Raw genomic sequence first — 138,131 nt, 5'->3', positions numbered from 1 at the left:
CAGTGCCTGCGGGGTTGACCAGCTCTCCCGGGCGTCTCGGGCCAGGGTCCGATGGTCTGCGGGGTCGACCAGCTGTCCCAGTCTTCTCGGGCCCTGTTCCGAGGGCCTGCGGGGTCGACCAGCTCTCCCAGGTGACTCGCGCCCGGCTCCTTTAACCCACGAAGTCGACCAGCTCTCCCAGGCGACTCGCACTCTTCTCCGAGGGCACACGGTGTCCACCAGCTCTCCCGGGCGACTCGAGCTCTGTTCCGAGGTCCCGCAGTGTCCACCAGCACCCCCGGGCGACTCGAGCTCATGTGCGATGGCCCATGGGGTCGACCATTTTTCCTAGGCTACTCTGGCTCGGGTACGGGTGCCAGCGGTGTCGAGTATACCCCCGGGCGTCTCAGACTCATGTCCAAAGACCCGCGAGGTCGACCATCAGTCCCGTGCGACTCGGGCCCGGGTCCGATGGTCCACGGGGTTGACCAGCTGTCCAGCCTTCTCGGGCCCTGTTCCGAGGGCCCGCGGGGTCGACCAGCTCTCCCGGGAGACTCGCGCCCGGCTCCGATAACCCGCGAGGTCGACCAGCTCTCCCGAGCGACTCGCAGTCCTCTCCGAGGGCCCGCGGTGTCCGGCAGCATTCCCGGGCGACTCGCGCTCCGGTGGAGGGCCCGCATTGTCGACTAGCTCTCCCGGGAGACTCGGGCCCAAGCCTGAGGTCCTGCGGGCTCGACCAGATGTCCCGGCCGACCTGGGGTGGAGTTCCACTGCCTGCGGTGTCGCACAGCTCTCCCGAGCGTCTCGGGGCCCTCGCCCGAAGGCCCGCGATGTCGACCAGTGTCCTTGATGACTTGCGCTCAGGTCCAAGGGCCCATGGGGTCGACCAGCCTTCCCGGGTTACTCGTGCTCGGGTCCGATGACCCGCAGGTTACACCAACTCTCCCGGGCGACTCGCGTCCGGTCCAAGGGCCCGCAGTGTCGACCAGCAATCCTTGGCGACTCGTGCTCGCTTGCGAGGTCCCGCGGGGTCGACCAGCTGTCCCAGTCTTCTCGGGCCCTGTTCCGAGGGCCCGCGGGGTCGACCAGCTCTACCGCACGACTCGTGCCCGGCTGTGATAGCCAGTGGTTTCAACAAGCTCTCCCGGGCGACTCAGGCCAGTGTCCGAGGGCCCACGGTGTCGACCAGCTCTGCTGGGCGACTCGCGCTGGGGTCCGAGGTCCCGTGGGGTCGACCAGATGTCCCGGGCTTCTCGGGCTATGGTCCGAGGTCCCGCGTGGTCCACCAGCTCTCCCGGGCGACTAGAGCTCGGTTCCGAGGTCCCGCAGGGTTCACCAGCATTCCCAGGCGACTCGCGCTCCGGTCGATGGCCCACGTTGTCGACCAGCTCTCCTGGGAGACTCGGGCCCATGCCTGAGGGCCTGCGGGCTCGACCCGATGTGCCGGCCGACCTGGGGCCGTGTTCCAGTGCCTGCGGGGTTGACCAGCTCTCCCGGGCGTCTCGGGCCAGGGTCCGATGGTCTGCGGGGTCGACCAGCTGTCCCAGTCTTCTCGGGCCCTGTTCCGAGGGCCCGCGGGGTCGACCAGCTCTCCCAGGTGACTCGCGCCCGGCTCCTTTAACCCACGAAGTCGACCAGCTCTCCCAGGCGACTCGCACTCTTCTCCGAGGGCACACGGTGTCCACCAGCTCTCCCGGGCGACTCGAGCTCTGTTCCGAGGTCCCGCAGTGTCCACCAGCACCCCCGGGCGACTCGAGCTCATGTGCGATGGCCCATGGGGTCGACCATTTTTCCTAGGCTACTCTGGCTCGGGTACGGGTGCCAGCGGTGTCGAGTATACCCCCGGGCGTCTCAGACTCATGTCCAAAGACCCGCGAGGTCGACCATCAGTCCCGTGCGACTCGGGCCCGGGTCCGATGGTCCACGGGGTTGACCAGCTGTCCAGCCTTCTCGGGCCCTGTTCCGAGGGCCCGCGGGGTCGACCAGCTCTCCCGGGAGACTCGCGCCCGGCTCCGATAACCCGCGAGGTCGACCAGCTCTCCCGAGCGACTCGCAGTCCTCTCCGAGGGCCCGCGGTGTCCGGCAGCATTCCCGGGCGACTCGCGCTCCGGTCGAGGGCCCGCATTGTCGACTAGCTCTCCCGGGAGACTCGGGCCCAAGCCTGAGGTCCTGCGGGCTCGACCAGATGTCCCGGCCGACCTGGGGTGGAGTTCCACTGCCTGCGGTGTCGCACAGCTCTCCCGAGCGTCTCGGGGCCCTCGCCCGAAGGCCCGCGATGTCGACCAGTGTCCTTGATGACTTGCGCTCAGGTCCAAGGGCCCATGGGGTCGACCAGCCTTCCCGGGTTACTCGTGCTCGGGTCCGATGACCCGCAGGTTACACCAACTCTCCCGGGCGACTCGCGTCCGGTCCAAGGGCCCGCAGTGTCGACCAGCAATCCTTGGCGACTCGTGCTCGCTTGCGAGGTCCCGCGGGGTCGACCAGCTGTCCCAGTCTTCTCGGGCCCTCTTCCGAGGGCCCGCGGGGTCGACCAGCTCTACCGCACGACTCGTGCCCGGCTGTGATAGCCAGTGGTTTCAACAAGCTCTCCCGGGCGACTCAGGCCAGTGTCCGAGGGCCCACGGTGTCGACCAGCTCTCCGGGGCGACTCGCGCTGGGGTCCAAGGTCCCGTGGGGTCGACCAGATGTCCCGGGCTTCTCGGGCTATGGTCCGAGGTCCCGCGTGGTCCACCAGCTCTCCCGGGCGACTAGAGCTCGGTTCCGAGGTCCCGCAGGGTTCACCAGCATTCCCAGGCGACTCGCGCTCCGGTCGATGGCCCACGTTGTCGACCAGCTCTCCTGGGAGACTCGGGCCCATGCCTGAGGGCCTGCGGGCTCGACCCGATGTCCCGGCCGACCTGGGGCCGTGTTCCAGTGCCTGCGGGGTTGACCAGCTCTCCCGGCGACTCGGGCCAGGGTCCGATGGTCTGCGGGGTCGACCAGCTGTCCCAGTCTTCTCGGGCCCTGTTCCGAGGGCCCGCGGGGTCGACCAGCTCTACCGCACGACTCGTGCCCGGCTGTGATAGCCAGTGGTTTCAACAAGCTCTCCCGGGCGACTCAGGCCAGTGTCCGAGGGCCCACGGTGTCGACCAGCTCTGCTGGGCGACTCGCGCTGGGGTCCGAGGTCCCGTGGGGTCGACCAGATGTCCCGGGCTTCTCGGGCTATGGTCCGAGGTCCCGCGTGGTCCACCAGCTCTCCCGGGCGACTAGAGCTCGGTTCCGAGGTCCCGCAGGGTTCACCAGCATTCCCAGGCGACTCGCGCTCCGGTCGATGGCCCACGTTGTCGACCAGCTCTCCTGGGAGACTCGGGCCCATGCCTGAGGGCCTGCGGGCTCGACCCGATGTCCCGGCCGACCTGGGGCCGTGTTCCAGTGCCTGCGAGGTTGACCAGCTCTCCCGGGCGACTCGGGCCAGGGTCCGATGGTCTGCGGGGTCGACCAGCTGTCCCAGTCTTCTCGGGCCCTGTTCCGAGGGCCCGCGGGGTCGACCAGCTCTCCCGGGCGGCTCGCGCCCGGCTCCTTTAACCCACGAAGTCGACCAGCTCTCCCAGGCGACTCGCACTCTTCTCCGAGGGCACACGGTGTCCACCAGCTCTCCCGGGCGACTCGAGCTCTGTTCCGAGGTCCCGCAGTGTCCACCAGCACCCCCGGGCGTCTCGAGCTCATGTGCGATGGCCCACGGGGTCGACCATTTTTCCTAGGCTACTCTGGCTCGGGTACGGGTGCCAGCGGTGTCGAGTACACCCCCGGGCGTCTCGGACTCATGTCCAAAGACCCGCGAGGTCGACCATCAGTCCCGTGCGACTCGGGCCCCGGTCCGATGGTCCACGGGGTTGACCAGCTGTCCATCCTTCTCGGGCCCTGTTCCGAGGGCCCGCAGGGTCCACCAGCTCTCCCGGGAGACTCGCGCCCGGCTCCGATAACCCGCGAGGTCGACCAGCTCTCCCGAGCGACTCGCAGTCCTCTCCGAGGGCCCGCGGTGTCCGGCAGCATTCCCGGGCGACTCGCGCTCCGGTCGAGGGCCCGCATTGTCGACTAGCTCTCCCGGGAGACTCGGGCCCAAGCCTGAGGTCCTGCGGGCTCGACCAGATGTCCCGGCCGACCTGGGGTGGAGTTCCACTGCCTGCGGTGTCGCACAGCTCTCCCGAGCGTCTCGGGGCCCTCGTCCGATGGCCCGCGATGTCGACCAGGGTCCTTGATGACTTGCGCTCAGGTCCAAGGGCCCATGGGGTCGACCAGCCTTCCCGGGTTACTCGTGCTCGGGTCCGATGACCCGCAGGTTACACCAACTCTCCCGGGCGACTCGCGCTCCGGTCCAAGGGCCCGCAGTGTCGACCAGCAATCCTTGGCGACTCGTGCTCGCTTGCGAGGTCCCGCGGGGTCGACCAGCTGTCCCAGTCTTCTCGGGCCCTGTTCCGAGGGCCCGCGGGGTCGACCAGCTCTACCGCACGACTCGTGCCCGGCTGTGATAGCCAGTGGTTTCAACAAGCTCTACCGGGCGACTCAGGCCACTGTCCGAGGGCCCACGGTGTCGACCAGCTCTGCTGGGCGACTCGCGCTGGGGTCCGAGGTCCCGTGGGGTCGACCAGATGTCCCGGGCTTCTCGGGCTATGGTCCGAGGTCCCGCGTGGTCCACCAGCTCTCCCGGGCGACTAGAGCTCGGTTCCGAGGTCCCGCAGGGTTCACCAGCATTCCCAGGCGACTCGCGCTCCGGTCGATGGCCCACGTTGTCGACCAGCTCTCCTGGGAGACTCGGGCCCATGCCTGAGGGCCTGCGGGCTCGACCCGATGTCCCGGCCGACCTGGGGCCGTGTTCCAGTGCCTGCGGGGTTGACCAGCTCTCCCGGGCGACTCGGGCCAGGGTCCGATGGTCTGCGGGGTCGACCAGCTGTCCCAGTCTTCTCGGGCCCTGTTCCGAGGGCCCGCGGGGTCGACCAGCTCTCCCGGGCGGCTCGCGCCCGGCTCCTTTAACCCACGAAGTCGACCAGCTCTCCCAGGCGACTCGCACTCTTCTCCGAGGGCACACGGTGTCCACCAGCTCTCCCGGGCGACTCGAGCTCTGTTCCGAGGTCCCGCAGTGTCCACCAGCACCCCCGGGCGACTCGAGCTCATGTGCGATGGCCCACGGGGTCGACCATTTTTCCTAGGCTACTCTGGCTCGGGTACGGGTGCCAGCGGTGTCGAGTACACCCCCGGGCGTCTCGGACTCATGTCCAAAGACCCGCGAGGTCGACCATCAGTCCCGTGCGACTCGGGCCCGGGTCCGATGGTCCACGGGGTTGACCAGCTGTCCAGCCTTCTCGGGCCCTGTTCCGAGGGCCCGCGGGGTCGACCAGCTCTCCCGGGAGACTCGCGCCCGGCTCCGATAACCCGCGAGGTCGACCAGCTCTCCCGAGCGACTCGCAGTCCTCTCCGAGGGCCCGCGGTGTCCGGCAGCATTCCCGGGCGACTCGCGCTCCGGTCGAGGGCCCGCATTGTCGACTAGCTCTCCCGGGAGACTCGGGCCCAAGCCTGAGGTCCTGCGGGCTCGACCAGATGTCCCGGCCGACCTGGGGTGGAGTTCCACTGCCTGCGGTGTCGCACAGCTCTCCCGAGCGTCTCGGGGCCCTCGCCCGAAGGCCCGCGATGTCGACCAGTGTCCTTGATGACTTGCGCTCAGGTCCAAGGGCCCATGGGGTCGACCAGCCTTCCCGGGTTACTCGTGCTCGGGTCCGATGACCCGCAGGTTACACCAACTCTCCCGGGCGACTCGCGTCCGGTCCAAGGGCCCGCAGTGTCGACCAACAATCCTTGGCGACTCGTGCTCGCTTGCGAGGTCCCGCGGGGTCGACCAGCTGTCCCAGTCTTCTCGGGCCCTGTTCCGAGGGCCCGCGGGGTCGACCAGCTCTACCGCACGACTCGTGCCCGGCTGTGATAGCCAGTGGTTTCAACAAGCTCTCCCAGGCGACTCAGGCCAGTGTCCGAGGGCCCACGGTGTCGACCAGCTCTGCTGGGCGACTCGCGCTGGGGTCCGAGGTCCCGTGGGGTCGACCAGATGTCCCGGGCTTCTCGGGCTATGGTCCGAGGTCCCGCGTGGTCCACCAGCTCTCCCGGGCGACTAGAGCTCGGTTCCGAGGTCCCGCAGGGTTCACCAGCATTCCCAGGCGACTCGCGCTCCGGTCGATGGCCCACGTTGTCGACCAGCTCTCCTGGGAGACTCGGGCCCATGCCTGAGGGCCTGCGGGCTCGACCCGATGTCCCGGCCGACCTGGGGCCGTGTTCCAGTGCCTGCGGGGTTGACCAGCTCTCCCGGGCGACTCGGGCCAGGGTCCGATGGTCTGCGGGGTCGACCAGCTGTCCCAGTCTTCTCGGGCCCTGTTCCGAGGGCCCGCGGGGTCGACCAGCTCTCCCGGGCGGCTCGTGCCCGGCTCCTTTAACCCACGAAGTCGACCAGCTCTCCCAGGCGACTCGCACTCTTCTCCGAGGGCACACGGTGTCCACCAGCTCTCCCGGGCGACTCGAGCTCTGTTCCGAGGTCCCGCAGTGTCCACCAGCACCCCCGGGCGTCTCGAGCTCATGTGCGATGGCCCACGGGGTCGACCATTTTTCCTAGGCTACTCTGGCTCGGGTACGGGTGCCAGCGGTGTCGAGTACACCCCCGGGCGTCTCGGACTCATGTCCAAAGACCCGCGAGGTCGACCATCAGTCCCGTGCGACTCGGGCCCGGGTCCGATGGTCCACGGGGTTGACCAGCTGTCCAGCCTTCTCGGGCCCTGTTCCGAGGGCCCGCGGGGTCGACCAGCTCTCCCGGGAGACTCGCGCCCGGCTCCGATAACCCGCGAGGTCGACCAGCTCTCCCGAGCGACTCGCAGTCCTCTCCGAGGGCCCGCGGTGTCCGGCAGCATTCCCGGGCGACTCGCGCTCCGGTCGAGGGCCCGCATTGTCGACTAGCTCTCCCGGGAGACTCGGGCCCAAGCCTGAGGTCCTGCGGGCTCGACCAGATGTCCCGGCCGACCTGGGGTGGAGTTCCACTGCCTGCGGTGTCGCACAGCTCTCCCGAGCGTCTCGGGGCCCTCGCCCGAAGGCCCGCGATGTCGACCAGTGTCCTTGATGACTTGCGCTCAGGTCCAAGGGCCCATGGGGTCGACCAGCCTTCCCGGGTTACTCGTGCTCGGGTCCGATGACCCGCAGGTTACACCAACTCTCCCGGGCGACTCGCGCTCCGGTCCAAGGGCCCGCAGTGTCGACCAGCAATCCTTGGCGACTCGTGCTCGCTTGCGAGGTCCCGCGGGGTCGACCAGCTGTCCCAGTCTTCTCGGGCCCTGTTCCGAGGGCCCGCGGGGTCGACCAGCTCTACCGCACGACTCGTGCCCGGCTGTGATAGCCAGTGGTTTCAACAAGCTCTCCCGGGCGACTCAGGCCAGTGTCCGAGGGCCCACGGTGTCGACCAGCTCTGCTGGGCGACTCGCGCTGGGGTCCGAGGTCCCGTGGGGTCGACCAGATGTCCCGGGCTTCTCGGGCTATGGTCCGAGGTCCCGCGTGGTCCACCAGCTCTCCCGGGCGACTAGAGCTCGGTTCCGAGGTCCCGCAGGGTTCACCAGCATTCCCAGGCGACTCGCGCTCCGGTCGATGGCCCACGTTGTCGACCAGCTCTCCTGGGAGACTCGGGCCCATGCCTGAGGGCCTGCGGGCTCGACCCGATGTGCCGGCCGACCTGGGGCCGTGTTCCAGTGCCTGCGGGGTTGACCAGCTCTCCCGGGCGTCTCGGGCCAGGGTCCGATGGTCTGCGGGGTCGACCAGCTGTCCCAGTCTTCTCGGGCCCTGTTCCGAGGGCCCGCGGGGTCGACCAGCTCTCCCAGGTGACTCGCGCCCGGCTCCTTTAACCCACGAAGTCGACCAGCTCTCCCAGGCGACTCGCACTCTTCTCCGAGGGCACACGGTGTCCACCAGCTCTCCCGGGCGACTCGAGCTCTGTTCCGAGGTCCCGCAGTGTCCACCAGCACCCCCGGGCGACTCGAGCTCATGTGCGATGGCCCATGGGGTCGACCATTTTTCCTAGGCTACTCTGGCTCGGGTACGGGTGCCAGCGGTGTCGAGTATACCCCCGGGCGTCTCAGACTCATGTCCAAAGACCCGCGAGGTCGACCATCAGTCCCGTGCGACTCGGGCCCGGGTCCGATGGTCCACGGGGTTGACCAGCTGTCCAGCCTTCTCGGGCCCTGTTCCGAGGGCCCGCGGGGTCGACCAGCTCTCCCGGGAGACTCGCGCCCGGCTCCGATAACCCGCGAGGTCGACCAGCTCTCCCGAGCGACTCGCAGTCCTCTCCGAGGGCCCGCGGTGTCCGGCAGCATTCCCGGGCGACTCGCGCTCCGGTCGAGGGCCCGCATTGTCGACTAGCTCTCCCGGGAGACTCGGGCCCAAGCCTGAGGTCCTGCGGGCTCGACCAGATGTCCCGGCCGACCTGGGGTGGAGTTCCACTACCTGCGGTGTCGCACAGCTCTCCCGAGCGTCTCGGAGCCCTCGCCCGAAGGCCCGCGATGTCGACCAGTGTCCTTGATGACTTGCGCTCAGGTCCAAGGGCCCATGGGGTCGACCAGCCTTCCCGGGTTACTCGTGCTCGGGTCCGATGACCCGCAGGTTACACCAACTCTCCCGGGCGACTCGCGCTCCGGTCCAAGGGCCCGCAGTGTCGACCAGCAATCCTTGGCGACTCGTGCTCGCTTGCGAGGTCCCGCGGGGTCGACCAGCTGTCCCAGTCTTCTCGGGCCCTGTTCCGAGGGCCCGCGGGGTCGACCAGCTCTACCGCACGACTCGTGCCCGGCTGTGATAGCCAGTGGTTTCAACAAGCTCTCCCGGGCGACTCAGGCCAGTGTCCGAGGGCCCACGGTGTCGACCAGCTCTGCTGGGCGACTCGCGCTGGGGTCCGAGGTCCCGTGGGGTCGACCAGATGTCCCGGGCTTCTCGGGCTATGGTCCGAGGTCCCGCGTGGTCCACCAGCTCTCCCGGGCGACTAGAGCTCGGTTCCGAGGTCCCGCAGGGTTCACCAGCATTCCCAGGCGACTCGCGCTCCGGTCGATGGCCCACGTTGTCGACCAGCTCTCCTGGGAGACTCGGGCCCATGCCTGAGGGCCTGCGGGCTCGACCCGATGTGCCGGCCGACCTGGGGCCGTGTTCCAGTGCCTGCGGGGTTGACCAGCTCTCCCGGGCGTCTCGGGCCAGGGTCCGATGGTCTGCGGGGTCGACCAGCTGTCCCAGTCTTCTCGGGCCCTGTTCCGAGGGCCCGCGGGGTCGACCAGCTCTCCCAGGTGACTCGCGCCCGGCTCCTTTAACCCACGAAGTCGACCAGCTCTCCCAGGCGACTCGCACTCTTCTCCGAGGGCACACGGTGTCCACCAGCTCTCCCGGGCGACTCGAGCTCTGTTCCGAGGTCCCGCAGTGTCCACCAGCACCCCCGGGCGACTCGAGCTCATGTGCGATGGCCCATGGGGTCGACCATTTTTCCTAGGCTACTCTGGCTCGGGTACGGGTGCCAGCGGTGTCGAGTATACCCCCGGGCGTCTCAGACTCATGTCCAAAGACCCGCGAGGTCGACCATCAGTCCCGTGCGACTCGGGCCCGGGTCCGATGGTCCACGGGGTTGACCAGCTGTCCAGCCTTCTCGGGCCCTGTTCCGAGGGCCCGCGGGGTCGACCAGCTCTCCCGGGAGACTCGCGCCCGGCTCCGATAACCCGCGAGGTCGACCAGCTCTCCCGAGCGACTCGCAGTCCTCTCCGAGGGCCCGCGGTGTCCGGCAGCATTCCCGGGCGACTCGCGCTCCGGTGGAGGGCCCGCATTGTCGACTAGCTCTCCCGGGAGACTCGGGCCCAAGCCTGAGGTCCTGCGGGCTCGACCAGATGTCCCGGCCGACCTGGGGTGGAGTTCCACTGCCTGCGGTGTCGCACAGCTCTCCCGAGCGTCTCGGGGCCCTCGCCCGAAGGCCCGCGATGTCGACCAGTGTCCTTGATGACTTGCGCTCAGGTCCAAGGGCCCATGGGGTCGACCAGCCTTCCCGGGTTACTCGTGCTCGGGTCCGATGACCCGCAGGTTACACCAACTCTCCCGGGCGACTCGCGTCCGGTCCAAGGGCCCGCAGTGTCGACCAGCAATCCTTGGCGACTCGTGCTCGCTTGCGAGGTCCCGCGGGGTCGACCAGCTGTCCCAGTCTTCTCGGGCCCTGTTCCGAGGGCCCGCGGGGTCGACCAGCTCTACCGCACGACTCGTGCCCGGCTGTGATAGCCAGTGGTTTCAACAAGCTCTCCCGGGCGACTCAGGCCAGTGTCCGAGGGCCCACGGTGTCGACCAGCTCTCCGGGGCGACTCGCGCTGGGGTCCGAGGTCCCGTGGGGTCGACCAGATGTCCCGGGCTTCTCGGGCTATGGTCCGAGGTCCCGCGTGGTCCACCAGCTCTCCCGGGCGACTAGAGCTCGGTTCCGAGGTCCCGCAGGGTTCACCAGCATTCCCAGGCGACTCGCGCTCCGGTCGATGGCCCACGTTGTCGACCAGCTCTCCTGGGAGACTCGGGCCCATGCCTGAGGGCCTGCGGGCTCGACCCGATGTCCCGGCCGACCTGGGGCCGTGTTCCAGTGCCTGCGGGGTTGACCAGCTCTCCCGGCGACTCGGGCCAGGGTCCGATGGTCTGCGGGGTCGACCAGCTGTCCCAGTCTTCTCGGGCCCTGTTCCGAGGGCCCGCGGGGTCGACCAGCTCTACCGCACGACTCGTGCCCGGCTGTGATAGCCAGTGGTTTCAACAAGCTCTCCCGGGCGACTCAGGCCAGTGTCCGAGGGCCCACGGTGTCGACCAGCTCTGCTGGGCGACTCGCGCTGGGGTCCGAGGTCCCGTGGGGTCGACCAGATGTCCCGGGCTTCTCGGGCTATGGTCCGAGGTCCCGCGTGGTCCACCAGCTCTCCCGGGCGACTAGAGCTCGGTTCCGAGGTCCCGCAGGGTTCACCAGCATTCCCAGGCGACTCGCGCTCCGGTCGATGGCCCACGTTGTCGACCAGCTCTCCTGGGAGACTCGGGCCCATGCCTGAGGGCCTGCGGGCTCGACCCGATGTCCCGGCCGACCTGGGGCCGTGTTCCAGTGCCTGCGAGGTTGACCAGCTCTCCCGGGCGACTCGGGCCAGGGTCCGATGGTCTGCGGGGTCGACCAGCTGTCCCAGTCTTCTCGGGCCCTGTTCCGAGGGCCCGCGGGGTCGACCAGCTCTCCCGGGCGGCTCGCGCCCGGCTCCTTTAACCCACGAAGTCGACCAGCTCTCCCAGGCGACTCGCACTCTTCTCCGAGGGCACACGGTGTCCACCAGCTCTCCCGGGCGACTCGAGCTCTGTTCCGAGGTCCCGCAGTGTCCACCAGCACCCCCGGGCGTCTCGAGCTCATGTGCGATGGCCCACGGGGTCGACCATTTTTCCTAGGCTACTCTGGCTCGGGTACGGGTGCCAGCGGTGTCGAGTACACCCCCGGGCGTCTCGGACTCATGTCCAAAGACCCGCGAGGTCGACCATCAGTCCCGTGCGACTCGGGCCCCGGTCCGATGGTCCACGGGGTTGACCAGCTGTCCATCCTTCTCGGGCCCTGTTCCGAGGGCCCGCAGGGTCCACCAGCTCTCCCGGGAGACTCGCGCCCGGCTCCGATAACCCGCGAGGTCGACCAGCTCTCCCGAGCGACTCGCAGTCCTCTCCGAGGGCCCGCGGTGTCCGGCAGCATTCCCGGGCGACTCGCGCTCCGGTCGAGGGCCCGCATTGTCGACTAGCTCTCCCGGGAGACTCGGGCCCAAGCCTGAGGTCCTGCGGGCTCGACCAGATGTCCCGGCCGACCTGGGGTGGAGTTCCACTGCCTGCGGTGTCGCACAGCTCTCCCGAGCGTCTCGGGGCCCTCGCCCGAAGGCCCGCGATGTCGACCAGTGTCCTTGATGACTTGCGCTCAGGTCCAAGGGCCCATGGGGTCGACCAGCCTTCCCGGGTTACTCGTGCTCGGGTCCGATGACCCGCAGGTTACACCAACTCTCCCGGGCGACTCGCGCTCCGGTCCAAGGGCCCGCAGTGTCGACCAGCAATCCTTGGCGACTCGTGCTCGCTTGCGAGGTCCCGCGGGGTCGACCAGCTGTCCCAGTCTTCTCGGGCCCTGTTCCGAGGGCCCGCGGGGTCGACCAGCTCTACCGCACGACTCGTGCCCGGCTGTGATAGCCAGTGGTTTCAACAAGCTCTCCCGGGCGACTCAGGCCAGTGTCCGAGGGCCCACGGTGTCGACCAGCTCTGCTGGGCGACTCGCGCTGGGGTCCGAGGTCCCGTGGGGTCGACCAGATGTCCCGGGCTTCTCGGGCTATGGTCCGAGGTCCCGCGTGGTCCACCAGCTCTCCCGGGCGACTAGAGCTCGGTTCCGAGGTCCCGCAGGGTTCACCAGCATTCCCAGGCGACTCGCGCTCCGGTCGATGGCCCACGTTGTCGACCAGCTCTCCTGGGAGACTCGGGCCCATGCCTGAGGGCCTGCGGGCTCGACCCGATGTGCCGGCCGACCTGGGGCCGTGTTCCAGTGCCTGCGGGGTTGACCAGCTCTCCCGGGCGTCTCGGGCCAGGGTCCGATGGTCTGCGGGGTCGACCAGCTGTCCCAGTCTTCTCGGGCCCTGTTCCGAGGGCCCGCGGGGTCGACCAGCTCTCCCAGGTGACTCGCGCCCGGCTCCTTTAACCCACGAAGTCGACCAGCTCTCCCAGGCGACTCGCACTCTTCTCCGAGGGCACACGGTGTCCACCAGCTCTCCCGGGCGACTCGAGCTCTGTTCCGAGGTCCCGCAGTGTCCACCAGCACCCCCGGGCGACTCGAGCTCATGTGCGATGGCCCATGGGGTCGACCATTTTTCCTAGGCTACTCTGGCTCGGGTACGGGTGCCAGCGGTGTCGAGTATACCCCCGGGCGTCTCAGACTCATGTCCAAAGACCCGCGAGGTCGACCATCAGTCCCGTGCGACTCGGGCCCGGGTCCGATGGTCCACGGGGTTGACCAGCTGTCCAGCCTTCTCGGGCCCTGTTCCGAGGGCCCGCGGGGTCGACCAGCTCTCCCGGGAGACTCGCGCCCGGCTCCGATAACCCGCGAGGTCGACCAGCTCTCCCGAGCGACTCGCAGTCCTCTCCGAGGGCCCGCGGTGTCCGGCAGCATTCCCGGGCGACTCGCGCTCCGGTCGAGGGCCCGCATTGTCGACTAGCTCTCCCGGGAGACTCGGGCCCAAGCCTGAGGTCCTGCGGGCTCGACCAGATGTCCCGGCCGACCTGGGGTGGAGTTCCACTGCCTGCGGTGTCGCACAGCTCTCCCGAGCGTCTCGGGGCCCTCGCCCGAAGGCCCGCGATGTCGACCAGTGTCCTTGATGACTTGCGCTCAGGTCCAAGGGCCCATGGGGTCGACCAGCCTTCCCGGGTTACTCGTGCTCGGGTCCGATGACCCGCAGGTTACACCAACTCTCCCGGGCGACTCGCGTCCGGTCCAAGGGCCCGCAGTGTCGACCAGCAATCCTTGGCGACTCGTGCTCGCTTGCGAGGTCCCGCGGGGTCGACCAGCTGTCCCAGTCTTCTCGGGCCCTCTTCCGAGGGCCCGCGGGGTCGACCAGCTCTACCGCACGACTCGTGCCCGGCTGTGATAGCCAGTGGTTTCAACAAGCTCTCCCGGGCGACTCAGGCCAGTGTCCGAGGGCCCACGGTGTCGACCAGCTCTCCGGGGCGACTCGCGCTGGGGTCCAAGGTCCCGTGGGGTCGACCAGATGTCCCGGGCTTCTCGGGCTATGGTCCGAGGTCCCGCGTGGTCCACCAGCTCTCCCGGGCGACTAGAGCTCGGTTCCGAGGTCCCGCAGGGTTCACCAGCATTCCCAGGCGACTCGCGCTCCGGTCGATGGCCCACGTTGTCGACCAGCTCTCCTGGGAGACTCGGGCCCATGCCTGAGGGCCTGCGGGCTCGACCCGATGTCCCGGCCGACCTGGGGCCGTGTTCCAGTGCCTGCGGGGTTGACCAGCTCTCCCGGCGACTCGGGCCAGGGTCCGATGGTCTGCGGGGTCGACCAGCTGTCCCAGTCTTCTCGGGCCCTGTTCCGAGGGCCCGCGGGGTCGACCAGCTCTACCGCACGACTCGTGCCCGGCTGTGATAGCCAGTGGTTTCAACAAGCTCTCCCGGGCGACTCAGGCCAGTGTCCGAGGGCCCACGGTGTCGACCAGCTCTGCTGGGCGACTCGCGCTGGGGTCCGAGGTCCCGTGGGGTCGACCAGATGTCCCGGGCTTCTCGGGCTATGGTCCGAGGTCCCGCGTGGTCCACCAGCTCTCCCGGGCGACTAGAGCTCGGTTCCGAGGTCCCGCAGGGTTCACCAGCATTCCCAGGCGACTCGCGCTCCGGTCGATGGCCCACGTTGTCGACCAGCTCTCCTGGGAGACTCGGGCCCATGCCTGAGGGCCTGCGGGCTCGACCCGATGTCCCGGCCGACCTGGGGCCGTGTTCCAGTGCCTGCGGGGTTGACCAGCTCTCCCGGGCGACTCGGGCCAGGGTCCGATGGTCTGCGGGGTCGACCAGCTGTCCCAGTCTTCTCGGGCCCTGTTCCGAGGGCCCGCGGGGTCGACCAGCTCTCCCGGGCGGCTCGCGCCCGGCTCCTTTAACCCACGAAGTCGACCAGCTCTCCCAGGCGACTCGCACTCTTCTCCGAGGGCACACGGTGTCCACCAGCTCTCCCGGGCGACTCGAGCTCTGTTCCGAGGTCCCGCAGTGTCCACCAGCACCCCCGGGCGTCTCGAGCTCATGTGCGATGGCCCACGGGGTCGACCATTTTTCCTAGGCTACTCTGGCTCGGGTACGGGTGCCAGCGGTGTCGAGTACACCCCCGGGCGTCTCGGACTCATGTCCAAAGACCCGCGAGGTCGACCATCAGTCCCGTGCGACTCGGGCCCCGGTCCGATGGTCCACGGGGTTGACCAGCTGTCCATCCTTCTCGGGCCCTGTTCCGAGGGCCCGCAGGGTCCACCAGCTCTCCCGGGAGACTCGCGCCCGGCTCCGATAACCCGCGAGGTCGACCAGCTCTCCCGAGCGACTCGCAGTCCTCTCCGAGGGCCCGCGGTGTCCGGCAGCATTCCCGGGCGACTCGCGCTCCGGTCGAGGGCCCGCATTGTCGACTAGCTCTCCCGGGAGACTCGGGCCCAAGCCTGAGGTCCTGCGGGCTCGACCAGATGTCCCGGCCGACCTGGGGTGGAGTTCCACTGCCTGCGGTGTCGCACAGCTCTCCCGAGCGTCTCGGGGCCCTCGTCCGATGGCCCGCGATGTCGACCAGTGTCCTTGATGACTTGCGCTCAGGTCCAAGGGCCCATGGGGTCGACCAGCCTTCCCGGGTTACTCGTGCTCGGGTCCGATGACCCGCAGGTTACACCAACTCTCCCGGGCGACTCGCGCTCCGGTCCAAGGGCCCGCAGTGTCGACCAGCAATCCTTGGCGACTCGTGCTCGCTTGCGAGGTCCCGCGGGGTCGACCAGCTGTCCCAGTCTTCTCGGGCCCTGTTCCGAGGGCCCGCGGGGTCGACCAGCTCTACCGCACGACTCGTGCCCGGCTGTGATAGCCAGTGGTTTCAACAAGCTCTACCGGGCGACTCAGGCCACTGTCCGAGGGCCCACGGTGTCGACCAGCTCTGCTGGGCGACTCGCGCTGGGGTCCGAGGTCCCGTGGGGTCGACCAGATGTCCCGGGCTTCTCGGGCTATGGTCCGAGGTCCCGCGTGGTCCACCAGCTCTCCCGGGCGACTAGAGCTCGGTTCCGAGGTCCCGCAGGGTTCACCAGCATTCCCAGGCGACTCGCGCTCCGGTCGATGGCCCACGTTGTCGACCAGCTCTCCTGGGAGACTCGGGCCCATGCCTGAGGGCCTGCGGGCTCGACCCGATGTCCCGGCCGACCTGGGGCCGTGTTCCAGTGCCTGCGGGGTTGACCAGCTCTCCCGGGCGACTCGGGCCAGGGTCCGATGGTCTGCGGGGTCGACCAGCTGTCCCAGTCTTCTCGGGCCCTGTTCCGAGGGCCCGCGGGGTCGACCAGCTCTCCCGGGCGGCTCGCGCCCGGCTCCTTTAACCCACGAAGTCGACCAGCTCTCCCAGGCGACTCGCACTCTTCTCCGAGGGCACACGGTGTCCACCAGCTCTCCCGGGCGACTCGAGCTCTGTTCCGAGGTCCCGCAGTGTCCACCAGCACCCCCGGGCGACTCGAGCTCATGTGCGATGGCCCACGGGGTCGACCATTTTTCCTAGGCTACTCTGGCTCGGGTACGGGTGCCAGCGGTGTCGAGTACACCCCCGGGCGTCTCGGACTCATGTCCAAAGACCCGCGAGGTCGACCATCAGTCCCGTGCGACTCGGGCCCGGGTCCGATGGTCCACGGGGTTGACCAGCTGTCCAGCCTTCTCGGGCCCTGTTCCGAGGGCCCGCGGGGTCGACCAGCTCTCCCGGGAGACTCGCGCCCGGCTCCGATAACCCGCGAGGTCGACCAGCTCTCCCGAGCGACTCGCAGTCCTCTCCGAGGGCCCGCGGTGTCCGGCAGCATTCCCGGGCGACTCGCGCTCCGGTCGAGGGCCCGCATTGTCGACTAGCTCTCCCGGGAGACTCGGGCCCAAGCCTGAGGTCCTGCGGGCTCGACCAGATGTCCCGGCCGACCTGGGGTGGAGTTCCACTGCCTGCGGTGTCGCACAGCTCTCCCGAGCGTCTCGGGGCCCTCGCCCGAAGGCCCGCGATGTCGACCAGTGTCCTTGATGACTTGCGCTCAGGTCCAAGGGCCCATGGGGTCGACCAGCCTTCCCGGGTTACTCGTGCTCGGGTCCGATGACCCGCAGGTTACACCAACTCTCCCGGGCGACTCGCGCTCCGGTCCAAGGGCCCGCAGTGTCGACCAGCAATCCTTGGTGACTCGTGCTCGCTTGCGAGGTCCCGCGGGGTCGACCAGCTGTCCCAGTCTTCTCGGGCCCTGTTCCGAGGGCCCGCGGGGTCGACCAGCTCTACCGCACGACTCGTGCCCGGCTGTGATAGCCAGTGGTTTCAACAAGCTCTCCCAGGCGACTCAGGCCAGTGTCCGAGGGCCCACGGTGTCGACCAGCTCTGCTGGGCGACTCGCGCTGGGGTCCGAGGTCCCGTGGGGTCGACCAGATGTCCCGGGCTTCTCGGGCTATGGTCCGAGGTCCCGCGTGGTCCACCAGCTCTCCCGGGCGACTAGAGCTCGGTTCCGAGGTCCCGCAGGGTTCACCAGCATTCCCAGGCGACTCGCGCTCCGGTCGATGGCCCACGTTGTCGACCAGCTCTCCTGGGAGACTCGGGCCCATGCCTGAGGGCCTGCGGGCTCGACCCGATGTCCCGGCCGACCTGGGGCCGTGTTCCAGTGCCTGCGGGGTTGACCAGCTCTCCCGGGCGACTCGGGCCAGGGTCCGATGGTCTGCGGGGTCGACCAGCTGTCCCAGTCTTCTCGGGCCCTGTTCCGAGGGCCCGCGGGGTCGACCAGCTCTCCCAGGTGACTCGCGCCCGGCTCCTTTAACCCACGAATTCGACCAGCTCTCCCAGGCGACTCGCACTCTTCTCCGAGGGCACACGGTGTCCACCAGCTCTCCCGGGCGACTCGAGCTCTGTTCCGAGGTCCCGCAGTGTCCACCAGCACCCCCGGGCGACTCGAGCTCATGTGCGATGGCCCATGGGGTCGACCATTTTTCCTAGGCTACTCTGGCTCGGGTACGGGTGCCAGCGGTGTCGAGTATACCCCCGGGCGTCTCGGACTCATGTCCAAAGACCCGCGAGGTCGACCATCAGTCCCGTGCGACTCGGGCCCGGGTCCGATGGTCCACGGGGTTGACCAGCTGTCCAGCCTTCTCGGGCCCTGTTCCGAGGGCCCGCGGGGTCCACCAGCTCTCCCGGGAGACTCGCGCCCGGCTCCGATAACCCGCGAGGTCGACCAGCTCTCCCGAGCGACTCGCAGTCCTCTCCGAGGGCCCGCGGTGTCCGGCAGCATTCCCGGGCGACTCGCGCTCCGGTCGAGGGCCCGCATTGTCGACTAGCTCTCCCGGGAGACTCGGGCCCAAGCCTGAGGTCCTGCGGGCTCGACCAGATGTCCCGGCCGACCTGGGGTGGAGTTCCACTGCCTGCGGTGTCGCACAGCTCTCCCGAGCGTCTCGGGGCCCTCGCCCGAAGGCCCGCGATGTCGACCAGTGTCCTTGATGACTTGCGCTCAGGTCCAAGGGCCCATGGGGTCGACCAGCCTTCCCGGGTTACTCGTGCTCGGGTCCGATGACCCGCAGGTTACACCAACTCTCCCGGGTGACTCGCGTCCGGTCCAAGGACCCGCAGTGTCGACCAGCAATCCTTGGCGACTCGTGCTCGCTTGCGAGGTCCCGCGGGGTCGACCAGCTGTCCCAGTCTTCTCGGGCCCTGTTCCGAGGGCCCGCGGGGTCGACCAGCTCTACCGCACGACTCGTGCCCGGCTGTGATAGCCAGTGGTTTCAACAAGCTCTCCCGGGCGACTCAGGCCAGTGTCCGAGGGCCCACGGTGTCGACCAGCTCTGCTGGGCGACTCGCGCTGGGGTCCGAGGTCCCGTGGGGTCGACCAGATGTCCCGGGCTTCTCGGGCTATGGTCCGAGGTCCCGCGTGGTCCACCAGCTCTCCCGGGCGACTAGAGCTCGGTTCCGAGGTCCCGCAGGGTTCACCAGCATTCCCAGGCGACTCGCGCTCCGGTCGATGGCCCACGTTGTCGACCAGCTCTCCTGGGAGACTCGGGCCCATGCCTGAGGGCCTGCGGGCTCGACCCGATGTCCCGGCCGACCTGGGGCCGTGTTCCAGTGCCTGCGGGGTTGACCAGCTCTCCCGGGCGACTCGGGCCAGGGTCCGATGGTCTGCGGGGTCGACCAGCTGTCCCAGTCTTCTCGGGCCCTGTTCCGAGGGCCCGCGGGGTCGACCAGCTCTCCCGGGCGGCTCGCGCCCGGCTCCTTTAACCCACGAAGTCGACCAGCTCTCCCAGGCGACTCGCACTCTTCTCCGAGGGCACACGGTGTCCACCAGCTCTCCCGGGCGACTCGAGCTCTGTTCCGAGGTCCCGCAGTGTCCACCAGCACCCCCGGGCGACTCGAGCTCATGTGCGATGGCCCATGGGGTCGACCATTTTTCCTAGGCTACTCTGGCTCGGGTACGGGTGCCAGCGGTGTCGAGTATACCCCCGGGCGTCTCAGACTCATGTCCAAAGACCCGCGAGGTCGACCATCAGTCCCGTGCGACTCGGGCCCGGGTCCGATGGTCCACGGGGTTGACCAGCTGTCCAGCCTTCTCGGGCCCTGTTCCGAGGGCCCGCGGGGTCGACCAGCTCTCCCGGGAGACTCGCGCCCGGCTCCGATAACCCGCGAGGTCGACCAGCTCTCCCGAGCGACTCGCAGTCCTCTCCGAGGGCCCGCGGTGTCCGGCAGCATTCCCGGGCGACTCGCGCTCCGGTCGAGGGCCCGCATTGTCGACTAGCTCTCCCGGGAGACTCGGGCCCAAGCCTGAGGTCCTGCGGGCTCGACCAGATGTCCCGGCCGACCTGGGGTGGAGTTCCACTGCCTGCGGTGTCGCACAGCTCTCCCGAGCGTCTCGGGGCCCTCGCCCGAAGGCCCGCGATGTCGACCAGTGTCCTTGATGACTTGCGCTCAGGTCCAAGGGCCCATGGGGTCGACCAGCCTTCCCGGGTTACTCGTGCTCGGGTCCGATGACCCGCAGGTTACACCAACTCTCCCGGGCGACTCGCGTCCGGTCCAAGGGCCCGCAGTGTCGACCAGCAATCCTTGGCGACTCGTGCTCGCTTGCGAGGTCCCGCGGGGTCGACCAGCTGTCCCAGTCTTCTCGGGCCCTCTTCCGAGGGCCCGCGGGGTCGACCAGCTCTACCGCACGACTCGTGCCCGGCTGTGATAGCCAGTGGTTTCAACAAGCTCTCCCGGGCGACTCAGGCCAGTGTCCGAGGGCCCACGGTGTCGACCAGCTCTCCGGGGCGACTCGCGCTGGGGTCCAAGGTCCCGTGGGGTCGACCAGATGTCCCGGGCTTCTCGGGCTATGGTCCGAGGTCCCGCGTGGTCCACCAGCTCTCCCGGGCGACTAGAGCTCGGTTCCGAGGTCCCGCAGGGTTCACCAGCATTCCCAGGCGACTCGCGCTCCGGTCGATGGCCCACGTTGTCGACCAGCTCTCCTGGGAGACTCGGGCCCATGCCTGAGGGCCTGCGGGCTCGACCCGATGTCCCGGCCGACCTGGGGCCGTGTTCCAGTGCCTGCGGGGTTGACCAGCTCTCCCGGCGACTCGGGCCAGGGTCCGATGGTCTGCGGGGTCGACCAGCTGTCCCAGTCTTCTCGGGCCCTGTTCCGAGGGCCCGCGGGGTCGACCAGCTCTACCGCACGACTCGTGCCCGGCTGTGATAGCCAGTGGTTTCAACAAGCTCTCCCGGGCGACTCAGGCCAGTGTCCGAGGGCCCACGGTGTCGACCAGCTCTGCTGGGCGACTCGCGCTGGGGTCCGAGGTCCCGTGGGGTCGACCAGATGTCCCGGGCTTCTCGGGCTATGGTCCGAGGTCCCGCGTGGTCCACCAGCTCTCCCGGGCGACTAGAGCTCGGTTCCGAGGTCCCGCAGGGTTCACCAGCATTCCCAGGCGACTCGCGCTCCGGTCGATGGCCCACGTTGTCGACCAGCTCTCCTGGGAGACTCGGGCCCATGCCTGAGGGCCTGCGGGCTCGACCCGATGTCCCGGCCGACCTGGGGCCGTGTTCCAGTGCCTGCGAGGTTGACCAGCTCTCCCGGGCGACTCGGGCCAGGGTCCGATGGTCTGCGGGGTCGACCAGCTGTCCCAGTCTTCTCGGGCCCTGTTCCGAGGGCCCGCGGGGTCGACCAGCTCTCCCGGGCGGCTCGCGCCCGGCTCCTTTAACCCACGAAGTCGACCAGCTCTCCCAGGCGACTCGCACTCTTCTCCGAGGGCACACGGTGTCCACCAGCTCTCCCGGGCGACTCGAGCTCTGTTCCGAGGTCCCGCAGTGTCCACCAGCACCCCCGGGCGTCTCGAGCTCATGTGCGATGGCCCACGGGGTCGACCATTTTTCCTAGGCTACTCTGGCTCGGGTACGGGTGCCAGCGGTGTCGAGTACACCCCCGGGCGTCTCGGACTCATGTCCAAAGACCCGCGAGGTCGACCATCAGTCCCGTGCGACTCGGGCCCCGGTCCGATGGTCCACGGGGTTGACCAGCTGTCCATCCTTCTCGGGCCCTGTTCCGAGGGCCCGCAGGGTCCACCAGCTCTCCCGGGAGACTCGCGCCCGGCTCCGATAACCCGCGAGGTCGACCAGCTCTCCCGAGCGACTCGCAGTCCTCTCCGAGGGCCCGCGGTGTCCGGCAGCATTCCCGGGCGACTCGCGCTCCGGTCGAGGGCCCGCATTGTCGACTAGCTCTCCCGGGAGACTCGGGCCCAAGCCTGAGGTCCTGCGGGCTCGACCAGATGTCCCGGCCGACCTGGGGTGGAGTTCCACTGCCTGCGGTGTCGCACAGCTCTCCCGAGCGTCTCGGGGCCCTCGTCCGATGGCCCGCGATGTCGACCAGTGTCCTTGATGACTTGCGCTCAGGTCCAAGGGCCCATGGGGTCGACCAGCCTTCCCGGGTTACTCGTGCTCGGGTCCGATGACCCGCAGGTTACACCAACTCTCCCGGGCGACTCGCGCTCCGGTCCAAGGGCCCGCAGTGTCGACCAGCAATCCTTGGCGACTCGTGCTCGCTTGCGAGGTCCCGCGGGGTCGACCAGCTGTCCCAGTCTTCTCGGGCCCTGTTCCGAGGGCCCGCGGGGTCGACCAGCTCTACCGCACGACTCGTGCCCGGCTGTGATAGCCAGTGGTTTCAACAAGCTCTACCGGGCGACTCAGGCCACTGTCCGAGGGCCCACGGTGTCGACCAGCTCTGCTGGGCGACTCGCGCTGGGGTCCGAGGTCCCGTGGGGTCGACCAGATGTCCCGGGCTTCTCGGGCTATGGTCCGAGGTCCCGCGTGGTCCACCAGCTCTCCCGGGCGACTAGAGCTCGGTTCCGAGGTCCCGCAGGGTTCACCAGCATTCCCAGGCGACTCGCGCTCCGGTCGATGGCCCACGTTGTCGACCAGCTCTCCTGGGAGACTCGGGCCCATGCCTGAGGGCCTGCGGGCTCGACCCGATGTCCCGGCCGACCTGGGGCCGTGTTCCAGTGCCTGCGGGGTTGACCAGCTCTCCCGGGCGACTCGGGCCAGGGTCCGATGGTCTGCGGGGTCGACCAGCTGTCCCAGTCTTCTCGGGCCCTGTTCCGAGGGCCCGCGGGGTCGACCAGCTCTCCCGGGCGGCTCGCGCCCGGCTCCTTTAACCCACGAAGTCGACCAGCTCTCCCAGGCGACTCGCACTCTTCTCCGAGGGCACACGGTGTCCACCAGCTCTCCCGGGCGACTCGAGCTCTGTTCCGAGGTCCCGCAGTGTCCACCAGCACCCCCGGGCGACTCGAGCTCATGTGCGATGGCCCACGGGGTCGACCATTTTTCCTAGGCTACTCTGGCTCGGGTACGGGTGCCAGCGGTGTCGAGTACACCCCCGGGCGTCTCGGACTCATGTCCAAAGACCCGCGAGGTCGACCATCAGTCCCGTGCGACTCGGGCCCGGGTCCGATGGTCCACGGGGTTGACCAGCTGTCCAGCCTTCTCGGGCCCTGTTCCGAGGGCCCGCGGGGTCGACCAGCTCTCCCGGGAGACTCGCGCCCGGCTCCGATAACCCGCGAGGTCGACCAGCTCTCCCGAGCGACTCGCAGTCCTCTCCGAGGGCCCGCGGTGTCCGGCAGCATTCCCGGGCGACTCGCGCTCCGGTCGAGGGCCCGCATTGTCGACTAGCTCTCCCGGGAGACTCGGGCCCAAGCCTGAGGTCCTGCGGGCTCGACCAGATGTCCCGGCCGACCTGGGGTGGAGTTCCACTGCCTGCGGTGTCGCACAGCTCTCCCGAGCGTCTCGGGGCCCTCGCCCGAAGGCCCGCGATGTCGACCAGTGTCCTTGATGACTTGCGCTCAGGTCCAAGGGCCCATGGGGTCGACCAGCCTTCCCAGGTTACTCGTGCTCGGGTCCGATGACCCGCAGGTTACACCAACTCTCCCGGGCGACTCGCGCTCCGGTCCAAGGGCCCGCAGTGTCGACCAGCAATCCTTGGTGACTCGTGCTCGCTTGCGAGGTCCCGCGGGGTCGACCAGCTGTCCCAGTCTTCTCGGGCCCTGTTCCGAGGGCCCGCGGGGTCGACCAGCTCTACCGCACGACTCGTGCCCGGCTGTGATAGCCAGTGGTTTCAACAAGCTCTCCCAGGCGACTCAGGCCAGTGTCCGAGGGCCCACGGTGTCGACCAGCTCTGCTGGGCGACTCGTGCTGGGGTCCGAGGTCCCGTGGGGTCGACCAGATGTCCCGGGCTTCTCGGGCTATGGTCCGAGGTCCCGCGTGGTCCACCAGCTCTCCCGGGCGACTAGAGCTCGGTTCCGAGGTCCCGCAGGGTTCACCAGCATTCCCAGGCGACTCGCGCTCCGGTCGATGGCCCACGTTGTCGACCAGCTCTCCTGGGAGACTCGGGCCCATGCCTGAGGGCCTGCGGGCTCGACCCGATGTCCCGGCCGACCTGGGGCCGTGTTCCAGTGCCTGCGGGGTTGACCAGCTCTCCCGGGCGACTCGGGCCAGGGTCCGATGGTCTGCGGGGTCGACCAGCTGTCCCAGTCTTCTCGGGCCCTGTTCCGAGGGCCCGCGGGGTCGACCAGCTCTCCCAGGTGACTCGCGCCCGGCTCCTTTAACCCACGAATTCGACCAGCTCTCCCAGGCGACTCGCACTCTTCTCCGAGGGCACACGGTGTCCACCAGCTCTCCCGGGCGACTCGAGCTCTGTTCCGAGGTCCCGCAGTGTCCACCAGCACCCCCGGGCGACTCGAGCTCATGTGCGATGGCCCATGGGGTCGACCATTTTTCCTAGGCTACTCTGGCTCGGGTACGGGTGCCAGCGGTGTCGAGTATACCCCCGGGCGTCTCGGACTCATGTCCAAAGACCCGCGAGGTCGACCATCAGTCCCGTGCGACTCGGGCCCGGGTCCGATGGTCCACGGGGTTGACCAGCTGTCCAGCCTTCTCGGGCCCTGTTCCGAGGGCCCGCGGGGTCCACCAGCTCTCCCGGGAGACTCGCGCCCGGCTCCGATAACCCGCGAGGTCGACCAGCTCTCCCGAGCGACTCGCAGTCCTCTCCGAGGGCCCGCGGTGTCCGGCAGCATTCCCGGGCGACTCGCGCTCCGGTCGAGGGCCCGCATTGTCGACTAGCTCTCCCGGGAGACTCGGGCCCAAGCCTGAGGTCCTGCGGGCTCGACCAGATGTCCCGGCCGACCTGGGGTGGAGTTCCACTGCCTGCGGTGTCGCACAGCTCTCCCGAGCGTCTCGGGGCCCTCGCCCGAAGGCCCGCGATGTCGACCAGTGTCCTTGATGACTTGCGCTCAGGTCCAAGGGCCCATGGGGTCGACCAGCCTTCCCGGGTTACTCGTGCTCGGGTCCGATGACCCGCAGGTTACACCAACTCTCCCGGGTGACTCGCGTCCGGTCCAAGGACCCGCAGTGTCGACCAGCAATCCTTGGCGACTCGTGCTCGCTTGCGAGGTCCCGCGGGGTCGACCAGCTGTCCCAGTCTTCTCGGGCCCTGTTCCGAGGGCCCGCGGGGTCGACCAGCTCTACCGCACGACTCGTGCCCGGCTGTGATAGCCAGTGGTTTCAACAAGCTCTTCCGGGCGACTCAGGCCAGTGTCCGAGGGCCCACGGTGTCGACCAGCTCTGCTGGGCGACTCGCGCTGGGGTCCGAGGTCCCGTGGGGTCGACCAGATGTCCCGGGCTTCTCGGGCTATGGTCCGAGGTCCCGCGTGGTCCACCAGCTCTCCCGGGCGACTAGAGCTCGGTTCCGAGGTCCCGCAGGGTTCACCAGCATTCCCAGGCGACTCGCGCTCCGGTCGATGGCCCACGTTGTCGACCAGCTCTCCTGGGAGACTCGGGCCCATGCCTGAGGGCCTGCGGGCTCGACCCGATGTCCCGGCCGACCTGGGGCCGTGTTCCAGTGCCTGCGGGGTTGACCAGCTCTCCCGGGCGACTCGGGCCAGGGTCCGATGGTCTGCGGGGTCGACCAGCTGTCCCAGTCTTCTCGGGCCCTGTTCCGAGGGCCCGCGGGGTCGACCAGCTCTCCCAGGTGACTCGCGCCCGGCTCCTTTAACCCACGAAGTCGACCAGCTCTCCCAGGCGACTCGCACTCTTCTCCGAGGGCACACGGTGTCCACCAGCTCTCCCGGGCGACTCGAGCTCTGTTCCGAGGTCCCGCAGTGTCCACCAGCACCCCCGGGCGACTCGAGCTCATGTGCGATGGCCCATGGGGCCGACCATTTTTCCTAGGCTACTCTGGCTCGGGTACGGGTGCCAGCGGTGTCGAGTATACCCCCGGGCGTCTCGGACTCATGTCCAAAGACCCGCGAGGTCGACCATCAGTCCCGTGCGACTCGGGCCCGGGTCCGATGGTCCACGGGGTTGACCAGCTGTCCAGCCTTCTCGGGCCCTGTTCCGAGGGCCCGCGGGGTCGACCAGCTCTCCCGGGAGACTCGCGCCCGGCTCCGATAACCCGCGAGGTCGACCAGCTCTCCCGAGCGACTCGCAGTCCTCTCCGAGGGCCCGCGGTGTCCGGCAGCATTCCCGGGCGACTCGCGCTCCGGTCGAGGGCCCGCATTGTCGACTAGCTCTCCCGGGAGACTCGGGCCCAAGCCTGAGGTCCTGCGGGCTCGACCAGATGTCCCGGCCGACCTGGGGTGGAGTTCCACTGCCTGCGGTGTCGCACAGCTCTCCCGAGCGTCTCGGGGCCCTCGCCCGAAGGCCCGCGATGTCGACCAGTGTCCTTGATGACTTGCGCTCAGGTCCAAGGGCCCATGGGGTCGACCAGCCTTCCCGGGTTACTCGTGCTCGGGTCCGATGACCCGCAGGTTACACCAACTCTCCCGGGCGACTCGCGTCCGGTCCAAGGGCCCGCAGTGTCGACCAGCAATCCTTGGCGACTCGTGCTCGCTTGCGAGGTCCCGCGGGGTCGACCAGCTGTCCCAGTCTTCTCGGGCCCTCTTCCGAGGGCCCGCGGGGTCGACCAGCTCTACCGCACGACTCGTGCCCGGCTGTGATAGCCAGTGGTTTCAACAAGCTCTCCCGGGCGACTCAGGCCAGTGTCCGAGGGCCCACGGTGTCGACCAGCTCTCCGGGGCGACTCGCGCTGGGGTCCAAGGTCCCGTGGGGTCGACCAGATGTCCCGGGCTTCTCGGGCTATGGTCCGAGGTCCCGCGTGGTCCACCAGCTCTCCCGGGCGACTAGAGCTCGGTTCCGAGGTCCCGCAGGGTTCACCAGCATTCCCAGGCGACTCGCGCTCCGGTCGATGGCCCACGTTGTCGACCAGCTCTCCTGGGAGACTCGGGCCCATGCCTGAGGGCCTGCGGGCTCGACCCGATGTCCCGGCCGACCTGGGGCCGTGTTCCAGTGCCTGCGGGGTTGACCAGCTCTCCCGGCGACTCGGGCCAGGGTCCGATGGTCTGCGGGGTGGACCAGCTGTCCCAGTCTTCTCGGGCCCTGTTCCGAGGGCCCGCGGGGTCGACCAGCTCTACCGCACGACTCGTGCCCGGCTGTGATAGCCAGTGGTTTCAACAAGCTCTCCCGGGCGACTCAGGCCAGTGTCCGAGGGCCCACGGTGTCGACCAGCTCTGCTGGGCGACTCGCGCTGGGGTCCGAGGTCCCGTGGGGTCGACCAGATGTCCCGGGCTTCTCGGGCTATGGTCCGAGGTCCCGCGTGGTCCACCAGCTCTCCCGGGCGACTAGAGCTCGGTTCCGAGGTCCCGCAGGGTTCACCAGCATTCCCAGGCGACTCGCGCTCCGGTCGATGGCCCACGTTGTCGACCAGCTCTCCTGGGAGACTCGGGCCCATGCCTGAGGGCCTGCGGGCTCGACCCGATGTCCCGGCCGACCTGGGGCCGTGTTCCAGTGCCTGCGAGGTTGACCAGCTCTCCCGGGCGACTCGGGCCAGGGTCCGATGGTCTGCGGGGTCGACCAGCTGTCCCAGTCTTCTCGGGCCCTGTTCCGAGGGCCCGCGGGGTCGACCAGCTCTCCCGGGCGGCTCGCGCCCGGCTCCTTTAACCCACGAAGTCGACCAGCTCTCCCAGGCGACTCGCACTCTTCTCCGAGGGCACACGGTGTCCACCAGCTCTCCCGGGCGACTCGAGCTCTGTTCCGAGGTCCCGCAGTGTCCACCAGCACCCCCGGGCGTCTCGAGCTCATGTGCGATGGCCCACGGGGTCGACCATTTTTCCTAGGCTACTCTGGCTCGGGTACGGGTGCCAGCGGTGTCGAGTACACCCCCGGGCGTCTCGGACTCATGTCCAAAGACCCGCGAGGTCGACCATCAGTCCCGTGCGACTCGGGCCCCGGTCCGATGGTCCACGGGGTTGACCAGCTGTCCATCCTTCTCGGGCCCTGTTCCGAGGGCCCGCAGGGTCCACCAGCTCTCCCGGGAGACTCGCGCCCGGCTCCGATAACCCGCGAGGTCGACCAGCTCTCCCGAGCGACTCGCAGTCCTCTCCGAGGGCCCGCGGTGTCCGGCAGCATTCCCGGGCGACTCGCGCTCCGGTCGAGGGCCCGCATTGTCGACTAGCTCTCCCGGGAGACTCGGGCCCAAGCCTGAGGTCCTGCGGGCTCGACCAGATGTCCCGGCCGACCTGGGGTGGAGTTCCACTGCCTGCGGTGTCGCACAGCTCTCCCGAGCGTCTCGGGGCCCTCGTCCGATGGCCCGCGATGTCGACCAGTGTCCTTGATGACTTGCGCTCAGGTCCAAGGGCCCATGGGGTCGACCAGCCTTCCCGGGTTACTCGTGCTCGGGTCCGATGACCCGCAGGTTACACCAACTCTCCCGGGCGACTCGCGCTCCGGTCCAAGGGCCCGCAGTGTCGACCAGCAATCCTTGGCGACTCGTGCTCGCTTGCGAGGTCCCGCGGGGTCGACCAGCTGTCCCAGTCTTCTCGGGCCCTGTTCCGAGGGCCCGCGGGGTCGACCAGCTCTACCGCACGACTCGTGCCCGGCTGTGATAGCCAGTGGTTTCAACAAGCTCTACCGGGCGACTCAGGCCACTGTCCGAGGGCCCACGGTGTCGACCAGCTCTGCTGGGCGACTCGCGCTGGGGTCCGAGGTCCCGTGGGGTCGACCAGATGTCCCGGGCTTCTCGGGCTATGGTCCGAGGTCCCGCGTGGTCCACCAGCTCTCCCGGGCGACTAGAGCTCGGTTCCGAGGTCCCGCAGGGTTCACCAGCATTCCCAGGCGACTCGCGCTCCGGTCGATGGCCCACGTTGTCGACCAGCTCTCCTGGGAGACTCGGGCCCATGCCTGAGGGCCTGCGGGCTCGACCCGATGTCCCGGCCGACCTGGGGCCGTGTTCCAGTGCCTGCGGGGTTGACCAGCTCTCCCGGGCGACTCGGGCCAGGGTCCGATGGTCTGCGGGGTCGACCAGCTGTCCCAGTCTTCTCGGGCCCTGTTCCGAGGGCCCGCGGGGTCGACCAGCTCTCCCGGGCGGCTCGCGCCCGGCTCCTTTAACCCACGAAGTCGACCAGCTCTCCCAGGCGACTCGCACTCTTCTCCGAGGGCACACGGTGTCCACCAGCTCTCCCGGGCGACTCGAGCTCTGTTCCGAGGTCCCGCAGTGTCCACCAGCACCCCCGGGCGACTCGAGCTCATGTGCGATGGCCCACGGGGTCGACCATTTTTCCTAGGCTACTCTGGCTCGGGTACGGGTGCCAGCGGTGTCGAGTACACCCCCGGGCGTCTCGGACTCATGTCCAAAGACCCGCGAGGTCGACCATCAGTCCCGTGCGACTCGGGCCCGGGTCCGATGGTCCACGGGGTTGACCAGCTGTCCAGCCTTCTCGGGCCCTGTTCCGAGGGCCCGCGGGGTCGACCAGCTCTCCCGGGAGACTCGCGCCCGGCTCCGATAACCCGCGAGGTCGACCAGCTCTCCCGAGCGACTCGCAGTCCTCTCCGAGGGCCCGCGGTGTCCGGCAGCATTCCCGGGCGACTCGCGCTCCGGTCGAGGGCCCGCATTGTCGACTAGCTCTCCCGGGAGACTCGGGCCCAAGCCTGAGGTCCTGCGGGCTCGACCAGATGTCCCGGCCGACCTGGGGTGGAGTTCCACTGCCTGCGGTGTCGCACAGCTCTCCCGAGCGTCTCGGGGCCCTCGCCCGAAGGCCCGCGATGTCGACCAGTGTCCTTGATGACTTGCGCTCAGGTCCAAGGGCCCATGGGGTCGACCAGCCTTCCCAGGTTACTCGTGCTCGGGTCCGATGACCCGCAGGTTACACCAACTCTCCCGGGCGACTCGCGCTCCGGTCCAAGGGCCCGCAGTGTCGACCAGCAATCCTTGGTGACTCGTGCTCGCTTGCGAGGTCCCGCGGGGTCGACCAGCTGTCCCAGTCTTCTCGGGCCCTGTTCCGAGGGCCCGCGGGGTCGACCAGCTCTACCGCACGACTCGTGCCCGGCTGTGATAGCCAGTGGTTTCAACAAGCTCTCCCAGGCGACTCAGGCCAGTGTCCGAGGGCCCACGGTGTCGACCAGCTCTGCTGGGCGACTCGCGCTGGGGTCCGAGGTCCCGTGGGGTCGACCAGATGTCCCGGGCTTCTCGGGCTATGGTCCGAGGTCCCGCGTGGTCCACCAGCTCTCCCGGGCGACTAGAGCTCGGTTCCGAGGTCCCGCAGGGTTCACCAGCATTCCCAGGCGACTCGCGCTCCGGTCGATGGCCCACGTTGTCGACCAGCTCTCCTGGGAGACTCGGGCCCATGCCTGAGGGCCTGCGGGCTCGACCCGATGTCCCGGCCGACCTGGGGCCGTGTTCCAGTGCCTGCGGGGTTGACCAGCTCTCCCGGGCGACTCGGGCCAGGGTCCGATGGTCTGCGGGGTCGACCAGCTGTCCCAGTCTTCTCGGGCCCTGTTCCGAGGGCCCGCGGGGTCGACCAGCTCTCCCAGGTGACTCGCGCCCGGCTCCTTTAACCCACGAATTCGACCAGCTCTCCCAGGCGACTCGCACTCTTCTCCGAGGGCACACGGTGTCCACCAGCTCTCCCGGGCGACTCGAGCTCTGTTCCGAGGTCCCGCAGTGTCCACCAGCACCCCCGGGCGACTCGAGCTCATGTGCGATGGCCCATGGGGTCGACCATTTTTCCTAGGCTACTCTGGCTCGGGTACGGATGCCAGCGGTGTCGAGTATACCCCCGGGCGTCTCGGACTCATGTCCAAAGACCCGCGAGGTCGACCATCAGTCCCGTGCGACTCGGGCCCGGGTCCGATGGTCCACGGGGTTGACCAGCTGTCCAGCCTTCTCGGGCCCTGTTCCGAGGGCCCGCGGGGTCCACCAGCTCTCCCGGGAGACTCGCGCCCGGCTCCGATAACCCGCGAGGTCGACCAGCTCTCCCGAGCGACTCGCAGTCCTCTCCGAGGGCCCGCGGTGTCCGGCAGCATTCCCGGGCGACTCGCGCTCCGGTCGAGGGCCCGCATTGTCGACTAGCTCTCCCGGGAGACTCGGGCCCAAGCCTGAGGTCCTGCGGGCTCGACCAGATGTCCCGGCCGACCTGGGGTGGAGTTCCACTGCCTGCGGTGTCGCACAGCTCTCCCGAGCGTCTCGGGGCCCTCGCCCGAAGGCCCGCGATGTCGACCAGTGTCCTTGATGACTTGCGCTCAGGTCCAAGGGCCCATGGGGTCGACCAGCCTTCCCGGGTTACTCGTGCTCGGGTCCGATGACCCGCAGGTTACACCAACTCTCCCGGGTGACTCGCGTCCGGTCCAAGGACCCGCAGTGTCGACCAGCAATCCTTGGCGACTCGTGCTCGCTTGCGAGGTCCCGCGGGGTCGACCAGCTGTCCCAGTCTTCTCGGGCCCTGTTCCGAGGGCCCGCGGGGTCGACCAGCTCTACCGCACGACTCGTGCCCGGCTGTGATAGCCAGTGGTTTCAACAAGCTCTCCCGGGCGACTCAGGCCAGTGTCCGAGGGCCCACGGTGTCGACCAGCTCTGCTGGGCGACTCGCGCTGGGGTCCGAGGTCCCGTGGGGTCGACCAGATGTCCCGGGCTTCTCGGGCTATGGTCCGAGGTCCCGCGTGGTCCACCAGCTCTCCCGGGCGACTAGAGCTCGGTTCCGAGGTCCCGCAGGGTTCACCAGCATTCCCAGGCGACTCGCGCTCCGGTCGATGGCCCACGTTGTCGACCAGCTCTCCTGGGAGACTCGGGCCCATGCCTGAGGGCCTGCGGGCTCGACCCGATGTCCCGGCCGACCTGGGGCCGTGTTCCAGTGCCTGCGGGGTTGACCAGCTCTCCCGGGCGACTCGGGCCAGGGTCCGATGGTCTGCGGGGTCGACCAGCTGTCCCAGTCTTCTCGGGCCCTGTTCCGAGGGCCCGCGGGGTCGACCAGCTCTCCCAGGTGACTCGCGCCCGGCTCCTTTAACCCACGAAGTCGACCAGCTCTCCCAGGCGACTCGCACTCTTCTCCGAGGGCACACGGTGTCCACCAGCTCTCCCGGGCGACTCGAGCTCTGTTCCGAGGTCCCGCAGTGTCCACCAGCACCCCCGGGCGACTCGAGCTCATGTGCGATGGCCCATGGGGCCGACCATTTTTCCTAGGCTACTCTGGCTCGGGTACGGGTGCCAGCGGTGTCGAGTATACCCCCGGGCGTCTCGGACTCATGTCCAAAGACCCGCGAGGTCGACCATCAGTCCCGTGCGACTCGGGCCCGGGTCCGATGGTCCACGGGGTTGACCAGCTGTCCAGCCTTCTCGGGCCCTGTTCCGAGGGCCCGCGGGGTCGACCAGCTCTCCCGGGAGACTCGCGCCCGGCTCCGATAACCCGCGAGGTCGACCAGCTCTCCCGAGCGACTCGCAGTCCTCTCCGAGGGCCCGCGGTGTCCGGCAGCATTCCCGGGCGACTCGCGCTCCGGTCGAGGGCCCGCATTGTCGACTAGCTCTCCCGGGAGACTCGGGCCCAAGCCTGAGGTCCTGCGGGCTCGACCAGATGTCCCGGCCGACCTGGGGTGGAGTTCCACTGCCTGCGGTGTCGCACAGCTCTCCCGAGCGTCTCGGGGCCCTCGCCCGAAGGCCCGCGATGTCGACCAGTGTCCTTGATGACTTGCGCTCAGGTCCAAGGGCCCATGGGGTCGACCAGCCTTCCCGGGTTACTCGTGCTCGGGTCCGATGACCCGCAGGTTACACCAACTCTCCCGGGCGACTCGCGTCCGGTCCAAGGGCCCGCAGTGTCGACCAGCAATCCTTGGCGACTCGTGCTCGCTTGCGAGGTCCCGCGGGGTCGACCAGCTGTCCCAGTCTTCTCGGGCCCTGTTCCGAGGGCCCGCGGGGTCGACCAGCTCTACCGCACGACTCGTGCCCGGCTGTGATAGCCAGTGGTTTCAACAAGCTCTCCCGGGCGACTCAGGCCAGTGTCCGAGGGCCCACGGTGTCGACCAGCTCTGCTGGGCGACTCGCGCTGGGGTCCGAGGTCCCGTGGGGTCGACCAGATGTCCCGGGCTTCTCGGGCTATGGTCCGAGGTCCCGCGTGGTCCACCAGCTCTCCCGGGCGACTAGAGCTCGGTTCCGAGGTCCCGCAGGGTTCACCAGCATTCCCAGGCGACTCGCGCTCCGGTCGATGGCCCACGTTGTCGACCAGCTCTCCTGGGAGACTCGGGCCCATGCCTGAGGGCCTGCGGGCTCGACCCGATGTCCCGGCCGACCTGGGGCCGTGTTCCAGTGCCTGCGGGGTTGACCAGCTCTCCCGGGCGACTCGGGCCAGGGTCCGATGGTCTGCGGGGTCGACCAGCTGTCCCAGTCTTCTCGGGCCCTGTTCCGAGGGCCCGCGGGGTCGACCAGCTCTCCCAGGTGACTCGCGCCCGGCTCCTTTAACCCACGAAGTCGACCAGCTCTCCCAGGCGACTCGCACTCTTCTCCGAGGGCACACGGTGTCCACCAGCTCTCCCGGGCGACTCGAGCTCTGTTCCGAGGTCCCGCAGTGTCCACCAGCACCCCCGGGCGACTCGAGCTCATGTGCGATGGCCCATGGGGCCGACCATTTTTCCTAGGCTACTCTGGCTCGGGTACGGGTGCCAGCGGTGTCGAGTATACCCCCGGGCGTCTCGGACTCATGTCCAAAGACCCGCGAGGTCGACCATCAGTCCCGTGCGACTCGGGCCCGGGTCCGATGGTCCACGGGGTTGACCAGCTGTCCAGCCTTCTCGGGCCCTGTTCCGAGGGCCCGCGGGGTCGACCAGCTCTCCCGGGAGACTCGCGCCCGGCTCCGATAACCCGCGAGGTCGACCAGCTCTCCCGAGCGACTCGCAGTCCTCTCCGAGGGCCCGCGGTGTCCGGCAGCATTCCCGGGCGACTCGCGCTCCGGTCGAGGGCCCGCATTGTCGACTAGCTCTCCCGGGAGACTCGGGCCCAAGCCTGAGGTCCTGCGGGCTCGACCAGATGTCCCGGCCGACCTGGGGTGGAGTTCCACTGCCTGCGGTGTCGCACAGCTCTCCCGAGCGTCTCGGGGCCCTCGCCCGAAGGCCCGCGATGTCGACCAGTGTCCTTGATGACTTGCGCTCAGGTCCAAGGGCCCATGGGGTCGACCAGCCTTCCCGGGTTACTCGTGCTCGGGTCCGATGACCCGCAGGTTACACCAACTCTCCCGGGCGACTCGCGTCCGGTCCAAGGGCCCGCAGTGTCGACCAGCAATCCTTGGCGACTCGTGCTCGCTTGCGAGGTCCCGCGGGGTCGACCAGCTGTCCCAGTCTTCTCGGGCCCTGTTCCGAGGGCCCGCGGGGTCGACCAGCTCTACCGCACGACTCGTGCCCGGCTGTGATAGCCAGTGGTTTCAACAAGCTCTCCCGGGCGACTCAGGCCAGTGTCCGAGGGCCCACGGTGTCGACCAGCTCTGCTGGGCGACTCGCGCTGGGGTCCGAGGTCCCGTGGGGTCGACCAGATGTCCCGGGCTTCTCGGGCTATGGTCCGAGGTCCCGCGTGGTCCACCAGCTCTCCCGGGCGACTAGAGCTCGGTTCCGAGGTCCCGCAGGGTTCACCAGCATTCCCAGGCGACTCGCGCTCCGGTCGATGGCCCACGTTGTCGACCAGCTCTCCTGGGAGACTCGGGCCCATGCCTGAGGGCCTGCGGGCTCGACCCGATGTCCCGGCCGACCTGGGGCCGTGTTCCAGTGCCTGCGGGGTTGACCAGCTCTCCCGGGCGACTCGGGCCAGGGTCCGATGGTCTGCGGGGTCGACCAGCTGTCCCAGTCTTCTCGGGCCCTGTTCCGAGGGCCCGCGGGGTCGACCAGCTCTCCCGGGCGGCTCGCGCCCGGCTCCTTTAACCCACGAAGTCGACCAGCTCTCCCAGGCGACTCGCACTCTTCTCCGAGGGCACACGGTGTCCACCAGCTCTCCCGGGCGACTCGAGCTCTGTTCCGAGGTCCCGCAGTGTCCACCAGCACCCCCGGGCGACTCGAGCTCATGTGCGATGGCCCACGGGGTCGACCATTTTTCCTAGGCTACTCTGGCTCGGGTACGGGTGCCAGCGGTGTCGAGTACACCCCCGGGCGTCTCGGACTCATGTCCAAAGACCCGCGAGGTCGACCATCAGTCCCGTGCGACTCGGGCCCGGGTCCGATGGTCCACGGGGTTGACAAGCTGTCCAGCCTTCTCGGGCCCTGTTCCGAGGGCCCGCGGGGTCGACCAGCAATCCTTGGCGACTCGTGCTCGCTTGCGAGGTCCCGCGGGGTCGACCAGCTGTCCCAGTCTTCTCGGGCCCTGTTCCGAGGGCCCACGGTGTCGACCAGCTCTGCTGGGCGACTCGCGCTGGGGTCCGAGGTCCCGTGGGGTCGACCAGATGTCCCGGGCTTCTCGGGCTATGGTCCGAGGTCCCGCGTGGTCCACCAGCTCTCCCGGGCGACTAGAGCTCGGTTCCGAGGTCCCGCAGGGTTCACCAGCATTCCCAGGCGACTCGCGCTCCGTTCGATGGCCCACGTTGTCGACCAGCTCTCCTGGGAGACTCGGGCCCATGCCTGAGGGCCTGCGGGCTCGACCCGATGTCCCGGCCGACCTGGGGCCGTGTTCCAGTGCCTGCGGTGTTGACCAGCTCTCCCGGGCCACTCGGGCCAGGGTCTGATGGTCTGCGGGGTCGACCAGCTGTCCCAGTCTTCTCGGGCCCTGTTCCGAGGGCCCGCGGGTTCGACTAGCTCTCCCGGGCGACTCGCGCCCGGCTCCTTTAACCCACGAAGTCGACCAGCTCTCCCAGGCGACTCGCACTCTTCTCCGAGGGCACACGGTGTCCACCAGCTCTCCCGGGCGACTCGAGCTCTGTTCCGAGGTCCCGCAGTGTCCACCAGCACCCCCGGGCGACTCGAGCTCATGTGCGATGGCCCATGGGGTCGACCATTTTTCCTAGGCTACTCTGGCTCGGGTACGGGTGCCAGCGGTGTCGAGTATACCCCCGGGCGTCTCGGACTCATGTCCAAAGACCCGCGAGGTCGACCATCAGTCCCGTGCGACTCGGGCCCGGGTCCGATGGTCCACGGGGTTGACCAGCTGTCCAGCCTTCTCGGGCCCTGTTCCGAGGGCCCGCGGGGTCGACCAGCTCTCCCGGGAGACTCGCGCCCGGCTCCGATAACCCGCGAGGTCGACCAGCTCTCCCGAGCGACTCGCAGTCCTCTCCGAGGGCCCGCGGTGTCCGGCAGCATTCCCGGGCGACTCGCGCTCCGGTCGAGGGCCCGCATTGTCGACTAGCTCTCCCGGGAGACTCGGGCCCAAGCCTGAGGTCCTGCGGGCTCGACCAGATGTCCCGGCCGACCTGGGGTGGAGTTCCACTGCCTGCGGTGTCGCACAGCTCTCCCGAGCGTCTCGGGGCCCTCGCCCGAAGGCCCGCGATGTCGACCAGTGTCCTTGATGACTTGCGCTCAGGTCCAAGGGCCCATGGGGTCGACCAGCCTTCCCGGGTTACTCGTGCTCGGGTCCGATGACCCGCAGGTTACACCAACTCTCCCGGGCGACTCGCGCTCCGGTCCAAGGGCCCGCAGTGTCGACCAGCAATCCTTGGCGACTCGTGCTCGCTTGCGAGGTCCCGCGGGGTCGACCAGCTGTCCCAGTCTTCTCGGGCCCTGTTCCGAGGGCCCGCGGGGTCGACCAGCTCTACCGCACGACTCGTGCCCGGCTGTGATAGCCAGTGGTTTCAACAAGCTCTCCCGGGCGACTCAGGCCAGTGTCCGAGGGCCCACGGTGTCGACCAGCTCTGCTGGGCGACTCGCGCTGGGGTCCGAGGTCCCGTGGGGTCGACCAGATGTCCCGGGCTTCTCGGGCTATGGTCCGAGGTCCCGCGTGGTCCACCAGCTCTCCCGGGCGACTAGAGCTCGGTTCCGAGGTCCCGCAGGGTTCACCAGCATTCCCAGGCGACTCGCGCTCCGGTCGATGGCCCACGTTGTCGACCAGCTCTCCTGGGAGACTCGGGCCCATGCCTGAGGGCCTGTGGGCTCGACCCGATGTCCCGGCCGACCTGGGGCCGTGTTCCAGTGCCTGCGGGGTTGACCAGCTCTCCCGGGCGACTCGGGCCAGGGTCCGATGGTCTGCGGGGTCGACCAGCTGTCCCAGTCTTCTCGGGCCCTGTTCCGAGGGCCCGCGGGGTCGACCAGCTCTCCCGGGCGGCTCGCGCCCGGCTCCTTTAACCCACGAAGTCGACCAGCTCTCCCAGGCGACTCGCACTCTTCTCCGAGGGCACACGGTGTCCACCAGCTCTCCCGGGCGACTCGAGCTCTGTTCCGAGGTCCCGCAGTGTCCACCAGCACCCCCGGGCGACTCGAGCTCTTGTGCGATGGCCCACGGGGTCGACCATTTTTCCTAGGCTACTCTGGCTCGGGTACGGGTGCCAGCGGTGTCGAGTACACCCCCGGGCGTCTCGGACTCATGTCCAAAGACCCGCGAGGTCGACCATCAGTCCCGTGCGACTCGGGCCCGGGTCCGATGGTCCACGGGGTTGACCAGCTGTCCAGCCTTCTCGGGCCCTGTTCCGAGGGCCCGCGGGGTCGACCAGCTCTCCCGGGAGACTCGCGCCCGGCTCCGATAACCCGCGAGGTCGACCAGCTCTCCCGAGCGACTCGCAGTCCTCTCCGAGGGCCCGCGGTGTCCGGCAGCATTCCCGGGCGACTCGCGCTCCGGTCGAGGGCCCGCATTGTCGACTAGCTCTCCCGGGAGACTCGGGCCCAAGCCTGAGGTCCTGCGGGCTCGACCAGATGTCCCGGCCGACCTGGGGTGGAGTTCCACTGCCTGCGGTGTCGCACAGCTCTCCCGAGCGTCTCGGGGCCCTCGCCCGAAGGCCCGCGATGTCGACCAGTGTCCTTGATGACTTGCGCTCAGGTCCAAGGGCCCATGGGGTCGACCAGCCTTCCCGGGTTACTCGTGCTCGGGTCCGATGACCCGCAGGTTACACCAACTCTCCCGGGCGACTCGCGCTCCGGTCCAAGGGCCCGCAGTGTCGACCAGCAATCCTTGGTGACTCGTGCTCGCTTGCGAGGTCCCGCGGGGTCGACCAGCTGTCCCAGTCTTCTCGGGCCCTGTTCCGAGGGCCCGCGGGGTCGACCAGCTCTACCGCACGACTCATGCCCGGCTGTGATAGCCAGTGGTTTCAACAAGCTCTCCCAGGCGACTCAGGCCAGTGTCCGAGGGCCCACGGTGTCGACCAGCTCTGCTGGGCGACTCGCGCTGGGGTCCGAGGTCCCGTGGGGTCGACCAGATGTCCCGGGCTTCTCGGGCTATGGTCCGAGGTCCCGCGTGGTCCACCAGCTCTCCCGGGCGACTAGAGCTCGGTTCCGAGGTCCCGCAGGGTTCACCAGCATTCCCAGGCGACTCGCGCTCCGGTCGATGGCCCACGTTGTCGACCAGCTCTCCTGGGAGACTCGGGCCCATGCCTGAGGGCCTGCGGGCTCGACCCGATGTCCCGGCCGACCTGGGGCCGTGTTCCAGTGCCTGCGGGGTTGACCAGCTCTCCCGGGCGACTCGGGCCAGGGTCCGATGGTCTGCGGGGTCGACCAGCTGTCCCAGTCTTCTCGGGCCCTGTTCCGAGGGCCCGCGGGGTCGACCAGCTCTCCCAGGTGACTCGCGCCCGGCTCCTTTAACCCACGAATTCGACCAGCTCTCCCAGGCGACTCGCACTCTTCTCCGAGGGCACACGGTGTCCACCAGCTCTCCCGGGCGACTCGAGCTCTGTTCCGAGGTCCCGCAGTGTCCACCAGCACCCCCGGGCGACTCGAGCTCATGTGCGATGGCCCATGGGGTCGACCATTTTTCCTAGGCTACTCTGGCTCGGGTACGGGTGCCAGCGGTGTCGAGTATACCCCCGGGCGTCTCGGACTCATGTCCAAAGACCCGCGAGGTCGACCATCAGTCCCGTGCGACTCGGGCCCGGGTCCGATGGTCCACGGGGTTGACCAGCTGTCCAGCCTTCTCGGGCCCTGTTCCGAGGGCCCGCGGGGTCCACCAGCTCTCCCGGGAGACTCGCGCCCGGCTCCGATAACCCGCGAGGTCGACCAGCTCTCCCGAGCGACTCGCAGTCCTCTCCGAGGGCCCGCGGTGTCCGGCAGCATTCCCGGGCGACTCGCGCTCCGGTCGAGGGCCCGCATTGTCGACTAGCTCTCCCGGGAGACTCGGGCCCAAGCCTGAGGTCCTGCGGGCTCGACCAGATGTCCCGGCCGACCTGGGGTGGAGTTCCACTGCCTGCGGTGTCGCACAGCTCTCCCGAGCGTCTCGGGGCCCTCGCCCGAAGGCCCGCGATGTCGACCAGTGTCCTTGATGACTTGCGCTCAGGTCCAAGGGCCCATGGGGTCGACCAGCCTTCCCGGGTTACTCGTGCTCGGGTCCGATGACCCGCAGGTTACACCAACTCTCCCGGGTGACTCGCGTCCGGTCCAAGGACCCGCAGTGTCGACCAGCAATCCTTGGCGACTCGTGCTCGCTTGCGAGGTCCCGCGGGGTCGACCAGCTGTCCCAGTCTTCTCGGGCCCTGTTCCGAGGGCCCGCGGGGTCGACCAGCTCTACCGCACGACTCGTGCCCGGCTGTGATAGCCAGTGGTTTCAACAAGCTCTCCCGGGCGACTCAGGCCAGTGTCCGAGGGCCCACGGTGTCGACCAGCTCTGCTGGGCGACTCGCGCTGGGGTCCGAGGTCCCGTGGGGTCGACCAGATGTCCCGGGCTTCTCGGGCTATGGTCCGAGGTCCCGCGTGGTCCACCAGCTCTCCCGGGCGACTAGAGCTCGGTTCCGAGGTCCCGCAGGGTTCACCAGCATTCCCAGGCGACTCGCGCTCCGGTCGATGGCCCACGTTGTCGACCAGCTCTCCTGGGAGACTCGGGCCCATGCCTGAGGGCCTGCGGGCTCGACCCGATGTCCCGGCCGACCTGGGGCCGTGTTCCAGTGCCTGCGGGGTTGACCAGCTCTCCCGGGCGACTCGGGCCAGGGTCCGATGGTCTGCGGGGTCGACCAGCTGTCCCAGTCTTCTCGGGCCCTGTTCCGAGGGCCCGCGGGGTCGACCAGCTCTCCCAGGTGACTCGCGCCCGGCTCCTTTAACCCACGAAGTCGACCAGCTCTCCCAGGCGACTCGCACTCTTCTCCGAGGGCACACGGTGTCCACCAGCTCTCCCGGGCGACTCGAGCTCTGTTCCGAGGTCCCGCAGTGTCCACCAGCACCCCCGGGCGACTCGAGCTCATGTGCGATGGCCCATGGGGCCGACCATTTTTCCTAGGCTACTCTGGCTCGGGTACGGGTGCCAGCGGTGTCGAGTATACCCCCGGGCGTCTCGGACTCATGTCCAAAGACCCGCGAGGTCGACCATCAGTCCCGTGCGACTCGGGCCCGGGTCCGATGGTCCACGGGGTTGACCAGCTGTCCAGCCTTCTCGGGCCCTGTTCCGAGGGCCCGCGGGGTCGACCAGCTCTCCCGGGAGACTCGCGCCCGGCTCCGATAACCCGCGAGGTCGACCAGCTCTCCCGAGCGACTCGCAGTCCTCTCCGAGGGCCCGCGGTGTCCGGCAGCATTCCCGGGCGACTCGCGCTCCGGTCGAGGGCCCGCATTGTCGACTAGCTCTCCCGGGAGACTCGGGCCCAAGCCTGAGGTCCTGCGGGCTCGACCAGATGTCCCGGCCGACCTGGGGTGGAGTTCCACTGCCTGCGGTGTCGCACAGCTCTCCCGAGCGTCTCGGGGCCCTCGCCCGAAGGCCCGCGATGTCGACCAGTGTCCTTGATGACTTGCGCTCAGGTCCAAGGGCCCATGGGGTCGACCAGCCTTCCCGGGTTACTCGTGCTCGGGTCCGATGACCCGCAGGTTACACCAACTCTCCCGGGCGACTCGCGCTCCGGTCCAAGGGCCCGCAGTGTCGACCAGCAATCCTTGGCGACTCGTGCTCGCTTGCGAGGTCCCGCGGGGTCGACCAGCTGTCCCAGTCTTCTCGGGCCCTGTTCCGAGGGCCCGCGGGGTCGACCAGCTCTACCGCACGACTCGTGCCCGGCTGTGATAGCCAGTGGTTTCAACAAGCTCTCCCGGGCGACTCAGGCCAGTGTCCGAGGGCCCACGGTGTCGACCAGCTCTGCTGGGCGACTCGCGCTGGGGTCCGAGGTCCCGTGGGGTCGACCAGATGTCCCGGGCTTCTCGGGCTATGGTCCGAGGTCCCGCGTGGTCCACCAGCTCTCCCGGGCGACTGGAGCTCGGTTCCGAGGTCCCGCAGGGTTCACCAGCATTCCCAGGCGACTCGCGCTCCGGTCGATGGCCCACGTTGTCGACCAGCTCTCCTGGGAGACTCGGGCCCATGCCTGAGGGCCTGCGGGCTCGACCCGATGTCCCGGCCGACCTGGGGCCGTGTTCCAGTGCCTGCGGGGTTGACCAGCTCTCCCGGGCGACTCGGGCCAGGGTCCGATGGTCTGCGGGGTCGACCAGCTGTCCCAGTCTTCTCGGGCCCTGTTCCGAGGGCCCGCGGGGTCGACCAGCTCTCCCGGGCGGCTCGCGCCCGGCTCCTTTAACCCACGAAGTCGACCAGCTCTCCCAGGCGACTCGCACTCTTCTCCGAGGGCACACGGTGTCCACCAGCTCTCCCGGGCGACTCGAGCTCTGTTCCGAGGTCCCGCAGTGTCCACCAGCACCCCCGGGCGACTCGAGCTCATGTGCGATGGCCCACGGGGTCGACCATTTTTCCTAGGCTACTCTGGCTCGGGTACGGGTGCCAGCGGTGTCGAGTACACCCCCGGGCGTCTCGGACTCATGTCCAAAGACCCGCGAGGTCGACCATCAGTCCCGTGCGACTCGGGCCCGGGTCCGATGGTCCACGGGGTTGACAAGCTGTCCAGCCTTCTCGGGCCCTGTTCCGAGGGCCCGCGGGGTCGACCAGCAATCCTTGGCGACTCGTGCTCGCTTGCGAGGTCCCGCGGGGTCGACCAGCTGTCCCAGTCTTCTCGGGCCCTGTTCCGAGGGCCCACGGTGTCGACCAGCTCTGCTGGGCGACTCGCGCTGGGGTCCGAGGTCCCGTGGGGTCGACCAGATGTCCCGGGCTTCTCGGGCTATGGTCCGAGGTCCCGCGTGGTCCACCAGCTCTCCCGGGCGACTAGAGCTCGGTTCCGAGGTCCCGCAGGGTTCACCAGCATTCCCAGGCGACTCGCGCTCCGTTCGATGGCCCACGTTGTCGACCAGCTCTCCTGGGAGACTCGGGCCCATGCCTGAGGGCCTGCGGGCTCGACCCGATGTCCCGGCCGACCTGGGGCCGTGTTCCAGTGCCTGCGGTGTTGACCAGCTCTCCCGGGCCACTCGGGCCAGGGTCTGATGGTCTGCGGGGTCGACCAGCTGTCCCAGTCTTCTCGGGCCCTGTTCCGAGGGCCCGCGGGTTCGACTAGCTCTCCCGGGCGACTCGCGCCCGGCTCCTTTAACCCACGAAGTCGACCAGCTCTCCCAGGCGACTCGCACTCTTCTCCGAGGGCACACGGTGTCCACCAGCTCTCCCGGGCGACTCGAGCTCTGTTCCGAGGTCCCGCAGTGTCCACCAGCACCCCCGGGCGACTCGAGCTCATGTGCGATGGCCCATGGGGTCGACCATTTTTCCTAGGCTACTCTGGCTCGGGTACGGGTGCCAGCGGTGTCGAGTATACCCCCGGGCGTCTCGGACTCATGTCCAAAGACCCGCGAGGTCGACCATCAGTCCCGTGCGACTCGGGTCCGGGTCCGATGGTCCACGGGGTTGACCAGCTGTCCAGCCTTCTCGGGCCCTGTTCCGAGGGCCCGCGGGGTCGACCAGCTCTCCCGGGAGACTCGCGCCCGGCTCCGATAACCCGCGAGGTCGACCAGCTCTCCCGAGCGACTCGCAGTCCTCTCCGAGGGCCCGCGGTGTCCGGCAGCATTCCCGGGCGACTCGCGCTCCGGTCGAGGGCCCGCATTGTCGACTAGCTCTCCCGGGAGACTCGGGCCCAAGCCTGAGGTCCTGCGGGCTCGACCAGATGTCCCGGCCGACCTGGGGTGGAGTTCCACTGCCTGCGGTGTCGCACAGCTCTCCCGAGCGTCTCGGGGCCCTCGTCCGAAGGCCCGCGATGTCGACCAGTGTCCTTGATGACTTGCGCTCAGGTCCAAGGGCCCATGGGGTCGACCAGCCTTCCCGGGTTACTCGTGCTCGGGTCCGATGACCCGCAGGTTACACCAACTCTCCCGGGCGACTCGCGTCCGGTCCAAGGGCCCGCAGTGTCGACCAGCAATCCTTGGCGACTCGTGCTCGCTTGCGAGGTCCCGCGGGGTCGACCAGCTGTCCCAGTCTTCTCGGGCCCTGTTCCGAGGGCCCGCGGGGTCGACCAGCTCTACCGCACGACTCGTGCCCGGCTGTGATAGCCAGTGGTTTCAACAAGCTCTCCCGGGCGACTCAGGCCAGTGTCCGAGGGCCCACGGTGTCGACCAGCTCTGCTGGGCGACTCGCGCTGGGGTCCGAGGTCCCGTGGGGTCGACCAGATGTCCCGGGCTTCTCGGGCTATGGTCCGAGGTCCCGCGTGGTCCACCAGCTCTCCCGGGCGACTAGAGCTCGGTTCCGAGGTCCCGCAGGGTTCACCAGCATTCCCAGGCGACTCGCGCTCCGGTCGATGGCCCACGTTGTCGACCAGCTCTCCTGGGAGACTCGGGCCCATGCCTGAGGGCCGGCGGGCTCGACCCGATGTCCCGGCCGACCTGGGGCCGTGTTCCAGTGCCTGCGGGGTTGACCAGCTCTCCCGGGCGAGTCGGGCCAGGGTCCGATGGTCTGCGGGGTCGACCAGCTGTCCCAGTCTTCTCGGGCCCTGTTCCGAGGGCCCGCGGGGTCGACCAGCTCTCCCGGGCGGCTCGTGCCCGGCTCCTTTAACCCACGAAGTCGACCAGCTCTCCCAGGCGACTCGCACTCTTCTCCGAGGGCACACGGTGTCCACCAGCTCTCCCGGGCGACTCGAGCTCTGTTCCGAGGTCCCGCAGTGTCCACCAGCACCCCCGGGCGACTCGAGCTCATGTGCGATGGCCCACGGGGTCGACCATTTTTCCTAGGCTACTCTGGCTCGGGTACGGGTGCCAGCGGTGTCGAGTACACCCCCGGGCGTCTCGGACTCATGTCCAAAGACCCGCGAGGTCGACCATCAGTCCCGTGCGACTCGGGCCCGGGTCCGATGGTCCACGGGGTTGACCAGCTGTCCAGCCTTCTCGGGCCCGGCTCCGATAACCCGCGAGGTCGACCAGCTCTCCCGAGCGACTCGCAGTCCTCTCCGAGGGCCCGCGGTGTCCGGCAGCATTCCCGGGCGACTCGCGCTCCGGTCGAGGGCCCGCATTGTCGACTAGCTCTCCCGGGAGACTCGGGCCCAAGCCTGAGGTCCTGCGGGCTCGACCAGATGTCCCGGCCGACCTGGGGTGGAGTTCCACTGCCTGCGGTGTCGCACAGCTCTCCCGAGCGTCTCGGGGCCCTCGCCCGAAGGCCCGCGATGTCGACCAGTGTCCTTGATGACTTGCGCTCAGGTCCAAGGGCCCATGGGGTCGACCAGCCTTCCCGGGTTACTCGTGCTCGGGTCCGATGACCCGCAGGTTACACCAACTCTCCCGGGCGACTCGCGCTCCGGTCCAAGGGCCCGCAGTGTCGACCAGCAATCCTTGGCGACTCGTGCTCGCTTGCGAGGTCCCGCGGGGTCGACCAGCTGTCCCAGTCTTCTCGGGCCCTGTTCCGAGGGCCCGCGGGGTCGACCAGCTCTACCGCACGACTCGTGCCCGGCTGTGATAGCCAGTGGTTTCAACAAGCTCTCCCGGGCGACTCAGGCCAGTGTCCGAGGGCCCACGGTGTCGACCAGCTCTGCTGGGCGACTCGCGCTGGGGTCCGAGGTCCCGTGGGGTCGACCAGATGTCCCGGGCTTCTCGGGCTATGGTCCGAGGTCCCGCGTGGTCCACCAGCTCTCCCGGGCGACTAGAGCTCGGTTCCGAGGTCCCGCAGGGTTCACCAGCATTCCCAGGCGACTCGCGCTCCGGTCGATGGCCCACGTTGTCGACCAGCTCTCCTGGGAGACTCGGGCCCATGCCTGAGGGCCTGCGGGCTCGACCCGATGTGCCGGCCGACCTGGGGCCGTGTTCCAGTGCCTGCGGGGTTGACCAGCTCTCCCGGGCGTCTCGGGCCAGGGTCCGATGGTCTGCGGGGTCGACCAGCTGTCCCAGTCTTCTCGGGCCCTGTTCCGAGGGCCCGCGGGGACGACCAGCTCTCCCAGGTGACTCGCGCCCGGCTCCTTTAACCCACGAAGTCGACCAGCTCTCCCAGGCGACTCGCACTCTTCTCCGAGGGCACACGGTGTCCACCAGCTCTCCCGGGCGACTCGAGCTCTGTTCCGAGGTCCCGCAGTGTCCACCAGCACCCCCGGGCGACTCGAGCTCATGTGCGATGGCCCATGGGGTCGACCATTTTTCCTAGGCTACTCTGGCTCGGGTACGGGTGCCAGCGGTGTCGAGTATACCCCCGGGCGTCTCAGACTCATGTCCAAAGACCCGCGAGGTCGACCATCAGTCCCGTGCGACTCGGGCCCGGGTCCGATGGTCCACGGGGTTGACCAGCTGTCCAGCCTTCTCGGGCCCTGTTCCGAGGGCCCGCGGGGTCGACCAGCTCTCCCGGGAGACTCGCGCCCGGCTCCGATAACCCGCGAGGTCGACCAGCTCTCCCGAGCGACTCGCAGTCCTCTCCGAGGGCCCGCGGTGTCCGGCAGCATTCCCGGGCGACTCGCGCTCCGGTCGAGGGCCCGCATTGTCGACTAGCTCTCCCGGGAGACTCGGGCCCAAGCCTGAGGTCCTGCGGGCTCGACCAGATGTCCCGGCCGACCTGGGGTGGAGTTCCACTGCCTGCGGTGTCGCACAGCTCTCCCGAGCGTCTCGGGGCCCTCGCCTGAAGGCCCGCGATGTCGACCAGTGTCCTTGATGACTTGCGCTCAGGTCCAAGGGCCCATGGGGTCGACCAGCCTTCCCGGGTTACTCGTGCTCGGGTCCGATGACCCGCAGGTTACACCAACTCTCCCGGGCGACTCGCGTCCGGTCCAAGGGCCCGCAGTGTCGACCAGCAATCCTTGGCGACTCGTGCTCGCTTGCGAGGTCCCGCGGGGTCGACCAGCTGTCCCAGTCTTCTCGGGCCCTGTTCCGAGGGCCCGCGGGGTCGACCAGCTCTACCGCACGACTCGTGCCCGGCTGTGATAGCCAGTGGTTTCAACAAGCTCTCCCGGGCGACTCAGGCCAGTGTCCGAGGGCCCACGGTGTCGACCAGCTCTGCTGGGCGACTCGCGCTGGGGTCCGAGGTCCCGTGGGGTCGACCAGATGTCCCGGGCTTCTCGGGCTATGGTCCGAGGTCCCGCGTGGTCCACCAGCTCTCCCGGGCGACTAGAGCTCGGTTCCGAGGTCCCGCAGCGTTCACCAGCATTCCCAGGCGACTCGCGCTCCGGTCGATGGCCCACGTTGTCGACCAGCTCTCCTGGGAGACTCGGGCCCATGCCTGAGGGCCTGCGGGCTTGACCCGATGTCCCGGCCGACCTGGGGCCGTGTTCCAGTGCCTGCGGGGTTGACCAGCTCTCCCGGGCGACTCGGGCCAGGGTCCGATGGTCTGCGGGGTCGACCAGCTGTCCCAGTCTTCTCGGGCCCTGTTCCGAGGGCCCGCGGGGTCGACCAGCTCTCCCGGGCGGCTTGCGCCCGGCTCCTTTAACCCACGAAGTCGACCAGCTCTCCCAGGCGACTCGCACTCTTCTCTGAGGGCACACGGTGTCCACCAGCTCTCCCGGGCGACTCGAGCTCTGTTCCGAGGTCCCGCAGTGTCCACCAGCACCCCCGGGCGACTCGAGCTCATGTGCGATGGCCCACGGGGTCGACCATTTTTTCTAGGCTACTCTGGCTCGTGTACGGGTGCCAGCGGTGTCGAGTACACCCCCGGGCGTCTCGGAATCATGTCCAAAGACCCGCGAGGTCGACCATCAGTCCCGTGCGACTCGGGCCCGGGTCTGATGGTCCACGGGGTTGACCAGCTGTCCAGCCTTCTCGGGCCCTGTTCCGAGGGCCCGCGGGGTCGACCAGCTCTCCCGGGAGACTCGCGCCCGGCTCCGATAACCCGCGAGGTCGACCAGCTCTCCCGAGCGACTCGCAGTCCTCTCCGAGGGCCCGCGGTGTCCGGCAGCATTCCCGGGCGACTCGCGCTCCGGTCGAGGGCCCGCATTGTCGACTAGCTCTCCCGGGAGACTCGGGCCCAAGCCTGAGGTCCTGCGGGCTCGACCAGATGTCCCGGCCGACCTGGGGTGGAGTTCCACTGCCTGCGGTGTCGCACAGCTCTCCCGAGCGTCTCGGGGCCCTCGCCCGAAGGCCCGCGATGTCGACCAGTGTCCTTGATGACTTGCGCTCAGGTCCAAGGGCCCATGGGGTCGACCAGCCTTCCCGGGTTACTCGTGCTCGGGTCCGATGACCCGCAGGTTACACCAACTCTCCCGGGCGACTCGCGTCCGGTCCAAGGGCCCGCAGTGTCGACCAGCAATCCTTGGCGACTCGTGCTCGCTTGCGAGGTCCCGCGGGGTCGACCAGCTGTCCCAGTCTTCTCGGGCCCTGTTCCGAGGGCCCGCGGGGTCGACCAGCTCTACCGCACGACTCGTGCCCGGCTGTGATAGCCAGTGGTTTCAACAAGCTCTCCCGGGCGACTCAGGCCAGTGTCCGAGGGCCCACGGTGTCGATCAGCTCTCCGGGGCGACTCGCGCTGGGGTCCGAGGTCCCGTGGGGTCGACCAGATGTCCCGGGCTTCTCGGGCTATGGTCCGAGGTCCCGCGTGGTCCACCAGCTCTCCCGGGCGACTAGAGCTCGGTTCCGAGGTCCCGCAGGGTTCACCAGCATTCCCAGGCGACTCGCGCTCCGGACGATGGCCCACGTTGTCGACCAGCTCTCCTGGGAGACTCGGGCCCATGCCTGAGGGCCTGCGGGCTCGACCCGATGTCCCGGCCGACCTGGGGCCGTGTTCCAGTGCCTGCGGGGTTGACCAGCTCTCCCGGCGACTCGGGCCAGGGTCCGATGGTCTGCGGGGTCGACCAGCTGTCCCAGTCTTCTCGGGCCCTGTTCCGAGGGCCCGCGGGGTCGACCAGCTCTACCGCACGACTCGTGCCCGGCTGTGATAGCCAGTGGTTTCAACAAGCTCTCCCGGGCGACTCAGGCCAGTGTCCGAGGGCCCACGGTGTCGACCAGCTCTGCTGGGCGACTCGTGCTGGGGTCCGAGGTCCCGTGGGGTCGACCAGATGTCCCGGGCTTCTCGGGCTATGGTCCGAGGTCCCGCGTGGTCCACCAGCTCTCCCGGGCGACTAGAGCTCGGTTCCGAGGTCCCGCAGGGTTCACCAGCATTCCCAGGCGACTCGCGCTCCGGTCGATGGCCCACGTTGTCGACCAGCTCTCCTGGGAGACTCGGGCCCATGCCTGAGGGCCTGCGGGCTCGACCCGATGTCCCGGCCGACCTGGGGCCGTGTTCCAGTGCCTGCGAGGTTGACCAGCTCTCCCGGGCGACTCGGGCCAGGGTCCGATGGTCTGCGAGGTCGACCAGCTGTCCCAGTCTTCTCGGGCCCTGTTCCGAGGGCCCGCGGGGTCGACCAGCTCTCCCGGGTGGCTCGCGCCCGGCTCCTTTAACCCACGAAGTCGACCAGCTCTCCCAGGCGACTCGCACTCTTCTCCGAGGGCACACGGTGTCCACCAGCTCTCCCGGGCGACTCGAGCTCTGTTCCGAGGTCCCGCAGTGTCCACCAGCACCCCCGGGCGTCTCGAGCTCATGTGCGATGGCCCACGGGGTCGACCATTTTTCCTAGGCTACTCTGGCTCGGGTACGGGTGCCAGCGGTGTCGAGTACACCCCCGGGCGTCTCGGACTCATGTCCAAAGACCCGCGAGGTCGACCATCAGTCCCGTGCGAATCGGGCCCCGGTCCGATGGTCCACGGGGTTGACCAGCTGTCCAGCCTTCTCGGGCCCTGTTCCGAGGGCCCGCGGGGTCCACCAGCTCTCCCGGGAGACTCGCGCCCGGCTCCGATAACCCGCGAGGTCGACCAGCTCTCCCGAGCGACTCGCAGTCCTCTCCGAGGGCCCGCGGTGTCCGGCAGCATTCCCGGGCGACTCGCGCTCCGGTCGAGGGCCCGCATTGTCGACTAGCTCTCCCGGGAGACTCGGGCCCAAGCCTGAGGTCCTGCGGGCTCGACCAGATGTCCCGGCCGACCTGGGGTGGAGTTCCACTGCCTGCGGTGTCGCACAGCTCTCCCGAGCGTCTCGGGGCCCTCGCCCGAAGGCCCGCGATGTCGACCAGTGTCCTTGATGACTTGCGCTCAGGTCCAAGGGCCCATGGGGTCGACCAGCCTTCCCGGGTTACTCGTGCTCGGGTCCGATGACCCGCAGGTTACACCAACTCTCCCGGGCGACTCGCGTCCGGTCCAAGGGCCCGCAGTGTCGACCAGCAATCCTTGGCGACTCGTGCTCGCTTGCGAGGTCCCGCGGGGTCGACCAGCTGTCCCAGTCTTCTCGGGCCCTGTTCCGAGGGCCCGCGGGGTCGACCAGCTCTACCGCACGACTCGTGCCCGGCTGTGATAGCCAGTGGTTTCAACAAGCTCTCCCGGGCGACTCAGGCCAGTGTCCGAGGGCCCACGGTGTCGACCAGCTCTGCTGGGCGACTCGCGCTGGGGTCCGAGGTCCCGTGGGGTCGACCAGATGTCCCGGGCTTCTCGGGCTATGGTCCGAGGTCCCGCGTGGTCCACCAGCTCTCCCGGGCGACTAGAGCTCGGTTCCGAGGTCCCGCAGGGTTCACCAGCATTCCCAGGCGACTCGCGCTCCGGTCGATGGCCCACGTTGTCGACCAGCTCTCCTGGGAGACTCGGGCCCATGCCTGAGGGCCTGCGGGCTCGACCCGATGTCCCGGCCGACCTGGGGCCGTGTTCCAGTGCCTGCGGGGTTGACCAGCTCTCCCGGGCGACTCGGGCCAGGGTCCGATGGTCTGCGGGGTCGACCAGCTGTCCCAGTCTTCTCGGGCCCTGTTCCGAGGGCCCGCGGGGTCGACCAGCTCTCCCGGGCGGCTCGTGCCCGGCTCCTTTAACCCACGAAGTCGACCAGCTCTCCCAGGCGACTCGCACTCTTCTCCGAGGGCACACGGTGTCCACCAGCTCTCCCGGGCGACTCGAGCTCTGTTCCGAGGTCCCGCAGTGTCCACCAGCACCCCCGGGCGACTCGAGCTCATGTGCGATGGCCCACGGGGTCGACCATTTTTCCTAGGCTACTCTGGCTCGGGTACGGGTGCCAGCGGTGTCGAGTACACCCCCGGGCGTCTCGGACTCATGTCCAAAGACCCGCGAGGTCGACCATCAGTCCCGTGCGACTCGGGCCCGGGTCCGATGGTCCACGGGGTTGACCAGCTGTCCAGCCTTCTCGGGCCCTGTTCCGAGGGCCCGCGGGGTCGACCAGCTCTCCCGGGAGACTCGCGCCCGGCTCCGATAACCCGCGAGGTCGACCAGCTCTCCCGAGCGACTCGCAGTCCTCTCCGAGGGCCCGCGGTGTCCGGCAGCATTCCCGGGCGACTCGCGCTCCGGTCGAGGGCCCGCATTGTCGACTAGCTCTCCCGGGAGACTCGGGCCCAAGCCTGAGGTCCTGCGGGCTCGACCAGATGTCCCGGCCGACCTGGGGTGGAGTTCCACTGCCTGCGGTGTCGCACAGCTCTCCCGAGCGTCTCGGGGCCCTCGCCCGAAGGCCCGCGATGTCGACCAGTGTCCTTGATGACTTGCGCTCAGGTCCAAGGGCCCATGGGGTCGACCAGCCTTCCCGGGTTACTCGTGCTCGGGTCCGATGACCCGCAGGTTACACCAACTCTCCCGGGCGACTCGCGCTCCGGTCCAAGGGCCCGCAGTGTCGACCAGCAATCCTTGGCGACTCGTGCTCGCTTGCGAGGTCCCGCGGGGTCGACCAGCTGTCCCAGTCTTCTCGGGCCCTGTTCCGAGGGCCCGCGGGGTCGACCAGCTCTACCGCACGACTCGTGCCCGGCTGTGATAGCCAGTGGTTTCAACAAGCTCTCCCGGGCGACTCAGGCCAGTGTCCGAGGGCCCACGGTGTCGACCAGCTCTGCTGGGCGACTCGCGCTGGGGTCCGAGGTCCCGTGGGGTCGACCAGATGTCCCGGGCTTCTCGGGCTATGGTCCGAGGTCCCGCGTGGTCCACCAGCTCTCCCGGGCGACTAGAGCTCGGTTCCGAGGTCCCGCAGGGTTCACCAGCATTCCCAGGCGACTCGCGCTCCGGTCGATGGCCCACGTTGTCGACCAGCTCTCCTGGGAGACTCGGGCCCATGCCTGAGGGCCTGCGGGCTCGACCCGATGTCCCGGCCGACCTGGGGCCGTGTTCCAGTGCCTGCGGGGTTGACCAGCTCTCCCGGGCGACTCGGGCCAGGGTCCGATGGTCTGCGGGGTCGACCAGCTGTCCCAGTCTTCTCGGGCCCTGTTCCGAGGGCCCGCGGGGTCGACCAGCTCTCCCGGGCGGCTCGTGCCCGGCTCCTTTAACCCACGAAGTCGACCAGCTCTCCCAGGCGACTCGCACTCTTCTCCGAGGGCACACGGTGTCCACCAGCTCTCCCGGGCGACTCGAGCTCTGTTCCGAGGTCCCGCAGTGTCCACCAGCACCCCCGGGCGACTCGAGCTCATGTGCGATGGCCCACGGGGTCGACCATTTTTCCTAGGCTACTCTGGCTCGGGTACGGGTGCCAGCGGTGTCGAGTACACCCCCGGGCGTCTCGGACTCATGTCCAAAGACCCGCGAGGTCGACCATCAGTCCCGTGCGACTCGGGCCCGGGTCCGATGGTCCACGGGGTTGACCAGCTGTCCAGCCTTCTCGGGCCCTGTTCCGAGGGCCCGCGGGGTCGACCAGCTCTCCCGGGAGACTCGCGCCCGGCTCCGATAACCCGCGAGGTCGACCAGCTCTCCCGAGCGACTCGCAGTCCTCTCCGAGGGCCCGCGGTGTCCGGCAGCATTCCCGGGCGACTCGCGCTCCGGTCGAGGGCCCGCATTGTCGACTAGCTCTCCCGGGAGACTCGGGCCCAAGCCTGAGGTCCTGCGGGCTCGACCAGATGTCCCGGCCGACCTGGGGTGGAGTTCCACTGCCTGCGGTGTCGCACAGCTCTCCCGAGCGTCTCGGGGCCCTCGCCCGAAGGCCCGCGATGTCGACCAGTGTCCTTGATGACTTGCGCTCAGGTCCAAGGGCCCATGGGGTCGACCAGCCTTCCCGGGTTACTCGTGCTCGGGTCCGATGACCCGCAGGTTACACCAACTCTCCCGGGCGACTCGCGTCCGGTCCAAGGGCCCGCAGTGTCGACCAGCAATCCTTGGCGACTCGTGCTCGCTTGCGAGGTCCCGCGGGGTCGACCAGCTGTCCCAGTCTTCTCGGGCCCTGTTCCGAGGGCCCGCGGGGTCGACCAGCTCTACCGCACGACTCGTGCCCGGCTGTGATAGCCAGTGGTTTCAACAAGCTCTCCCGGGCGACTCAGGCCAGTGTCCGAGGGCCCACGGTGTCGACCAGCTCTCCGGGGCGACTCGCGCTGGGGTCCGAGGTCCCGTGGGGTCGACCAGATGTCCCGGGCTTCTCGGGCTATGGTCCGAGGTCCCGCGTGGTCCACCAGCTCTCCCGGGCGACTAGAGCTCGGTTCCGAGGTCCCGCAGGGTTCACCAGCATTCCCAGGCGACTCGCGCTCCGGTCGATGGCCCACGTTGTCGACCAGCTCTCCTGGGAGACTCGGGCCCATGCCTGAGGGCCTGCGGGCTCGACCCGATGTCCCGGCCGACCTGGGGCCGTGTTCCAGTGCCTGCGGGGTTGACCAGCTCTCCCGGCGACTCGGGCCAGGGTCCGATGGTCTGCGGGGTCGACCAGCTGTCCCATTCTTCTCGGGCCCTGTTCCGAGGGCCCGCGGGGTCGACCAGCTCTACCGCACGACTCGTGCCCGGCTGTAATAGCCAGTGGTTTCAACAAGCTCTCCCGGGCGACTCAGGCCAGTGTCCGAGGGCCCACGGTGTCGACCAGCTCTGCTGGGCGACTCGCGCTGGGGTCCGAGGTCCCGTGGGGTCGACCAGATGTCCCGGGCTTCTCGGGCTATGGTCCGAGGTCCCGCGTGGTCCACCAGCTCTCCCGGGCGACTAGAGCTCGGTTCCGAGGTCCCGCAGGGTTCACCAGCATTCCCAGGCGACTCGCGCTCCGGTCGATGGCCCACGTTGTCGACCAGCTCTCCTGGGAGACTCGGGCCCATGCCTGAGGGCCTGCGGGCTCGACCCGATGTCCCGGCCGACCTGGGGCCGTGTTCCAGTGCCTGCGAGGTTGACCAGCTCTCCCGGGCGACTCGGGCCAGGGTCCGATGGTCTGCGGGGTCGACCAGCTGTCCCAGTCTTCTCGGGCCCTGTTCCGAGGGCCCGCGGGGTCGACCAGCTCTCCCGGGCGGCTCGCGCCCGGCTCCTTTAACCCACGAAGTCGACCAGCTCTCCCAGGCGACTCGCACTCTTCTCCGAGGGCACACGGTGTCCACCAGCTCTCCCGGGCGACTCGAGCTCTGTTCCGAGGTCCCGCAGTGTCCACCAGCACCCCCGGGCGTCTCGAGCTCATGTGCGATGGCCCACGGGGTCGACCATTTTTCCTAGGCTACTCTGGCTCGGGTACGGGTGCCAGCGGTGTCGAGTACACCCCCGGGCATCTCGGACTCATGTCCAAAGACCCGCGAGGTCGACCATCAGTCCCGTGCGACTCGGGCCCCGGTCCGATGGTCCACGGGGTTGACCAGCTGTCCATCCTTCTCGGGCCCTATTCCGAGGGCCCGCAGGGTCCACCAGCTCTCCCGGGAGACTCGCGCCCGGCTCCGATAACCCGCGAGGTCGACCAGCTCTCCCGAGCGACTCGCAGTCCTCTCCGAGGGCCCGCGGTGTCCGGCAGCATTCCCGGGCGACTCGCGCTCCGGTCGAGGGCCCGCATTGTCGACTAGCTCTCCCGGGAGACTCGGGCCCAAGCCTGAGGTCCTGCGGGCTCGACCAGATGTCCCGGCCGACCTGGGGTGGAGTTCCACTGCCTGCGGTGTCGCACAGCTCTCCCGAGCGTCTCGGGGCCCTCGTCCGATGGCCCGCGATGTCGACCAGTGTCCTTGATGACTTGCGCTCAGGTCCAAGGGCCCATGGGGTCGACCAGCCTTCCCGGGTTACTCGTGCTCGGGTCCGATGACCCGCAGGTTACACCAACTCTCCCGGGTGACTCGCGCTGCGGTCCAAGGGCCCGCAGTGTCGACCAGCAATCCTTGGCGACTCGTGCTCGCTTGCGAGGTCCCGCGGGGTCGACCAGCTGTCCCAGTCTTCTCGGGCCCTGTTCCGAGGGCCCGCGGGGTCGACCAGCTCTACCGCACGACTCGTGCCCGGCTGTGATAGCCAGTGGTTTCAACAAGCTCTCCCGGGCGACTCAGGCCAGTGTCCGAGGGCCCACGGTGTCGACCAGCTCTGCTGGGCGACTCGCGCTGGGGTCCGAGGTCCCGTGGGGTCGACCAGATGTCCCGGGCTTCTCGGGCTATGGTCCGAGGTCCCGCGTGGTCCACCAGCTCTCCCGGGCGACTAGAGCTCGGTTCCGAGGTCCCGCAGGGTTCACCAGCATTCCCAGGCGACTCGTGCTCCGGTCGATGGCCCACGTTGTCGACCAGCTCTCCTGGGAGACTCGGGCCCATGCCTGAGGGCCTGCGGGCTCGACCCGATGTCCCGGCCGACCTGGGGCCGTGTTCCAGTGCCTGCGGGGTTGACCAGCTCTCCCGGGCGACTCGGGCCAGGGTCCGATGGTCTGCGGGGTCGACCAGCTGTCCCAGTCTTCTCGGGCCCTGTTCCGAGGGCCCGCGGGGTCGACCAGCTCTCCCGGGCGGCTCGCGCCCGGCTCCTTTAACCCACGAAGTCGACCAGCTCTCCCAGGCGACTCGCACTCTTCTCCGAGGGCACACGGTGTCCACCAGCTCTCCCGGGCGACTCGAGCTCTGTTCCGAGGTCCCGCAGTGTCCACCAGCACCCCCGGGCGACTCGAGCTCATGTGCGATGGCCCACGGGGTCGACCATTTTTCCTAGGCTACTCTGGCTCGGGTACGGGTGCCAGCGGTGTCGAGTACACCCCCGGGCGTCTCGGACTCATGTCCAAAGACCCGCGAGGTCGACCATCAGTCCCGTGCGACTCGGGCCCGGGTCCGATGGTCCACGGGGTTGACCAGCTGTCCAGCCTTCTCGGGCCCTGTTCCGAGGGCCCGCGGGGTCCACCAGCTCTCCCGGGAGACTCGCGCCCGGCTCCGATAACCCGCGAGGTCGACCAGCTCTCCCGAGCGACCCGCAGTCCTCTCCGAGGGCCCGCGGTGTCCGGCAGCATTCCCGGGCGACTCGCGCTCCGGTCGAGGGCCCGCATTGTCGACTAGCTCTCCCGGGAGACTCGGGCCCAAGCCTGAGGTCCTGCGGGCTCGACCAGATGTCCCGGCCGACCTGGGGTGGAGTTCCACTGCCTGCGGTGTCGCACAGCTCTCCCGAGCGTCTCGGGGCCCTCGTCCGATGGCCCGCGATGTCGACCAGGGTCCTTGATGACTTGCGCTCAGGTCCAAGGGCCCATGGGGTCGACCAGCCTTCCCGGGTTACTCGTGCTCGGGTCCGATGACCCGCAGGTTACACCAACTCTCCCGGGCGACTCGCGCTCCGGTCCAAGTGCCCGCAGTGTCGACCAGCAATCCTTGGCGACTCGTGCTCGCTTGCGAGGTCCCGCGGGGTCGACCAGCTGTCCCAGTCTTCTCGGGCCCTGTTCCGAGGGCCCGCGGGGTCGACCAGCTCTACCGCACGACTCGTGCCCGGCTGTGATAGCCAGTGGTTTCAACAAGCTCTCCCGGGCGACTCAGGCCAGTGTCCGAGGGCCCACGGTGTCGACCAGCTCTGCTGGGCGACTCGCGCTGGGGTCCGAGGTCCCGTGGGGTCGACCAGATGTCCCGGGCTTCTCGGGCTATGGTCCGAGGTCCCGCGTGGTCCACCAGCTCTCCCGGGCGACTAGAGCTCGGTTCCGAGGTCCCGCAGGGTTCACCAGCATTCCCAGGCGACTCGCGCTCCGGTCGATGGCCCACGTTGTCGACCAGCTCTCCTGGGAGACTCGGGCCCATGCCTGAGGGCCTGCGGGCTCGACCCGATGTCCCGGCCGACCTGGGGCCGTGTTCCAGTGCCTGCGGGGTTGACCAGCTCTCCCGGGCGACTCGGGCCAGGGTCCGATGGTCTGCGGGGTCGACCAGCTGTCCCAGTCTTCTCGGGCCCTGTTCCGAGGGCCCGCGGGGTCGACCAGCTCTCCCGGGCGGCTCGCGCCCGGCTCCTTTAACCCACGAAGTCGACCAGCTCTCCCAGGCGACTCGCACTCTTCTCCGAGGGCACACGGTGTCCACCAGCTCTCCCGGGCGACTCGAGCTCTGTTCCGAGGTCCCGCAGTGTCCACCAGCACCCCCGGGCGACTCGAGCTCATGTGCGATGGCCCACGGGGTCGACCATTTTTCCTAGGCTACTCTGGCTCGGGTACGGGTGCCAGCGGTGTCGAGTACACCCCCGGGCGTCTCGGACTCATGTCCAAAGACCCGCGAGGTCGACCATCAGTCCCGTGCGACTCGGGCCCGGGTCCGATGGTCCACGGGGTTGACAAGCTGTCCAGCCTTCTCGGGCCCTGTTCCGAGGGCCCGCGGGGTCGACCAGCAATCCTTGGCGACTCGTGCTCGCTTGCGAGGTCCCGCGGGGTCGACCAGCTGTCCCAGTCTTCTCGGGCCCTGTTCCGAGGGCCCACGGTGTCGACCAGCTCTGCTGGGCGACTCGCGCTGGGGTCCGAGGTCCCGTGGGGTCGACCAGATGTCCCGGGCTTCTCGGGCTATGGTCCGAGGTCCCGCGTGGTCCACCAGCTCTCCCGGGCGACTAGAGCTCGGTTCCGAGGTCCCGCAGGGTTCACCAGCATTCCCAGGCGACTCGCGCTCCGTTCGATGGCCCACGTTGTCGACCAGCTCTCCTGGGAGACTCGGGCCCATGCCTGAGGGCCTGCGGGCTCGACCCGATGTCCCGGCCGACCTGGGGCCGTGTTCCAGTGCCTGCGGTGTTGACCAGCTCTCCCGGGCCACTCGGGCCAGGGTCTGATGGTCTGCGGGGTCGACCAGCTGTCCCAGTCTTCTCGGGCCCTGTTCCGAGGGCCCGCGGGTTCGACTAGCTCTCCCGGGCGACTCGCGCCCGGCTCCTTTAACCCACGAAGTCGACCAGCTCTCCCAGGCGACTCGCACTCTTCTCCGAGGGCACACGGTGTCCACCAGCTCTCCCGGGCGACTCGAGCTCTGTTCCGAGGTCCCGCAGTGTCCACCAGCACCCCCGGGCGACTCGAGCTCATGTGCGATGGCCCATGGGGTCGACCATTTTTCCTAGGCTACTCTGGCTCGGGTACGGGTGCCAGCGGTGTCGAGTATACCCCCGGGCGTCTCGGACTCATGTCCAAAGACCCGCGAGGTCGACCATCAGTCCCGTGCGACTCGGGCCCGGGTCCGATGGTCCACGGGGTTGACCAGCTGTCCAGCCTTCTCGGGCCCTGTTCCGAGGGCCCGCGGGGTCCACCAGCTCTCCCGGGAGACTCGCGCCCGGCTCCGATAACCCGCGAGGTCGACCAGCTCTCCCGAGCGACTCGCAGTCCTCTCCGAGGGCCCGCGGTGTCCGGCAGCATTCCCGGGCGACTCGCGCTCCGGTCGAGGGCCCGCATTGTCGACTAGCTCTCCCGGGAGACTCGGGCCCAAGCCTGAGGTCCTGCGGGCTCGACCAGATGTCCCGGCCGACCTGGGGTGGAGTTCCACTGCCTGCGGTGTCGCACAGCTCTCCCGAGCGTCTCGGGGCCCTCGCCCGAAGGCCCGCGATGTCGACCAGTGTCCTTGATGACTTGCGCTCAGGTCCAAGGGCCCATGGGGTCGACCAGCCTTCCCGGGTTACTCGTGCTCGGGTCCGATGACCCGCAGGTTACACCAACTCTCCCGGGCGACTCGCGTCCGGTCCAAGGGCCCGCAGTGTCGACCAGCAATCCTTGGCGACTCGTGCTCGCTTGCGAGGTCCCGCGGGGTCGACCAGCTGTCCCAGTCTTCTCGGGCCCTGTTCCGAGGGCCCGCGGGGTCGACCAGCTCTACCGCACGACTCGTGCCCGGCTGTGATAGCCAGTGGTTTCAACAAGCTCTCCCGGGCGACTCAGGCCAGTGTCCGAGGGCCCACGGTGTCGACCAGCTCTGCTGGGCGACTCGCGCTGGGGTCCGAGGTCCCGTGGGGTCGACCAGATGTCCCGGGCTTCTCGGGCTATGGTCCGAGGTCCCGCGTGGTCCACCAGCTCTCCCGGGCGACTAGAGCTCGGTTCCGAGGTCCCGCAGTGTTCACCAGCATTCCCAGGCGACTCGCGCTCCGGTCGATGGCCCACGTTGTCGACCAGCTCTCCTGGGAGACTCGGGCCCATGCCTGAGGGCCGGCGGGCTCGACCCGATGTCCCGGCCGACCTGGGGCCGTGTTCCAGTGCCTGCGGGGTTGACCAGCTCTCCCGGGCGACTCGGGCCAGGGTCCGATGGTCTGCGGGGTCGACCAGCTGTCCCAGTCTTCTCGGGCCCTGTTCCGAGGGCCCGCGGGGTCGACCAGCTCTCCCGGGCGGCTCGTGCCCGGCTCCTTTAACCCACGAAGTCGACCAGCTCTCCCAGGCGACTCGCACTCTTCTCCGAGGGCACACGATGTCCACCAGCTCTCCCGGGCGACTCGAGCTCTGTTCCGAGGTCCCGCAGTGTCCACCAGCACCCCCGGGCGACTCGAGCTCATGTGCGATGGCCCACGGGGTCGACCATTTTTCCTAGGCTACTCTGGCTCGGGTACGGGTGCCAGCGGTGTCGAGTACACCCCCGGGCGTCTCGGACTCATGTCCAAAGACCCGCGAGGTCGACCATCAGTCCCGTGCGACTCGGGCCCGGGTCCGATGGTCCACGGGGTTGACCAGCTGTCCAGCCTTCTCGGGCCCTGTTCCGAGGGCCCGCGGGGTCGACCAGCTCTCCCGGGAGACTCGCGCCCGGCTCCGATAACCCGCGAGGTCGACCAGCTCTCCCGAGCGACTCGCAGTCCTCTCCGAGGGCCCGCGGTGTCCGGCAGCATTCCCGGGCGACTCGCGCTCCGGTCGAGGGCCCGCATTGTCGACTAGCTCTCCCGGGAGACTCGGGCCCAAGCCTGAGGTCCTGCGGGCTCGACCAGATGTCCCGGCCGACCTGGGGTGGAGTTCCACTGCCTGCGGTGTCGCACAGCTCTCCCGAGCGTCTCGGGGCCCTCGCCCGAAGGCCCGCGATGTCGACCAGTGTCCTTGATGACTTGCGCTCAGGTCCAAGGGCCCATGGGGTCGACCAGCCTTCCCGGGTTACTCGTGCTCGGGTCCGATGACCCGCAGGTTACACCAACTCTCCCGGGCGACTCGCGCTCCGGTCCAAGGGCCCGCAGTGTCGACCAGCAATCCTTGGCGACTCGTGCTCGCTTGCGAGGTCCCGCGGGGTCGACCAGCTGTCCCAGTCTTCTCGGGCCCTGTTCCGAGGGCCCGCGGGGTCGACCAGCTCTACCGCACGACTCGTGCCCGGCTGTGATAGCCAGTGGTTTCAACAAGCTCTCCCGGGCGACTCAGGCCAGTGTCCGAGGGCCCACGGTGTCGACCAGCTCTGCTGGGCGACTCGCGCTGGGGTCCGAGGTCCCGTGGGGTCGACCAGATGTCCCGGGCTTCTCGGGCTATGGTCCGAGGTCCCGCGTGGTCCACCAGCTCTCCCGGGCGACTAGAGCTCGGTTCCGAGGTCCCGCAGGGTTCACCAGCATTCCCAGGCGACTCGCGCTCCGGTCGATGGCCCACGTTGTCGACCAGCTCTCCTGGGAGACTCGGGCCCATGCCTGAGGGCCTGCGGGCTCGACCCGATGTGCCGGCCGACCTGGGGCCGTGTTCCAGTGCCTGCGGGGTTGACCAGCTCTCCCGGGCGTCTCGGGCCAGGGTCCGATGGTCTGCGGGGTCGACCAGCTGTCCCAGTCTTCTCGGGCCCTGTTCCGAGGGCCCGCGGGGACGACCAGCTCTCCCAGGTGACTCGCGCCCGGCTCCTTTAACCCACGAAGTCGACCAGCTCTCCCAGGCGACTCGCACTCTTCTCCGAGGGCACACGGTGTCCACCAGCTCTCCCGGGCGACTCGAGCTCTGTTCCGAGGTCCCGCAGTGTCCACCAGCACCCCCGGGCGACTCGAGCTCATGTGCGATGGCCCACGGGGTCGACCATTTTTTCTAGGCTACTCTGGCTCGTGTACGGGTGCCAGTGGTGTCGAGTACACCCCCGGGCGTCTCGGAATCATGTCCAAAGACCCGCGAGGTCGACCATCAGTCCCGTGCGACTCGGGCCCGGGTCTGATGGTCCACGGGGTTGACCAGCTGTCCAGCCTTCTCGGGCCCTGTTCCGAGGGCCCGCGGGGTCGACCAGCTCTCCCGGGAGACTCGCGCCCGGCTCCGATAACCCGCGAGGTCGACCAGCTCTCCCGAGCGACTCGCAGTCCTCTCCGAGGGCCCGCGGTGTCCGGCAGCATTCCCGGGCGACTCGCGCTCCGGTCGAGGGCCCGCATTGTCGACTAGCTCTCCCGGGAGACTCGGGCCCAAGCCTGAGGTCCTGCGGGCTCGACCAGATGTCCCGGCCGACCTGGGGTGGAGTTCCACTGCCTGCGGTGTCGCACAGCTCTCCCGAGCGTCTCGGGGCCCTCGCCCGAAGGCCCGCGATGTCGACCAGTGTCCTTGATGACTTGCGCTCAGGTCCAAGGGCCCATGGGGTCGACCAGCCTTCCCGGGTTACTCGTGCTCGGGTCCGATGACCCGCAGGTTACACCAACTCTCCCGGGCGACTCGCGTCCGGTCCAAGGGCCCGCAGAGTCGACCAGCAATCCTTGGCGACTCGTGCTCGCTTGCGAGGTCCCGCGGGGTCGACCAGCTGTCCCAGTCTTCTCGGGCCCTGATCCGAGGGCCCGCGGGGTCGACCAGCTCTACCGCACGACTCGTGCCCGGCTGTGATAGCCAGTGGTTTCAACAAGCTCTCCCGGGCGACTCAGGCCAGTGTCCGAGGGCCCACGGTGTCGATCAGCTCTCCGGGGCGACTCGCGCTGGGGTCCGAGGTCCCGTGGGGTCGACCAGATGTCCCGGGCTTCTCGGGCTATGGTCCGAGGTCCCACGTGGTCCACCAGCTCTCCCGGGCGACTAGAGCTCGGTTCCGAGGTCCCGCAGGGTTCACCAGCATTCCCAGGCGACTCGCGCTCCGGTCGATGGCCCACGTTGTCGACCAGCTCTCCTGGGAGACTCGGGCCCATGCCTGAGGGCCTGCGGGCTCGACCCGATGTCCCGGCCGACCTGGGGCCGTGTTCCAGTGCCTGCGGGGTTGACCAGCTCTCCCGGCGACTCGGGCCAGGGTCCGATGGTCTGCGGGGTCGACCAGCTGTCCCAGTCTTCTCGGGCCCTGTTCCGAGGGCCCGCGGGGTCGACCAGCTCTACCGCACGTCTCGTGCCCGGCTGTGATAGCCAGTGGTTTCAACAAGCTCTCCCGGGCGACTCAGGCCAGTGTCCGAGGGCCCACGGTGTCGACCAGCTCTGCTGGGCGACTCGCGCTGGGGTCCGAGGTCCCGTGGGGTCGACCAGATGTCCCGGGCTTCTCGGGCTATGGTCCGAGGTCCCGCGTGGTCCACCAGCTCTCCCGGGCGACTAGAGCTCGGTTCCGAGGTCCCGCAGGGTTCACCAGCATTCCCAGGCGACTCGCGCTCCGGTCGATGGCCCACGTTGTCGACCAGCTCTCCTGGGAGACTCGGGCCCATGCCTGAGGGCCTGCGGGCTCGACCCGATGTCCCGGCCGACCTGGGGCCGTGTTCCAGTGCCTGCGAGGTTGACCAGCTCTCCCGGGCGACTCGGGCCAGGGTCCGATGGTCTGCGGGGTCGACCAGCTGTCCCAGTCTTCTCGGGCCCTGTTCCGAGGGCCCGCGGGGTCGACCAGCTCTCCCGGGCGGCTCGCGCCCGGCTCCTTTAACCCACGAAGTCGACCAGCTCTCCCAGGCGACTCGCACTCTTCTCCGAGGGCACACGGTGTCCACCAGCTCTCCCGGGCGACTCGAGCTCTGTTCCGAGGTCCCGCAGTGTCCACCAGCACCCCCGGGCGTCTCGAGCTCATGTGCGATGGCCCACGGGGTCGACCATTTTTCCTAGGCTACTCTGGCTCGGGTACGGGTGCCAGCGGTGTCGAGTACACCCCCGGGCGTCTCGGACTCATGTCCAAAGACCCGCGAGGTCGACCATCAGTCCCGTGCGACTCGGGCCCCGGTCCGATGGTCCACGGGGTTGACCAGCTGTCCATCCTTCTCGGGCCCTGTTCCGAGGGCCCGCAGGGTCCACCAGCTCTCCCGGGAGACTCGCGCCCGGCTCCGATAACCCGCGAGGTCGACCAGCTCTCCCGAGCGACTCGCAGTCCTCTCCGAGGGCCCGCGGTGTCCGGCAGCATTCCCGGGCGACTCGCGCTCCGGTCGAGGGCCCGCATTGTCGACTAGCTCTCCCGGGAGACTCGGGCCCAAGCCTGAGGTCCTGCGGGCTCGACCAGATGTCCCGGCCGACCTGGGGTGGAGTTCCACTGCCTGCGGTGTCGCACAGCTCTCCCGAGCGTCTCGGGGCCCTCGTCCGATGGCCCGCGATGTCGACCAGTGTCCTTGATGACTTGCGCTCAGGTCCAAGGGCCCATGGGGTCGACCAGCCTTCCCGGGTTACTCGTGCTCGGGTCCGATGACCCGCAGGTTACACCAACTCTCCCGGGCGACTCGCGCTCCGGTCCAAGGGCCCGCAGTGTCGACCAGCAATCCTTGGCGACTCGTGCTCGCTTGCGAGGTCCCGCGGGGTCGACCAGCTGTCCCAGTCTTCTCGGGCCCTGTTCCGAGGGCCCGCGGGGTCGACCAGCTCTACCGCACGACTCGTGCCCGGCTGTGATAGCCAGTGGTTTCAACAAGCTCTCCCGGGCGACTCAGGCCAGTGTCCGAGGGCCCACGGTGTCGATCAGCTCTCCGGGGCGACTCGCGCTGGGGTCCGAGGTCCCGTGGGGTCGACCAGATGTCCCGGGCTTCTCGGGCTATGGTCCGAGGTCCCGCGTGGTCCACCAGCTCTCCCGGGCGACTAGAGCTCGGTTCCGAGGTCCCGCAGGGTTCACCAGCATTCCCAGGCGACTCGTGCTCCGGTCGATGGCCCACGTTGTCGACCAGCTCTCCTGGGAGACTCGGGCCCATGCCTGAGGGCCTGCGGGCTCGACCCGATGTCCCGGCCGACCTGGGGCCGTGTTCCAGTGCCTGCGGGGTTGACCAGCTCTCCCGGGCGACTCGGGCCAGGGTCCGATGGTCTGCGGGGTCGACCAGCTGTCCCAGTCTTCTCGGGCCCTGTTCCGAGGGCCCGCGGGGTCGACCAGCTCTCCCGGGCGGCTCGCGCCCGGCTCCTTTAACCCACGAAGTCGACCAGCTCTCCCAGGCGACTCGCACTCTTCTCCGAGGGCACACGGTGTCCACCAGCTCTCCCGGGCGACTCGAGCTCTGTTCCGAGGTCCCGCAGTGTCCACCAGCACCCCCGGGCGACTCGAGCTCATGTGCGATGGCCCACGGGGTCGACCATTTTTCCTAGGCTACTCTGGCTCGGGTACGGGTGCCAGCGGTGTCGAGTACACCCCCGGGCGTCTCGGACTCATGTCCAAAGACCCGCGAGGTCGACCATCAGTCCCGTGCGACTCGGGCCCGGGTCCGATGGTCCACGGGGTTGACCAGCTGTCCAGCCTTCTCGGGCCCTGTTCCGAGGGCCCGCGGGGTCCACCAGCTCTCCCGGGAGACTCGCGCCCGGCTCCGATAACCCGCGAGGTCGACCAGCTCTCCCGAGCGACCCGCAGTCCTCTCCGAGGGCCCGCGGTGTCCGGCAGCATTCCCGGGCGACTCGCGCTCCGGTCGAGGGCCCGCATTGTCGACTAGCTCTCCCGGGAGACTCGGGCCCAAGCCTGAGGTCCTGCGGGCTCGACCAGATGTCCCGGCCGACCTGGGGTGGAGTTCCACTGCCTGCGGTGTCGCACAGCTCTCCCGAGCGTCTCGGGGCCCTCGTCCGATGGCCCGCGATGTCGACCAGGGTCCTTGATGACTTGCGCTCAGGTCCAAGGGCCCATGGGGTCGACCAGCCTTCCCGGGTTACTCGTGCTCGGGTCCGATGACCCGCAGGTTACACCAACTCTCCCGGGCGACTCGCGCTCCGGTCCAAGGGCCCGCAGTGTCGACCAGCAATCCTTGGCGACTCGTGCTCGCTTGCGAGGTCCCGCGGGGTCGACCAGCTGTCCCAGTCTTCTCGGGCCCTGTTCCGAGGGCCCGCGGGGTCGACCAGCTCTACCGCACGACTCGTGCCCGGCTGTGATAGCCAGTGGTTTCAACAAGCTCTCCCGGGCGACTCAGGCCAGTGTCCGAGGGCCCACGGTGTCGACCAGCTCTGCTGGGCGACTCGCGCTGGGGTCCGAGGTCCCGTGGGGTCGACCAGATGTCCCGGGCTTCTCGGGCTATGGTCCGAGGTCCCGCGTGGTCCACCAGCTCTCCCGGGCGACTAGAGCTCGGTTCCGAGGTCCCGCAGGGTTCACCAGCATTCCCAGGCGACTCGCGCTCCGGTCGATGGCCCACGTTGTCGACCAGCTCTCCTGGGAGACTCGGGCCCATGCCTGAGGGCCTGCGGGCTCGACCCGATGTCCCGGCCGACCTGGGGCCGTGTTCCAGTGCCTGCGGGGTTGACCAGCTCTCCCGGGCGACTCGGGCCAGGGTCCGATGGTCTGCGGGGTCGACCAGCTGTCCCAGTCTTCTCGGGCCCTGTTCCGAGGGCCCGCGGGGTCGACCAGCTCTCCCGGGCGGCTCGCGCCCGGCTCCTTTAACCCACGAAGTCGACCAGCTCTCCCAGGCGACTCGCACTCTTCTCCGAGGGCACACGGTGTCCACCAGCTCTCCCGGGCGACTCGAGCTCTGTTCCGAGGTCCCGCAGTGTCCACCAGCACCCCCGGGCGACTCGAGCTCATGTGCGATGGCCCACGGGGTCGACCATTTTTCCTAGGCTACTCTGGCTCGGGTACGGGTGCCAGCGGTGTCGAGTACACCCCCGGGCGTCTCGGACTCATGTCCAAAGACCCGCGAGGTCGACCATCAGTCCCGTGCGACTCGGGCCCGGGTCCGATGGTCCACGGGGTTGACCAGCTGTCCAGCCTTCTCGGGCCCTGTTCCGAGGGCCCGCGGGGTCCACCAGCTCTCCCGGGAGACTCGCGCCCGGCTCCGATAACCCGCGAGGTCGACCAGCTCTCCCGAGCGACCCGCAGTCCTCTCCGAGGGCCCGCGGTGTCCGGCAGCATTCCCGGGCGACTCGCGCTCCGGTCGAGGGCCCGCATTGTCGACTAGCTCTCCCGGGAGACTCGGGCCCAAGCCTGAGGTCCTGCGGGCTCGACCAGATGTCCCGGCCGACCTGGGGTGGAGTTCCACTGCCTGCGGTGTCGCACAGCTCTCCCGAGCGTCTCGGGGCCCTCGTCCGATGGCCCGCGATGTCGACCAGGGTCCTTGATGACTTGCGCTCAGGTCCAAGGGCCCATGGGGTCGACCAGCCTTCCCGGGTTACTCGTGCTCGGGTCCGATGACCCGCAGGTTACACCAACTCTCCCGGGCGACTCGCGCTCCGGTCCAAGGGCCCGCAGTGTCGACCAGCAATCCTTGGCGACTCGTGCTCGCTTGCGAGGTCCCGCGGGGTCGACCAGCTGTCCCAGTCTTCTCGGGCCCTGTTCCGAGGGCCCGCGGGGTCGACCAGCTCTACCGCACGACTCGTGCCCGGCTGTGATAGCCAGTGGTTTCAACAAGCTCTCCCGGGCGACTCAGGCCAGTGTCCGAGGGCCCACGGTGTCGACCAGCTCTGCTGGGCGACTCGCGCTGGGGTCCGAGGTCCCGTGGGGTCGACCAGATGTCCCGGGCTTCTCGGGCTATGGTCCGAGGTCCCGCGTGGTCCACCAGCTCTCCCGGGCGACTAGAGCTCGGTTCCGAGGTCCCGCAGGGTTCACCAGCATTCCCAGGCGACTCGCGCTCCGGTCGATGGCCCACGTTGTCGACCAGCTCTCCTGGGAGACTCGGGCCCATGCCTGAGGGCCTGCGGGCTCGACCCGATGTCCCGGCCGACCTGGGGCCGTGTTCCAGTGCCTGCGGGGTTGACCAGCTCTCCCGGGCGACTCGGGCCAGGGTCCGATGGTCTGCGGGGTCGACCAGCTGTCCCAGTCTTCTCGGGCCCTGTTCCGAGGGCCCGCGGGGTCGACCAGCTCTCCCGGGCGGCTCGCGCCCGGCTCCTTTAACCCACGAAGTCGACCAGCTCTCCCAGGCGACTCGCACTCTTCTCCGAGGGCACACGGTGTCCACCAGCTCTCCCGGGCGACTCGAGCTCTGTTCCGAGGTCCCGCAGTGTCCACCAGCACCCCCGGGCGACTCGAGCTCATGTGCGATGGGCCACGGGGTCGACCATTTTTCCTAGGCTACTCTGGCTCGGGTACGGGTGCCAGCGGTGTCGAGTACACCCCCGGGCGTCTCGGACTCATGTCCAAAGACCCGCGAGGTCGACCATCAGTCCCGTGCGACTCGGGCCCGGGTCCGATGGTCCACGGGGTTGACCAGCTGTCCAGCCTTCTCGGGCCCTGTTCCGAGGGCCCGCGGGGTCGACCAGCTCTCCCGGGAGACTCGCGCCCGGCTCCGATAACCCGCGAGGTCGACCAGCTCTCCCGAGCGACTCGCAGTCCTCTCCGAGGGCCCGCGGTGTCCGGCAGCATTCCCGGGCGACTCGCGCTCCGGTCGAGGGCCCGCATTGTCGACTAGCTCTCCCGGGAGACTCGGGCCCAAGCCTGAGGTCCTGCGGGCTCGACCAGATGTCCCGGCCGACCTGGGGTGGAGTTCCACTGCCTGCGGTGTCGCACAGCTCTCCCGAGCGTCTCGGGGCCCTCGTCCGATGGCCCGCGATGTCGACCAGTGTCCTTGATGACTTGCGCTCAGGTCCAAGGGCCCATGGGGTCGACCAGCCTTCCCGGGTTACTCGTGCTCGGGTCCGATGACCCGCAGGTTACACCAACTCTCCCGGGCGACTCGCGCTCCGGTCCAAGGGCCCGCAGTGTCGACCAGCAATCCTTGGCGACTCGTGCTCGCTTGCGAGGTCCCGCGGGGTCGACCAGCTGTCCCAGTCTTCTCGGGCCCTGTTCCGAGGGCCCGCGGGGTCGACCAGCTCTACCGCACGACTCGTGCCCGGCTGTGATAGCCAGTGGTTTCAACAAGCTCTCCCGGGCGACTCAGGCCAGTGTCCGAGGGCCCACGGTGTCGATCAGCTCTCCGGGGCGACTCGCGCTGGGGTCCGAGGTCCCGTGGGGTCGACCAGATGTCCCGGGCTTCTCGGGCTATGGTCCGAGGTCCCGCGTGGTCCACCAGCTCTCCCGGGCGACTAGAGCTCGGTTCCGAGGTCCCGCAGGGTTCACCAGCATTCCCAGGCGACTCGTGCTCCGGTCGATGGCCCACGTTGTCGACCAGCTCTCCTGGGAGACTCGGGCCCATGCCTGAGGGCCTGCGGGCTCGACCCGATGTCCCGGCCGACCTGGGGCCGTGTTCCAGTGCCTGCGGGGTTGACCAGCTCTCCCGGGCGACTCGGGCCAGGGTCCGATGGTCTGCGGGGTCGACCAGCTGTCCCAGTCTTCTCGGGCCCTGTTCCGAGGGCCCGCGGGGTCGACCAGCTCTCCCGGGCGGCTCGCGCCCGGCTCCTTTAACCCACGAAGTCGACCAGCTCTCCCAGGCGACTCGCACTCTTCTCCGAGGGCACACGGTGTCCACCAGCTCTCCCGGGCGACTCGAGCTCTGTTCCGAGGTCCCGCAGTGTCCACCAGCACCCCCGGGCGACTCGAGCTCATGTGCGATGGCCCACGGGGTCGACCATTTTTCCTAGGCTACTCTGGCTCGGGTACGGGTGCCAGCGGTGTCGAGTACACCCCCGGGCGTCTCGGACTCATGTCCAAAGACCCGCGAGGTCGACCATCAGTCCCGTGCGACTCGGGCCCGGGTCCGATGGTCCACGGGGTTGACCAGCTGTCCAGCCTTCTCGGGCCCTGTTCCGAGGGCCCGCGGGGTCCACCAGCTCTCCCGGGAGACTCGCGCCCGGCTCCGATAACCCGCGAGGTCGACCAGCTCTCCCGAGCGACCCGCAGTCCTCTCCGAGGGCCCGCGGTGTCCGGCAGCATTCCCGGGCGACTCGCGCTCCGGTCGAGGGCCCATATTGTCGACTAGCTCTCCCGGGAGACTCGGGCCCAAGCCTGAGGTCCTGCGGGCTCGACCAGATGTCCCGGCCGACCTGGGGTGGAGTTCCACTGCCTGCGGTGTCGCACAGCTCTCCCGAGCGTCTCGGGGCCCTCGTCCGAGGGCCCGCGATGTCGACCAGGGTCCTTGATGACTTGCGCTCAGGTCCAAGGGCCCATGGGGTCGACCAGCCTTCCCGGGTTACTCGTGCTCGGGTCCGATGACCCGCAGGTTACACCAACTCTCCCGGGCGACTCGCGCTCCGGTCCAAGGGCCCGCAGTGTCGACCAGCAATCCTTGGCGACTCGTGCTCGCTTGCGAGGTCCCGCGGGGTCGACCAGCTGTCCCAGTCTTCTCGGGCCCTGTTCCGAGGGCCCGCGGGGTCGACCAGCTCTACCGCACGACTCGTGCCCGGCTGTGATAGCCAGTGGTTTCAACAAGCTCTCCCGGGCGACTCAGGCCAGTGTCCGAGGGCCCACGGTGTCGACCAGCTCTGCTGGGCGACTCGCGCTGGGGTCCGAGGTCCCGTGGGGTCGACCAGATGTCCCGGGCTTCTCGGGCTATGGTCCGAGGTCCCGCGTGGTCCACCAGCTCTCCCGGGCGACTAGAGCTCGGTTCCGAGGTCCCGCAGGGTTCACCAGCATTCCCAGGCGACTCGCGCTCCGGTCGATGGCCCACGGTGTCGACCAGCTCTCCTGGGAGACTCGGGCCCATGCCTGAGGGCCTGCGGGCTCGACCCGATGTCCCGACCGACCTGGGGCCGTGTTCCAGTGCCTGCGGGGTTGACCAGCTCTCCCGGGCGACTCGGGCCAGGGTCCGATGGTCTGCGGGGTCGACCAGCTGTCCCAGTCTTCTCGGGCCCTGTTCCGAGGGCCCGCGGGGTCGACCAGCTCTCCCGGGCGGCTCGCGCCCGGCTCCTTTAACCCACGAAGTCGACCAGCTCTCCCAGGCGACTCGCACTCTTCTCCGAGGGCACACGGTGTCCACCAGCTCTCCCGGGCGACTCGAGCTCTGTTCCGAGGTCCCGCAGTGTCCACCAGCACCCCCGGGCGACTCGAGCTCATGTGCGATGGCCCACGGGGTCGACCATTTTTCCTAGGCTACTCTGGCTCGGGTACGGGTGCCAGCGGTGTCGAGTACACCCCCGGGCGTCTCGGACTCATGTCCAAAGACCCGCGAGGTCGACCATCAGTCCCGTGCGACTCGGGCCCGGGTCCGATGGTCCACGGGGTTGACCAGCTGTCCAGCCTTCTCGGGCCCTGTTCCGAGGGCCCGCGGGGTCCACCAGCTCTCCCGGGAGACTCGCGCCCGGCTCCGATAACCCGCGAGGTCGACCAGCTCTCCCGAGCGACTCGCAGTCCTCTCCGAGGGCCCGCGGTGTCCGGCAGCATTCCCGGGCGACTCGCGCTCCGGTCGAGGGCCCGCATTGTCGACTAGCTCTCCCGGGAGACTCGGGCCCAAGCCTGAGGTCCTGCGGGCTCGACCAGATGTCCCGGCCGACCTGGGGTGGAGTTCCACTGCCTGCGGTGTCGCACAGCTCTCCCGAGCGTCTCGGGGCCCTCGTCCGATGGCCCGCGATGTCGACCAGTGTCCTTGATGACTTGCGCTCAGGTCCAAGGGCCCATGGGGTCGACCAGCCTTCCCGGGTTACTCGTGCTCGGGTCCGATGACCCGCAGGTTACACCAACTCTCCCGGGCGACTCGCGCTCCGGTCCAAGGGCCCGCAGTGTCGACCAGCAATCCTTGGCGACTCGTGCTCGCTTGCGAGGTCCCGCGGGGTCGACCAGCTGTCCCAGTCTTCTCGGGCCCTGTTCCGAGGGCCCGCGGGGTCGACCAGCTCTACCGCACGACTCGTGCCCGGCTGTGATAGCCAGTGGTTTCAACAAGCTCTCCCGGGCGACTCAGGCCAGTGTCCGAGGGCCCACGGTGTCGACCAGCTCTGCTGGGCGACTCGCGCTGGGGTCCGAGGTCCCGTGGGGTCGACCAGATGTCCCGGGCTTCTCGGGCTATGGTCCGAGGTCCCGCGTGGTCCACCAGCTCTCCCGGGCGACTAGAGCTCGGTTCCGAGGTCCCGCAGGGTTCACCAGCATTCCCAGGCGACTCGCGCTCCGGTCGATGGCCCACGGTGTCGACCAGCTCTCCTGGGAGACTCGGGCCCATGCCTGAGGGCCTGCGGGCTCGACCCGATGTCCCGACCGACCTGGGGCCGTGTTCCAGTGCCTGCGGGGTTGACCAGCTCTCCCGGGCGACTCGGGCCAGGGTCCGATGGTCTGCGGGGTCGACCAGCTGTCCCAGTCTTCTCGGGCCCTGTTCCGAGGGCCCGCGGGGTCGACCAGCTCTCCCGGGCGGCTCGCGCCCGGCTCCTTTAACCCACGAAGTCGACCAGCTCTCCCAGGCGACTCGCACTCTTCTCCGAGGGCACACGGTGTCCACCAGCTCTCCCGGGCGACTCGAGCTCTGTTCCGAGGTCCCGCAGTGTCCACCAGCACCCCCGGGCGACTCGAGCTCATGTGCGATGGCCCACGGGGTCGACCATTTTTCCTAGGCTACTCTGGCTCGGGTACGGGTGCCAGCGGTGTCGAGTACACCCCCGGGCGTCTCGGACTCATGTCCAAAGACCCGCGAGGTCGACCATCAGTCCCGTGCGACTCGGGCCCGGGTCCGATGGTCCACGGGGTTGACCAGCTGTCCAGCCTTCTCGGGCCCTGTTCCGAGGGCCCGCGGGGTCCACCAGCTCTCCCGGGAGACTCGCGCCCGGCTCCGATAACCCGCGAGGTCGACCAGCTCTCCCGAGCGACTCGCAGTCCTCTCCGAGGGCCCGCGGTGTCCGGCAGCATTCCCGGGCGACTCGCGCTCCGGTCGAGGGCCCGCATTGTCGACTAGCTCTCCCGGGAGACTCGGGCCCAAGCCTGAGGTCCTGCGGGCTCGACCAGATGTCCCGGCCGACCTGGGGTGGAGTTCCACTGCCTGCGGTGTCGCACAGCTCTCCCGAGCGTCTCGGGGCCCTCGTCCGATGGCCCGCGATGTCGACCAGTGTCCTTGATGACTTGCGCTCAGGTCCAAGGGCCCATGGGGTCGACCAGCCTTCCCGGGTTACTCGTGCTCGGGTCCGATGACCCGCAGGTTACACCAACTCTCCCGGGCGACTCGCGCTCCGGTCCAAGGGCCCGCAGTGTCGACCAGCAATCCTTGGCGACTCGTGCTCGCTTGCGAGGTCCCGCGGGGTCGACCAGCTGTCCCAGTCTTCTCGGGCCCTGTTCCGAGGGCCCGCGGGGTCGACCAGCTCTACCGCACGACTCGTGCCCGGCTGTGATAGCCAGTGGTTTCAACAAGCTCTCCCGGGCGACTCAGGCCAGTGTCCGAGGGCCCACGGTGTCGATCAGCTCTCCGGGGCGACTCGCGCTGGGGTCCGAGGTCCCGTGGGGTCGACCAGATGTCCCGGGCTTCTCGGGCTATGGTCCGAGGTCCCGCGTGGTCCACCAGCTCTCCCGGGCGACTAGAGCTCGGTTCCGAGGTCCCGCAGGGTTCACCAGCATTCCCAGGCGACTTGCGCTCCGGTCGATGGCCCACGTTGTCGACCAGCTCTCCTGGGAGACTCGGGCCCATGCCTGAGGGCCTGCGGGCTCGACCCGATGTCCCGGCCGACCTGGGGCCGTGTTCCAGTGCCTGCGGGGTTGACCAGCTCTCCCGGGCGACTCGGGCCAGGGTCCGATGGTCTGCGGGGTCGACCAGCTGTCCCAGTCTTCTCGGGCCCTGTTCCGAGGGCCCGCGGGGTCGACCAGCTCTCCCGGGCGGCTCGCGCCCGGCTCCTTTAACCCACGAAGTCGACCAGCTCTCCCAGGCGACTCGCACTCTTCTCCGAGGGCACACGGTGTCCACCAGCTCTCCCGGGCGACTCGAGCTCTGTTCCGAGGTCCCGCAGTGTCCACCAGCACCCCCGGGCGACTCGAGCTCATGTGCGATGGCCCATGAGGTCGACCATTTTTCCTAGGCTACTCTGGCTCGGGTACGGGTGCCAGCGGTGTCGAGTATACCCCCGGGCGTCTCGGACTCATGTCCAAAGACCCGCGAGGTCGACCATCAGTCCCGTGCGACTCGGGCCCGGGTCCGATGGTCCACGGGGTTGACCAGCTGTCCAGCCTTCTCGGGCCCTGTTCTGAGGGCCCGCGGGGTCGACCAGCTCTCCCGGGAGACTCGCGCCCGGCTCCGATAACCCGCGAGGTCGACCAGCTCTCCCGAGCGACTCGCAGTCCTCTCCGAGGGCCCGCGGTGTCCGGCAGCATTCCCGGGCGACTCGCGCTCCGGTCGAGGGCCCGCATTGTCGACTAGCTCTCCCGGGAGACTCGGGCCCAAGCCTGAGGTCCTGCGGGCTCGACCAGATGTCCCGGCCGACCTGGGGTGGAGTTCCACTGCCTGCGGTGTCGCACAGCTCTCCCGAGCGTCTCGGGGCCCTCGCCTGAAGGCCCGCGATGTCGACCAGTGTCCTTGATGACTTGCGCTCAGGTCCAAGGGCCCATGGGGTCGACCAGCCTTCCCGGGTTACTCGTGCTCGGGTCCGATGACCCGCAGGTTACACCAACTCTCCCGGGCGACTCGCGTCCGGTCCAAGGGCCCGCAGTGTCGACCAGCAATCCTTGGCGACTCGTGCTCGCTTGCGAGGTCCCGCGGGGTCGACCAGCTGTCCCAGTCTTCTCGGGCCCTGTTCCGAGGGCCCGCGGGGTCGACCAGCTCTACCGCACGACTCGTGCCCGGCTGTGATAGCCAGTGGTTTCAACAAGCTCTCCCGGGCGACTCAGGCCAGTGTCCGAGGGCCCACGGTGTCGACCAGCTCTGCTGGGCGACTCGCGCTGGGGTCCGAGGTCCCGTGGGGTCGACCAGATGTCCCGGGCTTCTCGGGCTATGGTCCGAGGTCCCGCGTGGTCCACCAGCTCTCCCGGGCGACTAGAGCTCGGTTCCGAGGTCCCGCAGCGTTCACCAGCATTCCCAGGCGACTCGCGCTCCGGTCGATGGCCCACGTTGTCGACCAGCTCTCCTGGGAGACTCGGGCCCATGCCTGAGGGCCTGCGGGCTTGACCCTATGTCCCGGCCGACCTGGGGCCGTGTTCCAGTGCCTGCGGGGTTGACCAGCTCTCCCGGGCGACTCGGGCCAGGGTCCGATGGTCTGCGGGGTCGACCAGCTGTCCCAGTCTTCTCGGGCCCTGTTCCGAGGGCCCGCGGGGTCGACCAGCTCTCCCGGGCGGCTCGCGCCCGGCTCCTTTAACCCACGAAGTCGACCAGCTCTCCCAGGCGACTCGCACTCTTCTCTGAGGGCACACGGTGTCCACCAGCTCTCCCGGGCGACTCGAGCTCTGTTCCGAGGTCCCGCAGTGTCCACCAGCACCCCCGGGCGACTCGAGCTCATGTGCGATGGCCCACGGGGTCGACCATTTTTCCTAGGCTACTCTGGCTCGGGTACGGGTGCCAGCGGTGTCGAGTACACCCCCGGGCGTCTCGGACTCATGTCCAAAGACCCGCGAGGTCGACCATCAGTCCCGTGCGACTCGGGCCCGGGTCTGATGGTCCACGGGGTTGACCAGCTGTCCAGCCTTCTCGGGCCCTGTTCCGAGGGCCCGCGGGGTCGACCAGCTCTCCCGGGAGACTCGCGCCCGGCTCCGATAACCCGCGAGGTCGACCAGCTCTCCCGAGCGACTCGCAGTCCTCTCCGAGGGCCCGCGGTGTCCGGCAGCATTCCCGGGCGACTCGCGCTCCGGTCGAGGGCCCGCATTGTCGACTAGCTCTCCCGGGAGACTCGGGCCCAAGCCTGAGGTCCTGCGGGCTCGACCAGATGTCCCGGCCGACCTGGGGTGGAGTTCCACTGCCTGCGGTGTCGCACAGCTCTCCCGAGCGTCTCGGGGCCCTCGCCCGAAGGCCCGCGATGTCGACCAGTGTCCTTGATGACTTGCGCTCAGGTCCAAGGGCCCATGGGGTCGACCAGCCTTCCCGGGTTACTCGTGCTCGGGTCCGATGACCCGCAGGTTACACCAACTCTTCCGGGCGACTCGCGCTCCGGTCCAAGGGCCCGCAGTGTCGACCAGCAATCCTTGGCGACTCGTGCTCGCTTGCGAGGTCCCGCGGGGTCGACCAGCTGTCCCAGTCTTCTCGGGCCCTGTTCCGAGGGCCCGCGGGGTCGACCAGCTCTACCGCACGACTCGTGCCCGGCTGTGATAGCCAGTGGTTTCAACAAGCTCTCCCGGGCGACTCAGGCCAGTGTCCGAGGGCCCACGGTGTCGACCAGCTCTGCTGGGCGACTCGCGCTGGGGTCCGAGGTCCCGTGGGGTCGACCAGATGTCCCGGGCTTCTCGGGCTATGGTCCGAGGTCCCGCGTGGTCCACCAGCTCTCCCGGGCGACTAGAGCTCGGTTCCGAGGTCCCGCAGGGTTCACCAGCATTCCCAGGCGACTCGCGCTCCGGTCGATGGCCCACGTTGTCGACCAGCTCTCCTGGGAGACTCGGGCCCATGCCTGAGGGCCTGCGGGCTCGACCCGATGTCCCGACCGACCTGGGGCCGTGTTCCAGTGCCTGCGGGGTTGACCAGCTCTCCCGGGCCACTCGGGCCAGGGTCTGATGGTCTGCGGGGTCGACCAGCTGTCCCAGTCTTCTCGGGCCCTGTTCCGAGGGCCCGCGGGTTCGACTAGCTCTCCCGGGCGACTCGCGCCCGGCTCCTTTAACCCACGAAGTCGACCAGCTCTCCCAGGCGACTCGCACTCTTCTCCGAGGGCACACGGTGTCCACCAGCTCTCCCGGGCGACTCGAGCTCTGTTCCGAGGTCCCGCAGTGTCCACCAGCACCCCCGGGCGACTCGAGCTCATGTGCGATGGCCCATGGGGTCGACCATTTTTCCTAGGCTACTCTGGCTCGGGTACGGGTGCCAGCGGTGTCGAGTATACCCCCGGGCGTCTCGGACTCATGTCCAAAGACCCGCGAGGTCGACCATCAGTCCCGTGCGACTCGGGCCCGGGTCCGATGGTCCACGGGGTTGACCAGCTGTCCAGCCTTCTCGGGCCCTGTTCCGAGGGCCCGCGGGGTCGACCAGCTCTCCCGGGAGACTCGCGCCCGGCTCCGATAACCCGCGAGGTCGACCAGCTCTCCCGAGCGACTCGCAGTCCTCTCCGAGGGCCCGCGGTGTCCGGCAGCATTCCCGGGCGACTCGCGCTCCGGTCGAGGGCCCGCATTGTCGACTAGCTCTCCCGGGAGACTCGGGCCCAAGCCTGAGGTCCTGCGGGCTCGACCAGATGTCCCGGCCGACCTGGGGTGGAGTTCCACTGCCTGCGGTGTCGCACAGCTCTCCCGAGCGTCTCGGGGCCCTCGCCCGAAGGCCCGCGATGTCGACCAGTGTCCTTGATGACTTGCGCTCAGGTCCAAGGGCCCATGGGGTCGACCAGCCTTCCCGGGTTACTCGTGCTCGGGTCCGATGACCCGCAGGTTACACCAACTCTCCCGGGCGACTCGCGTCCGGTCCAAGGGCCCGCAGTGTCGACCAGCAATCCTTGGCGACTCGTGCTCGCTTGCGAGGTCCCGCGGGGTCGACCAGCTGTCCCAGTCTTCTCGGGCCCTGTTCCGAGGGCCCGCGGGGTCGACCAGCTCTACCGCACGACTCGTGCCCGGCTGTGATAGCCAGTGGTTTCAACAAGCTCTCCCGGGCGACTCAGGCCAGTGTCCGAGGGCCCACGGTGTCGACCAGCTCTGCTGGGCGACTCGCGCTGGGGTCCGAGGTCCCGTGGGGTCGACCAGATGTCCCGGGCTTCTCGGGCTATGGTCCGAGGTCCCGCGTGGTCCACCAGCTCTCCCGGGCGACTAGAGCTCGGTTCCGAGGTCCCGCAGTGTTCACCAGCATTCCCAGGCGACTCGCGCTCCGGTCGATGGCCCACGTTGTCGACCAGCTCTCCTGGGAGACTCGGGCCCATGCCTGAGGGCCGGCGGGCTCGACCCGATGTCCCGGCCGACCTGGGGCCGTGTTCCAGTGCCTGCGGGGTTGACCAGCTCTCCCGGGCGACTCGGGCCAGGGTCCGATGGTCTGCGGGGTCGACCAGCTGTCCCAGTCTTCTCGGGCCCTGTTCCGAGGGCCCGCGGGGTCGACCAGCTCTCCCGGGCGGCTCGTGCCCGGCTCCGTTAACCCACGAAGTCGACCAGCTCTCCCAGGCGACTCGCACTCTTCTCCGAGGGCACACGGTGTCCACCAGCTCTCCCGGGCGACTCGAGCTCTGTTCCGAGGTCCCGCAGTGTCCACCAGCACCCCCGGGCGACTCGAGCTCATGTGCGATGGCCCACGGGGTCGACCATTTTTCCTAGGCTACTCTGGCTCGGGTACGGGTGCCAGCGGTGTCGAGTACACCCCCGGGCGTCTCGGACTCATGTCCAAAGACCCGCGAGGTCGACCATCAGTCCCGTGCGACTCGGGCCCGGGTCCGATGGTCCACGGGGTTGACCAGCTGTCCAGCCTTCTCGGGCCCTGTTCCGAGGGCCCGCGGGGTCGACCAGCTCTCCCGGGAGACTCGCGCCCGGCTCCGATAACCCGCGAGGTCGACCAGCTCTCCCGAGCGACTCGCAGTCCTCTCCGAGGGCCCGCGGTGTCCGGCAGCATTCCCGGGCGACTCGCGCTCCGGTCGAGGGCCCGCATTGTCGACTAGCTCTCCCGGGAGACTCGGGCCCAAGCCTGAGGTCCTGCGGGCTCGACCAGATGTCCCGGCCGACCTGGGGTGGAGTTCCACTGCCTGCGGTGTCGCACAGCTCTCCCGAGCGTCTCGGGGCCCTCGCCCGAAGGCCCGCGATGTCGACCAGTGTCCTTGATGACTTGCGCTCAGGTCCAAGGGCCCATGGGGTCGACCAGCCTTCCCGGGTTACTCGTGCTCGGGTCCGATGACCCGCAGGTTACACCAACTCTCCCGGGCGACTCGCGCTCCGGTCCAAGGGCCCGCAGTGTCGACCAGCAATCCTTGGCGACTCGTGCTCGCTTGCGAGGTCCCGCGGGGTCGACCAGCTGTCCCAGTCTTCTCGGGCCCTGTTCCGAGGGCCCGCGGGGTCGACCAGCTCTACCGCACGACTCGTGCCCGGCTGTGATAGCCAGTGGTTTCAACAAGCTCTCCCGGGCGACTCAGGCCAGTGTCCGAGGGCCCACGGTGTCGACCAGCTCTGCTGGGCGACTCGCGCTGGGGTCCGAGGTCCCGTGGGGTCGACCAGATGTCCCGGGCTTCTCGGGCTATGGTCCGAGGTCCCGCGTGGTCCACCAGCTCTCCCGGGCGACTAGAGCTCGGTTCCGAGGTCCCGCAGGGTTCACCAGCATTCCCAGGCGACTCGCGCTCCGGTCGATGGCCCACGTTGTCGACCAGCTCTCCTGGGAGACTCGGGCCCATGCCTGAGGGCCTGCGGGCTCGACCCGATGTGCCGGCCGACCTGGGGCCGTGTTCCAGTGCCTGCGGGGTTGACCAGCTCTCCCGGGCGTCTCGGGCCAGGGTCCGATGGTCTGCGGGGTCGACCAGCTGTCCCAGTCTTCTCGGGCCCTGTTCCGAGGGCCCGCGGGGACGACCAGCTCTCCCAGGTGACTCGCGCCCGGCTCCTTTAACCCACGAAGTCGCCCAGCTCTCCCAGGCGACTCGCACTCTTCTCCGAGGGCACACGGTGTCCACCAGCTCTCCCGGGCGACTCGAGCTCTGTTCCGAGGTCCCGCAGTGTCCACCAGCACCCCCGGGCGACTCGAGCTCATGTGCGATGGCCCACGGGGTCGACCATTTTTTCTAGGCTACTCTGGCTCGTGTACGGGTGCCAGCGGTGTCGAGTACACCCCCGGGCGTCTCGGAATCATGTCCAAAGACCCGCGAGGTCGACCATCAGTCCCGTGCGACTCGGGCCCGGGTCTGATGGTCCACGGGGTTGACCAGCTGTCCAGCCTTCTCGGGCCCTGTTCCGAGGGCCCGCGGGGTCGACCAGCTCTCCCGGGAGACTCGCGCCCGGCTCCGATAACCCGCGAGGTCGACCAGCTCTCCCGAGCGACTCGCAGTCCTCTCCGAGGGCCCGCGGTGTCCGGCAGCATTCCCGGGCGACTCGCGCTCCGGTCGAGGGCCCGCATTGTCGACTAGCTCTCCCGGGAGACTCGGGCCCAAGCCTGAGGTCCTGCGGGCTCGACCAGATGTCCCGGCCGACCTGGGGTGGAGTTCCACTGCCTGCGGTGTCGCACAGCTCTCCCGAGCGTCTCGGGGCCCTCGCCCGAAGGCCCGCGATGTCGACCAGTGTCCTTGATGACTTGCGCTCAGGTCCAAGGGCCCATGGGGTCGACCAGCCTTCCCGGGTTACTCGTGCTCGGGTCCGATGACCCGCAGGTTACACCAACTCTCCCGGGCGACTCGCGTCCGGTCCAAGGGCCCGCAGAGTCGACCAGCAATCCTTGGCGACTCGTGCTCGCTTGCGAGGTCCCGCGGGGTCGACCAGCTGTCCCAGTCTTCTCGGGCCCTGATCCGAGGGCCCGCGGGGTCGACCAGCTCTACCGCACGACTCGTGCCCGGCTGTGATAGCCAGTGGTTTCAACAAGCTCTCCCGGGCGACTCAGGCCAGTGTCCGAGGGCCCACGGTGTCGATCAGCTCTCCGGGGCGACTCGCGCTGGGGTCCGAGGTCCCGTGGGGTCGACCAGATGTCCCGGGCTTCTCGGGCTATGGTCCGAGGTCCCGCGTGGTCCACCAGCTCTCCCGGGCGACTAGAGCTCGGTTCCGAGGTCCCGCAGGGTTCACCAGCATTCCCAGGCGACTCGCGCTCCGGTCGATGGCCCACGTTGTCGACCAGCTCTCCTGGGAGACTCGGGCCCATGCCTGAGGGCCTGCGGGCTCGACCCGATGTCCCGGCCGACCTGGGGCCGTGTTCCAGTGCCTGCGGGGTTGACCAGCTCTCCCGGCGACTCGGGCCAGGGTCCGATGGTCTGCGGGGTCGACCAGCTGTCCCAGTCTTCTCGGGCCCTGTTCCGAGGGCCCGCGGGGTCGACCAGCTCTACCGCACGTCTCGTGCCCGGCTGTGATAGCCAGTGGTTTCAACAAGCTCTCCCGGGCGACTCAGGCCAGTGTCCGAGGGCCCACGGTGTCGACCAGCTCTGCTGGGCGACTCGCGCTGGGGTCCGAGGTCCCGTGGGGTCGACCAGATGTCCCGGGCTTCTCGGGCTATGGTCCGAGGTCCCGCGTGGTCCACCAGCTCTCCCGGGCGACTAGAGCTCGGTTCCGAGGTCCCGCAGGGTTCACCAGCATTCCCAGGCGACTCGCGCTCCGGTCGATGGCCCACGTTGTCGACCAGCTCTCCTGGGAGACTCGGGCCCATGCCTGAGGGCCTGCGGGCTCGACCCGATGTCCCGGCCGACCTGGGGCCGTGTTCCAGTGCCTGCGAGGTTGACCAGCTCTCCCGGGCGACTCGGGCCAGGGTCCGATGGTCTGCGGGGTCGACCAGCTGTCCCAGTCTTCTCGGGCCCTGTTCCGAGGGCCCGCGGGGTCGACCAGCTCTCCCGGGCGGCTCGCGCCCGGCTCCTTTAACCCACGAAGTCGACCAGCTCTCCCAGGCGACTCGCACTCTTCTCCGAGGGCACACGGTGTCCACCAGCTCTCCCGGGCGACTCGAGCTCTGTTCCGAGGTCCCGCAGTGTCCACCAGCACCCCCGGGCGTCTCGAGCTCATGTGCGATGGCCCACGGGGTCGACCATTTTTCCTAGGCTACTCTGGCTCGGGTACGGGTGCCAGCGGTGTCGAGTACACCCCCGGGCGTCTCGGACTCATGTCCAAAGACCCGCGAGGTCGACCATCAGTCCCGTGCGACTCGGGCCCCGGTCCGATGGTCCACGGGGTTGACCAGCTGTCCATCCTTCTCGGGCCCTGTTCCGAGGGCCCGCAGGGTCCACCAGCTCTCCCGGGAGACTCGCGCCCGGCTCCGATAACCCGCGAGGTCGACCAGCTCTCCCGAGCGACTCGCAGTCCTCTCCGAGGGCCCGCGGTGTCCGGCAGCATTCCCGGGCGACTCGCGCTCCGGTCGAGGGCCCGCATTGTCGACTAGCTCTCCCGGGAGACTCGGGCCCAAGCCTGAGGTCCTGCGGGCTCGACCAGATGTCCCGGCCGACCTGGGGTGGAGTTCCACTGCCTGCGGTGTCGCACAGCTCTCCCGAGCGTCTCGGGGCCCTCGTCCGATGGCCCGCGATGTCGACCAGTGTCCTTGATGACTTGCGCTCAGGTCCAAGGGCCCATGGGGTCGACCAGCCTTCCCGGGTTACTCGTGCTCGGGTCCGATGACCCGCAGGTTACACCAACTCTCCCGGGCGACTCGCGCTCCGGTCCAAGGGCCCGCAGTGTCGACCAGCAATCCTTGGCGACTCGTGCTCGCTTGCGAGGTCCCGCGGGGTCGACCAGCTGTCCCAGTCTTCTCGGGCCCTGTTCCGAGGGCCCGCGGGGTCGACCAGCTCTACCGCACGACTCGTGCCCGGCTGTGATAGCCAGTGGTTTCAACAAGCTCTCCCGGGCGACTCAGGCCAGTGTCCGAGGGCCCACGGTGTCGATCAGCTCTCCGGGGCGACTCGCGCTGGGGTCCGAGGTCCCGTGGGGTCGACCAGATGTCCCGGGCTTCTCGGGCTATGGTCCGAGGTCCCGCGTGGTCCACCAGCTCTCCCGGGCGACTAGAGCTCGGTTCCGAGGTCCCGCAGGGTTCACCAGCATTCCCAGGCGACTCGTGCTCCGGTCGATGGCCCACGTTGTCGACCAGCTCTCCTGGGAGACTCGGGCCCATGCCTGAGGGCCTGCGGGCTCGACCCGATGTCCCGGCCGACCTGGGGCCGTGTTCCAGTGCCTGCGGGGTTGACCAGCTCTCCCGGGCGACTCGGGCCAGGGTCCGATGGTCTGCGGGATCGACCAGCTGTCCCAGTCTTCTCGGGCCCTGTTCCGAGGGCCCGCGGGGTCGACCAGCTCTCCCGGGCGGCTCGCGCCCGGCTCCTTTAACCCACGAAGTCGACCAGCTCTCCCAGGCGACTCGCACTCTTCTCCGAGGGCACACGGTGTCCACCAGCTCTCCCGGGCGACTCGAGCTCTGTTCCGAGGTCCCGCAGTGTCCACCAGCTCCCCCGGGCGACTCGAGCTCATGTGCGATGGCCCACGGGGTCGACCATTTTTCCTAGGCTACTCTGGCTCGGGTACGGGTGCCAGCGGTGTCGAGTACACCCCCGGGCGTCTCGGACTCATGTCCAAAGACCCGCGAGGTCGACCATCAGTCCCGTGCGACTCGGGCCCGGGTCCGATGGTCCACGGGGTTGACCAGCTGTCCAGCCTTCTCGGGCCCTGTTCCGAGGGCCCGCGGGGTCCACCAGCTCTCCCGGGAGACTCGCGCCCGGCTCCGATAACCCGCGAGGTCGACCAGCTCTCCCGAGCGACCCGCAGTCCTCTCCGAGGGCCCGCGGTGTCCGGCAGCATTCCCGGGCGACTCGCGCTCCGGTCGAGGGCCCGCATTGTCGACTAGCTCTCCCGGGAGACTCGGGCCCAAGCCTGAGGTCCTGCGGGCTCGACCAGATGTCCCGGCCGACCTGGGGTGGAGTTCCACTGCCTGCGGTGTCGCACAGCTCTCCCGAGCGTCTCGGGGCCCTCGTCCGATGGCCCGCGATGTCGACCAGGGTCCTTGATGACTTGCGCTCAGGTCCAAGGGCCCATGGGGTCGACCAGCCTTCCCGGGTTACTCGTGCTCGGGTCCGATGACCCGCAGGTTACACCAACTCTCCCGGGCGACTCGCGCTCCGGTCCAAGGGCCCGCAGTGTCGACCAGCAATCCTTGGCGACTCGTGCTCGCTTGCGAGGTCCCGCGGGGTCGACCAGCTGTCCCAGTCTTCTCGGGCCCTGTTCCGAGGGCCCGCGGGGTCGACCAGCTCTACCGCACGACTCGTGCCCGGCTGTGATAGCCAGTGGTTTCAACAAGCTCTCCCGGGCGACTCAGGCCAGTGTCCGAGGGCCCACGGTGTCGACCAGCTCTGCTGGGCGACTCGCGCTGGGGTCCGAGGTCCCGTGGGGTCGACCAGATGTCCCGGGCTTCTCGGGCTATGGTCCGAGGTCCCGCGTGGTCCACCAGCTCTCCCGGGCGACTAGAGCTCGGTTCCGAGGTCCCGCAGGGTTCACCAGCATTCCCAGGCGACTCGCGCTCCGGTCGATGGCCCACGTTGTCGACCAGCTCTCCTGGGAGACTCGGGCCCATGCCTGAGGGCCTGCGGGCTCGACCCGATGTCCCGGCCGACCTGGGGCCGTGTTCCAGTGCCTGCGGGGTTGACCAGCTCTCCCGGGCGACTCGGGCCAGGGTCCGATGGTCTGCGGGGTCGACCAGCTGTCCCAGTCTTCTCGGGCCCTGTTCCGAGGGCCCGCGGGGTCGACCAGCTCTCCCGGGCGGCTCGCGCCCGGCTCCTTTAACCCACGAAGTCGACCAGCTCTCCCAGGCGACTCGCACTCTTCTCCGAGGGCACACGGTGTCCACCAGCTCTCCCGGGCGACTCGAGCTCTGTTCCGAGGTCCCGCAGTGTCCACCAGCACCCCCGGGCGACTCGAGCTCATGTGCGATGGCCCACGGGGTCGACCATTTTTCCTAGGCTACTCTGGCTCGGGTACGGGTGCCAGCGGTGTCGAGTACACCCCCGGGCGTCTCGGACTCATGTCCAAAGACCCGCGAGGTCGACCATCAGTCCCGTGCGACTCGGGCCCGGGTCCGATGGTCCACGGGGTTGACCAGCTGTCCAGCCTTCTCGGGCCCTGTTCCGAGGGCCCGCGGGGTCGACCAGCTCTCCCGGGAGACTCGCGCCCGGCTCCGATAACCCGCGAGGTCGACCAGCTCTCCCGAGCGACTCGCAGTCCTCTCCGAGGGCCCGCGGTGTCCGGCAGCATTCCCGGGCGACTCGCGCTCCGGTCGAGGGCCCGCATTGTCGACTAGCTCTCCCGGGAGACTCGGGCCCAAGCCTGAGGTCCTGCGGGCTCGACCAGATGTCCCGGCCGACCTGGGGTGGAGTTCCACTGCCTGCGGTGTCGCACAGCTCTCCCGAGCGTCTCGGGGCCCTCGTCCGATGGCCCGCGATGTCGACCAGTGTCCTTGATGACTTGCGCTCAGGTCCAAGGGCCCATGGGGTCGACCAGCCTTCCCGGGTTACTCGTGCTCGGGTCCGATGACCCGCAGGTTACACCAACTCTCCCGGGCGACTCGCGCTCCGGTCCAAGGGCCCGCAGTGTCGACCAGCAATCCTTGGCGACTCGTGCTCGCTTGCGAGGTCCCGCGGGGTCGACCAGCTGTCCCAGTCTTCTCGGGCCCTGTTCCGAGGGCCCGCGGGGTCGACCAGCTCTACCGCACGACTCGTGCCCGGCTGTGATAGCCAGTGGTTTCAACAAGCTCTCCCGGGCGACTCAGGCCAGTGTCCGAGGGCCCACGGTGTCGATCAGCTCTCCGGGGCGACTCGCGCTGGGGTCCGAGGTCCCGTGGGGTCGACCAGATGTCCCGGGCTTCTCGGGCTATGGTCCGAGGTCCCGCGTGGTCCACCAGCTCTCCCGGGCGACTAGAGCTCGGTTCCGAGGTCCCGCAGGGTTCACCAGCATTCCCAGGCGACTCGTGCTCCGGTCGATGGCCCACGTTGTCGACCAGCTCTCCTGGGAGACTCGGGCCCATGCCTGAGGGCCTGCGGGCTCGACCCGATGTCCCGGCCGACCTGGGGCCGTGTTCCAGTGCCTGCGGGGTTGACCAGCTCTCCCGGGCGACTCGGGCCAGGGTCCGATGGTCTGCGGGGTCGACCAGCTGTCCCAGTCTTCTCGGGCCCTGTTCCGAGGGCCCGCGGGGTCGACCAGCTCTCCCGGGCGGCTCGCGCCCGGCTCCTTTAACCCACGAAGTCGACCAGCTCTCCCAGGCGACTCGCACTCTTCTCCGAGGGCACACGGTGTCCACCAGCTCTCCCGGGCGACTCGAGCTCTGTTCCGAGGTCCCGCAGTGTCCACCAGCACCCCCGGGCGACTCGAGCTCATGTGCGATGGCCCACGGGGTCGACCATTTTTCCTAGGCTACTCTGGCTCGGGTACGGGTGCCAGCGGTGTCGAGTACACCCCCGGGCGTCTCGGACTCATGTCCAAAGACCCGCGAGGTCGACCATCAGTCCCGTGCGACTCGGGCCCGGGTCCGATGGTCCACGGGGTTGACCAGCTGTCCAGCCTTCTCGGGCCCTGTTCCGAGGGCCCGCGGGGTCCACCAGCTCTCCCGGGAGACTCGCGCCCGGCTCCGATAACCCGCGAGGTCGACCAGCTCTCCCGAGCGACCCGCAGTCCTCTCCGAGGGCCCGCGGTGTCCGGCAGCATTCCCGGGCGACTCGCGCTCCGGTCGAGGGCCCATATTGTCGACTAGCTCTCCCGGGAGACTCGGGCCCAAGCCTGAGGTCCTGCGGGCTCGACCAGATGTCCCGGCCGACCTGGGGTGGAGTTCCACTGCCTGCGGTGTCGCACAGCTCTCCCGAGCGTCTCGGGGCCCTCGTCCGAGGGCCCGCGATGTCGACCAGGGTCCTTGATGACTTGCGCTCAGGTCCAAGGGCCCATGGGGTCGACCAGCCTTCCCGGGTTACTCGTGCTCGGGTCCGATGACCCGCAGGTTACACCAACTCTCCCGGGCGACTCGCGCTCCGGTCCAAGGGCCCGCAGTGTCGACCAGCAATCCTTGGCGACTCGTGCTCGCTTGCGAGGTCCCGCGGGGTCGACCAGCTGTCCCAGTCTTCTCGGGCCCTGTTCCGAGGGCCCGCGGGGTCGACCAGCTCTACCGCACGACTCGTGCCCGGCTGTGATAGCCAGTGGTTTCAACAAGCTCTCCCGGGCGACTCAGGCCAGTGTCCGAGGGCCCACGGTGTCGACCAGCTCTGCTGGGCGACTCGCGCTGGGGTCCGAGGTCCCGTGGGGTCGACCAGATGTCCCGGGCTTCTCGGGCTATGGTCCGAGGTCCCGCGTGGTCCACCAGCTCTCCCGGGCGACTAGAGCTCGGTTCCGAGGTCCCGCAGGGTTCACCAGCATTCCCAGGCGACTCGCGCTCCGGTCGATGGCCCACGGTGTCGACCAGCTCTCCTGGGAGACTCGGGCCCATGCCTGAGGGCCTGCGGGCTCGACCCGATGTCCCGACCGACCTGGGGCCGTGTTCCAGTGCCTGCGGGGTTGACCAGCTCTCCCGGGCGACTCGGGCCAGGGTCCGATGGTCTGCGGGGTCGACCAGCTGTCCCAGTCTTCTCGGGCCCTGTTCCGAGGGCCCGCGGGGTCGACCAGCTCTCCCGGGCGGCTCGCGCCCGGCTCCTTTAACCCACGAAGTCGACCAGCTCTCCCAGGCGACTCGCACTCTTCTCCGAGGGCACACGGTGTCCACCAGCTCTCCCGGGCGACTCGAGCTCTGTTCCGAGGTCCCGCAGTGTCCACCAGCACCCCCGGGCGACTCGAGCTCATGTGCGATGGCCCACGGGGTCGACCATTTTTCCTAGGCTACTCTGGCTCGGGTACGGGTGCCAGCGGTGTCGAGTACACCCCCGGGCGTCTCGGACTCATGTCCAAAGACCCGCGAGGTCGACCATCAGTCCCGTGCGACTCGGGCCCGGGTCCGATGGTCCACGGGGTTGACCAGCTGTCCAGCCTTCTCGGGCCCTGTTCCGAGGGCCCGCGGGGTCCACCAGCTCTCCCGGGAGACTCGCGCCCGGCTCCGATAACCCGCGAGGTCGACCAGCTCTCCCGAGCGACTCGCAGTCCTCTCCGAGGGCCCGCGGTGTCCGGCAGCATTCCCGGGCGACTCGCGCTCCGGTCGAGGGCCCGCATTGTCGACTAGCTCTCCCGGGAGACTCGGGCCCAAGCCTGAGGTCCTGCGGGCTCGACCAGATGTCCCGGCCGACCTGGGGTGGAGTTCCACTGCCTGCGGTGTCGCACAGCTCTCCCGAGCGTCTCGGGGCCCTCGTCCGATGGCCCGCGATGTCGACCAGTGTCCTTGATGACTTGCGCTCAGGTCCAAGGGCCCATGGGGTCGACCAGCCTTCCCGGGTTACTCGTGCTCGGGTCCGATGACCCGCAGGTTACACCAACTCTCCCGGGCGACTCGCGCTCCGGTCCAAGGGCCCGCAGTGTCGACCAGCAATCCTTGGCGACTCGTGCTCGCTTGCGAGGTCCCGCGGGGTCGACCAGCTGTCCCAGTCTTCTCGGGCCCTGTTCCGAGGGCCCGCGGGGTCGACCAGCTCTACCGCACGACTCGTGCCCGGCTGTGATAGCCAGTGGTTTCAACAAGCTCTCCCGGGCGACTCAGGCCAGTGTCCGAGGGCCCACGGTGTCGATCAGCTCTCCGGGGCGACTCGCGCTGGGGTCCGAGGTCCCGTGGGGTCGACCAGATGTCCCGGGCTTCTCGGGCTATGGTCCGAGGTCCCGCGTGGTCCACCAGCTCTCCCGGGCGACTAGAGCTCGGTTCCGAGGTCCCGCAGGGTTCACCAGCATTCCCAGGCGACTTGCGCTCCGGTCGATGGCCCACGTTGTCGACCAGCTCTCCTGGGAGACTCGGGCCCATGCCTGAGGGCCTGCGGGCTCGACCCGATGTCCCGGCCGACCTGGGGCCGTGTTCCAGTGCCTGCGGGGTTGACCAGCTCTCCCGGGCGACTCGGGCCAGGGTCCGATGGTCTGCGGGGTCGACCAGCTGTCCCAGTCTTCTCGGGCCCTGTTCCGAGGGCCCGCGGGGTCGACCAGCTCTCCCGGGCGGCTCGCGCCCGGCTCCTTTAACCCACGAAGTCGACCAGCTCTCCCAGGCGACTCGCACTCTTCTCCGAGGGCACACGGTGTCCACCAGCTCTCCCGGGCGACTCGAGCTCTGTTCCGAGGTCCCGCAGTGTCCACCAGCACCCCCGGGCGACTCGAGCTCATGTGCGATGGCCCATGAGGTCGACCATTTTTCCTAGGCTACTCTGGCTCGGGTACGGGTGCCAGCGGTGTCGAGTATACCCCCGGGCGTCTCGGACTCATGTCCAAAGACCCGCGAGGTCGACCATCAGTCCCGTGCGACTCGGGCCCGGGTCCGATGGTCCACGGGGTTGACCAGCTGTCCAGCCTTCTCGGGCCCTGTTCTGAGGGCCCGCGGGGTCGACCAGCTCTCCCGGGAGACTCGCGCCCGGCTCCGATAACCCGCGAGGTCGACCAGCTCTCCCGAGCGACTCGCAGTCCTCTCCGAGGGCCCGCGGTGTCCGGCAGCATTCCCGGGCGACTCGCGCTCCGGTCGAGGGCCCGCATTGTCGACTAGCTCTCCCGGGAGACTCGGGCCCAAGCCTGAGGTCCTGCGGGCTCGACCAGATGTCCCGGCCGACCTGGGGTGGAGTTCCACTGCCTGCGGTGTCGCACAGCTCTCCCGAGCGTCTCGGGGCCCTCGCCTGAAGGCCCGCGATGTCGACCAGTGTCCTTGATGACTTGCGCTCAGGTCCAAGGGCCCATGGGGTCGACCAGCCTTCCCGGGTTACTCGTGCTCGGGTCCGATGACCCGCAGGTTACACCAACTCTCCCGGGCGACTCGCGTCCGGTCCAAGGGCCCGCAGTGTCGACCAGCAATCCTTGGCGACTCGTGCTCGCTTGCGAGGTCCCGCGGGGTCGACCAGCTGTCCCAGTCTTCTCGGGCCCTGTTCCGAGGGCCCGCGGGGTCGACCAGCTCTACCGCACGACTCGTGCCCGGCTGTGATAGCCAGTGGTTTCAACAAGCTCTCCCGGGCGACTCAGGCCAGTGTCCGAGGGCCCACGGTGTCGACCAGCTCTGCTGGGCGACTCGCGCTGGGGTCCGAGGTCCCGTGGGGTCGACCAGATGTCCCGGGCTTCTCGGGCTATGGTCCGAGGTCCCGCGTGGTCCACCAGCTCTCCCGGGCGACTAGAGCTCGGTTCCGAGGTCCCGCAGCGTTCACCAGCATTCCCAGGCGACTCGCGCTCCGGTCGATGGCCCACGTTGTCGACCAGCTCTCCTGGGAGACTCGGGCCCATGCCTGAGGGCCTGCGGGCTTGACCCTATGTCCCGGCCGACCTGGGGCCGTGTTCCAGTGCCTGCGGGGTTGACCAGCTCTCCCGGGCGACTCGGGCCAGGGTCCGATGGTCTGCGGGGTCGACCAGCTGTCCCAGTCTTCTCGGGCCCTGTTCCGAGGGCCCGCGGGGTCGACCAGCTCTCCCGGGCGGCTCGCGCCCGGCTCCTTTAACCCACGAAGTCGACCAGCTCTCCCAGGCGACTCGCACTCTTCTCTGAGGGCACACGGTGTCCACCAGCTCTCCCGGGCGACTCGAGCTCTGTTCCGAGGTCCCGCAGTGTCCACCAGCACCCCCGGGCGACTCGAGCTCATGTGCGATGGCCCACGGGGTCGACCATTTTTCCTAGGCTACTCTGGCTCGGGTACGGGTGCCAGCGGTGTCGAGTACACCCCCGGGCGTCTCGGACTCATGTCCAAAGACCCGCGAGGTCGACCATCAGTCCCGTGCGACTCGGGCCCGGGTCTGATGGTCCACGGGGTTGACCAGCTGTCCAGCCTTCTCGGGCCCTGTTCCGAGGGCCCGCGGGGTCGACCAGCTCTCCCGGGAGACTCGCGCCCGGCTCCGATAACCCGCGAGGTCGACCAGCTCTCCCGAGCGACTCGCAGTCCTCTCCGAGGGCCCGCGGTGTCCGGCAGCATTCCCGGGCGACTCGCGCTCCGGTCGAGGGCCCGCATTGTCGACTAGCTCTCCCGGGAGACTCGGGCCCAAGCCTGAGGTCCTGCGGGCTCGACCAGATGTCCCGGCCGACCTGGGGTGGAGTTCCACTGCCTGCGGTGTCGCACAGCTCTCCCGAGCGTCTCGGGGCCCTCGCCCGAAGGCCCGCGATGTCGACCAGTGTCCTTGATGACTTGCGCTCAGGTCCAAGGGCCCATGGGGTCGACCAGCCTTCCCGGGTTACTCGTGCTCGGGTCCGATGACCCGCAGGTTACACCAACTCTCCCGGGCGACTCGCGCTCCGGTCCAAGGGCCCGCAGTGTCGACCAGCAATCCTTGGCGACTCGTGCTCGCTTGCGAGGTCCCGCGGGGTCGACCAGCTGTCCCAGTCTTCTCGGGCCCTGTTCCGAGGGCCCGCGGGGTCGACCAGCTCTACCGCACGACTCGTGCCCGGCTGTGATAGCCATTGGTTTCAACAAGCTCTCCCGGGCGACTCAGGCCAGTGTCCGAGGGCCCACGGTGTCGACCAGCTCTGCTGGGCGACTCGCGCTGGGGTCCGAGGTCCCGTGGGGTCGACCAGATGTCCCGGGCTTCTCGGGCTATGGTCCGAGGTCCCGCGTGGTCCACCAGCTCTCCCGGGCGACTAGAGCTCGGTTCCGAGGTCCCGCAGGGTTCACCAGCATTCCCAGGCGACTCGCGCTCCGGTCGATGGCCCACGTTGTCGACCAGCTCTCCTGGGAGACTCGGGCCCATGCCTGAGGGCCTGCGGGCTCGACCCGATGTCCCGGCCGACCTGGGGCCGTGTTCCAGTGCCTGCGGGGTGGACCAGCTCTCCCGGGCGACTCGGGCCAGGGTCCGATGGTCTGCGGGGTCGACCAGCTGTCCCAGTCTTCTCGGGCCCTGTTCCGAGGGCCCGCGGGGTCGACCAGCTCTCCCGGGCGGCTCGCGCCCGGCTCCTTTAACCCACGAAGTCGACCAGCTCTCCCAGGCGACTCGCACTCTTCTCCGAGGGCACACGGTGTCCACCAGCTCTCCCGGGCGACTCGAGCTCTGTTCCGAGGTCCCGCAGTGTCCACCAGCACCCCCGGGCGTCTCGAGCTCATGTGCGATGGCCCACGGGGTCGACCATTTTTCCTAGGCTACTCTGGCTCGGGTACGGGTGCCAGCGGTGTCGAGTACACCCCCGGGCGTCTCGGACTCATGTCCAAAGACCCGCGAGGTCGACCATCAGTCCCGTGCGACTCGGGCCCCGGTCCGATGGTCCACGGGGTTGACCAGCTGTCCAGCCTTCTCGGGCCCTGTTCCGAGGGCCCGCGGGGTCCACCAGCTCTCCCGGGAGACTCGCGCCCGGCTCCGATAACCCGCGAGGTCGACCAGCTCTCCCGAGCGACTCGCAGTCCTCTCCGAGGGCCCGCGGTGTCCGGCAGCATTCCCGGGCGACTCGCGCTCCGGTCGAGGGCCCGCATTGTCGACTAGCTCTCCCAGGAGACTCGGGCCCAAGCCTGAGGTCCTGCGGGCTCGACCAGATGTCCCGGCCGACCTGGGGTGGAGTTCCACTGCCTGCGGTGTCGCACAGCTCTCCCGAGCGTCTCGGGGCCCTCGTCCGATGGCCCGCGATGTCGACCAGGGTCCTTGATGACTTGCGCTCAGGTCCAAGGGCCCATGGGGTCGACCAGCCTTCCCGGGTTACTCGTGCTCGGGTCCGATGACCCGCAGGTTACACCAACTCTCCCGGGCGACTCGCGCTCCGGTCCAAGGGCCCGCAGTGTCGACCAGCAATCCTTGGCGACTCGTGCTCGCTTGCGAGGTCCCGCGGGGTCGACCAGCTGTCCCAGTCTTCTCGGGCCCTGTTCCGAGGGCCCGCGGGGTCGACCAGCTCTACCGCACGACTCGTGCCCGGCTGTGATAGCCAGTGGTTTCAACAAGCTCTCCCGGGCGACTCAGGCCAGTGTCCGAGGGCCCACGGTGTCGACCAGCTCTGCTGGGCGACTCGCGCTGGGGTCCGAGGTCCCGTGGGGTCGACCAGATGTCCCGGGCTTCTCGGGCTATGGTCCGAGGTCCCGCGTGGTCCACCAGCTCTCCCGGGCGACTAGAGCTCGGTTCCGAGGTCCCGCAGGGTTCACCAGCATTCCCAGGCGACTCGCGCTCCGGTCGATGGCCCACGTTGTCGACCAGCTCTCCTGGGAGACTCGGGCCCATGCCTGAGGGCCTGCGGGCTCGACCCGATGTCCCGGCCGACCTGGGGCCGTGTTCCAGTGCCTGCGGGGTTGACCAGCTCTCCCGGGCGACTCGGGCCAGGGTCCGATGGTCTGCGGGGTCGACCAGCTGTCCCAGTCTTCTCGGGCCCTGTTCCGAGGGCCCGCGGGGTCGACCAGCTCTCCCGGGCGGCTCGCGCCCGGCTCCTTTAACCCACGAAGTCGACCAGCTCTCCCAGGCGACTCGCACTCTTCTCCGAGGGCACACGGTGTCCACCAGCTCTCCCGGGCGACTCGAGCTCTGTTCCGAGGTCCCGCAGTGTCCACCAGCACCCCCGGGCGACTCGAGCTCATGTGCGATGGCCCACGGGGTCGACCATTTTTCCTAGGCTACTCTGGCTCGGGTACGGGTGCCAGCGGTGTCGAGTACACCCCCGGGCGTCTCGGACTCATGTCCAAAGACCCGCGAGGTCGACCATCAGTCCCGTGCGACTCGGGCCCGGGTCCGATGGTCCACGGGGTTGACCAGCTGTCCAGCCTTCTCGGGCCCTGTTCCGAGGGCCCGCGGGGTCCACCAGCTCTCCCGGGAGACTCGCGCCCGGCTCCGATAACCCGCGAGGTCGACCAGCTCTCCCGAGCGACTCGCAGTCCTCTCCGAGGGCCCGCGGTGTCCGGCAGCATTCCCGGGCGACTCGCGCTCCGGTCGAGGGCCCGCATTGTCGACTAGCTCTCCCGGGAGACTCGGGCCCAAGCCTGAGGTCCTGCGGGCTCGACCAGATGTCCCGGCCGACCTGGGGTGGAGTTCCACTGCCTGCGGTGTCGCACAGCTCTCCCGAGCGTCTCGGGGCCCTCGTCCGATGGCCCGCGATGTCGACCAGTGTCCTTGATGACTTGCGCTCAGGTCCAAGGGCCCATGGGGTCGACCAGCCTTCCCGGGTTACTCGTGCTCGGGTCCGATGACCCGCAGGTTACACCAACTCTCCCGGGCGACTCGCGCTCCGGTCCAAGGGCCCGCAGTGTCGACCAGCAATCCTTGGCGACTCGTGCTCGCTTGCGAGGTCCCGCGGGGTCGACCAGCTGTCCCAGTCTTCTCGGGCCCTGTTCCGAGGGCCCGCGGGGTCGACCAGCTCTACCGCACGACTCGTGCCCGGCTGTGATAGCCAGTGGTTTCAACAAGCTCTCCCGGGCGACTCAGGCCAGTGTCCGAGGGCCCACGGTGTCGATCAGCTCTGCTGGGCGACTCGCGCTGGGGTCCGAGGTCCCGTGGGGTCGACCAGATGTCCCGGGCTTCTCGGGCTATGGTCCGAGGTCCCGCGTGGTCCACCAGCTCTCCCGGGCGACTAGAGCTCGGTTCCGAGGTCCCGCAGGGTTCACCAGCATTCCCAGGCGACTCGCGCTCCGGTCGATGGCCCACGTTGTCGACCAGCTCTCCTGGGAGACTCGGGCCCATGCCTGAGGGCCTGCGGGCTCGACCCGATGTCCCGGCCGACCTGGGGCCGTGTTCCAGTGCCTGCGGGGTTGACCAGCTCTCCCGGGCGACTCGGGCCAGGGTCCGATTGTCTGCGGGGTCGACCAGCTGTCCCAGTCTTCTCGGGCCCTGTTCCGAGGGCCCGCGGGGTCGACCAGCTCTCCCGGGCGGCTCGCGCCCGGCTCCTTTAACCCACGAAGTCGACCAGCTCTCCCAGGCGACTCGCACTCTTCTCCGAGGGCACACGGTGTCCACCAGCTCTCCCGGGCGACTCGAGCTCTGTTCCGAGGTCCCGCAGTGTCCACCAGCACCCCCGGGCGACTCGAGCTCATGTGCGATGGCCCACGGGGTCGACCATTTTTCCTAGGCTACTCTGGCTCGGGTACGGGTGCCAGCGGTGTCGAGTACACCCCCGGGCGTCTCGGACTCATGTCCAAAGACCCGCGAGGTCGACCATCAGTCCCGTGCGACTCGGGCCCGGGTCCGATGGTCCACGGGGTTGACCAGCTGTCCAGCCTTCTCGGGCCCTGTTCCATGGGCCCGCGGGGTCCACCAGCTCTCCCGGGAGACTCGCGCCCGGCTCCGATAACCCGCGAGGTCGACCAGCTCTCCCGAGCGACTCGCAGTCCTCTCCGAGGGCCCGCGGTGTCCGGCAGCATTCCCGGGCGACTCGCGCTCCGGTCGATGGCCCGCATTGTCGACTAGCTCTCCCGGGAGACTCGGGCCCAAGCCTGAGGTCCTGCGGGCTCGACCAGATGTCCCGGCCGACCTGGGGTGGAGTTCCACTGCCTGCGGTGTCGCACAGCTCTCCCGAGCGTCTCGGGGCCCTCGTCCGATGGCCCGCGATGTCGACCAGGGTCCTTGATGACTTGCGCTCAGGTCCAAGGGCCCATGGGGTCGACCAGCCTTCCCGGGTTACTCGTGCTCGGGTCCGATGACCCGCAGGTTACACCAACTCTCCCGGGCGACTCGCGCTCCGGTCCAAGGGCCCGCAGTGTCGACCAGCAATCCTTGGCGACTTGTGCTCGCTTGCGAGGTCCCGCGGGGTCGACCAGCTGTCCCAGTCTTCTCGGGCCCTGTTCCGAGGGCCCGCGGGGTCGACCAGCTCTACTGCACGACTCGTGCCCGGCTGTGATAGCCAGTGGTTTCAACAAGCTCTCCCGGGCGACTCAGGCCAGTGTCCGAGGGCCCACGGTGTCGACCAGCTCTCCGGAGCGACTCGCGCTGGGGTCCGAGGTCCCGTGGGGTCGACCAGATGTCCCGGGCTTCTCGGGCTATGGTCCGAGGTCCCGCGTGGTCCACCAGCTCTCCCGGGCGACTAGAGCTCGGTTCCGAGGTCCCGCAGGGTTCACCAGCATTCCCAGGCGACTCGCGCTCCGGTCGATGGCCCACGTTGTCGACCAGCTCTCCTGGGAGACTCGGGCCCATGCCTGAGGGCCTGCGGGCTCGACCCGATGTCCCGGCCGACCTGGGGCCGTGTTCCAGTGCCTGCGGGGTTGACCAGCTCTCCCGGGCGACTCGGGCCAGGGTCCGATGGTCTGCGGGGTCGACCAGCTGTCCCAGTCTTCTCGGGCCCTGTTCCGAGGGCCCGCGGGGTCGACCAGCTCTCCCGGGCGGCTCGCGCCCGGCTCCTTTAACCCACGAAGTCGACCAGCTCTCCCAGGCGACTCGCACTCTTCTCCGAGGGCACACGGTGTCCACCAGCTCTCCCGGGCGACTCGAGCTCTGTTCCGAGGTCCCGCAGTGTCCACCAGCACCCCCGGGCGACTCGAGCTCATGTGCGATGGCCCACGGGGTCGACCATTTTTCCTAGGCTACTCTGGCTCGGGTACGGGTGCCAGCGGTGTCGAGTACACCCCCGGGCGTCTCGGACTCATGTCCAAAGACCCGCGAGGTCGACCATCAGTCCCGTGCGACTCGGGCCCGGGTCCGATGGTCCACGGGGTTGACCAGCTGTCCAGCCTTCTCGGGCCCTGTTCCATGGGCCCGCGGGGTCCACCAGCTCTCCCGGGAGACTCGCGCCCGGCTCCGATAACCCGCGAGGTCGACCAGCTCTCCCGAGCGACTCGCAGTCCTCTCCGAGGGCCCGCGGTGTCCGGCAGCATTCCCGGGCGACTCGCGCTCCGGTCGATGGCCCGCATTGTCGACTAGCTCTCCCGGGAGACTCGGGCCCAAGCCTGAGGTCCTGCGGGCTCGACCAGATATCCCGGCCGACCTGGGGTGGAGTTCCACTGCCTGCGGTGTCGCACAGCTCTCCCGAGCGTCTCGGGGCCCTCGTCCGATGGCCCGCGATGTCGACCAGGGTCCTTGATGACTTGCGCTCAGGTCCAAGGGCCCATGGGGTCGACCAGCCTTCCCGGGTTACTCGTGCTCGGGTCCGATGACCCGCAGGTTACACCAACTCTCCCGGGCGACTCGCGCTCCGGTCCAAGGGCCCGCAGTGTCGACCAGCAATCCTTGGCGACTCGTGCTCGCTTGCGAGGTCCCGCGGGGTCGACCAGCTGTCCCAGTCTTCTCGGGCCCTGTTCCGAGGGCCCGCGGGGTCGACCAGCTCTACTGCACGACTCGTGCCCGGCTGTGATAGCCAGTGGTTTCAACAAGCTCTCCCGGGCGACTCAGGCCAGTGTCCGAGGGCCCACGGTGTCGACCAGCTCTCCGGAGCGACTCGCGCTGGGGTCCGAGGTCCCGTGGGGTCGACCAGATGTCCCGGGCTTCTCGGGCTATGGTCCGAGGTCCCGCGTGGTCCACCAGCTCTCCCGGGCGACTAGAGCTCGGTTCCGAGGTCCCGCAGGGTTCACCAGCATTCCCAGGCGACTCGCGCTCCGGTCGATGGCCCACGTTGTCGACCAGCTCTCCTGGGAGACTCGGGCCCATGCCTGAGGGCCTGCGGGCTCGACCCGATGTCCCGGCCGACCTGGGGCCGTGTTCCAGTGCCTGCGGGGTTGACCAGCTCTCCCGGGCGACTCGGGCCAGGGTCCGATGGTCTGCGGGGTCGACCAGCTGTCCCAGTCTTCTCGGGCCCTGTTCCGAGGGCCCGCGGGGTCGACCAGCTCTCCCGGGCGGCTCGCGCCCGGCTCCTTTAACCCACGAAGTCGACCAGCTCTCCCAGGCGACTCGCACTCTTCTCCGAGGGCACACGGTGTCCACCAGCTCTCCCGGGCGACTCGAGCTCTGTTCCGAGGTCCCGCAGTGTCCACCAGCACCCCCGGGCGACTCGAGCTCATGTGCGATGGCCCACGGGGTCGACCATTTTTCCTAGGCTACTCTGGCTCGGGTACGGGTGCCAGCGGTGTCGAGTACACCCCCGGGCGTCTCGGACTCATGTCCAAAGACCCGCGAGGTCGACCATCAGTCCCGTGCGACTCGGGCCCGGGTCCGATGGTCCACGGGGTTGACCAGCTGTCCAGCCTTCTCGGGCCCTGTTCCGAGGGCCCGCGGGGTCCACCAGCTCTCCCGGGAGACTCGCGCCCGGCTCCGATAACCCGCGAGGTCGACCAGCTCTCCCGAGCGACTCGCAGTCCTCTCCGAGGGCCCGCGGTGTCCGGCAGCATTCCCGGGCGACTCGCGCTCCGGTCGATGGCCCGCATTGTCGACTAGCTCTCCCGGGAGACTCGGGCCCAAGCCTGAGGTCCTGCGGGCTCGACCAGATATCCCGGCCGACCTGGGGTGGAGTTCCACTGCCTGCGGTGTCGCACAGCTCTCCCGAGCGTCTCGGGGCCCTCGTCCGATGGCCCGCGATGTCGACCAGGGTCCTTGATGACTTGCGCTCAGGTCCAAGGGCCCATGGGGTCGACCAGCCTTCCCGGGTTACTCGTGCTCGGGTCCGATGACCCGCAGGTTACACCAACTCTCCCGGGCGACTCGCGCTCCGGTCCAAGGGCCCGCAGTGTCGACCAGCAATCCTTGGCGACTCGTGCTCGCTTGCGAGGTCCCGCGGGGTCGACCAGCTGTCCCAGTCTTCTCGGGCCCTGTTCCGAGGGCCCGCGGGGTCGACCAGCTCTACCGCACGACTCGTGCCCGGCTGTGATAGCCAGTGGTTTCAACAAGCTCTCCCGGGCGACTCAGGCCAGTGTCCGAGGGCCCACGGTGTCGACCAGCTCTCCGGGGCGACTCGCGCTGGGGTCCGAGGTCCCGTGGGGTCGACCAGATGTCCCGGGCTTCTCGGGCTATGGTCCGAGGTCCCGCGTGGTCCACCAGCTCTCCCGGGCGACTAGAGCTCGGTTCCGAGGTCCCGCAGGGTTCACCAGCATTCCCAGGCGACTCGCGCTCCGGTCGATGGCCCACGTTGTCGACCAGCTCTCCTGGGAGACTCGGGCCCATGCCTGAGGGCCTGCGGGCTCGACCCGATGTCCCGGCCGACCTGGGGCCGTGTTCCAGTGCCTGCGGTGTTGACCAGCTCTCCCGGGCGACTCGGGCCAGGGTCCGATGGTCTGCGGGGTCGACCAGCTGTCCCAGTCTTCTCGGGCCCTGTTCCGAGGGCCCGCGGGGTCGACCAGCTCTCCCGGGCGGCTCGCGCCCGGCTCCTTTAACCCACGAAGTCGACCAGCTCTCCCAGGCGACTCGCACTCTTCTCCGAGGGCACACGGTGTCCACCAGCTCTCCCGGGCGACTCGAGCTCTGTTCCGAGGTCCCGCAGTGTCCACCAGCACCCCCGGGCGACTCGAGCTCATGTGCGATGGCCCACGGGGTCGACCATTTTTCCTAGGCTACTCTGGCTCGGGTACGGGTGCCAGCGGTGTCGAGTACACCCCCGGGCGTCTCGGACTCATGTCCAAAGACCCGCGAGGTCGACCATCAGTCCCGTGCGACTCGGGCCCGGGTCCGATGGTCCACGGGGTTGACCAGCTGTCCAGCCTTCTCGGGCCCTGTTCCGAGGGCCCGCGGGGTCGACCAGCTCTCCCGGGAGACTCGCGCCCGGCTCCGATAACCCGCGAGGTCGACCAGCTCTCCCGAGCGACTCGCAGTCCTCTCCGAGGGCCCGCGGTGTCCGGCAGCATTCCCGGGCGACTCGCGCTCCGGTCGAGGGCCCGCATTGTCGACTAGCTCTCCCGGGAGACTCGGGCCCAAGCCTGAGGTCCTGCGGGCTCGACCAGATGTCCCGGCCGACCTGGGGTGGAGTTCCACTGCCTGCGGTGTCGCACAGCTCTCCCGAGCGTCTCGGGGCCCTCGTCCGATGGCCCGCGATGTCGACCAGTGTCCTTGATGACTTGCGCTCAGGTCCAAGGGCCCATGGGGTCGACCAGCCTTCCCGGGTTACTCGTGCTCGGGTCCGATGACCCGCAGGTTACACCAACTCTCCCGGGCGACTCGCGCTCCGGTCCAAGGGCCCGCAGTGTCGACCAGCAATCCTTGGCGACACGTGCTCGCTTGCGAGGTCCCGCGGGGTCGACCAGCTGTCCCAGTCTTCTCGGGCCCTGTTCCGAGGGCCCGCGGGGTCGACCAGCTCTACCGCACGACTCGTGCCCGGCTGTGATAGCCAGTGGTTTCAACAAGCTCTCCCGGGCGACTCAGGCCAGTGTCCGAGGGCCCACGGTGTCGACCAGCTCTCCGGGGCGACTCGCGCTGGGGTCCGAGGTCCCGTGGGGTCGACCAGATGTCCCGGGCTTCTCGGGCTATGGTCCGAGGTCCCGCGTGGTCCACCAGCTCTCCCGGGCGACTAGAGCTCGGTTCCGAGGTCCCGCAGGGTTCACCAGCATTCCCAGGCGACTCGCGCTCCGGTCGATGGCCCACGTTGTCGACCAGCTCTCCTGGGAGACTCGGGCCCATGCCTGAGGGCCTGCGGGCTCGACCCGATGTCCCGGCCGACCTGGGGCCGTGTTCCAGTGCCTGCGGGGTTGACCAGCTCTCCCGGGCGACTCGGGCCAGGGTCCGATGGTCTGCGGGGTCGACCAGCTGTCCCAGTCTTCTCGGGCCCTGTTCCGAGGGCCCGCGGGGTCGACCAGCTCTCCCGGGCGGCTCGCGCCCGGCTCCTTTAACCCACGAAGTCGACCAGCTCTCCCAGGCGACTCGCACTCTTCTCCGAGGGCACACGGTGTCCACCAGCTCTCCCGGGCGACTCGAGCTCTGTTCCGAGGTCCCGCAGTGTCCACCAGCACCCCCGGGCGACTCGAGCTCATGTGCGATGGCCCACGGGGTCGACCATTTTTCCTAGGCTACTCTGGCTCGGGTACGGGTGCCAGCGGTGTCGAGTACACCCCCGGGCGTCTCGGACTCATGTCCAAAGACCCGCGAGGTCGACCATCAGTCCCGTGCGACTCGGGCCCGGGTCCGATGGTCCACGGGGTTGACCAGCTGTCCAGCCTTCTCGGGCCCTGTTCCATGGGCCCGCGGGGTCCACCAGCTCTCCCGGGAGACTCGCGCCCGGCTCCGATAACCCGCGAGGTCGACCAGCTCTCCCGAGCGACTCGCAGTCCTCTCCGAGGGCCCGCGGTGTCCGGCAGCATTCCCGGGCGACTCGCGCTCCGGTCGATGGCCCGCATTGTCGACTAGCTCTCCCGGGAGACTCGGGCCCAAGCCTGAGGTCCTGCGGGCTCGACCAGATATCCCGGCCGACCTGGGGTGGAGTTCCACTGCCTGCGGTGTCGCACAGCTCTCCCGAGCGTCTCGGGGCCCTCGTCCGATGGCCCGCGATGTCGACCAGGGTCCTTGATGACTTGCGCTCAGGTCCAAGGGCCCATGGGGTCGACCAGCCTTCCCGGGTTACTCGTGCTCGGGTCCGATGACCCGCAGGTTACACCAACTCTCCCGGGCGACTCGCGCTCCGGTCCAAGGGCCCGCAGTGTCGACCAGCAATCCTTGGCGACTCGTGCTCGCTTGCGAGGTCCCGCGGGGTCGACCAGCTGTCCCAGTCTTCTCGGGCCCTGTTCCGAGGGCCCGCGGGGTCGACCAGCTCTACTGCACGACTCGTGCCCGGCTGTGATAGCCAGTGGTTTCAACAAGCTCTCCCGGGCGACTCAGGCCAGTGTCCGAGGGCCCACGGTGTCGACCAGCTCTCCGGAGCGACTCGCGCTGGGGTCCGAGGTCCCGTGGGGTCGACCAGATGTCCCGGGCTTCTCGGGCTATGGTCCGAGGTCCCGCGTGGTCCACCAGCTCTCCCGGGCGACTAGAGCTCGGTTCCGAGGTCCCGCAGGGTTCACCAGCATTCCCAGGCGACTCGCGCTCCGGTCGATGGCCCACGTTGTCGACCAGCTCTCCTGGGAGACTCGGGCCCATGCCTGAGGGCCTGCGGGCTCGACCCGATGTCCCGGCCGACCTGGGGCCGTGTTCCAGTGCCTGCGGGGTTGACCAGCTCTCCCGGGCGACTCGGGCCAGGGTCCGATGGTCTGCGGGGTCGACCAGCTGTCCCAGTCTTCTCGGGCCCTGTTCCGAGGGCCCGCGGGGTCGACCAGCTCTCCCGGGCGGCTCGCGCCCGGCTCCTTTAACCCACGAAGTCGACCAGCTCTCCCAGGCGACTCGCACTCTTCTCCGAGGGCACACGGTGTCCACCAGCTCTCCCGGGCGACTCGAGCTCTGTTCCGAGGTCCCGCAGTGTCCACCAGCACCCCCGGGCGACTCGAGCTCATGTGCGATGGCCCACGGGGTCGACCATTTTTCCTAGGCTACTCTGGCTCGGGTACGGGTGCCAGCGGTGTCGAGTACACCCCCGGGCGTCTCGGACTCATGTCCAAAGACCCGCGAGGTCGACCATCAGTCCCGTGCGACTCGGGCCCGGGTCCGATGGTCCACGGGGTTGACCAGCTGTCCAGCCTTCTCGGGCCCTGTTCCGAGGGCCCGCGGGGTCCACCAGCTCTCCCGGGAGACTCGCGCCCGGCTCCGATAACCCGCGAGGTCGACCAGCTCTCCCGAGCGACTCGCAGTCCTCTCCGAGGGCCCGCGGTGTCCGGCAGCATTCCCGGGCGACTCGCGCTCCGGTCGATGGCCCGCATTGTCGACTAGCTCTCCCGGGAGACTCGGGCCCAAGCCTGAGGTCCTGCGGGCTCGACCAGATATCCCGGCCGACCTGGGGTGGAGTTCCACTGCCTGCGGTGTCGCACAGCTCTCCCGAGCGTCTCGGGGCCCTCGTCCGATGGCCCGCGATGTCGACCAGGGTCCTTGATGACTTGCGCTCAGGTCCAAGGGCCCATGGGGTCGACCAGCCTTCCCGGGTTACTCGTGCTCGGGTCCGATGACCCGCAGGTTACACCAACTCTCCCGGGCGACTCGCGCTCCGGTCCAAGGGCCCGCAGTGTCGACCAGCAATCCTTGGCGACTCGTGCTCGCTTGCGAGGTCCCGCGGGGTCGACCAGCTGTCCCAGTCTTCTCGGGCCCTGTTCCGAGGGCCCGCGGGGTCGACCAGCTCTACCGCACGACTCGTGCCCGGCTGTGATAGCCAGTGGTTTCAACAAGCTCTCCCGGGCGACTCAGGCCAGTGTCCGAGGGCCCACGGTGTCGACCAGCTCTCCGGAGCGACTCGCGCTGGGGTCCGAGGTCCCGTGGGGTCGACCAGATGTCCCGGGCTTCTCGGGCTATGGTCCGAGGTCCCGCGTGGTCCACCAGCTCTCCCGGGCGACTAGAGCTCGGTTCCGAGGTCCCGCAGGGTTCACCAGCATTCCCAGGCGACTCGCGCTCCGGTCGATGGCCCACGTTGTCGACCAGCTCTCCTGGGAGACTCGGGCCCATGCCTGAGGGCCTGCGGGCTCGACCCGATGTCCCGGCCGACCTGGGGCCGTGTTCCAGTGCCTGCGGTGTTGACCAGCTCTCCCGGGCGACTCGGGCCAGGGTCCGATGGTCTGCGGGGTCGACCAGCTGTCCCAGTCTTCTCGGGCCCTGTTCCGAGGGCCCGCGGGGTCGACCAGCTCTCCCGGGCGGCTCGCGCCCGGCTCCTTTAACCCACGAAGTCGACCAGCTCTCCCAGGCGACTCGCACTCTTCTCCGAGGGCACACGGTGTCCACCAGCTCTCCCGGGCGACTCGAGCTCTGTTCCGAGGTCCCGCAGTGTCCACCAGCACCCCCGGGCGACTCGAGCTCATGTGCGATGGCCCACGGGGTCGACCATTTTTCCTAGGCTACTCTGGCTCGGGTACGGGTGCCAGCGGTGTCGAGTACACCCCCGGGCGTCTCGGACTCATGTCCAAAGACCCGCGAGGTCGACCATCAGTCCCGTGCGACTCGGGCCCGGGTCCGATGGTCCACGGGGTTGACCAGCTGTCCAGCCTTCTCGGGCCCTGTTCCGAGGGCCCGCGGGGTCGACCAGCTCTCCCGGGAGACTCGCGCCCGGCTCCGATAACCCGCGAGGTCGACCAGCTCTCCCGAGCGACTCGCAGTCCTCTCCGAGGGCCCGCGGTGTCCGGCAGCATTCCCGGGCGACTCGCGCTCCGGTCGAGGGCCCGCATTGTCGACTAGCTCTCCCGGGAGACTCGGGCCCAAGCCTGAGGTCCTGCGGGCTCGACCAGATGTCCCGGCCGACCTGGGGTGGAGTTCCACTGCCTGCGGTGTCGCACAGCTCTCCCGAGCGTCTCGGGGCCCTCGTCCGATGGCCCGCGATGTCGACCAGTGTCCTTGATGACTTGCGCTCAGGTCCAAGGGCCCATGGGGTCGACCAGCCTTCCCGGGTTACTCGTGCTCGGGTCCGATGACCCGCAGGTTACACCAACTCTCCCGGGCGACTCGCGCTCCGGTCCAAGGGCCCGCAGTGTCGACCAGCAATCCTTAGCGACACGTGCTCGCTTGCGAGGTCCCGCGGGGTCGACCAGCTGTCCCAGTCTTCTCGGGCCCTGTTCCGAGGGCCCGCGGGGTCGACCAGCTCTACCGCACGACTCGTGCCCGGCTGTGATAGCCAGTGGTTTCAACAAGCTCTCCCGGGCGACTCAGGCCAGTGTCCGAGGGCCCACGGTGTCGACCAGCTCTCCGGGGCGACTCGCGCTGGGGTCCGAGGTCCCGTGGGGTCGACCAGATGTCCCGGGCTTCTCGGGCTATGGTCCGAGGTCCCGCGTGGTCCACCAGCTCTCCCGGGCGACTAGAGCTCGGTTCCGAGGTCCCGCAGGGTTCACCAGCATTCCCAGGCGACTCGCGCTCCGGTCGATGGCCCACGTTGTCGACCAGCTCTCCTGGGAGACTCAGGCCCATGCCTGAGGGCCTGCGGGCTCGACCCGATGTCCCGGCCGACCTGGGGCCGTGTTCCAGTGCCTGCGGGGTTGACCAGCTCTCCCGGGCGACTCGGGCCAGGGTCCGATGGTCTGCGGGGTCGACCAGCTGTCCCAGTCTTCTCGGGCCCTGTTCCGAGGGCCCGCGGGGTCGACCAGCTCTCCCGGGCGGCTCGCGCCCGGCTCCTTTAACCCACGAAGTCGACCAGCTCTCCCAGGCGACTCGCACTCTTCTCCGAGGGCACACGGTGTCCACCAGCTCTCCCGGGCGACTCGAGCTCTGTTCCGAGGTCCCGCAGTGTCCACCAGCACCCCCGGGCGACTCGAGCTCATGTGCGATGGCCCACGGGGTCGACCATTTTTCCTAGGCTACTCTGGCTCGGGTACGGGTGCCAGCGGTGTCGAGTACACCCCCGGGCGTCTCGGACTCATGTCCAAAGACCCGCGAGGTCGACCATCAGTCCCGTGCGACTCGGGCCCGGGTCCGATGGTCCACGGGGTTGACCAGCTGTCCAGCCTTCTCGGGCCCTGTTCCGAGGGCCCGCGGGGTCGACCAGCTCTCCCGGGAGACTCGCGCCCGGCTCCGATAACCCGCGAGGTCGACCAGCTCTCCCGAGCGACTCGCAGTCCTCTCCGAGGGCCCGCGGTGTCCGGCAGCATTCCCGGGCGACTCGCGCTCCGGTCGAGGGCCCGCATTGTCGACTAGCTCTCCCGGGAGACTCGGGCCCAAGCCTGAGGTCCTGCGGGCTCGACCAGATGTCCCGGCCGACCTGGGGTGGAGTTCCACTGCCTGCGGTGTCGCACAGCTCTCCCGAGCGTCTCGGGGCCCTCGTCCGATGGCCCGCGATGTCGACCAGTGTCCTTGATGACTTGCGCTCAGGTCCAAGGGCCCATGGGGTCGACCAGCCTTCCCGGGTTACTCGTGCTCGGGTCCGATGACCCGCAGGTTACACCAACTCTCCCGGGCGACTCGCGCTCCGGTCCAAGGGCCCGCAGTGTCGACCAGCAATCCTTGGCGACTCGTGCTTGCTTGCGAGGTCCCGCGGGGTCGACCAGCTGTCCCAGTCTTCTCGGGCCCTGTTCCGAGGGCCCGCGGGGTCGACCAGCTCTACCGCATGACTCGTGCCCGGCTGTGATAGCCAGTGGTTTCAACAAGCTCTCCCGGGCGACTCAGGCCAGTGTCCGAGGGCCCACGGTGTCGATCAGCTCTCCAGGGCGACTCGCGCTGGGGTCCGAGGTCCCGTGGGGTCGACCAGATGTCCCGGGCTTCTCGGGCTATGGTCCGAGGTCCCGCGTGGTCCACCAGCTCTCCCGGGCGACTAGAGCTCGGTTCCGAGGTCCCGCAGGGTTCACCAGCATTCCCAGGCGACTTGCGCTCCGGTCGATGGCCCACGTTGTCGACCAGCTCTCCTGGGAGACTCGGGCCCATGCCTGAGGGCCTGCGGGCTCGACCCGATGTCCCGGCCGACCTGGGGCCGTGTTCCAGTGCCTGCGGTGTTGACCAGCTCTCCCGGGCGACTCGGGCCAGGGTCCGATGGTCTGCGGGGTCGACCAGCTGTCCCAGTCTTCTCGGGCCCTGGTCCGAGGGCCCGCGGGGTCGACCAGCTCTCCCGGGCGGCTCGCGCCCGGCTCCTTTAACCCACGAAGTCGACCAGCTCTCCCAGGCGACTCGCACTCTTCTCCGAGGGCACACGGTGTCCACCAGCTCTCCCGGGCGACTCGAGCTCTGTTCCGAGGTCCCGCAGTGTCCACCAGCACCCCCGGGCGACTCGAGCTCATGTGCGATGGCCCACGGGGTCGACCATTTTTCCTAGGCTACTCTGGCTCGGGTACGGGTGCCAGCGGTGTCGAGTACACCCCCGGGCGTCTCGGACTCATGTCCAAAGACCCGCGAGGTCGACCATCAGTCCCGTGCGACTCGGGCCCGGGTCCGATGGTCCACGGGGTTGACCAGCTGTCCAGCCTTCTCGGGCCCTGTTCCGAGGGCCCGCGGGGTCCACCAGCTCTCCCGGGAGACTCGCGCCCGGCTCCGATAACCCGCGAGGTCGACCAGCTCTCCCGAGCGACTCGCAGTCCTCTCCGAGGGCCCGCGGTGTCCGGCAGCATTCCCGGGCGACTCGCGCTCCGGTCGAGGGCCCGCATTGTCGACTAGCTCTCCCGGGAGACTCGGGCCCAAGCCTGAGGTCCTGCGGGCTCGACCAGATGTCCCGGCCGACCTGGGGTGGAGTTCCACTGCCTGCGGTGTCGCACAGCTCTCCCGAGCGTCTCGGGGCCCTCGTCCGATGGCCCGCGATGTCGACCAGTGTCCTTGATGACTTGCGCTCAGGTCCAAGGGCCCATGGGGTCGACCAGCCTTCCCGGGTTACTCGTGCTCGGGTCCGATGACCCGCAGGTTACACCAACTCTCCCGGGCGACTCGCGCTCCGGTCCAAGGGCCCGCAGTGTCGACCAGCAATCCTTGGCGACTCGTGCTCGCTTGCGAGGTCCCGCGGGGTCGACCAGCTGTCCCAGTCTTCTCGGGCCCTGTTCCGAGGGCCCGCGGGGTCGACCAGCTCTACCGCACGACTCGTGCCCGGCTGTGATAGCCAGTGGTTTCAACAAGCTCTCCCGGGCGACTCAGGCCAGTGTCCGAGGGCCCACGGTGTCGACCAGCTCTGCTGGGCGACTCGCGCTGGGTTCCGAGGTCCCGTGGGGTTGACCAGATGTCCCGGGCTTCTCGGGCTATGGTCCGAGGTCCCGCGTGGTCCACCAGCTCTCCCGGGCGACTAGAGCTCGGTTCCGAGGTCCCGCAGGGTTCACCAGCATTCCCAGGCAACTTGCGCTCCGGTCGATGGCCCACGTTGTCGACCAGCTCTCCTGGGAGACTCGGGCCCATGCCTGAGGGCCTGCGGGCTCGACCCGATGTCCCGGCCGACCTGGGGCCGTGTTCCAGTGCCTGCGGGGTTGACCAGCTCTCCCGGGCGACTCGGGCCAGGGTCCGATGGTCTGCGGGGTCGACCAGCTGTCCCAGTCTTCTCGGGCCCTGTTCCGAGGGCCCGCGGGGTCGACCAGCTCTCCCGGGCGGCTCGCGCCCGGCTCCTTTAACCCACGAAGTCGACCAGCTCTCCCATGCGACTCGCACTCTTCTCCGAGGGCACACGGTGTCCACCAGCTCTCCCGGGCGACTCGAGCTCTGTTCCGAGGTCCCGCAGTGTCCACCAGCACCCCCGGGCGACTCGAGCTCATGTGCGATGGCCCACGGGGTCGACCATTTTTCCTAGGCTACTCTGGCTCGGGTACGGGTGCCAGCGGTGTCGAGTACACCCCCGGGCGTCTCGGACTCATGTCCAAAGACCCGCGAGGTCGACCATCAGTCCCGTGCGACTCGGGCCCGGGTCCGATGGTCCACGGGGTTGACCAGCTGTCCAGCCTTCTCGGGCCCTGTTCCATGGGCCCGCGGGGTCGACCAGCTCTCCCGGGAGACTCGCGCCCGGCTCCGATAACCCGCGAGGTCGACCAGCTCTCCCGAGCGACTCGCAGTCCTCTCCGAGGGCCCGCGGTGTCCGGCAGCATTCCCGGGCGACTCGCGCTCCGGTCGAGGGCCCGCATTGTCGACTAGCTCTCCCGGGAGACTCGGGCCCAAGCCTGAGGTCCTGCGGGCTCGACCAGATGTCCCGGCCGACCTGGGGTGGAGTTCCACTGCCTGCGGTGTCGCACAGCTCTCCCGAGCGTCTCGGGGCCCTCGCCCGAAGGCCCGCGATGTCGACCAGTGTCCTTGATGACTTGCGCTCAGGTCCAAGGGCCCATGGGGTCGACCAGCCTTCCCGGGTTACTCGTGCTCGGGTCCGATGACCCGCAGGTTACACCAACTCTCCCGGGCGACTCGCGCTCCGGTCCAAGGGCCCGCAGTGTCGACCAGCAATCCTTGGCGACTCGTGCTCGCTTGCGAGGTCCCGCGGGGTCGACCAGCTGTCCCAGTCTTCTCGGGCCCTGTTCCGAGGGCCCGCGGGGTCGACCAGCTCTACCGCACGACTCGTGCCCGGCTGTGATAGCCAGTGGTTTCAACAAGCTCTCCCGGGCGACTCAGGCCAGTGTCCGAGGGCCCACGGTGTCGACCAGCTCTGCTGGGCGACTCGCGCTGGGGTCCGAGGTCCCGTGGGGTCGACCAGATGTCCCGGGCTTCTCGGGCTATGGTCCGAGGTCCCGCGTGGTCCACCAGCTCTCCCGGGCGACTAGAGCTCGGTTCCGAGGTCCCGCAGGGTTCACCAGCATTCCCAGGCGACTCGCGCTCCGGTCGATGGCCCACGTTGTCGACCAGCTCTCCTGGGAGACTCGGGCCCATGCCTGAGGGCCTGCGGGCTCGACCCGATGTGCCGGCCGACCTGGGGCCGTGTTCCAGTGCCTGCGGGGTTGACCAGCTCTCCCGGGCGTCTCGGGCCAGGGTCCGATGGTCTGCGGGGTCGACCAGCTGTCCCAGTCTTCTCGGGCCCTGTTCCGAGGGCCCGCGGGGTCGACCAGCTCTCCCAGGTGACTCGCGCCCGGCTCCTTTAACCCACGAAGTCGACCAGCTCTCCCAGGCGACTCGCACTCTTCTCCGAGGGCACACGGTGTCCACCAGCTCTCCCGGGCGACTCGAGCTCTGTTCCGAGGTCCCGCAGTGTCCACCAGCACCCCCGGGCGACTCGAGCTCATGTGCGATGGCCCATGGGGTCGACCATTTTTCCTAGGCTACTCTGGCTCGGGTACGGGTGCCAGCGGTGTCGAGTATACCCCCGGGCGTCTCGGACTCATGTCCAAAGACCCGCGAGGTCGACCATCAGTCCCGTGCGACTCGGGCCCGGGTCCGATGGTCCACGGGGTTGACCAGCTGTCCAGCCTTCTCGGGCCCTGTTCCGAGGGCCCGCGGGGTCGACCAGCTCTCCCGGGAGACTCGCGCCCGGCTCCGATAACCCGCGAGGTCGACCAGCTCTCCCGAGCGACTCGCAGTCCTCTCCGAGGGCCCGCGGTGTCCGGCAGCATTCCCGGGCGACTCGCGCTCCGGTCGAGGGCCCGCATTGTCGACTAGCTCTCCCGGGAGACTCGGGCCCAAGCCTGAGGTCCTGCGGGCTCGACCAGATGTCCCGGCCGACCTGGGGTGGAGTTCCACTGCCTGCGGTGTCGCACAGCTCTCCCGAGCGTCTCGGGGCCCTCGCCTGAAGGCCCGCGATGTCGACCAGTGTCCTTGATGACTTGCGCTCAGGTCCAAGGGCCCATGGGGTCGACCAGCCTTCCCGGGTTACTCGTGCTCGGGTCCGATGACCCGCAGGTTACACCAACTCTCCCGGGCGACTCGCGTCCGGTCCAAGGGCCCGCAGTGTCGACCAGCAATCCTTGGCGACTCGTGCTCGCTTGCGAGGTCCCGCGGGGTCGACCAGCTGTCCCAGTCTTCTCGGGCCCTGTTCCGAGGGCCCGCGGGGTCGACCAGCTCTACCGCACGACTCGTGCCCGGCTGTGATAGCCAGTGGTTTCAACAAGCTCTCCCGGGCGACTCAGGCCAGTGTCCGAGGGCCCACGGTGTCGACCAGCTCTGCTGGGCGACTCTCGCTGGGGTCCGAGGTCCCGTGGGGTCGACCAGATATCCCGGGCTTCTCGGGCTATGGTCCGAGGTCCCGCGTGGTCCACCAGCTCTCCCGGGCGAATAGAGCTCGGTTCCGAGGTCCCGCAGCGTTCACCAGCATTCCCAGGCGACTCGCGCTCCGGTCGATGGCCCACGTTGTCGACCAGCTCTCCTGGGAGACTCGGGCCCATGCCTGAGGGCCTGCGGGCTTGACCCGATGTCCCGGCCGACCTGGGGCCGTGTTCCAGTGCCTGCGGGGTTGACCAGCTCTCCCGGGCGACTCGGGCCAGGGTCCGATGGTCTGCGGGGTCGACCAGCTGTCCCAGTCTTCTCGGGCCCTGTTCCGAGGGCCCGCGGGGTCGACCAGCTCTCCCGGGCGGCTCGCGCCCGGCTCCTTTAACCCACGAAGTCGACCAGCTCTCCCAGGCGACTCGCACTCTTCTCTGAGGGCACACGGTGTCCACCAGCTCTCCCGGGCGACTCGAGCTCTGTTCCGAGGTCCCGCAGTGTCCACCAGCACCCCCGGGCGACTCGAGCTCATGTGCGATGGCCCACGGGGTCGACCATTTTTCCTAGGCTACTCTGGCTCGGGTACGGGTGCCAGCGGTGTCGAGTACACCCCCGGGCGTCTCGGACTCATGTCCAAAGACCCGCGAGGTCGACCATCAGTCCCGTGCGACTCGGGCCCGGGTCCGATGGTCCACGGGGTTGACCAGCTGTCCAGCCTTCTCGGGCCCTGTTCCGAGGGCCCGCGGGGTCGACCAGCTCTCCCGGGAGACTCGCGCCCGGCTCCGATAACCCGCGAGGTCGACCAGCTCTCCCGAGCGACTCGCAGTCCTCTCCGAGGGCCCGCGGTGTCCGGCAGCATTCCCGGGCGACTCGCGCTCCGGTCGAGGGCCCGCATTGTCGACTAGCTCTCCCGGGAGACTCGGGCCCAAGCCTGAGGTCCTGCGGGCTCGACCAGATGTCCCGGCCGACCTGGGGTGGAGTTCCACTGCCTGCGGTGTCGCACAGCTCTCCCGAGCGTCTCGGGGCCCTCGCCCGAAGGCCCGCGATGTCGACCAGTGTCCTTGATGACTTGCGCTCAGGTCCAAGGGCCCATGGGGTCGACCAGCCTTCCCGGGTTACTCGTGCTCGGGTCCGATGACCCGCAGGTTACACCAACTCTTCCGGGCGACTCGCGCTCCGGTCCAAGGGCCCGCAGTGTCGACCAGCAATCCTTGGCGACTCGTGCTCGCTTGCGAGGTCCCGCGGGGTCGACCAGCTGTCCCAGTCTTCTCGGGCCCTGTTCCGAGGGCCCGCGGGGTCGACCAGCTCTACCGCACGACTCGTGCCCGGCTGTGATAGCCAGTGGTTTCAACAAGCTCTCCCGGGCGACTCAGGCCAGTGTCCGAGGGCCCACGGTGTCGACCAGCTCTCCGGGGCGACTCGCGCTGGGGTCCGAGGTCCCGTGGGGTCGACCAGATGTCCCGGGCTTCTCGGGCTATGGTCCGAGGTCCCGCGTGGTCCACCAGCTCTCCCGGGCGACTAGAGCTCGGTTCCGAGGTCCCGCAGGGTTCACCAGCATTCCCAGGCGACTCGCGCTCCGGTCGATGGCCCACGTTGTCGACCAGCTCTCCTGGGAGACTCGGGCCCATGCCTGAGGGCCTGCGGGCTCGACCCGATGTCCCGGCCGACCTGGGGCCGTGTTCCAGTGCCTGCGGGGTTGACCAGCTCTCCCGGCGACTCGGGCCAGGGTCCGATGGTCTGCGGGGTGGACCAGCTGTCCCAGTCTTCTCGGGCCCTGTTCCGAGGGCCCGCGGGGTCGACCAGCTCTACCGCACGACTCGTGCCCGGCTGTGATAGCCAGTGGTTTCAACAAGCTCTCCCGGGCGACTCAGGCCAGTGTCCGAGGGCCCACGGTGTCGACCAGCTCTGCTGGGCGACTCGCGCTGGGGTCCGAGGTCCCGTGGGGTCGACCAGATGTCCCGGGCTTCTCGGGCTATGGTCCGAGGTCCCGCGTGGTCCACCAGCTCTCCCGGGCGACTAGAGCTCGGTTCCGAGGTCCCGCAGGGTTCACCAGCATTCCCAGGCGACTCGCGCTCCGGTCGATGGCCCACGTTGTCGACCAGCTCTCCTGGGAGACTCGGGCCCATGCCTGAGGGCCTGCGGGCTCGACCCGATGTCCCGGCCGACCTGGGGCCGTGTTCCAGTGCCTGCGAGGTTGACCAGCTCTCCTGGGCGACTCGGGCCAGGGTCCGATGGTCTGCGGGGTCGACCAGCTGTCCCAGTCTTCTCGGGCCCTGTTCCGAGGGCCCGCGGGGTCGACCAGCTCTCCCGGGCGGCTCGCGCCCGGCTCCTTTAACCCACGAAGTCGACCAGCTCTCCCAGGCGACTCGCACTCTTCTCCGAGGGCACACGGTGTCCACCGGCTCTCCCGGGCGACTCGAGCTCTGTTCCGAGGTCCCGCAGTGTCCACCAGCACCCCCGGGCGTCTCGAGCTCATGTGCGATGGCCCACGGGGTCGACCATTTTTCCTAGGCTACTCTGGCTCGGGTACGGGTGCCAGCGGTGTCGAGTACACCCCCGGGCGTCTCGGACTCATGTCCAAAGACCCGCGAGGTCGACCATCAGTCCCGTGTGACTCGGGCCCCGGTCCGATGGTCCACGGGGTTGACCAGCTGTCCAGCCTTCTCGGGCCCTGTTCCGAGGGCCCGCGGGGTCCACCAGCTCTCCCGGGAGACTCGCGCCCGGCTCCGATAACCCGCGAGGTCGACCAGCTCTCCCGAGCGACTCGCAGTCCTCTCCGAGGGCCCGCGGTGTCCGGCAGCATTCCCGGGCGACTCGCGCTCCGGTCGAGGGCCCGCATTGTCGACTAGCTCTCCCGGGAGACTCGGGCCCAAGCCTGAGGTCCTGCGGGCTCGACCAGATGTCCCGGCCGACCTGGGGTGGAGTTCCACTGCCTGCGGTGTCGCACAGCTCTCCCGAGCGTCTCGGGGCCCTCGTCCGATGGCCCGCGATGTCGACCAGTGTCCTTGATGACTTGCGCTCAGGTCCAAGGGCCCATGGGGTCGACCAGCCTTCCCGGGTTACTCGTGCTCGGGTCCGATGACCCGCAGGTTACACCAACTCTCCCGGGCGACTCGCGCTCCGGTCCAAGGGCCCGCAGTGTCGACCAGCAATCCTTGGCGACTCGTGCTCGCTTGCGAGGTCCCGCGGGGTCGACCAGCTGTCCCAGTCTTCTCGGGCCCTGTTCCGAGGGCCCGCGGGGTCGACCAGCTCTACCGCACGACTCGTGCCCGGCTGTGATAGCCAGTGGTTTCAACAAGCTCTCCCGGGCGACTCAGGCCAGTGTCCGAGGGCCCACGGTGTCGATCAGCTCTCCGGGGCGACTCGCGCTGGGGTCCGAGGTCCCGTGGGGTCGACCAGATGTCCCGGGCTTCTCGGGCTATGGTCCGAGGTCCCGCGTGGTCCACCAGCTCTCCCGGGCGACTAGAGCTCGGTTCCGAGGTCCCGCAGGGTTCACCAGCATTCCCAGGCGACTCGCGCTCCGGTCGATGGCCCACGTTGTCGACCAGCTCTCCTGGGAGACTCGGGCCCATGCCTGAGGGCCTGCGGGCTCGACCCGATGTCCCGGCCGACCTGGGGCCGTGTTCCAGTGCCTGCGGGGTTGACCAGCTCTCCCGGGCGACTCGGGCCAGGGTCCGATGGTCTGCGAGGTCGACCAGCTGTCCCAGTTTTCTCGGGCCCTGTTCCGAGGTCCCGCGGGGTCGACCAGCTCTCCCGGGCGGCTCGCGCCCGGCTCCTTTAACCCACGAAGTCGACCAGCTCTCCCAGGCGACTCGCACTCTTCTCCGAGGGCACACGGTGTCCACCAGCTCTCCCGGGCGACTCGAGCTCTGTTCCGAGGTCCCGCAGTGTCCACCAGCACCCCCGGGCGTCTCGAGCTCATGTGCGATGGCCCACGGGGTCGACCATTTTTCCTAGGCTACTCTGGCTCGGGTACGGGTGCCAGCGGTGTCGAGTACACCCCCGGGCGTCTCGGACTCATGTCCAAAGACCCGCGAGGTCGACCATCAGTCCCGTGCGACTCGGGCCCGGGTCCGATGGTCCACGGGGTTGACCAGCTGTCCAGCCTTCTCGGGCCCTGTTCCGAGGGCCCGCGGGGTCCACCAGCTCTCCCGGGAGACTCGCGCCCGGCTCCGATAACCCGCGAGGTCGACCAGCTCTCCCGAGCGACTCGCAGTCCTCTCCGAGGGCCCGCGGTGTCCGGCAGCATTCCCGGGCGACTCGCGCTCCGGTCGAGGGCCCGCATTGTCGACTAGCTCTCCCGGGAGACTCGGGCCCAAGCCTGAGGTCCTGCGGGCTCGACCAGATGTCCCGGCCGACCTGGGGTGGAGTTCCACTGCCTGCGGTGTCGCACAGCTCTCCCGAGCGTCTCGGGGCCCTCGTCCGATGGCCCGCGATGTCGACCAGTGTCCTTGATGACTTGCGCTCAGGTCCAAGGGCCCATGGGGTCGACCAGCCTTCCCGGGTTACTCGTGCTCGGGTCCGATGACCCGCAGGTTACACCAACTCTCCCGGGCGACTCGCGCTCCGGTCCAAGGGCCCGCAGTGTCGACCAGCAATCCTTGGCGACTCGTGCTCGCTTGCGAGGTCCCGCGGGGTCGACCAGCTGTCCCAGTCTTCTCGGGCCCTGTTCCGAGGGCCCGCGGGGTCGACCAGCTCTACCGCACGACTCGTGCCCGGCTGTGATAGCCAGTGGTTTCAACAAGCTCTCCCGGGCGACTCAGGACAGTGTCCGAGGGCCCACGGTGTCGATCAGCTCTCTGGGGCGACTCGCGCTGGGGTCCGAGGTCCCGTGGGGTCGACCAGATGTCCCGGGCTTCTCGGGCTATGGTCCGAGGTCCCGCGTGGTCCACCAGCTCTCCCGGGCGACTAGAGCTCGGTTCCGAGGTCCCGCAGGGTTCACCAGCATTCCCAGGCGACTCGTGCTCCGGTCGATGGCCCACGTTGTCGACCAGCTCTCCTGGGAGACTCGGGCCCATGCCTGAGGGCCTGCGGGCTCGACCCGATGTCCCGGCCGACCTGGGGCCGTGTTCCAGTGCCTGCGGGGTTGACCAGCTCTCCCGGGCGACTCGGGCCAGGGTCCTATGGTCTGCGGGGTCGACCAGCTGTCCCAGTCTTCTCGGGCCCTGTTCCGAGGGCCCGCGGGGTCGACCAGCTCTCCCGGGCGGCTCGCGCCCGGCTCCTTTAACCCACGAAGTCGACCAGCTCTCCCAGGCGACTCGCACTCTTCTCCGAGGGCACACGGTGTCCACCAGCTCTCCCGGGCGACTCGAGCTCTGTTCCGAGGTCCCGCAGTGTCCACCAGCACCCCCGGGCGACTCGAGCTCATGTGCGATGGCCCACGGGGTCGACCATTTTTCCTAGGCTACTCTGGCTCGGGTACGGGTGCCAGCGGTGTCGAGTACACCCCCGGGCGTTTCGGATTCATGTCCAAAGACCCGCGAGGTCGACCATCAGTCCCGTGCGACTCGGGCCCGGGTCCGATGGTCCACGGGGTTGACCAGCTGTCCAGCCTTCTCGGGCCCTGTTCCGAGGGCCCGCGGGGTCCACCAGCTCTCCCGGGAGACTCGCGCCCGGCTCCGATAACCCGCGAGGTCGACCAGCTCTCCCGAGCGACCCGCAGTCCTCTCCGAGGGCCCGCGGTGTCCGGCAGCATTCCCGGGCGACTCGCGCTCCGGTCGAGGGCCCGCATTGTCGACTAGCTCTCCCGGGAGACTCGGGCCCAAGCCTGAGGTCCTGCGGGCTCGACCAGATGTCCCGGCCGACCTGGGGTGGAGTTCCACTGCCTGCGGTGTCGCACAGCTCTCCCGAGCGTCTCGGGGCCCTCGTCCGATGGCCCGCGATGTCGACCAGGGTCCTTGATGACTTGCGCTCAGGTCCAAGGGCCCATGGGGTCGACCAGCCTTCCCGGGTTACTCGTGCTCGGGTCCGATGACCCGCAGGTTACACCAACTCTCCCGGGCGACTCGCGCTCCGGTCCAAGGGCCCGCAGTGTCGACCAGCAATCCTTGGCGACTCGTGCTCGCTTGCGAGGTCCCGCGGGGTCGACCAGCTGTCCCAGTCTTCTCGGGCCCTGTTCCGAGGGCCCGCGGGGTCGACCAGCTCTACCGCACGACTCGTGCCCGGCTGTGATAGCCAGTGGTTTCAACAAGCTCTCCCGGGCGACTCAGGCCAGTGTCCGAGGGCCCACGGTGTCGACCAGCTCTGCTGGGCGACTCGCGCTGGGGTCCGAGGTCCCGTGGGGTCGACCAGATGTCCCGGGCTTCTCGGGCTATGGTCCGAGGTCCCGCGTGGTCCACCAGCTCTCCCGAGCGACTAGAGCTCGGTTCCGAGGTCCCGCAGGGTTCACCAGCATTCCCAGGCGACTCGCGCTCCGGTCGATGGCCCACGTTGTCGACCAGCTCTCCTGGGAGACTCGGGCCCATGCCTGAGGGCCTGCGGGCTCGACCCGATGTCCCGGCCGACCTGGGGCCGTGTTCCAGTGCCTGCGGGGTTGACCAGCTCTCCCGGGCGACTCGGGCCAGGGTCCGATGGTCTGCGGGGTCGACCAGCTGTCCCAGTCTTCTCGGGCCCTGTTCCGAGGGCCCGCGGGGTCGACCAGCTCTCCCGGGCGGCTCGCGCCCGGCTCCTTTAACCCACGAAGTCGACCAGCTCTCCCAGGCGACTCGCACTCTTCTCCGAGGGCACACGGTGTCCACCAGCTCTCCCGGGCGACTCGAGCTCTGTTCCGAGGTCCCGCAGTGTCCACCAGCACCCCCGGGCGACTCGAGCTCATGTGCGATGGCCCACGGGGTCGACCATTTTTCCTAGGCTACTCTGGCTCGGGTACGGGTGCCAGCGGTGTCGAGTACACCCCCGGGCGTCTCGGACTCATGTCCAAAGACCCGCGAGGTCGACCATCAGTCCCGTGCGACTCGGGCCCGGGTCCGATGGTCCACGGGGTTGACCAGCTGTCCAGCCTTCTCGGGCCCTGTTCCGAGGGCCCGCGGGGTCCACCAGCTCTCCCGGGAGACTCGCGCCCGGCTCCGATAACCCGCGAGGTCGACCAGCTCTCCCGAGCGACTCGCAGTCCTCTCCGAGGGCCCGCGGTGTCCGGCAGCATTCCCGGGCGACTCGCGCTCCGGTCGATGGCCCGCATTGTCGACTAGCTCTCCCAGGAGACTCGGGCCCAAGCCTGAGGTCCTGCGGGCTCGACCAGATATCCCGGCCGACCTGGGGTGGAGTTCCACTGCCTGCGGTGTCGCACAGCTCTCCCGAGCGTCTCGGGGCCCTCGTCCGATGGCCCGCGATGTCGACCAGGGTCCTTGATGACTTGCGCTCAGGTCCAAGGGCCCATGGGGTCGACCAGCCTTCCCGGGTTACTCGTGCTCGGGTCCGATGACCCGCAGGTTACACCAACTCTCCCGGGCGACTCGCGCTCCGGTCCAAGGGCCCGCAGTGTCGACCAGCAATCCTTGGCGACTCGTGCTCGCTTGCGAGGTCCCGCGGGGTCGACCAGCTGTCCCAGTCTTCTCGGGCCCTGTTCCGAGGGCCCGCGGGGTCGACCAGCTCTACCGCACGACTCGTGCCCGGCTGTGATAGCCAGTGGTTTCAACAAGCTCTCCCGGGCGACTCAGGCCAGTGTCCGAGGGCTCACGGTGTCGACCAGCTCTCCGGAGCGACTCGCGCTGGGGTCCGAGGTCCCGTGGGGTCGACCAGATGTCCCGGGCTTCTCGGGCTATGGTCCGAGGTCCCGCGTGGTCCACCAGCTCTCCCGGGCGACTAGAGCTCGGTTCCGAGGTCCCGCAGGGTTCACCAGCATTCCCAGGCGACTCGCGCTCCGGTCGATGGCCCACGTTGTCGACCAGCTCTCCTCGGAGACTCGGGCCCATGCCTGAGGGCCTGCGGGCTCGACCCGATGTCCCGGCCGACCTGGGGCCGTGTTCCAGTGCCTGCGGGGTTGACCAGCTCTCCCGGGCGACTCGGGCCAGGGTCTGATGGTCTGCGGGGTCGACCAGCTGTCCCAGTCTTCTCGGGCCCTGTTCCGAGGGCCCGCGGGGTCGACCAGCTCTCCCGGGCGGCTCGCGCCCGGCTCCTTTAACCCACGAAGTCGACCAGCTCTCCCAGGCGACTCGCACTCTTCTCCGAGGGCACACGGTGTCCACCAGCTCTCCCGGGCGACTCGAGCTCTGTTCCGAGGTCCCGCAGTGTCCACCAGCACCCCCGGGCGACTCGAGCTCATGTGCGATGGCCCACGGGGTCGACCATTTTTCCTAGGCTACTCTGGCTCGGGTACGGGTGCCAGCGGTGTCGAGTACACCCCCGGGCGTCTCGGACTCATGTCCAAAGACCCGCGAGGTCGACCATCAGTCCCGTGCGACTCGGGCCCGGGTCCGATGGTCCACGGGGTTGACCAGCTGTCCAGCCTTCTCGGGCCCTGTTCCGAGGGCCCGCGGGGTCGACCAGCTCTCCCGGGAGACTCGCGCCCGGCTCCGATAACCCGCGAGGTCGACCAGCTCTCCCGAGCGACTCGCAGTCCTCTCCGAGGGCCCGCGGTGTCCGGCAGCATTCCCGGGCGACTCGCGCTCTGGTCGATGGCCCGCATTGTCGACTAGCTCTCCCGGGAGACTCGGGCCCAAGCCTGAGGTCCTGCGGGCTCGACCAGATGTCCCGGCCGACCTGGGGTGGAGTTCCACTGCCTGCGGTGTCGCACAGCTCTCCCGAGCGTCTCGGGGCCCTCGTCCGATGGCCCGCGATGTCGACCAGGGTCCTTGATGACTTGCGCTCAGGTCCAAGTGCCCATGGGGTCGACCAGCCTTCCCGGGTTACTCGTGCTCGGGTCCGATGACCCGCAGGTTACACCAACTCTCCCGGGCGACTCGCGCTCCGGTCCAAGGGCCCGCAGTGTCGACCAGCAATCCTTGGCGACTCGTGCTCGCTTACGAGGTCCCGCGGGGTCGACCAGCTGTCCCAGTCTTCTCGGGCCCTGTTCCGAGGGCCCGCGGGGTCGACCAGCTCTACCGCACGACTCGTGCCCGGCTGTGATAGCCAGTGGTTTCAACAAGCTCTCCCGGGCGACTCAGGCCAGTGTCCGAGGGCCCACGGTGTCGACCAGCTCTGCTGGGCGACTCGCGCTGGGGTCCGAGGTCCCGTGGGGTCGACCAGATGTCCCGGGCTTCTCGGGCTATGGTCCGAGGTCCCGCGTGGTCCACCAGCTCTCCCGGGCGACTAGAGCTCGGTTCCGAGGTCCCGCAGGGTTCACCAGCATTCCCAGGCGACTCGCGCTCCGGTCGATGGCCCACGTTGTCGACCAGCTCTCCTGGGAGACTCGGGCCCATGCCTGAGGGCCTGCGGGCTCGACCCGATGTCCCGGCCGACCTGGGGCCGTGTTCCAGTGCCTGCGGGGTGGACCAGCTCTCCCGGGCGACTCGGGCCAGGGTCCGATGGTCTGCGGGGTCGACCAGCTGTCCCAGTCTTCTCGGGCCCTGTTCCGAGGGCCCGCGGGGTCGACCAGCTCTCCCGGGCGGCTCGCGCCCGGCTCCTTTAACCCACGAAGTCGACCAGCTCTCCCAGGCGACTCGCACTCTTCTCCGAGGGCACACGGTGTCCACCAGCTCTCCCGGGCGACTCGAGCTCTGTTCCGAGGTCCCGCAGTGTCCACCAGCACCCCCGGGCGACTCGAGCTCATGTGCGATGGCCCACGGGGTCGACCATTTTTCCTAGGCTACTCTGGCTCGGGTACGGGTGCCAGCGGTGTCGAGTACACCCCCGGGCGTCTCGGACTCATGTCCAAAGACCCGCGAGGTCGACCATCAGTCCCGTGCGACTCGGGCCCGGGTCCGATGGTCCACGGGGTTGACCAGCTGTCCAGCCTTCTCGGGCCCTGTTCCGAGGGCCCGCGGGGTCCACCAGCTCTCCCGGGAGACTCGCGCCCGGCTCCGATAACCCGCGAGGTCGACCAGCTCTCCCGAGCGACTCGCAGTCCTCTCCGAGGGCCCGCGGTGTCCGGCAGCATTCCCGGGCGACTCGCGGTCCGGTCGAGGGCCCGCATTGTCGACTAGCTCTCCCGGGAGACTCGGGCCCAAGCCTGAGGTCCTGCGGGCTCGACCAGATGTCCCGGCCGACCTGGGGTGGAGTTCCACTGCCTGCGGTGTCGCACAGCTCTCCCGAGCGTCTCGGGGCCCTCGTCCGATGGCCCGCGATGTCGACCAGGGTCCTTGATGACTTGCGCTCAGGTCCAAGGGCCCATGGGGTCGACCAGCCTTCCCGGGTTACTCGTGCTCGGGTCCGATGACCCGCAGGTTACACCAACTCTCCCGGGCGACTCGCGCTCCGGTCCAAGGTCCCGCAGTGTCGACCAGCAATCCTTGGCGACTCGTGCTCGCTTGCGAGGTCCCGCGGGGTCGACCAGCTGTCCCAGTCTTCTCGGGCCCTGTTCCGAGGGCCCGCGGGGTCAACCAGCTCTACCGCACGACTCGTGCCCGGCTGTGATAGCCAGTGGTTTCAACAAGCTCTCCCGGGCGACTCAGGCCAGTGTCCGAGGGCCCACGGTGTCGACCAGCTCTCCGGGGCGACTCGCGCTGGGGTCCGAGGTCCCGTGGGGTCGACCAGATGTCCCGGGCTTCTCGGGCTATGGTCCGAGGTCCCGCGTGGTCCACCAGCTCTCCCGGGCGACTAGAGCTCGGTTCCGAGGTCCCGCAGGGTTCACCAGCATTCCCAGGCGACTCGCGCTCCGGTCGATGGCCCACGTTGTCGACCAGCTCTCCTGGGAGACTCGGGCCCATGCCTGAGGGCCTGCGGGCTCGACCCGATGTCCCGGCCGACCTGGGGCCGTGTTCCAGTGCCTGCGGGGTTGACCAGCTCTCCCGGGCGACTCGGGCCAGGGTCCGATGGTCTGCGGGGTCGACCAGCTGTCCCAGTCTTCTCGGGCCCTGTTCCGAGGGCCCGCGGGGTCGACCAGCTCTCCCGGGCGGCTCGCGCCCGGCTCCTTTAACCCACGAAGTCGACCAGCTCTCCCAGGCGACTCGCACTCTTCTCCGAGGGCACACGGTGTCCACCAGCTCTCCCGGGCGACTCGAGCTCTGTTCCGAGGTCCCGCAGTGTCCACCAGCACCCCCGGGCGACTCGAGCTCATGTGCGATGGCCCACGGGGTCGACCATTTTTCCTAGGCTACTCTGGCTCGGGTACGGGTGCCAGCGGTGTCGAGTACACCCCCGGGCGTCTCGGACTCATGTCCAAAGACCCGCGAGGTCGACCATCAGTCCCGTGCGACTCGGGCCCGGGTCCGATGGTCCACGGGGTTGACCAGCTGTCCAGCCTTCTCGGGCCCTGTTCCGAGGGCCCGCGGGGTCGACCAGCTCTCCCGGGAGACTCGCGCCCGGCTCCGATAACCCGCGAGGTCGACCAGCTCTCCCGAGCGACTCGCAGTCCTCTCCGAGGGCCCGCGGTGTCCGGCAGCATTCCCGGGCGACTCGCGCTCCGGTCGAGGGCCCGCATTGTCGACTAGCTCTCCCGGGAGACTCGGGCCCAAGCCTGAGGTCCTGCGGGCTCGACCAGATGTCCCGGCCGACCTGGGGTGGAGTTCCACTGCCTGCGGTGTCGCACAGCTCTCCCGAGCGTCTCGGGGCCCTCGTCCGATGGCCCGCGATGTCGACCAGTGTCCTTGATGACTTGCGCTCAGGTCCAAGGGCCCATGGGGTCGACCAGCCTTCCCGGGTTACTCGTGCTCGGGTCCGATGACCCGCAGGTTACACCAACTCTCCCGGGCGACTCGCGCTCCGGTCCAAGTGCCCGCAGTGTCGACCAGCAATCCTTGGCGACTCGTGCTCGCTTGCGAGGTCCCGCGGGGTCGACCAGCTGTCCCAGTCTTCTCGGGCCCTGTTCCGTGGGCCCGCGGGGTCGACCAGCTCTACCGCACGACTCGTGCCCGGCTGTGATAGCCAGTGGTTTCAACAAGCTCTCCCGGGCGACTCAGGCCAGTGTCCGAGGGCCCACGGTGTCGACCAGCTCTCCGGGGCGACTCGCGCTGGGGTCCGAGGTCCCGTGGGGTCGACCAGATGTCCCGGGCTTCTCGGGCTATGGTCCGAGGTCCCGCGTGGTCCACCAGCTCTCCCGGGCGACTAGAGCTCGGTTCCGAGGTCCCGCAGGGTTCACCAGCATTCCCAGGCGACTCGCGCTCCGGTCGATGGCCCACGTTGTCGACCAGCTCTCCTGGGAGACTCGGGCCCATGCCTGAGGGCCTGCGGGCTCGACCCGATGTCCCGGCCGACCTGGGGCCGTGTTCCAGTGCCTGCGGGGTTGACCAGCTCTCCCGGGCGACTCGGGCCAGGGTCCGATGGTCTGCGGGGTCGACCAGCTGTCCCAGTCTTCTCGGGCCCTGTTCCGAGGGCCCGCGGGGTCGACCAGCTCTCCCGGGCGGCTCGCGCCCGGCTCCTTTAACCCACGAAGTCGACCAGCTCTCCCAGGCGACTCGCACTCTTCTCCGAGGGCACACGGTGTCCACCAGCTCTCCCGGGCGACTCGAGCTCTGTTCCGAGGTCCCGCAGTGTCCACCAGCACCCCCGGGCGACTCGAGCTCATGTGCGATGGCCCACGGGGTCGACCATTTTTCCTAGGCTACTCTGGCTCGGGTACGGGTGCCAGCGGTGTCGAGTACACCCCCGGGCGTCTCGGACTCATGTCCAAAGACCCGCGAGGTCGACCATCAGTCCCGTGCGACTCGGGCCCGGGTCCGATGGTCCACGGGGTTGACCAGCTGTCCAGCCTTCTCGGGCCCTGTTCCGAGGGCCCGCGGGGTCCACCAGCTCTCCCGGGAGACTCGCGCCCGGCTCCGATAACCCGCGAGGTCGACCAGCTCTCCCGAGCGACTCGCAGTCCTCTCCGAGGGCCCGCGGTGTCCGGCAGCATTCCCGGGCGACTCGCGGTCCGGTCGAGGGCCCGCATTGTCGACTAGCTCTCCCGGGAGACTCGGGCCCAAGCCTGAGGTCCTGCGGGCTCGACCAGATGTCCCGGCCGACCTGGGGTGGAGTTCCACTGCCTGCGGTGTCGCACAGCTCTCCCGAGCGTCTCGGGGCCCTCGTCCGATGGCCCGCGATGTCGACCAGGGTCCTTGATGACTTGCGCTCAGGTCCAAGGGCCCATGGGGTCGACCAGCCTTCCCGGGTTACTCGTGCTCGGGTCCGATGACCCGCAGGTTACACCAACTCTCCCGGGCGACTCGCGCTCCGGTCCAAGGGCCCGCAGTGTCGACCAGCAATCCTTGGCGACTCGTGCTCGCTTGCGAGGTCCCGCGGGGTCGACCAGCTGTCCCAGTCTTCTCGGGCCCTGTTCCGAGGGCCCGCGGGGTCGACCAGCTCTACCGCACGACTCGTGCCCGGCTGTGATAGCCAGTGGTTTCAACAAGCTCTCCCGGGCGACTCAGGCCAGTGTCCGAGGGCCCACGGTGTCGACCAGCTCTCCGGGGCGACTCGCGCTGGGGTCCGAGGTCCCGTGGGGTCGACCAGATGTCCCGGGCTTCTCGGGCTATGGTCCGAGGTCCCGCGTGGTCCACCAGCTCTCCCGGGCGACTAGAGCTCGGTTCCGAGGTCCCGCAGGGTTCACCAGCATTCCCAGGCGACTCGCGCTCCGGTCGATGGCCCACGTTGTCGACCAGCTCTCCTGGGAGACTCGGGCCCATGCCTGAGGGCCTGCGGGCTCGACCCGATGTCCCGGCCGACCTGGGGCCGTGTTCCAGTGCCTGCGGGGTTGACCAGCTCTCCCGGGCGACTCGGGCCAGGGTCCGATGGTCTGCGGGGTCGACCAGCTGTCCCAGTCTTCTCGGGCCCTGTTCCGAGGGCCCGCGGGGTCGACCAGCTCTCCCGGGCGGCTCGCGCCCGGCTCCTTTAACCCACGAAGTCGACCAGCTCTCCCAGGCGACTCGCACTCTTCTCCGAGGGCACACGGTGTCCACCAGCTCTCCCGGGCGACTCGAGCTCTGTTCCGAGGTCCCGCAGTGTCCACCAGCACCCCCGGGCGACTCGAGCTCATGTGCGATGGCCCACGGGGTCGACCATTTTTCCTAGGCTACTCTGGCTCGGGTACGGGTGCCAGCGGTGTCGAGTACACCCCCGGGCGTCTCGGACTCATGTCCAAAGACCCGCGAGGTCGACCATCAGTCCCGTGCGACTCGGGCCCGGGTCCGATGGTCCACGGGGTTGACCAGCTGTCCAGCCTTCTCGGGCCCTGTTCCGAGGGCCCGCGGGGTCCACCAGCTCTCCCGGGAGACTCGCGCCCGGCTCCGATAACCCGCGAGGTCGACCAGCTCTCCCGAGCGACTCGCAGTCCTCTCCGAGGGCCCGCGGTGTCCGGCAGCATTCCCGGGCGACTCGCGCTCCGGTCGAGGGCCCGCATTGTCGACTAGCTCTCCCGGGAGACTCGGGCCCAAGCCTGAGGTCCTGCGGGCTCGACCAGATGTCCCGGCCGACCTGGGGTGGAGTTCCACTGCCTGCGGTGTCGCACAGCTCTCCCGAGCGTCTCGGGGCCCTCGTCCGATGGCCCGCGATGTCGACCAGTGTCCTTGATGACTTGCGCTCAGGTCCAAGGGCCCATGGGGTCGACCAGCCTTCCCGGGTTACTCGTGCTCGGGTCCGATGACCCGCAGGTTACACCAACTCTCCCGGGCGACTCGCGCTCCGGTCCAAGGGCCCGCAGTGTCGACCAGCAATCCTTGGCGACTCGTGCTCGCTTGCGAGGTCCCGCGGGGTCGACCAGCTGTCCCAGTCTTCTCGGGCCCTGTTCCGAGGGCCCGCGGGGTCGACCAGCTCTACCGCACGACTCGTGCCCGGCTGTGATAGTCAGTGGTTTCAACAAGCTCTCCCGGGCGACTCAGGCCAGTGTCCGAGGGCCCACGGTGTCGACCAGCTCTCCGGGGCGACTCGCGCTGGGGTCCGAGGTCCCGTGGGGTCGACCAGATGTCCCGGGCTTCTCGGGCTATGGTCCGAGGTCCCGCGTGGTCCACCAGCTCTCCCGGGCGACTAGAGCTCGGTTCCGAGGTCCCGCAGGGTTCACCAGCATTCCCAGGCGACTCGCGCTCCGGTCGATGGCCCACGTTGTCGACCAGCTCTCCTGGGAGACTCGGGCCCATGCCTGAGGGCCTGCGGGCTCGACCCGATGTCCCGGCCGACCTGGGGCCGTGTTCCAGTGCCTGCGGGGTTGACCAGCTCTCCCGGGCGACTCGGGCCAGGGTCCGATGGTCTGCGGGGTCGACCAGCTGTCCCAGTCTTCTCGGGCCCTGTTCCGAGGGCCCGCGGGGTCGACCAGCTCTCCCGGGCGGCTCGCGCCCGGCTCCTTTAACCCACGAAGTCGACCAGCTCTCCCAGGCGACTCGCACTCTTCTCCGAGGGCACACGGTGTCCACCAGCTCTCCCGGGCGACTCGAGCTCTGTTCCGAGGTCCCGCAGTGTCCACCAGCACCCCCGGGCGACTCGAGCTCATGTGCGATGGCCCACGGGGTCGACCATTTTTCCTAGGCTACTCTGGCTCGGGTACGGGTGCCAGCGGTGTCGAGTACACCCCCGGGCGTCTCGGACTCATGTCCAAAGACCCGCGAGGTCGACCATCAGTCCCGTGCGACTCGGGCCCGGGTCCGATGGTCCACGGGGTTGACCAGCTGTCCAGCCTTCTCGGGCCCTGTTCCGAGGGCCCGCGGGGTCCACCAGCTCTCCCGGGAGACTCGCGCCCGGCTCCGATAACCCGCGAGGTCGACCAGCTCTCCCGAGCGACTCGCAGTCCTCTCCGAGGGCCCGCGGTGTCCGGCAGCATTCCCGGGCGACTCGCGGTCCGGTCGAGGACCCGCATTGTCGACTAGCTCTCCCGGGAGACTCGGGCCCAAGCCTGAGGTCCTGCGGGCTCGACCAGATGTCCCGGCCGACCTGGGGTGGAGTTCCACTGCCTGCGGTGTCGCACAGCTCTCCCGAGCGTCTCGGGGCCCTCGTCCGATGGCCCGCGATGTCGACCAGTGTCCTTGATGACTTGCGCTCAGGTCCAAGGGCCCATGGGGTCGACCAGCCTTCCCGGGTTACTCGTGCTCGGGTCCGATGACCCGCAGGTTACACCAACTCTCCCGGGCGACTCGCGCTCCGGTCCAAGGGCCCGCAGTGTCGACCAGCAATCCTTAGCGACACGTGCTCGCTTGCGAGGTCCCGCGGGGTCGACCAGCTGTCCCAGTCTTCTCGGGCCCTGTTCCGAGGGCCCGCGGGGTCGACCAGCTCTACCGCACGACTCGTGCCCGGCTGTGATAGCCAGTGGTTTCAACAAGCTCTCCCGGGCGACTCAGGCCAGTGTCCGAGGGCCCACGATGTCGACCAGCTCTGCTGGGCGACTCGCGCTGGGGTCCGAGGTCCCGTGGGGTCGACCAGATGTCCCGGGCTTCTCGGGCTATGGTCCGAGGTCCCGCGTGGTGCACCAGCTCTCCCGGGCGACTAGAGCTCGGTTCCGAGGTCCCGCAGGGTTCACCAGCATTCCCAGGCGACTCGCGCTCCGGTCGATGGCCCACGTTGTCGACCAGCTCTCCTGGGAGACTCGGGCCCATGCCTGAGGGCCTGCGGGCTCGACCCGATGTCCCGGCCGACCTGGGGCCGTGTTCCAGTGCCTGCGGGGTTGACCAGCTCTCCCGGGCGACTCGGGCCAGGGTCCGATGGTCTGCGGGGTCGACCAGCTGTCCCAGTCTTCTCGGGCCCTGTTCCGAGGGCCCGCGGGGTCGACCAGCTCTCCCGGGCGGCTCGCGCCCGGCTCCTTTAACCCACGAAGTCGACCAGCTCTCCCAGGCGACTCGCACTCTTCTCCGAGGGCACACGGTGTCCACCAGCTCTCCCGGGCGACTCGAGCTCTGTTCCGAGGTCCCGCAGTGTCCACCAGCACCCCCGGGCGACTCGAGCTCATGTGCGATGGCCCACGGGGTTGATCATTTTTCCTAGGCTACTCTGGCTCGGGTACGGGTGCCAGCGGTGTCGAGTACACCCCCGGGCGTCTCGGACTCATGTCCAAAGACCCGCGAGGTCGACCATCAGTCCCGTGCGACTCGGGCCCGGGTCCGATGGTCCACGGGGTTGACCAGCTGTCCAGCCTTCTCGGGCCCTGTTCCGAGGGCCCGCGGGGTCCACCAGCTCTCCCGGGAGACTCGCGCCCGGCTCCGATAACCCGCGAGGTCGACCAGCTCTCCCGAGCGACTCGCAGTCCTCTCTGAGGGCCCGCGGTGTCCGGCAGCATTCCCGGGCGACTCGCGGTCCGGTCGAGGGCCCGCATTGTCGACTAGCTCTCCCGGGAGACTCGGGCCCAAGCCTGAGGTCCTGCGGGCTCGACCAGATGTCCCGGCCGACCTGGGGTGGAGTTCCACTGCCTGCGGTGTCGCACAGCTCTCCCGAGCGTCTCGGGGCCCTCGTCCGATGGCCCGCGATGTCGACCAGGGTCCTTGATGACTTGCGCTCAGGTCCAAGGGCCCATGGGGTCGACCAGCCTTCCCGGGTTACTCGTGCTCGGGTCCGATGACCCGCAGGTTACACCAACTCTCCCGGGCGACTCGCGCTCCGGTCCAAGGGCCCGCAGTGTCGACCAGCAATCCTTGGCGACTCGTGCTCGCTTGCGAGGTCCCGCGGGGTCGACCAGCTGTCCCAGTCTTCTCGGGCCCTGTTCCGAGGGCCCGCGGGGTCGACCAGCTCTACCGCACGACTCGTGCCCGGCTGTGATAGCCAGTGGTTTCAACAAGCTCTCCCGGGCGACTCAGGCCAGTGTCCGAGGGCCCACGGTGTCGACCAGCTCTCCGGGGCGACTCGCGCTGGGGTCCGAGGTCCCGTGGGGTCGACCAGATGTCCCGGGCTTCTCGGGCTATGGTCCGAGGTCCCGCGTGGTCCACCAGCTCTCCCGGGCGACTAGAGCTCGGTTCCGAGGTCCCGCAGGGTTCACCAGCATTCCCAGGCGACTCGCGCTCCGGTCGATGGCCCACGGTGTCGACCAGCTCTCCTGGGAGACTCGGGCCCATGCCTGAGGGCCTGCGGGCTCGACCCGATGTCCCGGCCGACCTGGGGCCGTGTTCCAGTGCCTGCGGGGTTGACCAGCTCTCCCGGGCGACTCGGGCCAGGGTCCGATGGTCTGCGGGGTCGACCAGCTGTCCCAGTCTTCTCGGGCCCTGTTCCGAGGGCCCGCGGGGTCGACCAGCTCTCCCGGGCGGCTCGCGCCCGGCTCCTTTAACCCACGAAGTCGACCAGCTCTCCCAGGCGACTCGCACTCTTCTCCGAGGGCACACGGTGTCCACCAGCTCTCCCGGGCGACTCGAGCTCTGTTCCGAGGTCCCGCAGTGTCCACCAGCACCCCCGGGCGACTCGAGCTCATGTGCGATGGCCCACGGGGTTGATCATTTTTCCTAGGCTACTCTGGCTCGGGTACGGGTGCCAGCGGTGTCGAGTACACCCCCGGGCGTCTCGGACTCATGTCCAAAGACCCGCGAGGTCGACCATCAGTCCCGTGCGACTCGGGCCCGGGTCCGATGGTCCACGGGGTTGACCAGCTGTCCAGCCTTCTCGGGCCCTGTTCCGAGGGCCCGCGGGGTCCACCAGCTCTCCCGGGAGACTCGCGCCCGGCTCCGATAACCCGCGAGGTCGACCAGCTCTCCCGAGCGACTCGCAGTCCTCTCTGAGGGCCCGCGGTGTCCGGCAGCATTCCCGGGCGACTCGCGGTCCGGTCGAGGGCCCGCATTGTCGACTAGCTCTCCCGGGAGACTCGGGCCCAAGCCTGAGGTCCTGCGGGCTCGACCAGATGTCCCGGCCGACCTGGGGTGGAGTTCCACTGCCTGCGGTGTCGCACAGCTCTCCCGAGCGTCTCGGGGCCCTCGTCCGATGGCCCGCGATGTCGACCAGGGTCCTTGATGACTTGCGCTCAGGTCCAAGGGCCCATGGGGTCGACCAGCCTTCCCGGGTTACTCGTGCTCGGGTCCGATGACCCGCAGGTTACACCAACTCTCCCGGGCGACTCGCGCTCCGGTCCAAGGGCCCGCAGTGTCGACCAGCAATCCTTGGCGACTCGTGCTCGCTTGCGAGGTCCCGCGGGGTCGACCAGCTGTCCCAGTCTTCTCGGGCCCTGTTCCGAGGGCCCGCGGGGTCGACCAGCTCTACCGCACGACTCGTGCCCGGCTGTGATAGCCAGTGGTTTCAACAAGCTCTCCCGGGCGACTCAGGCCAGTGTCCGAGGGCCCACGGTGTCGACCAGCTCTCCGGGGCGACTCGCGCTGGGGTCCGAGGTCCCGTGGGGTCGACCAGATGTCCCGGGCTTCTCGGGCTATGGTCCGAGGTCCCGCGTGGTCCACCAGCTCTCCCGGGCGACTAGAGCTCGGTTCCGAGGTCCCGCAGGGTTCACCAGCATTCCCAGGCGACTCGCGCTCCGGTCGATGGCCCACGGTGTCGACCAGCTCTCCTGGGAGACTCGGGCCCATGCCTGAGGGCCTGCGGGCTCGACCCGATGTCCCGGCCGACCTGGGGCCGTGTTCCAGTGCCTGCGGGGTTGACCAGCTCTCCCGGGCGACTCGGGCCAGGGTCCGATGGTCTGCGGGGTCGACCAGCTGTCCCAGTCTTCTCGGGCCCTGTTCCGAGGGCCCGCGGGGTCGACCAGCTCTCCCGGGCGGCTCGCGCCCGGCTCCTTTAACCCACGAAGTCGACCAGCTCTCCCAGGCGACTCGCACTCTTCTCCGAGGGCACACGGTGTCCACCAGCTCTCCCGGGCGACTCGAGCTCTGTTCCGAGGTCCCGCAGTGTCCACCAGCACCCCCGGGCGACTCGAGCTCATGTGCGATGGCCCACGGGGTCGACCATTTTTCCTAGGCTACTCTGGCTCGGGTACGGGTGCCAGCGGTGTCGAGTACACCCCCGGGCGTCTCGGACTCATGTCCAAAGACCCGCGAGGTCGACCATCAGTCCCGTGCGACTCGGGCCCGGGTCCGATGGTCCACGGGGTTGACCAGCTGTCCAGCCTTCTCGGGCCCTGTTCCGAGGGCCCGCGGGGTCCACCAGCTCTCCCGGGAGACTCGCGCCCGGCTCCGATAACCCGCGAGGTCGACCAGCTCTCCCGAGCGACTCGCAGTCATCTCCGAGGGCCCGCGGTGTCCGGCAGCATTCCCGGGCGACTCGCGCTCCGGTCGTTGGCCCGCATTGTCGACTAGCTCTCCCGGGAGACTCGGGCCCAAGCCTGAGGTCCTGCGGGCTCGACCAGATGTCCCGGCCGACCTGGGGTGGAGTTCCACTGCCTGCGGTGTCGCACAGCTCTCCCGAGCGTCTCGGGGCCCTCGTCCGATGGCCCGCGATGTCGACCAGTGTCCTTGATGACTTGCGCTCAGGTCCAAGGGCCCTTGGGGTCGACCAGCCTTCCCGGGTTACTCGTGCTCGGGTCCGATGACCCGCAGGTTACACCAACTCTCCCGGGCGACTCGCGCTCCGGTCCAAGGGCCCGCAGTGTCGACCAGCAATCCTTGGCGACTCGTGCTCGCTTGCGAGGTCCCGCGGGGTCGACCAGCTGTCCCAGTCTTCTCGGGCCCTGTTCCGAGGGCCCGCGGGGTCGACCAGCTCTACCGCACGACTCGTGCCCGGCTGTGATAGCCAGTGGTTTCAACAAGCTCTCCCGGGCGACTCAGGCCAGTGTCCGAGGGCCCACGGTGTCGATCAGCTCTCCGGGGCGACTCGCGCTGGGGTCCGAGGTCCCGTGGGGTCGACCAGATGTCCCGGGCTTCTCGGGCTATGGTCCGAGGTCCCGCGTGGTCCACCAGCTCTCCCGGGCGACTAGAGCTCGGTTCCGAGGTCCCGCAGGGTTCACCAGCATTCCCAGGCGACTTGCGCTCCGGTCGATGGCCCACGTTGTCGACCAGCTCTCCTGGGAGACTCGGGCCCATGCCTGAGGGCCTGCGGGCTCGACCCGATGTCCCGGCCGACCTGGGGCCGTGTTCCAGTGCCTGCGGTGTTGACCAGCTCTCCCGGGCGACTCGGGCCAGGGTCCGATGGTCTGCGGGGTCGACCAGCTGTCCCAGTCTTCTCGGGCCCTGTTCCGAGGGCCCGCGGGGTCGACCAGCTCTCCCGGGCGGCTCGCGCCCGGCTCCTTTAACCCACGAAGTCGACCAGCTCTCCCAGGCGACTCGCACTCTTCTCCGAGGGCACACGGTGTCCACCAGCTCTCCCGGGCGACTCGAGCTCTGTTCCGAGGTCCCGCAGTGTCCACCAGCAACCCCGGGCGACTCGAGCTCATGTGCGATGGCCCACGGGGTCGACCATTTTTCCTAGGCTACTCTGGCTCGGGTACGGGTGCCAGCGGTGTCGAGTACACCCCCGGGCGTCTCGGACTCATGTCCAAAGACCCGCGAGGTCGACCATCAGTCATGTGCGACTCGGGCCCGGGTCCGATGGTCCACGGGGTTGACCAGCTGTCCAGCCTTCTCGGGCCCTGTTCCGAGGGCCCGCGGGGTCGACCAGCTCTCCCGGGAGACTCGCGCCCGGCTCCGATAACCCGCGAGGTCGACCAGCTCTCCCGAGCGACTCGCAGTCCTCTCCGAGGGCCCGCGGTGTCCGGCAGCATTCCCGGGCGACTTGCGCTCGGGTCGAGGGCCCGCATTGTCGACTACCTCTCCCGGGAGACTCGGGCCCAAGCCTGAGGTCCTGCGGGCTCGACCAGATGTCCCGGCCGACCTGGGGTGGAGTTCCACTGCCTGCGGTGTCGCACAGCTCTCCCGAGCGTCTCGGGGCCCTCGTCCGATGGCCCGCGATGTCGACCAGTGTCCTTGATGACTTGCGCTCAGGTCCAAGGGCCCATGGGGTCGACCAGCCTTCCCGGGTTACTCGTGCTCGGGTCCGATGACCCGCAGGTTACACCAACTCTCCCGGGCGACTCGCGCTCCGGTCCAAGGGCCCGCAGTGTCGACCAGCAATCCTTGGCGACACGTGCTCGCTTGCGAGGTCCCGCGGGGTCGACCAGCTGTCCCAGTCTTCTCGGGCCCTGTTCCGAGGGCCCGCGGGGTCGACCAGCTCTACCGCACGACTCGTGCCCGGCTGTGATAGCCAGTGGTTTCAACAAGCTCTCCCGGGCGACTCAGGCCAGTGTCCGAGGGCCCACGGTGTCGACCAGCTCTCCGGGGCGACTCGCGCTGGGGTCCGAGGTCCCGTGGGGTCGACCAGATGTCCCGGGCTTCTCGGGCTATGGTCCGAGGTCCCGCGTGGTCCACCAGCTCTCCCGGGCGACTAGAGCTCGGTTCCGAGGTCCCGCAGGGTTCACCAGCATTCCCAGGCGACTCGCGCTCCGGTCGATGGCCCACGTTGTCGACCAGCTCTCCTGGGAGACTCGGGCCCATGCCTGAGGGCCTGCGGGCTCGACCCGATGTCCCGGCCGACCTGGGGCCGTGTTCCAGTGCCTGCGGGGTTGACCAGCTCTCCCGGGCGACTCGGGCCAGGGTCCGATGGTCTGCGGGGTCGACCAGCTGTCCCAGTCTTCTCGGGCCCTGTTCCGAGGGCCCGCGGGGTCGACCAGCTCTCCCGGGCGGCTCGCGCCCGGCTCCTTTAACCCACGAAGTCGACCAGCTCTCCCAGGCGACTCGCACTCTTCTCCGAGGGCACACGGTGTCCACCAGCTCTCCCGGGCGACTCGAGCTCTGTTCCGAGGTCCCGCAGTGTCCACCAGCAACCCCGGGCGACTCGAGCTCATGTGCGATGGCCCACGGGGTCGACCATTTTTCCTAGGCTACTCTGGCTCGGGTACGGGTGCCAGCGGTGTCGAGTACACCCCCGGGCGTCTCGGACTCATGTCCAAAGACCCGCGAGGTCGACCATCAGTCCCGTGCGACTCGGGCCCGGGTCCGATGGTCCACGGGGTTGACCAGCTGTCCAGCCTTCTCGGGCCCTGTTCCGAGGGCCCGCGGGGTCCACCAGCTCTCCCGGGAGACTCGCGCCCGGCTCCGATAACCCGCGAGGTCGACCAGCTCTCCCGAGCGACTCGCAGTCCTCTCCGAGGGCCCGCGGTGTCCGGCAGCATTCCCGGGCGACTCGCGCTCCGGTCGATGGCCCGCATTGTCAACTAGCTCTCCCGGGAGACTCGGGCCCAAGCCTGAGGTCCTGCGGGCTCGACCAGATGTCCCGGCCGACCTGGGGTGGAGTTCCACTGCCTGCGGTGTCGCACAGCTCTCCCGAGCGTCTCGGGGCCCTCGTCCGAAGGCCCGCGATGTCGACCAGTGTCCTTGATGACTTGCGCTCAGGTCCAAGGGCCCATGGGGTCGACCAGCCTTCCCGGGTTACTCGTGCTCGGGTCCGATGACCCGCAGGTTACACCAACTCTCCCGGGCTACTCGCGCTCCGGTCCAAGTGCCCGCAGTGTCGACCAGCAATCCTTGGCGACTCGTGCTCGCTTGCGAGGTCCCGCGGGGTCGACCAGCTGTCCCAGTCTTCTCGGGCCCTGTTCCGAGGGCCCGCGGGGTCGTCCAGCTCTACCGCACGAGTCGTGCCCGGCTGTGATAGCCAGTGGTTTCAACAAGCTCTCCCGGGCGACTCAGGCCAGTGTCCGAGGGCCCACGGTGTCGACCAGCTCTGCTGGGCGACTCGCGCTGGGGTCCGAGGTCCCGTGGGGTCGACCAGATGTCCCGGGCTTCTCGGGCTATGGTCCGAGGTCCCGCGTGGTCCACCAGCTCTCCCGGGCGACTAGAGCTCGGTTCCGAGGTCCCGCAGGGTTCACCAGCATTCCCAGGCGACTCGCGCTCCGGTCGATGGCCCACGTTGTCGACCAGCTCTCCTGGGAGACTCGGGCCCATGCCTGAGGGCCTGCAGGCTCGACCCGATGTCCCGGCCGACCTGGGGCCGTGTTCCAGTGCCTGCGGGGTTGACCAGCTCTCCCGGGCGACTCGGGCCAGGGTCCGATGGTCTGCGGGGTCGACCAGCTGTCCCAGTCTTCTCGGGCCCTGTTCCGAGGGCCCGCGGGGTCGACCAGCTCTCCCGGGCGACTCGCGCCCGTCTCCTTTAACCCACGAAGTCGACCAGCTCTCCCAGGCGAATCGCACTCTTCTCCGAGGGCACACGGTGTCCACCAGCTCTCCCGGGCGACTCGAGCTCTGTTCCGAGGTCCCGCAGTGTCCACCAGCACCCCCGGGCGACTCGAGCTCATGTGCGATGGCCCACGGGGTCGACCATTTTTCCTAGGCTACTCTGGCTCGGGTACGGGTGCCAGCGGTGTCCAGTACACCCCCGGGCGTCTCGGACTCATGTCCAAAGACCCGCGAGGTCGACCATCAGTCCCGTGCGACTCGGGCCCGGGTCCGATGGTCCACGGGGTTGACCAGCTGTCCAGCCTTCTCGGGCCCTGTTCCGAGGGCCCGCGGGGTCCACCAGCTCTCCCGGGAGACTCGCGCCCGGCTCCGATAACCCGCGAGGTCGACCAGCTCTCCCGAGCGACTCGCAGTCCTCTCCGAGGGCCCGCGGTGTCCGGCAGCATTCCCGGGCGACTCGCGGTCCGGTCGAGGGCCCGCATTGTCGACTAGCTCTCCCGGGAGACTCGGGCCCAAGCCTGAGGTCCTGCGGGCTCGACCAGATGTCCCGGCCGACCTGGGGTGGAGTTCCACTGCCTGCGGTGTCGCACAGCTCTCCCGAGCGTCTCGGGGCCCTCGTCCGAAGGCCCGCGATGTCGACCAGTGTCCTTGATGACTTGCGCTCAGGTCCAAGGGCCCATGGGGTCGACCAGCCTTCCCGGGTTACTCGTGCTCGGGTCCGATGACCCGCAGGTTACACCAACTCTCCCGGGCGACTCGCGCTCCGGTCCAAGTGCCCGCAGTGTCGACCAGCAATCCTTGGCGACTCGTGCTCGCTTGCGAGGTCCCGCGGGGTCGACCAGCTGTCCCAGTCTTCTCGGGCCCTGTTCCGAGGGCCCGCGGGGTCGTCCAGCTCTACCGCACGACTCGTGCCCGGCTGTGATAGCCAGTGGTTTCAACAAGCTCTCCCGGGCGACTCAGGCCAGTGTCCGAGGGCCCACGGTGTCGACCAGCTCTGCTGGGCGACTCGCGCTGGGGTCCGAGGTCCCGTGGGGTCGACCAGATGTCCCGGGCTTCTCGGGCTATGGTCCGAGGTCCCGCGTGGTCCACCAGCTCTCCCGGGCGACTAGAGCTCGGTTCCGAGGTCCCGCAGGGTTCACCAGCATTCCCAGGCGACTCGCGCTCCGGTCGATGGCCCACGTTGTCGACCAGCTCTCCTGGGAGACTCGGGCCCATGCCTGAGGGCCTGCGGGCTCGACCCGATGTCCCGGCCGACCTGGGGCCGTGTTCCAGTGCCTGCGGGGTTGACCAGCTCTCCCGGGCGACTCGGGCCAGGGTCCGATGGTCTGCGGGGTCGACCAGCTGTCCCAGTCTTCTCGGGCCCTGTTCCGAGGGCCCGCGGGGTCGACCAGCTCTCCCGGGCGGCTCGCGCCCGGCTCCTTTAACCCACGAAGTCGACCAGCTCTCCCAGGCGACTCGCACTCTTCTCCGAGGGCACACGGTGTCCACCAGCTCTCCCGGGCGACTCGAGCTCTGTTCCGAGGTCCCGCAGTGTCCACCAGCAACCCCGGGCGACTCGAGCTCATGTGCGATGGCCCACGGGGTCGACTATTTTTCCTAGGCTACTCTGGCTCGGGTACGGGTGCCAGCGGTGTCGAGTACACCCCCGGGCGTCTCGGACTCATGTCCAAAGACCCGCGAGGTCGACCATCAGTCCCGTGCGACTCGGGCCCGGGTCCGATGGTCCACGGGGTTGACCAGCTGTCCAGCCTTCTCGGGCCCTGTTCCGAGGGCCCGCGGGGTCCACCAGCTCTCCCGGGAGACTCGCGCCCGGCTCTGATAACCCGCGAGGTCGACCAGCTCTCCCGAGCGACTCGCAGTCCTCTCCGAGGGCCCGCGGTGTCCGGCAGCATTCCCGGGCGACTCGCGCTCCGGTCGAGGGCCCGCATTGTCGACTAGCTCTCCCGGGAGACTCGGGCCCAAGCCTGAGGTCCTGCGGGCTCGACCAGATGTCCCGGCCGACCTGGGGTGGAGTTCCACTGCCTGCGGTGTCGCACAGCTCTCCCGAGCGTCTCGGGGCCCACGCCCGAAGGCCCGCGATGTCGACCAGTGTCCTTGATGACTTGCGCTCAGGTCCAAGGGCCCATGGGGTCGACCAGCCTTCCCGGGTTACTCGTGCTCGGGTCCGATGACCCGCAGGTTACACCAACTCTCCCGGGCGACTCGCGCTCCGGTCCAAGTGCCCGCAGTGTCGACCAGCATTCCTTGGCGACTCGTGCTCGCTTGCGAGGTCCCGCGGGGTCGACCAGCTGTCCCAGTCTTCTCGGGCCCTGTTCCGAGGGCCCGCGGGGTCGTCCAGCTCTACCGCACGAGTCGTGCCCGGCTGTGATAGCCAGTGGTTTCAACAAGCTCTCCCGGGCGACTCAGGCCAGTGTCCGAGGGCCCACGGTGTCGACCAGCTCTGCTGGGCGACTCGCGCTGGGGTCCGAGGTCCCGTGGGGTCGACCAGATGTCCCGGGCTTCTCGGGCTATGGTCCGAGGTCCCGCGTGGTCCACCAGCTCTCCCGGGCGACTAGAGCTCGGTTCCGAGGTCCCGCAGGGTTCACCAGCATTCCCAGGCGACTCGCGCTCCGGTCGATGGCCCACGTTGTCGACCAGCTCTCCTGGGAGACTCGGGCCCATGCCTGAGGGCCTGCGGGCTCGACCCGATGTCCCGGCCGACCTGGGGCCGTGTTCCAGTGCCTGCGGGGTTGACCAGCTCTCCCGGGCGACTCGGGCCAGGGTCCGATGGTCTGCGGGGTCGACCAGCTGTCCCAGTCTTCTCGGGCCCTGTTCCGAGGGCCCGCGGGGTCGACCAGCTCTCCCGGGCGACTCGCGCCCGTCTCCTTTAACCCACGAAGTCGACCAGCTCTCCCAGGCGAATCGCACTCTTCTCCGAGGGCACACGGTGTCCACCAGCTCTCCCGGGCGACTCGAGCTCTGTTCCGAGGTCCCGCAGTGTCCACCAGCACCCCCGGGCGACTCGAGCTCATGTGCGATGGCCCACGGGGTCGACCATTTTTCCTAGGCTACTCTGGCTCGGGTACGGGTGCCAGCGGTGTCGAGTACACCCCCGGGCGTCTCGGACTCATGACCAAAGACCCGCGAGGTCGACCATCAGTCCCGTGCGACTCGGGCCCGGGTCCGATGGTCCACGGGGTTGACCAGCTGTCCAGCCTTCTCGGGCCCTGTTCCGAGGGCCCGCGGGGTCCACCAGCTCTCCCGGGAGACTCGCGCCCGGCTCCGATAACCCGCGAGGTCGACCAGCTCTCCCGAGCGACTCGCAGTCCTCTCCGAGGGCCCGCGGTGTCCGGCAGCATTCCCGGGCGACTTGCGCTCCGGTCGAGGGCCCGCATTGTCGACTACCTCTCCCGGGAGACTCGGGCCCAAGCCTGAGGTCCTGCGGGCTCGACCAGATGTCCCGGCCGACCTGGGGTGGAGTTCCACTGCCTGCGGTGTCGCACAGCTCTCCCGAGCGTCTCGGGGCCCTCGTCCGATGGCCCGCGATGTCGACCAGTGTCCTTGATGACTTGCGCTCAGGTCCAAGGGCCCATGGGGTCGACCAGCCTTCCCGGGTTACTCGTGCTCGGGTCCGATGACCCGCAGGTTACACCAACTCTCCCGGGCGACTCGCGCTCCGGTCCAAGGGCCCGCAGTGTCGACCAGCAATCCTTGGCGACACGTGCTCGCTTGCGAGGTCCCGCGGGGTCGACCAGCTGTCCCAGTCTTCTCGGGCCCTGTTCCGAGGGCCCGCGGGGTCGACCAGCTCTACCGCACGACTCGTGCCCGGCTGTGATAGCCAGTGGTTTCAACAAGCTCTCCCGGGCGACTCAGGCCAGTGTCCGAGGGCCCACGGTGTCGACCAGCTCTCCGGGGCGACTCGCGCTGGGGTCCGAGGTCCCGTGGGGTCGACCAGATGTCCCGGGCTTCTCGGGCTATGGTCCGAGGTCCCGCGTGGTCCACCAGCTCTCCCGGGCGACTAGAGCTCGGTTCCGAGGTCCCGCAGGGTTCACCAGCATTCCCAGGCGACTCGCGCTCCGGTCGATGGCCCACGTTGTCGACCAGCTCTCCTGGGAGACTCGGGCCCATGCCTGAGGGCCTGCGGGCTCGACCCGATGTCCCGGCCGACCTGGGGCCGTGTTCCAGTGCCTGCGGGGTTGACCAGCTCTCCCGGGCGACTCGGGCCAGGGTCCGATGGTCTGCGGGGTCGACCAGCTGTCCCAGTCTTCTCGGGCCCTGTTCCGAGGGCCCGCGGGGTCGACCAGCTCTCCCGGGCGGCTCGCGCCCGGCTCCTTTAACCCACGAAGTCGACCAGCTCTCCCAGGCGACTCGCACTCTTCTCCGAGGGCACACGGTGTCCACCAGCTCTCCCGGGCGACTCGAGCTCTGTTCCGAGGTCCCGCAGTGTCCACCAGCAACCCCGGGCGACTCGAGCTCATGTGCGATGGCCCACGGGGTCGACCATTTTTCCTAGGCTACTCTGGCTCGGGTACGGGTGCCAGCGGTGTCGAGTACACCCCCGGGCGTCTCGGACTCATGTCCAAAGACCCGCGAGGTCGACCATCAGTCCCGTGCGACTCGGGCCCGGGTCCGATGGTCCACGGGGTTGACCAGCTGTCCAGCCTTCTCGGGCCCTGTTCCGAGGGCCCGCGGGGTCCACCAGCTCTCCCGGGAGACTCGCGCCCGGCTCCGATAACCCGCGAGGTCGACCAGCTCTCCCGAGCGACTCGCAGTCCTCTCCGAGGGCCCGCGGTGTCCGGCAGCATTCCCGGGCGACTCGCGCTCCGGTCGATGGCCCGCATTGTCGACTAGCTCTCCCGGGAGACTCGGGCCCAAGCCTGAGGTCCTGCGGGCTCGACCAGATGTCCCGGCCGACCTGGGGTGGAGTTCCACTGCCTGCGGTGTCGCACAGCTCTCCCGAGCGTCTCGGGGCCCTCGTCCGAAGGCCCGCGATGTCGACCAGTGTCCTTGATGACTTGCGCTCAGGTCCAAGGGCCCATGGGGTCGACCAGCCTTCCCGGGTTACTCGTGCTCGGGTCCGATGACCCGCAGGTTACACCAACTCTCCCGGGCGACTCGCGCTCCGGTCCAAGTGCCCGCAGTGTCGACCAGCAATCCTTGGCGACTCGTGCTCGCTTGCGAGGTCCCGCGGGGTCGACCAGCTGTCCCAGTCTTCTCGGGCCCTGTTCCGAGGGCCCGCGGGGTCGTCCAGCTCTACCGCACGAGTCGTGCCCGGCTGTGATAGCCAGTGGTTTCAACAAGCTCTCCCGGGCGACTCAGGCCAGTGTCCGAGGGCCCACGGTGTCGACCAGCTCTGCTGGGCGACTCGCGCTGGGGTCCGAGGTCCCGTGGGGTCGACCAGATGTCCCGGGCTTCTCGGGCTATGGTCCGAGGTCCCGCGTGGTCCACCAGCTCTCCCGGGCGACTAGAGCTCGGTTCCGAGGTCCCGCAGGGTTCACCAGCATTCCCAGGCGACTCGCGCTCCGGTCGATGGCCCACGTTGTCGACCAGCTCTCCTGGGAGACTCGGGCCCATGCCTGAGGGCCTGCGGGCTCGACCCGATGTCCCGGCCGACCTGGGGCCGTGTTCCAGTGCCTGCGGGGTTGACCAGCTCTCCCGGGCGACTCGGGCCAGGGTCCGATGGTCTGCGGGGTCGACCAGCTGTCCCAGTCTTCTCGGGCCCTGTTCCGAGGGCCCGCGGGGTCGACCAGCTCTCCCGGGCGACTCGCGCCCGTCTCCTTTAACCCACGAAGTCGACCAGCTCTCCCAGGCGAATCGCACTCTTCTCCGAGGGCACACGGTGTCCACCAGCTCTCCCGGGCGACTCGAGCTCTGTTCCGAGGTCCCGCAGTGTCCACCAGCACCCCCGGGCGACTCGAGCTCATGTGCGATGGCCCACGGGGTCGACCATTTTTCCTAGGCTACTCTGGCTCGGGTACGGGTGCCAGCGGTGTCCAGTACACCCCCGGGCGTCTCGGACTCAT

The sequence above is a fragment of the Sus scrofa genome, chromosome 9 (genome assembly GCF_054392235.1).
Source record: "Sus scrofa isolate SSC_HxYL_T2T_F1_AM1 chromosome 9, Sscrofa_HxYL_maternal_Yorkshire_Landrace_v2.0, whole genome shotgun sequence".
Taxonomy (NCBI): domain Eukaryota; kingdom Metazoa; phylum Chordata; class Mammalia; order Artiodactyla; family Suidae; genus Sus; species Sus scrofa.
This window is presented reverse-complemented; position numbering follows the sequence as displayed.